Below are 144,179 nucleotides of genomic sequence, written 5' to 3' on the forward strand. Positions count from 1 at the left end.
ACAGAGAGAGAGAGAAGGAGCAGGAGGAGGAGGGAAAAAGAAGAAAGAAGGAAGGAAGGGAGGGAGAGAGAGAGAAAGAAGGAAGGAAGGGAGGGAGAGAGAGAGAAAGAAGAAAGAAAAGAAAAAAGAAAAGAGAAGAGAAAAGAAAAGAGGGAGGGAGGAGGAAGGGAGGAAAGGAAACAAGAAAGAAGAAAGGAGAAAGGAGAAAAAGGAAGGACCTCCACCTCCAAATAAAGAATTCTGAGTTCTGCAAATGAAGCCCCCAGCAATCCAGAGCTAGGGCGAGGCCTAAAAGAAAGTGCATGGTAGCAGATGGTGAAACCATCATGATGTGTGGCAGGGGCTTCGCCCCCAAAGGACTTTCCTGGATGCCCCAGCCAAGTAGCCATGAACTAGTTCTCCAGACCCTCCCTGGGCTGCTACCGTGTGCCAAGTCAGAGGCTTAGAGCCTGGGATCTGGGACAAAAATAAGACAAGCTTTCTGCCCTCCAGACACTGCTCCCCACAACCCCCCACCGCCAGTTAGGAGGACGACAAAATTGGTTTTCAATCAAGGCACATTCTAGATTCAAATCCCTGCTCCCCACTTAGGTCAAGTTGCTTCATCTAAACCTCAGTTTCCTCATCTGTAAAAGAGACTATAAATCTTTGTTCAGGGATTTGATCTGGGTAAAACGGGAACTCCGATGGGCGCGTTCAGCCCCAGTCTAGCTTAGAGTAAGGCCCCAGAAGCGATCGCTGCACCAGAGACCCCCCTACTTGGGGACAGTGCTTCTTGGTTGATGTTCTAGTCTCTGAGCTACTATTTCAAAGTTTCATGAGGGTTGAAAATACTCATTTTGGAGAGTGGTTTATATTCTTTACAAATTAAAATGTTACCCAGCCTGACACCCACTCCCCTAACAGACCCCATGTGGGCCCTCTAGCTTCCTAAGACTCCCCAGCCTGCCCCTCAGCCAGGTCTCAGGGCTGGGAGCCAGAAGGATCACACCACAGACAGCACTGGTCTCCAAGGCTTTATTCAGGAAGGTTTGCATCTGTTTGACAGGCACTGTGCAGGGGTTTGTAACAGTTCAGTTTTCTCCAAGGTCCCATGGGGAGAGGGGTGCAGAACAGGAAGAGAGCCTCTTGGCAGGCGGGGGGGTCCTCTCCTCCAGAACAAAAGGCACTGACGAGGTGAACACCCCAGAGCCAGGGGCTGGGTTATATACACATGGGGTGGACAGATGCAGAGAAACTCAAAGCTAAATACAACTGAAGGATGAAAGAGTCCATCTTATGGGGCCAGGGCTGCTTCTGGGCTCTTTCTACCAAGTGGGAAAGGAAGTTCAAAACAAAGGCAAAGCTTTCAAGGAGAAACAAGAGTCCAGCCTTTCGGTCTTAGTGTTCTGTGCAATTTTAAAACCCAACAAAATAAATATAACTTAAAAATGTCTTACATGACACTAAAGGCAAGCCTGGGAAAAGCAAGCAGTTGAAGAAACCTTCCGAGAATGCTAAGCAGTGCTGAATGTCAAGAACTCGTGGGGCCCCCCGCAGGACAGGGCAAGAGGACCCTGTGCCCATTCACCTGGGCACAGGTACACAGAGTTTGTCCTGCCTGCTGGCACATGCACTGCCAGGACCCAAGGAGTCCGTGTGGTGACGAGGGCTGGGCAGGCACGGTCTTCCAGGCTGCCAGGGCAGGGGTTCTGGGAGATTCCATTTCACAATCCATCTATCCCACTGAGACAAAGGGAAGGGCCAGATGGCAGGGAAGCGAGTGGCAAAATGGCTTGAGAGACAGAGTAGGTGTAGAAGAGAACTAGCACTGTAAATACAAAAAAAGAAAAAAAACAGAAAACAAAAACCCTAAGTAACAGAATAACCCTAAAATGATGCTATTTCATACTACGTTCACATATTTAATGTAACCCACAGCCAAGTATTGCCAATAAGAGGCCCCATGGGCCTCCTTTAATAAGCACATTATTTGCATATTAGCACATTGTTTGCAAACAGCTGGTGTCTGCCTAAAGTGCTTGGAACATTTTGTTCTCTTAAACAGGTCCCCTGTAATTTTTGTTCATATCATGATTTGCTTTAGCAAACTTCTTTCACAGATAGAATGAGGATAACTTTTGGCCAGTCCATATTCATAGAATCTTTACGTCTGAATTAATGATGCCCCTGCCCTGCAAATGGCTGAAGCACAGACCACCAGGGTCCCTTCTAGCTCAAAAGTCACTGTAGCTCCAGAGGCCCAGTGTTGACTTTGGCTCTCCAACGCCCCCGTCCTGCCTGCCTTCCAGATCACATGCTGCCACGAGGTCTCTTGTGCTCCACCGGGCGCGTGTGTGACCTTTAGCAAGTCGGCCCACACAGGAGCTCACCACTGTTTTAAACAAGAGCCAGGAAGTGTAAGTGATTTCCTTTTTTAAAATCTGTACTTATACATCCTCATGTGTCCCACCCTCCACCCCCAGCAAGTGTCACTCACACTTCCAGCACAAAAGGGGAAATGTACATGTCCCGTGGGCAGGTTGACAGTTCCCCAGAGACCCCGGGGTGGTGGGGTGGGCAGTGGTTCCTCCAGACACACACACCTTGGTCCATAGTCTCCCTCTGTGTCCCTAGCTCCTGGACTCTCCCAGCTCCTGTACCTCTGACAGCAAAGGAGTGGGTGGCAAGCCCCAAGGAGCCTGGGGCACAGAGCTGGGGGTTTTGTTCTTAAGAAGTCATGCAAATTTTACATTCCCTTCCATAACAGACTCACTGGCTTTCAGTTAAAATTGGGCTTAAATAGGTTCTCCACGAATCTCCAAATGCAGAGACTTCAGAAAGAGGTGCCTGGAGCACACCCTGGCATCCACCACATACCCTGCAAGATACCCACACTACATTGGAGAAGCAGGAATCTAAGCCCTCCGGGCGGTGAGGCTTGTTTCAGAGGCAATAACAAATGATGCCAGGAGGCCACTGCGGCACCTCTGGAAGCCAGAAGCCTGCCTTCTTCCTGCCTGGCGCAGACCTGAGCTCCTCCCCTATTTCTATATCTGCAAGGGACTCTGGGCCCCAGGACAGGAGCCCATGTATGCAGGCAGGGTTGACCAACTAGCACCAGGTAGGTGAGGGTCAAGAAAAATGTGCTTCTCTCTGGGGCCAGGGCCCAGAGACTCTATAGATCCCATCTTTCCCTGGTAGCACCACCCTTGGAGCTCAGCATGGCAGAGTGTGCCTTCTGAACTCATGGGTTGCAATTCCAAGTGGCACAGCTTCTGCTCGCCTCCTCTGGGAAGGCCTTGATCAGAGAACACAGCCAAGCTGGCTTCAGCCTTCTCTTGGCTCCTGGGTCTGGCCTGGAGCCGGCAGGTTTCCATACCAGATGGGTGGGGGGCCTTGCCTGAGCAGCCCTGGAGAGGCCACCAGGGCATCCCTGAGGCTGCTAATCCGAAGACACTTTGCTCACAGTCAACATGTGGTTCCCCGATGGTTTTGTGCCCCAACTACCAGAAAGCCCTGCTCCCAGCCAGGGACCAGGAACCCGGCCGGCCCCCTGGGCTCTCCGGTGGGGAGGCCCCGGCAGAAATAAGGCTGTGCTTGGCAGCACTGTAACAGCACTGGCCGCCAGGGGGCAGCAGGCCTCCGCAGGTGGTAGGTCCAGGCTGGCGCTTCCTAAGGGAGCTCCCAGAGGCAGGGCTCATCTGGTAGGGTCCCCTCAGCAGCCAGGGACCCCCTCCAGCTCTACACCTGACCCACCTCTCAGACTGGGCATTTGTCTTCTAGTAGGTGACCCTCTCTACAAAAAGCAGTGCAAACACCACCTCCAAGCCCTGAAGTTAGGAAAATGACTAGAAACTCTCATCTCCTCTTCTACAAAGCGTCTTGTAGTGCAGTTCAGGAGGGTCAGTCAGGTGTAAGTGAAGGAAAAGTTAGGAACGAGAAAGGAAGCACAGGAGGAGGAAAGGAGGCCCAGGTGGGGGCCAGGGAGGGCGTGGGCAGCTCAGGCGAGTGGGGCATCCTGGGACATCTCGGTCAGGATGTCGATGAGGTTATTTAGCCCCGAGAGGTAGCCATCCTCCCGGTTCCCCTCCTGCCAGGGGACGTCATGCTGCAGGGTCTGGCCCTCAGGCAGGGGCGTGGTTTTCCCAAAGTCGATCATCCACACTTTGGCCTGTTCCTTCTTGTCGTGGATGAAGAGGAGGGAGCTGCCAATGACCTGAGGGGAACATGGGGGTGAAGGGTGAGCTGAAGCCCGGGCCTCGCCCTCCCCACTGCGGCCTGGGGCCTGGGTGACCAGGTGGGGAGGCTCGCTCAGGCCAGACAGTCGGGTGCCTGCAATTCCAATCCCCATTTTCAGACAGGCAGCAGAGCCGGCCCAAGAATGGCCATGCCTGGGCAGAGGGCAACAGGTTCCAGGGTCGGCGACCACCCTTCTGTGTGGGCAGCAGCAGGCACCCCTTCACCCCCTGACTCTGGCCTGCACACTTTCCACTCCTTCCCTCCCTCTTTCTTTCCTTCCTTCCTGCCTTCCTTCTTTTCCTTCCTTCCTTCCCTTCCTTCCTTCCTTCCTTCCAGACAGGGTCTTACTCTGTCGCCCCAGCTGGAGTGCAGTGGTGCAACCTCAGCTTACTGTAGCCTTGATCTCCTAGGCTCGAGCGATCCTCCCACCACAGCCTCCCGAGTAGTTGGGACTACAGGCATGCACCACCATGCCCGGCTTTTTGTTTTTTTATTTTTGTAGAGACAGGGTTTCACTATGTTACCCAGGCTGGTCCCAAACTCCTAAGCTCAAGCCATTCTCCTGCCTTGGCCTCGGAAAGTGCTGAGATTACGGGCATGAATCACACTGCACCTGGGCAAACTTTCCACTCTTTCTAGACCACAACCAAACCTGGGGCCTCGCCCTTCCGCCTCCTAGAACCTGACTCCTCCCAAACACTCTGCAGGGAATCACAGTGAAAGGGAAGGTGCCCAGGAGAGTCCAAACTCTCCCGGGGCGGGGGTGGTGAAGAACCCCTTTCAAATGCACACAGCACCCCCACCCCAGCAGCACAATCCCCTGCAGATTCAGCGTGGGCAGACCCTATAGGGCCTTCCCAGCCTGGCCCAGGGACAGTGGGCACCAAAGAGCCTGCCCCTCCTGGGTGAGCTCAGAGCCTCTGCATGGGAGCGAGGCGCTTTCCCAAATATGGCCACACATACCCCTGCATCACCTCAGTGGGGCCAGAGGAAGGCCAGGGGCACAGAAAGGGCTGAGGTGACATTCCAGCTTCCAGCAGTGCAGGGCAGGTGGGGCCCCTGGCGAGGCTGAGCCCAAAAAAGGGGCTTCCTCTTCGCAGGTGGAAAACAACAGACCCAAGCTGATTTGGCCTCTTTCTAGACCTTAAGGGAGACCCCAAAAAGTGTAGAACAAAATGCTTTTCCAAGAAATAAAAGCAGAAGTGTTGAAGAAGGGTGGGAACGGCTTTGAGACAGAGCTCTGTGGCCTGAAGTTCTCCCAGGCTTGGCCCCTGGGGTCAGGCAGCCAGGCAGCACCCCCATCGTCCAGAGAGGCAGCTGGGGCAAAGGGGGCTCTGGCAGGTGGCAGGAGGATGCTTCATCAAGTGGAAAGGAGAGGCCACAGGAGGAGCTGAGGGTCTGGGGGACAAGGAGAGCAAAGAACATTCTGAGAAGGACCGAGCTCCCTGCTAGGGGCACAGCAAAGCCTGAGTCTCCTCTCTGAGTATGCCACCCCCTCCTCGCAGCCATCCTCTCCAGGCGCCCCGCAGGGAATGACATGCAGAGCAAGGTAGACCATCTGCCTGAGGAGGCCTGGTGGTGTAGTTTGCAGAAAGATGCACCGCCCTGCTGGCTGCCCCAGGGCTGACCCTATGAGTTCCTCCTGCTGGCTCCGCAGCCTTCTCTGTGGGCATAGGCTGAGGCTGAGGCCACCTCCATATAAGACCCCATACAAGAGGGCCTCCACAAGAGAGTCCCTACGAGAGGGGCTGCTTTCCTGAACCACCTATACAGCTGCAGGGAGCCGCAGGATCCTGCTTCACACCCACCCACCCATGGGATTAGCCAGCCCCAGGACTGCAGCTGTGTGTGTGTGTGTGTGTGTGTGTGTGTGTGTGTGTGTGTGTGTGTATGTGTGTGAGACTGGTAAAGGCATGCATGTTTGTGTATGAGTGGGTGTGCACACAAAAATGTGTGTGGATATATAAATACATGTGTGTGTTTGTATACGTATGACTTGTGTTAATGTGTTGTATGAATGTGTGTGCATGCATGTGATTGATTTGCATGTGTGTGAATGTGTGTGTGATTTGTGAATGTGTGTGCATGTAGGGTTTGAGTGTGATCTGTGAAGGTGTGTGCATGTAGGGTTTATGAGTGTGATCTGTGAATGTGTGTGGTATAGGATTGATGAGTGTGGGATCTGTGAATGTGTGTGTGAATGTGTCATGTGGCTGGGGACCTGGACTCCCCATGTCAGGGTCTCACACCCCTCCAGGGAACCTGCCGACACCTCCCAGAGCCTCTCTCAGGTGTCTCAGTTCCCCACCTGCTGCCTGCTGCCCCTGCCAACCAACGTATGCAAAGTTGGGAGGTTCCAGCCCTGCCCGAGAGTGGCACCTGAAGACCTGCCTGCCCTCCTCAGGGTCTCATCTGAAGATGTAGGTGGCAGTCGGGGGGTGCCTGGCTACTCTAGCAGCTCAGAGAGCTTCTGCCCTGAGACCACGGGGTGTGTGGGATATAAGTCCTGCCACCGCTGCCCAGAATGGACGAGACTCTGGAGCTGGAAGGACAAGGGAGGAGAAAGGGGGCAATAGCCAGGGGTCTCAGGCAGGATAGCCCGTGTGGTCACCCCAGGAAGCATTAAGATGCAGTTCCCCCGTGCAGCGAGGGTCTGGTCCCTGATGGCCTGCCTCTGGCTGCACCACCCTGAAAATGCCCGATGCCCCGGGCTTCTGGAAGGAGAAGGAGAAGGCCTGTTGGCACGCGCAGCATTCTGCTCAAGAGGGCAAAAGCCCAGTATCTACCTCGTGGCACTTGAAGAAGGGAGAAACTTCTAGAGTGGTTCGAATGGCCTTCAGCCGGTCCCGATAGGCGATCTGGGAATAGAAAGAGGACCAGATTTTTAAGCACCGCGTGGGGAAGGGGTGGATTTTAGCCCATTTAGCTCATTAGAGTCATGGACTGTAGAAATGACAGTGACCTTACACCCTACCCTGATCACTTATTCCAACCTCCTTATCTACAAATGAAGAAACTGCAGCCTAAAGGAGGGGTTGCAGCTGGGCTCCGCTCCCGCCCTTTCTCCCACCACCCTTTCTCCAGGAGCAGGCGGTGCCGGGAAGGGCAGTGTCAGAACACCCATGCGGCCTCTAGTGGTCCCTCCCGTGAATGTGCTTTACCCTGAACGCCGGACATCTAGATGCAGCTTCCTGCGAGCAGGGCTGCTGTGGCGTCTTTCTCAGCATAAATGTCAGTACCTTTGACTTTTGAAAGGACAGGGTAAGAGAGAGAACCACAAATATCTCTCCCAGTGCCCTCTCCATGGAGCCCTATAAACCCGTGTCAAGCTTTGCTGGCCTTGGGGGTGCCCCATCTTCCCCAGAAGCCAGCTCTGTGGGTCTCACCCCCGGGCTGCCTTGGGAAGCTCGTCATACACAGGTACACAGAGTTCCTCAATGCCTGCTGGAAAAGAGTGACAGCTGGCAGGGCCAGCCAAGCAGCCCCCTGGAGTCTTCAGCACCAGGAACAAACCCCAGGCACAGGAGGCATGTTCCATGGTGGCCACTGCTTAGGGGCTGAGATCCTCTCCTGCAAGGGACTCAGGAATTGGAGGACTTAGGCTACGAAAGAGTCAGGCACATTCCCCCTGCCTGCAGCCTCAGAGCTTGCCAGGAGCCAAGGGAAGCCTCCCCAGCTGGAAAAGGAAGATTTCCCAGTTCCAGCCGGTACTGAGTCTCCTTGGAGAAACGGCTGCCTGGTCCGCCCCCACTTGCTCTGCAGCTGCTGTGGACTGTTCAGAAGGTGCCATTCACAGGGGCTCCAGGGCCTGTGTCCCAGATGTGCCTGGATCTCTGACTGTCCCAGGGAGCCGTGCACTTGGGGCACAGTGGCACAATATTCCCTGACTCAGCTGGAAGGGTCAGTGCTCTGGTCCCAGTGGGCAGAGCATCTATCCAGTCTGCGAGCCGCTGCAGCAGCAACACACAAGACAGAACTTTGTCATGAACTTGTACAACCCACACTCCTGGACTCGGAGACAGCTCGCCAGCTCTTGCTGGCAGGGGGCAGTGTGACCTCGGGCACACAAGATGGGGACAAGCAGGTCTACCCACAGCAGGTCTGCTGTGAAGATTTGCTGCACGCTTGGCATGACACCTGGCAGACGGCGGGCACTGTTCTCTCTCTCAGGGCATGGGAAATGCTCTCTGGAGCTATGGGGCCAATGGCTAAGGGAGAGTCAGTGAGTGTCCGCCAAGCTTCCCCGCCTACCCGCCGCACGCCAGGGACAAGCACATCGCCTTCCTCTTTACTTTCCAAGCAGAAGCCTGGGGCCAGGATGGATACAAACCTTCCTGGGTACTAACTTCAGTGTCCTTGACTTTTTTTTTTTTGAGACAGAGTTTCATTCTTATTGCCCAGGCTGAAGTGCAATGGCAAAATCTCAGCTCACTGCAACCTCCGCCTCCCAGGTTCAAGTGACTCTCCTGCCTCAGCATCCCAAGTAGCTGGAATTACAGGCATGCGCCACCATGTCCGGCTAATTTTCGTGTTTTTATTAAAGATGGAGTTTCACCATGTTGGCCAGGCTGGTCTCAAACTTCTGACCTCAGGTGATCCACCTGCCCCGGCTTCCCAAAGTGCTGGGATTACAGGCGTGAGCCACTGTGCCCAGTGTGCCTTTGACTTTTGAAAGGGCAGAGTGAGAGAGCCACAAAAGTCTCTGCCAGTGGCCTTTCTACAGAGCCCTACGAACTCGGGCTGGGGTGTGCTGTCCCTGGGGGTGCCTTGTCCTCCCCATGGGCACCTCCAGAGTAGACACAGTTGTCCCTCCCTGGCTGGCTGGAGAGACCCTCTCTGGAGGTGCAAGACTCACCAGGATGTTATGGTTTCCTTTAGTGAACTCTCTGAAGGCCTCGGTGACCTGCTCCCTCGTTTTGGTCTTCTTGAAGTCCCGGTTCACGGTGCCGTCTTCTTTCTGAGAAAGAGAACACCCCACCCAGGAGGGGGTCAGCAGGGACCCTCGGGCAGAAACTGTTCTCACCCACCCAACACCACAGAGCAGGCGAGCCCCATCTGAACCTGGGGCAGGGCCAGTGGAGGCACCCAGGTGTCCACGTACGGCGCATGGAGGTGGCGTGCACAGCAGAGGGGAGCCTGCCCTGTGCCCAGACACAGGAGAACGCAGAGGGTGGCGCTGACATCCCCAGGCGAGTGAACAGTGGTAGGAAAGGCCCAGAGGTGTGAAGGGCATCCAGGCTGAGGATGGAGGAGCATGACCCGGGGCTGGCCCGTCCTGGGTGCAACAGCAGGGCCAACAGAGAGGGTCGGCCTCGACTTCCCATTCCGGGGCCCGGGCCCTGGAACCGGTGCCCGGAGGTCCCTGCCCGCCAGAGGCACCTCCCGTCAGCACAGGCAGGAGAGACTTGCTCCCGCCCCGAGCTCAGCTTGACTTCCTTTATAATCTACCATCTCTTCTTTCAGGTTTTCTGAAAGCCAGCATCCAATACAGCCCTGCCCATCTCTGCTCCCTCGCCCACCCCATTCCCATCTTCTTGGCCCCAGCACTATCTCTGTTCAGGCTGTCCTGGGCCCTCACGTGGGGCTTTGCTGACCTATGAGGAAATCTGTTCTTTAGGGACAAAGGGAATGCTCCGCCAGGAGTCCCAACAGTGGGCCGTGTCTGCCCTCAGGCTGCAGAGTACTTCAGCTGTGTCCTCACTGTGGCTGCCTTCGACAGGACTGGCAGGACCTGGGGCTGAGGGAGCAGCCCTGGGTGCAGGAGGGCCGAGAGCCGGGGGCTGTGGGCAGTGCACCCCAGGCAGAGCCTCTTGGCTAAGGGCGGGGCAGGCAGGTGATGGTGAAGACAGCTGGCTTCTCTCTGAGTGGGAAGACAGGCTGTCGGCTGTTCTGACGGCTGGACGATAGACAGAGACCAGGAGCACATCCTGCTCGACAGGGAGAGGTGAAGGGAAAGTGGATTGTTTCTAATAAAGAAAGGAAAGCGAGCGTTAAGGAGAAGGCGGATGGGTACGGAATTTGCATCCAGTCTCAGAGCTGGATGCAAAAAAGAGGGAAGGGCTGGTTTCAAAAGACAAAGAAGGGGGCAAATGCCTTTCTCAGCCCAGAGCTCGCAAAGCAGCTGTCCCGGGGGAAGGTAAAAACTTCCCCACATGCCACCGTGGGCAGCGAGCCATTGACAGTTGCGGAAGCTACGTCTAAATGCCATCTGAAAGGAGGCTCAGGGGACCCTCCCATCAGGACCATCGGCTGCTCAACCCTGACTCCAGGCTGGACACTGGAGATGATGCAGACCATGACTGGACAGAGAATGGGAGACCCGACAACCCCACAGGGACCGCCATCTGCTCAAGAGGGACAGCTTCTGAGACCCCGAGGGGCCGGCGCCCCAAAGCCTGGCTCTTGCAAATTTAACAGCAAGGGTGCAAACAGGGGCCCAGGAACAGGGAGATCAATCCAGACAGTCATCAATCCAGACAGTGCCAGTTCCCCAATTTATTCTGGGGAAAGTGAATCAACATTTGAACATAATCATGTATAGGAAGCTTCTGTGTGCCCATAGCCAGAGCTAAGAACTTTTCTGCCAGATACACATAGGTACAAAGGGATAGAAGGGAAAAGAGCCATCATTTTGTAAACCACAAACACAAAGTAAATATATTAATTAGGGAAAAATTACATTTACTTATAAAGTTTGTCATGTTGTTTCTTTGGAGCTTATGTTTCTATTTCTGTTCCAATAAATATTTTAAAATTTCAAGAAAAAAAAAAGAAGATCGAAGAGCAAAGCGGAGAGAATGCAGTTTCTGAGGGACCCTGGCTCCAACATCAAAGGCGGTCAGGATGCTCCTCCCTTCCCCGAATTGTCTGCCAGTCCCGGTTTGCAGCCACGGCAGAATGAATCAGCTACCCCACAGGCATCCCGCAGGTGCCTCTCGCCTGGCTTTCGGTGCCAGGCACCGTCTGGGCTAAATGGAGAGTCCTCGGCAGAGGGCTGACAGCTGGGCAGGGCTAGAAGCCACTCTGCTCTGAGGCCTGAGCCCCCTACACAGCCATCCCGCCTGAGGAATAGGCTGATGTCTCCAAATGTCTGGCCTTGGGGCGGGCCACCCACATTCTGAGCCTGTGCCTGGAGAAGCTTACAGCTTCCAAAGGGCGCTGAGAGAAGCCAAGCCCCCCGAGGTGGGCACGGGTGGGGCCCGAGGCTGCCCTCACTCGCTGGCCTCACCTTGATTCCCTCGATCCTGAACCCCAGGGTGGCCGTGGAGCTGATGGTCTCCCGCCACTGCATGTACCGCGGCTTGGTCACAGCCCGCTGTGCTTTTTCCTCCTCGGTGGGGGCCTCGGGGTCCACCTCGATCATCTTCTGGTACATGTCCTTCCGCAGGCTGGGCTTCTTCCGGGCCTTCGTGAGCTCCTCCTCCAGGTAGGTCCTACGTGGGAGGGAAGGCGACATGAGGGCCGCGGCCTGGGGCAGGGCTCACCAGCAGCTCCTTTCCTGCCTGGTGGATGAAGGTTTGGGGCGTGTGTTGCGCAACAGCCGCAGTCAGCTCAGTGCCCTGAGTCAAGGCACGTCTTTCCGAGGGGACGGCAGACTCTGTTCCAGCTGGGGCTGGCTCTAATTTTTCTTTTCTTTTTTTTTAGACAATTTTTTTAGTAGATAAGGGAGTCTCGCTATGTTGCCCCGGCTGGTCTCAAACTTCTAGCCTCAAGTGATCCTCCCACCTTGGCCTCCCAAAGTGCTGGGATTACAGGTGTGCACCACCACCCAGCCTGGGGTTGGCTCTTGATCCAGGAGAAAAGGGGCAGCCTCACTGAATCGGACTGCCTTCACTTTCACTCCAAGCCCATCGGCTGGCCTCACAAAACCCAAGGAGCTCCTCCTCGGGAGACCCCCACAGGAACCAGCAGAAGAAGGAAGACGGAGGCAGGGCAGCAGGGGGTGTCGGGGATGGCTTGTCCTGATCCTGCTGCTACGGTGGAGCTGAGAGGGGACTGGGGGCAGGGTCTACTCAGGGCCCCACTAGATCCCCTTGGCTGCCTCGGCCCTTCCATAAAGCGAGGGCTTCCAAAGCCAGAACCTGTCCTGGTGGGAGAAGTGGTCTGTCCTCAAGTCCCCATCTCTGCTGCTCTCAGGCAGCTTGAAGGCTGAGCCTGCCCATAAGTGTCTCTGGCTCTTTCCAAAGAGGGGAAATCTTCTGGAGCACAAAGTTCAGGTCAGAAAGTGGCCTCGGAAGGGGTCCCAGTGTGGATGGAGAAGCCCATATTGTGGGGGAAAGACAGGGGGCTCCCTCAGCCTCTGCTCATCCCAGAGACATGCCTGGCGCACCCCACCCCATCGACACCAGGCCTCCTCATAGGTGAGCCCCCAGCCCAAAAAGCCTGAGAAAATGCTTCCAACTCAACTGCCTCATGGCCCTGGCCTCCACACGAGCAGCTCCAGCTGAACTGGCGGGGACCACCTAGACACTGGGGAAGGTAACAGGGGCAGGGACAGCAGAGCACTTGAGCAGCCGGGGGCTGAATCGCTGGCCCTGAGCTGCCGGGACACACCACCTCCTCCAGCACATGCCTCTGCGCTTCTACCTTCTCCAGAGCAGAGGTGGGGTGAGTCATCCCACCCCCGCTCCCCTGCTCTCCTTTTAGAGCCCAAGTCTCCCTACACAACAGGCTCAGAGGCTGCCCACAGCCCGTGAGGAGGCAGAAATCAGCAGTGTCAGTTGCAGGATGGGGAAGTTTTCTCCCCTTTGCCCTGTGTGGGCGGGAGCTGCCCACAGAGGCCCCGCCCGCCTGCCCTCCACCTGGCCCTCCACTCTTCCTGCATCTGTCTCCCAGGCCTTGTTCCAACACTGCCCACCAACTTCTCCAAGTTGCTGGTTTGGGACCCAGAACAGACTAAACAAAAACTACAGCCTCTTAAAAATGACAGGCTTTAGAAACCACTGTATTAATTGAAATTTGCATGGAAAGAAAAGGGAAGAAAAAAACAAATCCTTTGGGTGTGAACTTAGGCCTGGCTGGTTAGGACCTTTCAGGAGGTGATGAGGGCTGGAGGGGGAAGTCAGTAGCTTTGGGTTGGGCCCTTGCATGCACACACACCCATGTGCACACATACACACACACGTGCTCATGCACACACATGCACATATACGCGGACTCCTGTGCACCACTGCACACACACAGGTGCACCCATGCAGGACACGCACAGAGCACACCCCTCACATGCAGAGCCAGGTCAGTGGTGACGGGGGCACTGAGGCAGGGGCTGCGTGTGCATCCATGTGTGTACCGTGTAGAAAAGGGGCAGCCAGGCTGTGGGAGGGACTCCTGAGGGCACTGTAGGGGACCGCAGGGTGGGTGGCTGCACTTCTGCAAAGAGCTCTCAGCACCTCCTTAAACAGGAAGCAGACCTCAATGTTAAATCCCTTTTCACATGGCCTTTCTCCAAAAAGGGCCCCCGTGGCTCAAAGCGGGCAGTCACTCACTGCCCGGGAGAGGAAAGAGGCTGGGGGGAGATGTCCACAGGGTGTGCCAGCTGGATGGTGGGACGGGATGCCCACAGGAAGGTGAGGCTCAGCCCCTCCCCACACTCCCCTGCCTGCCCGAGACAAAGTCGAAGCTCCAAGCCATGCAGGGAAGCAGAGACCTGCTCGCCCACTCACAGGACGCTGGGGGAGGAGGGGACTCAAGATCAGGTGGAGGAAGTGCTCCTTTGAGACAGGCCAGCCCAGGGAGCCAACAGGTGGCAGGCAAAAGCCACCCAGAGCTCCTAGGTGCTAGGGGCGGGCTCTCACCTGCACTCCCCAGGCCCCTGGTCCCGATGTCAGGAAGACAGTGTTGACTCTCCAGGACAAGTCACAAACCTCAGAGCATGCCCCAGAGCCACCGAGCACATGTCGGTGGGAGCGAGAGTCCCAAGAAGCCCCGACGTGCAGACGCCACCAGCAACTGCATCATATTCTCCTTAGTGCCACCCTTCTGCCCCCGCCATGCCCAGCACTGTTTGGTGACCAGCCCTTCCCTTTCTCTGTGACATGTCTCAAACTCTCTTGCCCTGGGACTCAGCATGTGAGGTAACCCTGGGCTCCAGCCTCCTCACCCTGTCATGGAAAGGCCACATTCTAGAGGTGACCATGAGCAGCCAGTCTTGGGAGAGGCCCTGCAGCCAAGGGTTCTGGATGAACGCATTTGGGGGAAGGCACAGTCCATGGCCCAGATGGAACTAGCCTGGCACCCCAGGGAAATGCCATGGAAGCTGGGTCCCACACAGCCCCCTTGGGAAGGGCTGGGCTGCAGCTGGGGGCCTGATTTGCAGTCAAGCAAGCCTGGTGCAGAACTGCACCAAGCTGCTGCCTGGCTGGGTGGCCCTGATGAGTCACTGAACCTCCTGGTGACAGAACCCTCCTGCTTACACTGGAACATGACCCATCTCCCAGAATGGCGGTGAGAACGCAATGGGATAAATAATGGAAGCATCTAGCATAGCCCTTGGAACAAGAAGGGTCCTTAGGATTTGTGTGCAGGAAAGATCGGGCTGGGTGCACCCTGCTTCTGGGGAGACCTTCCTCTTCCCCTCCACACATACTCCTCTCTCATCCTCTTCCCTCTGCCTGCCAAGATGGGTTACATGGGTACCAGCCACGGTCACTCTAGATCTCTCCTGAGAGCACTAGGGTGCAATCAGAGAGAAGCTGCGGAAGTCAAGCGGCTGGGTGGGGGCAGCCCTGGGGCAGGAAGCGGGGCTCCTGTCCCCAGCAGGAGCAGGCAGGTTCTGGGGCAGCCTGGCCCTGTGCTTGGCTGGCTGTGTCTTTGGGACAGCCGACTTCCAGAAATGCCCAGCCAGTGTTCTTCACACAGGCCGTACTTTTTTGGCCAGGTCTGAGTGGACACCACTTGGATTATTCTCCATGTGGTCACCTGCGAAGTCCTGCTGCTGTCTGGGTTGGAAGGAAGGGCTGGGCCTCCCCTGAGAGGACACATTCTGGTGCACCAGTGGATGCCATCCTGGGTCAGAAATCAGACTCAGGAAAAGCAAAGGCCTCAGGCTGGCTGGGGGCATGTTCTTTCTCCTCCCTGCCCTATCCCAGGTCCCTGTGGGATAAAGATAGTAAGGAACTTGGATGGTGGGAGGGAGGTGGCCAGGGATGGCTCAAGAGCAAACAGTGGGGCCTGTGCTTCTCCATCCCCCATTCTTTCCCTGTGAGTGATGGCGAGAGAACACAACAGTCAGTGGCAGGGTGTGATTTTAGGACAGAACTCCCAGGAGGAGAGAGAAGTAAGGAAAGAAGGAAAGAAATGCTGGCTGGCTTAGCTCACTTCTCTCCTGGTCTCTGTCTCTGTCTCTCTCTGTCTCACACACACACCCCTCTTTCTCAATCTGCTCTTATGAGAAATAATCCGGTTAAACCAGTCACAGTGGACACAGCCTTCTGCTCTGAGCTCTGAGTCTCCGTGCCTGGCCTCCCAGACAGCCCTGCAAGGAAGCATGGAGGGGCTTGGCATCTGGCCGTCCAGCCTGGGTGCTGCAGTGAGGGCCAGCCCCACAACATAAGCACCGCACGCTGGACACCATGGGGGCTGACAGCCTTAGGGAGGTTCACCAAGCCTGCACAGGGGAGAAGGAGCCGTGCTGTGGATGACTCAGGGTGGAAGGGCAGCAGTTTGAGAGGTAATGAGAAAACCCGGCTGCCTAAAACTGAGCCCCGAGATCACAGCAGCCGGCCTCAGGCATCCCTGTCTGCTCTCTGCCCTGCCTCCTCAAGCGCCCTCTTCCTTTCTCCTCTTCCCTGGAGTCCTCTCCAGGCTTATCCCCTGGGCAGGTGTCAGGGTGAGCCTGAGCCCCTGTCAGGAACCTGGGGGTGGGAGCCAGTCCTGCACACAGGCCCAATGACTGCTCTGGGCTCACCTGGGGCCCTGCGGTGCCCTGCCATGTGGGTTTCTTGAGTTCCGTCAGGGGCTTCCTCCTCTTAGGCAGATATAGGTCTTTTTTGGTAAACCAGCATGTTCTACTAGCCACTCTCTCTTCCCACTCACCAGGGCTGGGGAAATGGAAAGACCTCGATTCCCATCTCCCCTGCAGCTCACACAGCAGGAAGTCACCATCCTGCGACCTCCCTACCTGGTGCTCCCCGCACCCCCAGCGATCCCACCTGAACCAAGGGCAGCTCTCTCTTCCTTCTCTCTAGGGGGCCTCACAACCCAGCCGGTGCCCCTTTTCTGGTTCCGCCAGCCCCTGGCTTCTGCTCACTGGAGAAGGAAAGGGGCCATCATGGGCAAAGCCCAGGTCCCGGAACCCTCTGCACATAATGGGAGATGCCTGGGGATGGGGAGGCTCTAATTGGTCCAACAGCCTCCTCAGCCTGCCCTTGCACCTGTGAGGCCTCCGGGAAGCCCTGAGTGCCACGCTGTGCACCTGCCATGTGGCTTGCACTGAGGCAGGCATGTGGGCTGCGAAAAGCCTGGCTCACCTGACTCCCATCTTGCAGTCCATCACACAGGGCGAGTCGAAGTCGGCCAGCAGGTCGTCCATCTGGTTGTAGCGCTCCCCGTCCTTCACCACATCCCCATGGTAGGCAGGTACGAAGGGCCTCAGCACATCCACCATCAGCCGGTCCAGGCAGCGCTGCTCTGACTCACAGTGCTTCTTCAGGATCCTGCCATTGGCAGCTGCCTTGAAACTCCCTGGAGAGCAAGTGTAGAAGGTTCTTGGTCTCCAGCTGCAGGTAGCTGGCAGAGGCACCCTCCCCAGCACAGGGCCTGGGACTCCCTGGGGATGGCTAAGCCTGGGGCTGAAGGTGTGTCTATGTCCCTGCTGTGGACTGAGCACCTTAAGGGGAGTGGGTTCAAGACCTAGTCCCCACTCACTAACTGTAATTCTGAGCTGGTTCCCCAGCTTCCTTGACTCCAGACTCCTCCTCACCAGTGTTCCCTGCTGGAAGGGTACAGAGCTAGGGGAGAGACTGAGGTGCCACGACCCAGTCATTCCTTAGTGTTGCTATTTTCCTCCTCACCTCCATCATCAGCCCTGCTTCTCGGCAACGAAGGTGTCTCCTGGCCTCAGTAGAGAAACCCTGATTGGACAGGATTCAGAGCCAAGGTGGGGAGATACAGCAGGCTGAGAAGCTGGGGGCCTAAGGCTCAGCCCACCTGGGTGGCACTTCTTCTGAGCCAGACCAAGTAAGTATTCACACAGGCTGTCCATCCATGTGCCTTGGGTTGGGCCAGTGTGGCCAAGGAGGTAAGTGAAATGCGGGATCTTGTGCTGGCCTGAGGAGGCTGGTGAAGTCATGAAGGCCAAGTCCACAGGCAGCCCCTGACATATCTCCAGATGACAGTGCTTCCAGAGGGTCCTACATGTGGGCTAGATGGCTCTGGGTCCTTGGCTCCAGATGTCTCTCCTCCCCGGCACTGCCTGGACTCAGCTCCTAGCCACCTTCCGCCCAACACTGCACACCGCCCTGCGGTTATGGGGTGGCTTGGCCGCATCTTCCACCAGCTGCAGGCTCCCTCGGGGCAGAAACTACATCTCCATTAATACTGCAACCCCCAGGACCATGGCAATTTGGGCACACAGTAGGTGCTCAATGAAGGGGTTAGCTTTGCCTCTTTGTCCAGGGTGACAAATGGCACCCTGGTAAGCTATAAAGACTGATGGCTTCATCTGTCTTATTGAATACAACGGGAAGAGAGACAGAAAGAAAGAGACTGGAAGAGACAGAGATAACAGTCAGAGACCGAGGGAGGGGAGGATGCATGTTTTGGAGGAAGGGGGTAACACAGACTCCTGAGAGGTCAGTTGTCTATGGCATTTACAAGGCATTGGTAAGGCCGCAGCCTGCAAGTGTGGCTGTGATTTCAGACTACAAAGTCTTGGAGGGAGCTTGCTCTGGAGCTTTGATCCCCAGAATGCAGCATCCAGGGCACCTCCCCAGAGGGCTGAGCATCATGCTGGGAAAGTCCGGGAGAGCTGTATCTACCTGCGTGTCCTGCCAGCTGGATCCAGGGGTACTTCTTCTTGAAGGACATGACGAAGGGAGACCAGTGCACCATGTTTTTTATTTTCCTCCATGATTTGCTCTAGAAACAAACAAACAAAAAGCTCTACATTAGAAAGACAACCACTAATTTCTGGTTAGGACAAATTCAAAGCAAAGGCCTTCATTGCCTGTGGCCACAAGATGGGAAGGGCCCTTGGCGGGCTCTGAGGACCTTGCCACCACCATCACCTATGCGGCACATGGTGGGAGGTGGCTTTACCCCATTTAACAAACAGCCTGAGCAAAATGCTCAGGGGAACTCCCCTGTCCCAAGAGCAACGACCCCTCCAAGGAAGGCTGGAGAGGACACGACCACCCAGCCGCACCACATTAGTTCATATTCAATTCGTAGATGCGGAGGCACCAGAGGCACCTCTTGCCTGCGAGTGGTTTGAAGAGAGACTTCAAAGAAATTCCTCAGAACAGAACCTGCACCGATGGCTTCAGGTCACAGAGGAGGGAGCAAGCCCACAGCTCTCTCCTCTGCACTGCGCTCCGCCCTCTCAGGATGTTTCTTCAGTGAAAACAGCCAGGACTGGGAGTGTGCATGTGTGTGTATGTGTGTGCATGTGTGCATGAGTGTGTGTGCGTATGTGTGCATATGTGATATATGTGCATGAGTGTGTGCATGTGTGCGTGCATGTGTGATATGTGCATGTGTGATGTGCGCACGTGTGTGCATGTGAGATGTGTGCATGAGTGTGTGCGTATGTGTGCATGTGTGATATGTGTGCATGTGTGCATGTGATGTGTGCGTATATGTGCATATGTGTGCATGAGTGTGTGTGCATGTGTGATGTCCATGTGTGTGATATGTGCATATGTGTGCATGTGTGTGTGTGCATGTGTGATGTCCATGTGTGTGATGTGTGCACGTGTGTGCATGCGTGTGTGCTATGTGCATGAGTGTGTGTGCATATGTGTGCATGAGTGTGTGCGTGTGCATGTGTGTGCGTGCATGTGTGTTTGGGGAGAGCAGGCCCTTTGGGCAGAAAGGAGAACTAAGGTATATTGAGCATCTTATTTTATTTTCTCAATGAGCATGCAAGTCAATTCTTTCTATTTCCATCTGGTGAAGCCTGAGCCTCAGAGAGGTGGGATTTAAACATTCATTTATACAACTACTTGAAATAATAATACAACTACTTGAAAACAAATAAAATTAATAAAATTCTTTTCTTCCCCAGCAAAAAAAAAAAAACCGTATTTTTAGAAAAAATATCCTTAAGTGAACTTTAATAAGAACAGGCTGCAGAGATGAAGATCAAGTGTCCCCAAAATACACCCGTCCTCAGGGGGGCGATGAGAACCTGAATGAGAAGCATTTTGAGTTCCTGAGAAAGTGGATCCTGGACCAGCTAAACCACGGACAGCAGAAGCCATGTGGCTTGCAGAGGAGATGAGGGTGGTCCCGCCTGACAGGGGGACACACTGAAGATGTGGTCCCCACTCCTTGCCCCAAAGCGCCCAGCTGCAGCCCTCGGGGGTCAGTGGCGGCTGCTGGGTCCCCAAGGTGAAGTCAAGGTGAAATCAGCCTCCTTTGTTTTTTCTCTCTTTGCTAAGACTCAGCCGCTTCTGTCATCAGGTTTTCAAGTTAAAATCTATTTAAGGAGAGGAATTCTTCCTTACTAAACCTGGTAATTTTTATCCCCATCCCAGAAACTCTCACCCCACCGCCAAGACCAATTCTATTCTTAAGACAGGGCAGCGCCCCATGAGGCCATGTGACAAAAGGGCCGAGGCTTTACTGACAAGGGTGTTTTTCCTAGATCCTTCTGATGGAGATCGCCAAAGAAGGCTAGAGCCAGCGGAGGCATTTCTTATCTAAGCACCCAGAAGGCTGCATAAACAATCAGGGCACACAATGCATGAGGGCAACAATGGAGAAACCTCATTACACAAGATGAGCCCAGCAGTGGCTCGTGGGGACGCCCCTGCTCAGGGGGAAGCCATTACGGTGGGTCCAGGGGGAGAGTGCACAGCCGGTCACCACCCGTGGGTCACATCCCTGCAGCAGAGTTCAGAGAGGACAGGGGCTGACAGACTTCAGGGGTGGTGTGGGAGGAGGGGAGCCCAGAGTGTCTCAATCCAGGGCTCGCCCTAACCCATGCCATGTCCCCATCAGGGGAGAACACACATTGCACTGTTTCACAGTCCCTTCTGGGGCCTCAGTTTCCTGTGTCCGGTGAGGGACAGACAGCTGGTATACCAGGCTCCTTGAATGGATGGACACTCTAGGGCCCTGGAAAGTGACCTTCCCTCATCCCAACAGCAATGGCCCCTCCGAGGAAGACTAGAGAGGGCTACTCTCCCAGCTGCAGCGTGCCAGTTTATATTTTACGTATACAGGCGGAGGCAAATGAGCATGCATGGAGGAAGGGTCCCAGGACCCTAGAAGGCAGCTCACTGTGGAGAAGGAGGGGCTTACGGAGGCTGCACCCACCAGAGACAGCTGGGGGCCAGACTCAATGGAGAGAAAGAGAAGACTACAGCTGGCAGCGGGAGTGTGGGGACAAAGGCCTGGAGACTGGAACTGGGAGTGGTTGGGAACCAGACCTGCTATGGGCGTGGGGGCTGCAGGCAGAGGGAGACAGGTGAGCAGGCGAGGCCTCGGGAGAGCGTGGGGCGTTGAGGCAGGCCAACCTGGGCCCGAGTCCCGGCTCCCCTTTTCCTCCTCAATGACTGACCTTGAACAAGTTCTTAGTCCTTGTTTGTAAAAAGAGCGACACATAGATTCCCGTTCTCCCAGGAAATAAAGCTGTCAGGAGATGTGGGTACCAGGGTGTCTGTGGGAGGGTCTTTAGCCCTCTGTGTTCAAGGAGGGGACCCAGGTGTCTCTGAAGTTACTTCAAGAATGGTCAGTCCTGTGCTAGGTGGAGTTGCCGGCCTAGGTTCTGAACAATAAAGACCTTGGAGCCTGGGGCAGGGTCATGCCCATCCTGTTGGGGTGCAGCTCTCCAGAGACCCACAAGACACAGTGAGCAGGGGGCCTGTGACCCAGGAAGGTGAACAGATGCTGGGCGAGACAGTGTGGCTTAGCCTCTGCGAGGCCATTTGAAGCTAAGAAACTTCCAGTTCTTGGACCTCTCCCAGAGGCTAAAGACCAGGGGTCTAGAAAGGAGGGGTGCTCCAGGGTGGGGGTCTTCTGACAGTTCAAAGGATCCACAAGCCTCTCACATCGCTGAGCTCTGACGAAACCAGGCACCGTTACCGCTTGGCTCCCCTCTGCCCACACCTCCTCCATTTCTTCACCATGAAAATAGGTCCCACGTGGCCAAGGCCCTGAGCGTCGCCCGATCCCAAGGCTGCTCTGCCTGGATGAGGGCCGTGGAATATTCCACTTGTGAGAATGCCATGCACTTGCACTGGAGACCTCTTTTCTCTCTGCCAGTAGCAGCACACAGGGTTTCTCCGTGGTTTTTAAATAGCAGCACCCAGGCAGTGCCTAATGTCACTGCCAAGCAGTAAACAGAAAAAGCCATTTCCAGGTCCAGGCTGGGGGAAGGAGGGAAGGAGGGCTGCAGGGTGACCCCAACCACCCCAGCCCAGCCCCTAGGAACAGAGATAAACTAAAGGATGGGAGGAGATTCCAGAGAATCAATGTCCTTGTGATGGTCGGGGAGACCACAGCATCTGCCTCAGGAACCAAATCCACTCCAGGCACACACCGCTTTCCAGGAGCGGACAGGCTAACAGCCCTCCTTCCAAGCACTGGCTGGAGGAAGCCCCAGTCCTCAGACATGGACTCCAGGCCTCATCCCCCAGATAAGACAGGTAACAAGGCAAGAAAGGAGGACAACCCAGAAGAATCCCACCCAGAAGGGTTTATCCCGTGCCCCTCCAGCCCTCCCCTGTGGGAGATATTCAAGAGTGAGCTCTCCACAGCAGCCTCTGTCTCTTCTCTGTCTGAAATCAGACCCAGTCCCAGGTCTCCAGCCTCTCAAGCTGAGCTCTAGGAAATACAAAAGTGGCCTTCAAATGCCTTGAACGTGGTGTGGCAAAGGGTACCTGGTCCCCTGCCCAGGGCAGAGCTGGCCACCTGCTCCTGCATCACCTCCCAGTCATCAGGGGAATCGAGACATTCCTTGTGGACCCCTCCCAGAGTGCTCCCAAAGCTCCCTATGTGTGGCAGGTCCCTGCTGGCCTCCTGGGGCTGTAAGCCTCTCTTTGGCAGACCCGGGGCAGGTGGCCAGCTGACTGTGGCCAGCTCTGCTGTGACACTTACTTCCTCACACGCAGATGTGGGGCCGGCCTAGCCAGTGGATGTGCTGGGTTTCTTCCTAAGCTGGCTGAGTAGTACTGTGCAGGGGGACTTGCTGCTGGCCGGCATTGCTTTTGTCATCTCTCCGGGAGATAGGAGGGCCCATTTCTGCAGGCGTGCACCAGTACCATGGCACAGTGTGCACACTCATACCTGTTACCACTTATGGGGCTCTCGCTATGTGACAGGCCTGGGTTAGAGAATTATGGCCTTGTTCCTATGTTCTAGTTAGGAGTATTTTCTCCATTTTACAGATGAAAGAGTCTGAGGCTCAGCAAGTTACTTCTCCAAAGTCATCCCATTCTATGCCCTGCCAGTAGGTACCATGCACATGGGGAGCCTCTAGCCAGTTCACCCACTTCCGTGCCTATCAACGAGTGAGGGTCCACCTCTGAGTGCCCCTTCCAGTCTTGAGACAGCAGGATGAGGGGACAAGAGGCAGAAGACTGGGCAGGAAGGACAAGAGCAAGATTCCTCCAGGGCGGTTCCCCTGGACAGCCAGGGTGCCAGCCCAGTGAAGTTTTCTGGCTGCTCCGTTAGCAGAGGAGCCCAAGGCCCCTGGTGCCCCTAAAGCTGGCCACCGAAACCCCAGATACATCCCTCGCTGGGGCTGCTCAGGTGCCACTTCCGGTGCAGCTGTCAGATGACACAAGGTTTAAGCTCTCCCATGTGTCAGGTCAGAGCAGCCAGACACTTCTAGACTCTGGATGGAGTTCTGCACTTGTGATGTTCTTGGGGACACTTCGGTGGAAAGGAAAGCACCATGACACAGGGGTGCCCCTGGGTAGGTAAAGGGCAGCAGAGTGGGCTGGAGACACACGGCTTTTACTTTGATTCTGGGCGGGGTGGTTAAACCAACTGAAGACCAGGCATGAGGTCTTTCAGGTAACCCCCGGCCTCACAGGCTTGGATGCGAACCAGCTGGGGAACTCCCTAGGTGGCTGCACTCCTGGTTACAAGAGCACTGGTCTGAGCTTTGCTTAGCTGCTCCTCTGCAGGCAGGGTGGGCAGTCCCTGCTGCTGACATTTGTCACCCCTGCCTGTTGCAACCTGGACCCTGCTCTGTAAGAGAGTCTCGTGCTGAACTCCAGAAGCACAAGGAAAGATGGAGCTTCAATTCACTCAGAGAAACGTGGAAAGAAAGGATCAGAAAACAGCCGGACCAGGCTGAGGGAGGGGTGGTGGTGGTGGAGAGGGGAGTGATTCTTTGAAACTCAGAGAGGCCTGGAGACCTCTGGTGTGGTTTTGTCCCCTGGCACCCGACTTGAAAGAACTAAAATATTCAGAGAATGTGGAGAGAGATTTGTAGTGGGAGGGAAAAAATCTGACAACAAAACCCCAACCATCTTTGCATTGGAGGAGACAGGAAGTCAGAGGCGAAGGGAGCTTGAGGAGCCGGCAGACCGCAGCCACATTCCCCTGCAACAGAGAGAAGCCTGCCCCAGCTCCCGATTCTGCTCCCCACGTCACCTGGGAGTAGGAAGCCCTCGCCTTGGGGAAGCTCAGGGCATGCCACATTTTGTCTCCCTTTTCCTCTTCCCCTTTTCCCAGAAGTTCCTGGTCTGAAGAGCAGATGGGAATCTACTCCCTGGGGGCCAAGGCCTACACAGAATGATCTCCTCCTGCTCAACACACAGAGCCATAAAACAGACCCAGGGTTCTGTGGCAGGGGGGTGTGGAGCCTTCCTGGGCAAGCAGTTACTCCTCCCCACCTCCAGCCCATCCTTGGAGCTGTCCCGAGCCAGTGGGGCTGCCTGGGGAGGGTCTGATTCTGTGTGTTTTTCTGGATCAAGTTCCAACCCTCCCGTGATGCTAACGGTTCCTGGGTGACGCCATCCTCCCCGGGTCCTTCCCATCAGGCATCCTCAGTCATGCTGTACGGAAACACTGCCTTCAACAAATCAGAGGGCAAACGGGCATAACCTCCAGGTCTAGCCTTTGTCGTTCATAAGGCAGGCAAAAAAGGACTGCTGGGGACAGGGGAAGAGGAGGAAGGAAGAAGAGGAAGAAGAGGAGAAGAGTGAAGAGGAGGAGGAGGAAGAGGAGGCAGGAGGGAGGAAGAAGAGGAGAGAGAAGGGAGAGCAGGAGGAGGGTACGAAGAAGAAAGAGGAGGAGGAAGAGGACAGGGAAGAGGAGAGAAGAAGGAAGAGGAGGTGGGGAAGAGGGGAGGAGGAAGAGGAGGGGAGGAGGAGGAGGAGGAAGAAGAGGGAGGAAGGAGGGGAAGGAGGGACCCAGGTCTACCCTACTCTAGGCTGTGGGGATGTGTGGGCCTCTGGCCACCCCACTTACAAAATGCTTTAGCTATCATCAGGATCATCTACATAACATGCAAAATGAAAATGAGGGGTCCCTTGTCCAAAATTCAGTAAGAATGTCATGATGGGGAAAGCAGAACTTCACCAAGCTCGGGGCCCTTCTCAGGCCCTGTGACTGCTCAGCCAGGAAATGGGCCCTGCCTCCTGGGGAGGAAATGGCCCCCGTTAGGAGACAGCAGGTGACCCCAGGCCTGCAGACCTCTGTGGCCTGCTCACGGCCAATGACCAGAGGCTCCTCAATCCTAGGGCAGGGGAGGGCTCAAGGCCACAGGCACCCGTGGCTCTCTTTTCGGGGCTCAGAGAAGTCCCCTGGAAAGGCCTGGCAGGAGAGGTGAGGATGCAACCAGACCTCAGCCTTCTGCATGTTCTTCAGAGTCTGGCCTTGCTTCCTGTCCCTGCAGTGCTGTCTGAGCCAGTCAGTGGCCACTTGCCCAGCCCAGCCTTCTCCACAGGAGGCCAAGCCACCCAGGGCCAGCACTGTCTGATCCTCAGCTCAGCCCACATGCCCCCTGGGATCTGCTTCCTGTCTTCTTTCCAGCCAAATTCCCGCCCCTCCAAACCAATGTTATATTTCTCAGTGCAATTTGGGGTGGGTAGAAGAAAGGATTGTGACGCTGGGGGCAGACACCTGTATGTCGTGAGAACTGCAGGTCACTGGCAGCCCTGGTGACCCCCACTCCCAGCCACACATGGCACCATCTGCAGCGCACCTGGGCTCATATTCTCTCAGGCCTGTGGAGTTCTACAGGCAACTTCTTGCTCCACACACCTGTCCCCACGCCACCTTAGGCCCGCAAGGGTGTCAGCTTCTGCTATTAGGGACTTTGCAGAAGAATGACTGAGGATGTCAGGACTTAGCTAACTCCTGTGTGTATTTTAAAATGCAACCCAGAAACCCTCTTCCCAGGAAGCCTTCCCGTTGCCCCTCTTGGGTGCTTCCGAAGAGCCCTGGGCACGCTTCCATCCCAGTTCTTCTCTTTAACACAAGAAAGGGACCTTGGTTTACCCTGGTGGGCCCTCAGAGACCCCCAGCAGGTTTCCTGAGTGCCTGGCTGGGCAGGTGCCAAGCCTCACAGCATCCAGGAGGAGGGAGATCAAACTCAGCAGGTGTGGGAGGGGCTGCACTTGCCCATCTGGAGCCCGGTCAGAGGTTGCTGAAGAAATTTCACATTCTGGGCAGGTGCGGGCTCCACTTCATTTCCTTATCAGGGCCCTGACATTCCTCTCCCGGAAGCCACAGCTGTGCTGGGACAACTTCAGAGAAGCAAGGAGGACTTCAGGAAGGCAGCTCCTTCCAGTCCCAGTGTACCCCAAGACAGCTGCCCTTCCTCCAGCCCCCTTCTTGCTGATTTGGCCAGGCCCACAGTGGTTTCACCACCTTGCAAATTAAGGGCTGAAGCAACATACAAACCCCTCTCCCCCTCCATCAAGATCTTAAAAGGCAGCCCATGGAGTTGGATGTTGTTCTAGAAGGCAGGATGATGACGCAGAATGCAATTCAAGTGTAGAGGTTGGAACGAACCTTTGTTCTGCGGCCTTCCAGCTGCAGCATGGGCAAATCTCGGTGTACACTGGGCACGGCAGGTATCAATGCACACACCCTGCCCTCCCCATGCAGTCACCGTGAGAGCCTGAGCAGGTGACAGGCACAAACAGCTGCTCTGTAGACTGTCACAGACAGGCAAACCTTCCAGGCTCACTTTAGTTTTGCTTCTGTGTCTATTTTCTTAAATTGAAATGATTTTTTCCTCCAAGGCATAGCAGATTGGCAAGCATCCAACTAGGCACTTTCAGAGGGCCTGATCGTGGCCAGTGGCGATCAGATGAGGCTAACTGTGTGATTAATTGCTTACAAAGCTTCCCGTCCCATGCCCATGGCAGCTCCAGGAACTCATGGGGCAGTTCCTTAGGCCCCCAGATGTGTAACTTGGAAAGAGTCAGAGCCCAAGTGAGTCAATATCAGTTTCTGGTTCAAGTCACTGACGTTGCAAAAAGAAGAATGATTTCCCAAAGCATCTTATTTCACGTATGTGGAACTCTGCTAGGCACTGCCAAAGAAAGATATTTTCAAGGTGAATAATAAGATTGCTTGGCAAATTTCATTTTCTAAAGGGGGTTTACATTCTCTTCTTAGCCTCTTTCTCACCTGACTTGTTCCCTCAATTTGCTACTTTTTCCTCCAGCACTTCTCTTTTTATTTAAATAGTTTGATCACTTGGCTTTTATCTTTAGATAATCATAAAGAAAGAGTCTCCGTTTGTTGTTGTTGTTGTTGGGTAAAAGAGATGAGGGGAAATCTCTAAAATATCAGAAATGGGAAATGATCTCTGGACCCTCTAACACTCCGAAAACGGTATTGCCAGCCTAACTCTGCTGCGTTGTGTGCAAAGGGATCACGTTACATGTCTAACATAGTGTTAGATACTAATAAGCTAATAGCTCAGGTAACTCTCACAACACTGATATTGTTGTCTCCATTTTGCAAATGATGAAACATGTCGAGAGGGGTTTAGTAACTTGCAAAAGGTCACACAGCTTCCAGGTTTGTGCCACTTAATTCCAAGGATTTTGTCTCAGCCAACAGGATTACTGGGCTCCCATCATCTTTCTCAGACCTGGGGCTATCTGCTTCCCCACTAGTTATAAAATAGTCTCACATAAACAGCAAGGGCTTTGTCAGAAAAGTGACCTTTCAGATGGGGGAGGCCTGAACAAAAGCCTACTCTCCCCTCCCTCCAAGTCTGTTCCCAGAACGTCCTTACTGACACACGCTCAGGGAAGGCACATTTAACAAAGCGTCGAAAGTGGATGAAGAACGCCCCTTCCCCGGGGGAGAATTTGTTCTGTGTCAAAGCCTTTGTTTTGCTCTTGCAAAAGTCTGAGTGAGAGTCATTGAGTTTTCCATGTTTGGAAAAAATCCTTTTTTCCTTCCTTCTTCATTTGGTCTTTCTAAAAAAGCAGTTAGGGTTTCCCTAGTGATCATTATTTCCTTCACTGGGGAAAAGCCTGGTGCTTCTCCTAGGCTGCAGAGTGGAGGCGGTGGCCAACTTTGTTCATTGTATTCCCCCTGGCAGGGCCCAGCTGGGTTGGCGGCAGCTGGGTACAAGCCCAGGCAGGTAGGGGCCCCTGGCTCAATAGCTCCCTCCTGTAGCCCTGGTTAGAAACCTGGCTGGGGCCAAAAGCGAAACCTGCCCCTGCCAAAAAGGAGCTGGGAGGGAAGGAGGGGAAGGGCTTTCAAAACCAAGACACCAAGGATTGGAAAAATTAAGCCCAAGGACTTGGCAGGACAGGTAGCTCCGGCTAAAAATAAAAGTCTGGATTTAAGACTAACTGCCTTTCCCCCTTTAACAAACAAGAAAATCCCCCTAAATGCCAAATGCAAAAGCACTTTCAGAAAAGACCCGAGTAAGGCTTTATTTCATCCCCCGTCTCCACCCCCCGTGTGATGTTCCCGCAGGCTGGATGGCACAGAACATCCTCCACAGCGCTGCTCACCAGGCATGAGGTTCTTCTCCCCCGCCCTTTATGGAACCCATGAGCGTAGGGTAGGGATTACTGAGCGCTGTCGGGTTGGTGAAGTCCCTCCTTCAGAAGCAATTGCTGGGCCTGGGGCAGGAGAACGAGGATGATGGGTCCTTACCAGCCCCTGCAGACCGGGACCCCCTGCAGGGGCTACACGAACCAGCTCAGTGAACTAGCTAGCTAAACTAGCTCCAGGTGAGCACTCTGTCCCCTCCACACCCAATCAGGCTGCGAGGGCTGTCGGGTCCCTGGTTTGCAGTGCATAGACCTGGTCGGGCTGAAGGCTGGAGCTCCCAATCTGGCTGACTCTTTTTGAGGGACGCCACCATGGTCAATCGACCCCTAGCAGCACATTCTGGCCAAAGCCAGGAAAACCCTGAGTGACTGCCCAGCTGTCTCCTGATTAGCTGCCTTCTTCCTGTTGCAACTAGAGGCCTAGTTTCTAGGCCAAGGGCAGCACCCAGACTGGCACCCAGGGGGCCTCCATCATGGCCACTCTTCCTCTTCCACCATAAGCCCTAAACCCTGCCAAAGGAGGTTGCCCAAGGCCCAGCCGGCAAGGACAGGGCTCCAGGAGCAGCCCAGGGCCTCACCAAGGCTCCCTGACCACCCATAAGAGGGAGCAGGGTCCCTCCGGGATACAGAGCCACCCCCAGATACGGCCCCACACTCACTCTCTGGCGTGCCCACTCCAATCCGTCAGGGCAAGCCATCCCATACCTGCCCCACCTCCAGGTCTGCTGTGCAGGTGCTCTGCCCAGAAAGCTCTCCCTCCTCCCTTCTGTGTATCCACATCCTACCTCTCCTTCCAGCAGATCCCCTGGAATCTGCAAGCTGGCCCTACCTTGTCCCTGAAGTCTCTCAGGCCACTCTAGCCCCACGCCACTCCTGGAATCCTCCCTGAAGCTGGAGGGAGATGCAGGATGTGGATACGCAGAAGGGAGGAGGGAGAGCTTCCCAGCAGGGCACCTGCACAGCAGACCTGCAGGTGGGGCAGGGAAGGGAAAGGAAGCTGGGGTGCTTCGTGATTCTTGTGTGCCGTACCATGTCTCCCAGTGGCAGGAAGGCTCCTGGGGAACTGGGGATCTGTCCTAACCTTCTCTATGTCCCCCAGGCTGGACAGCCGGCAGGAATCCAATACTCCCAGCATCTGGCTGATAAGAGGACCCTGCGGACCCAGCACATGCTAAGGGCCCAGGCCTGGAAGATAAAGCACACCTACACCAAGGCTCACACTGCTTTATGTTCACCTGCTCACACCTGGATTTTTTCTAGAGACTTCTCCCAGTAGCAAGAGGGGGCATATTTGTGGGAATTTCCTGTTTGGTCTGCCTGGGTTTCTCTCCAGGACCCCACGGCTGGCAGCCTGGCTGGCCCCAGGCCCCAGGGGTCTTTTTCACTCAAGGGTTTGGAGGGCAACCTTTCACTCAGGTTAGTCACTGTTTGCTCACTCTCCCATCCCTCAATCTGTGATGCCCTTGCTGGCAGGCAGGGGACATCTCTTCGTGGGTATCCCCAGTGTCCTGCAGGAGCCAGGGACACTGGAGACACCAGCAAAGAATGCTCTTCCTTAGCGACTCTTTCAGGTCCGCACTCCTTCCCTCATCCACACTGTATAGGAGCTGGAATCAAAGGGGCCTGCAATCTTGCTAAACCAGAGTCTTTTTTTGGTTACTCAAGAATCGAGGTGTCCTTCACCCAAAATGGAAATGTTCCTAACCCTCCCTATTGGGCAGGGCCCAGCAAATGCTCCATCTCTGGTGAGAAGGTCATTAACTTGGCTCTTCCCTCCTCCTCTCTCCTGGATTCCATCCTCTTAAGAACTAAAAATAATGAAGGGCTAGAGGAGAGAGGCGAGAGAGGAAGAAGGCACAGGAAATGCTGTGCTGAACAGAGGCCTCGCAGAGCTCACACCAGGGGCCTCTCCAGGCCTCAAAGGCTGCTGGGCCCGGAGGCTAGGAGGGGACCAACAATAGGAGGAAACAGGGAGTGGCCAAGGGGGCCGGGGAAGAGCACGAGGCGGGTGGGCAGCCTTTCGAGGCTGACTTCCTAATGGATAAAGCCCAGAGGACAGAAGGGCTCAGCCTTTCCTCTGGGAAAGGGTGCCTGGGCTCTGCCCAGCTGGTTAAGGGCCACCCCTGCAACACGCAGCAGATCCTCTCCTGCCCTGCGCTCATCCACTCCTCCCCAGAGATTTTATTTTTACTTTGGTAAATGCAAAACAACAAGGCCAAGTTACAGAGGGTGGAAATTTACCAAAGGCCTTCACTGATCGGCAGACAATTGGCACTGAAGTTCTGGAACCTCCCAGCACCTGCAGAGTCCATCTTGGGCCGCTCTCTCAGAGGCGCCAGCCAGGGGACTCAGCCCCATCTCCACCCCCAACACACCTTCTTGGGAACAGCTCCCTGGTCTGGGGAGCTAGAGTTGCTTAATCCTTCCTTTATAGCCCACAGAGAGGTAAGGCAGGGCAGGAGCGCAGCCCATAGCATGCGAGCTGTTCTAGTGCCAGTTCAAGAAATAGCTCGTGTGCTTACCAGAGCCAGACACAGGGCTGAGTATTTGCTATGTGTGTGTGATAAGAGTCTCTCAACCCATCACAGAGGTGCTGTCACTGTCCCACTTCACAGATGGGAACACTGAGGAACAGAGTCATGAGACAACTTGCCCAAGGTTCTGTACATGTGTAGTCAGGCAGGCTGGCTGCGGATCCAAGCTCTTCATCACTCTGCTGGGCTGCCTCATTTCCTGTCATGTGGAACAGGTAACATTATAGCCAGATAAACTGAGATTTAGATCCTGCCACTCCTGGCTGGTGGCACTAGGCAAGTTACCAAACCTCTCTGAGCTTCAGTTTCCTCAACTACAAAATGGAAATACCATGTATCCTAAAGTATTGTTTTCAGGGTTAAATTAAATTCTCTGTGTGCAGTGCCTGGTACATACACAAGAGCACTCAACAGAGGCAGATACATATTGCATACCTCTCACGTATACTGTCTGGTCTGACCCCCTCAAGGTCAAGAGCCTATGGATCGGATGAACTGTATGGGAGACAGCTCTGTATGAGCCCAGCAGATGTTAGCAGTAGGGTCTGACCACCTCCTCTTCTATCCCTAATCCCAGACTTGAATCCCACCTTTCCACAAGGAAAGGGCAGAAGGTGTAGGCCATAGCCAGGAGGAAGTGGATCCCCAATGAAAAGTCCTATTCCTTGACAGAAACAGAGTCTTTCTGGAACTCCAAAATGCCCAGGAGCTACTTTCTAGTCGGGTGTGAGAGGGAATGCAAGGACGATGAGGCAGCCTGGCAGGGGAGCCACTAGAGGCTCTCGTGTTTCCTGAAAATCCCCCCACCCAAACCTCCCCCAGGGACCTGGGATCTGAAATAAGTAACTCTGCCTGTTCCCCGGGAGACTGAGCTGAGCAACAGGGACACAGGCAGCTCTGCCAGGTGGCCACAAGTGGAAACAGACTTCTTCATCCCATGCTGGAGGATGACATTTACAAAGCCAGGAATCTAAAAGGAAGTTTTCTGCAGAAAGTTCAAGAATCTAAAATGCCATCTTCTCTCCCCAAAGCTCTCCCAGGCACAGCCCTGCTAAAGGAAACACACTTACTTCTGTGTGAACAGCTCTTTAGTAACCCCTGGTACTTTTTCAGAGATTCCTGAGATTGAAAAAACTTCAGGTTACACATTTTAAAACCTTAGGATACTACTGGATATAGTAGAAGGGACAAGATTTCCTCAACCTCCAATTGCTAAAAGTTTACCTCTCTAGGCCAAGAACATTAATGGACAAAATACTGCCTTTTAATTAGTTTCTGGGAATGCAAAAAAGACCTTGTAGGAGATTTGGTTAAGAGGGTCATCCTGGTCTAACTCCAAAGCCAGAGTTTTGGGAACTCCCACTTAAGGAATTTCCAACAAGGAAACTTTTGAGGGAGGACTTGAATACCACATGACGGCTTATAAGCAGTTATCAAGCTACACTGGTGCAATTCATATTTCTGACAGATTATGCTGATGTGCCTGTGGCTAAATGGCACTCAGCGAGTGAGAATGCAGACTCGCAGAGAGAACCAGAAACCCCAAGCTGCTTTCCAAAGAAGCGTCTGCAGCCCTGCCCCAGCAGTGGCCAATGCGCAGCTCTGAATTCTGCTATGAGTCACCCAGCTTCCCTCTCCTGACCAGAGCTGTTCAGGGTAGAGACCCTGTGTCTCGGTTCAGCAGTCATGCATCTGTTCACGTGCAGACCTCTGGAAGCACAGGAAACGGGTTGCCAAAAAGGGACATCAGAGAACCCCCAAGTATGAGCAAGACTCATCAGCTCTCAGGGCTCAGCTGTCCCCCGGGTCATCTTGACGGTATGTGTGACGATATGTGTGATTTTCATAAACAGATTGACTCATCGCCCTTCCCCGTGCATCTGTCAACCAGGCCCTGCTAGTGGCAGTGGGTGCTTACTTAGCACTTTCCCCACGTGACGGGAGCCTCCCAGGGCCCCAGAAAGGCAGGCACCAGTCTCGCCTCCTATTCCCAGAGCAGCAAACAGGGGCAAAGGTGCGCTCCTAGGTTTGTGTCCCAATCGGGGCAGACCTTGGGGTCTTGCCCAAACTCCTACCCTGGAAGCCTGCACGCCCTACTGCAGCCAGGTTCTCCCGCCCACCGGGAGCAGGGACACCCTGAAACTGTTTCCTTCACTTCTTGCTTTAGGCTACAATGATTCAACATTTCTTTCTTTTCTTTTTTTTTTTATGAGACAGGGTCTTGTTCTGTCACCCAGGCTGGAGTGGAGTCAGTGGCGCAATCACGGCTCACTACAGCCTTAACTTTCTGGGCTCAAGCAACCCAGCAATCCTCCTGCCTCAGCCTCCCTAGTAGCTGGGACTATATGCATATACCACCATGCCTGAATAATTTTTGTATTTTTTGGTAGAGATGGGGTTTTGCCGTGCTGCCCAGGCTGGTCTTGAAGTCCTGGACTTCAGGTGACCAAAGAAGTGATCCACCCCCCACGGCCTCTCAAAGTGCTGGGATTACAGGCGTGAGCCACCAAGTCCAGGTTAACATGTCTTTTATATTGAGGTATTTTGCAGCAGCTTTTGGGATCATTACAGACAGCATGGGTTTTCACAAAGTGAGGTGAGGATCTCCTATGAGACAGGCAAAGAAGGGCTGCACCCCAGGTCCTTCCTGTCTTCTCCCTCAGATTTACAGAGAAGCAAAACCAAGAAACAGAGCGTCGACATCCATAGAGGCTGGTCCGGTTTTCTATCTAAGAGATCTTAAAGCTTGGCCCCCACAAAAGTCACTCTCTTGCCTGCACAGCTTACAGAAGGCTCCTGGTTCCCTTAGACTTGTTTCATCTCCTTCCTACTGAGTTAGAGGAAATGAAACATTATTGAGGGAATGCAAGCGGGTTATCTGAAAAATGTATTCTGGAATGATAGAGGCTGAAGAACGGGCTTAAATGACTTCTGGGAGTCCTTCCAGTCAGTGAGCCTGAACACAGGCACGAGAGAGGCACTTGGAGGAATGGTCTGCTTTGTGCAGTCAGGATTTAGGTCTCACCAAGCTTGGGGCCTCTAGGCTCAGGAGGCAGGAGCTGAACGAGAGCCCCCGACCATCTCCAAAGAGAGCAAACCTCCTTTGCAATGTCCATCTGCTGTGTGCCGGGCAGTACACGTATCCTGGTGGGACGAGGGGAGAGCCTTGGGGACTATGTCCCAGAGAGAAGGACTCCAGACTCTCACAATGACCACGGCCCTCTTGCAGGCTCAGCCCCTCCAAGGTCTCTGGGGAGAGCTCACATTTAGGAACTGTTAACATCATTTCTAGGGAACAGAACCAGCTGGCTGACTTATTCCCCTTAACTTTCAATGCTATTATTAGGGCACATCTGTCTCGGAGTGAAGTCACTAAGGAAAAACCCAGATGAAGAAAATATTTTCAGGCAGTCGTCATTTGAATCTTCGGAAAAGGAAGCGAGCTGATAAACTGCCAAAGAGCCCCGGGATTCAAGGTGGCCAAAGAGGCGCATGGAAAGTATTTGCCTTGGGAATGTGGGCAGCTGAGCTATTTACACAGTGTGTGGCCAGCACGACGCAAATGGACCAGAAGCTCCTAGAACTGTTTCCTCTTCCCTTTCCTTTCCCCCTTTCCCTTAACAGGATAGCCAGCCAGCAGAGGCTCCCTGTAAACCTGAGTCAGGAGGAAAGGCCGTGGGTGAGTGACTAGCAGCCAGATGATATAGGGCAGAGGCCAGCAGACTCACCTTGTTTGGCTACATTTTTTTTTCTAAATTAGTTGCTAACATTTAAAAATCAGATTCCACACAAAAATCCGAATTCCTAACTTCTCTTTGAAATCCTGGGCCTGTAATCCCGGACAGTGGCCCCTGCCTGGGGCTGAGCAGCAGCCACTTAAGATGGGACCTTCTCTTCCCCTGTCACTGGGTCCCGCTGACACAGGTCACCTGCCCGGCCCCTGGTGGCATTTGAGTTTGAGCCGCTGGATTTAGAGACAAAGGGGAAAGTGCTGAGGAAAGCCAAAGACCTCCACTGTAGTCTACTCACTGGCCATGTCAACGCGGGCAAGTCACCTACTTTGCTGAGCTGCTGTTTCTCCCTCTGCAAACAGAAATGAAAATGCACAGCAAGGCCTCATCCCGAAAACTGTAGGGAGGACTAGGTAGGAAAACACGGGACATGCTTGGAAACCTGAACACACACCATGCAAGTAAGATGTGGCCCTTCGGGTCTAAACGATGAAATAGAACACCAAGACAGGACGGGCCTCTCTGATGAGATGAGCCGCGGAGGAAACGACAGATCACACAAAAGCTACCTCGGTGGTCACCGGCGGGGGCTGAGATGGAAGCCAGGATTTCTAAACCACCCAGCCCTACCAACCTGGCCCTGCCTGCGGTACCACCTCCCCACCCAGAGAAGCGGAACATCACTGTGGTCGTGGCTGAGCAGTACCTGACTCTGACCAACCTCTGCCTCTAATTAGTTAGAACACAATTTTGAACCGGGGATGGTTGGCATTTGGGACTTGCAGCCACGGCCCAGCCCGGGTGAGGCGAGGAGACACTCACGGAAGCACCTGTGGTGGGGCCAGGAGGAAGCCTAGCATCCTGGCAATGAAACTCAACACTCAAAATGCTAGGAGTAAATCACAGGGCACTGTGGCCTCTGGGGATTTCACAGTGTAGCGGCCAACTGCATTCTGAGGGGTGACCCAAAAGCTCCTGGCCATCTGCAGTCTTCCCCACCAGCCTGCCTAAAAATGAAAGAAATGACAGACATGACCGCAGAGGGCTACCAATGGGCTTCTCAGAAGATAAAGAGAGGTTTAAATGATAAAGGCATCAGTCCTATAACTGCCCCAAAGCCCTCCTTAAGGCCACATGTGTAGAGCGAGCAGCTGTGATACCAGAAAGGAGCACATGGCACGGTGGGATCTGGTGCCTGTCATGGCAGCAATGACTCAGGCCACCCAATCAGGACAAGACTCAGCAAGGTCTGCCAGCTCCCATCAAGCCAGAGGCGCTCAGAGGGAGAAGCTGTAAGTGCTTGCTGCTCTCAGGAGCAAGAGGTCATCTTGCTTCTTACCAGCTCCTTACCAAGGCATCATATGTGACGGACATGGCTCCCTGGTGTCCAGGGGCTACAGGGGCTCTGGGCAGATAGAGCATGTGCAGCGTCATGCCCCAGCACACTGACCCCACAGATCTAATGGGACCATGCTGAACATATGAGGATCACAAATTCCATGGGAGACCCTAAGATCTACCCTCAGGGACAGCTAAGGAGATTCTGGAACAGGGCTGCCAAAACAGCCAGTCAATCATTAAAGTTCCTAATTTACCACCCTGACAACTCTCCCTATGGCCAGCACCCCTTGCTCTTCCTATCTCTCCAGGATCACAACAGCCTGTCCTGCCTTGGGTGTGCCTTCCTGCAACCCACTCTCCACTCATCAGCCTTGCAGACCTTTCTAAAACATCAATCTGATCATGCCAATTTCATCATGTCCCTCCCCTGCTTTAAACCTTCTGTAGCTTCCCTAAAGCCTGCAGGACAAAGACCACAGACCACACATGGACTCTCAAGGGCTCTCGCCTCTCCCCACCAATGCGTCCCTTCACTCCCTGGGCTGTTGCAAAACTGATCTGGTTGTGTCTGCCAACACACATCACACTGCTTCATGCTCCTGAACCTTTTGTGCTGGCCCCTCTGGCTGGAAGACCCTTCCCCTAACCTACCGAGAGAACTCTTCTTCATTCTTTACCATGCGCAATTATCACCTCCTCTTTGCACTTTTTGCCCAATGCACTCAAAAAGGCTAATCGCTTCTCCCCTATACGTCACACATGCATCTGCTTCTCTGCTGAGAGCACATTCATGTGATCTGGTGATGACATGAGTGTTACCCCCACTAGAGTGAGCATTCCTTGAGGATTGGAAATGGCCAGTTCATTGCTGAACCCCTAGGCCCTACCTGGCACACTGCTTTCCCAGAGTTGGGAATTGATAAATATAGGCTAACATAAACATGTGGGAACCCCGCCAAGACCCAAGAGTCTGGTTGAGAAAGCGGAAGAGTGCTCAGAATGCCTAGCCCTTACTGTGGGGTCTGGCTTAAGGGTGGGGTTTCTGAAGCAGAAAGGTAAGTTAAGTAAGGGTTGCCTCACACCCAGAGGCCAAGAACCAGAGGCAGCAGCATCCAGACTCAGCGAGGTCCCACAACCAGGGCCAGCCCATCAGGGAGAGAGGCAAACAAGAGGAGCTCTGGAACCAGGACCCAGGCAGGTAACCTGGGCTGGCTCCTGGACTCCTTTGTCCAATCAGACCACCCACATTTTCTGACATCAGTGCTGTCCCTGGATGCACTGGGCACAGCTGGGAGTGCTTTCTCCTGTAGATCTGGGATAGGGCTACAGGAATTCAGAAGAGGAAGCTATTACTTTGGGAGAAAAAGGGAAAAAATTAAGGAAGCTTCATCGAAAAGGTGACATTTAAGCTAAGTCTTAAAAAGATGAGGAAAATGTGTGTGTGTGTGTGTGTGTGTGTGCATGCGCACGAAGTGGAGGTTGGTATTTCAGGATTGAGAAAAGCATAAGCAAAAGCCTAGAAGCAAAAAAGCACCAACAGCAAAGCCAACAGCACAGCCAACAGCTTGGCTCAGCTCGGCTCAGCTCAGCACCAAGGGCCTGGCACGGAGCAGTTTGCCCCAGAGGGAGGCAAAAAGAGGGAAAATTGTCTTTAAGGAATTTAAAACAATACTGAAACTGATGGGCTTTTTATCATGACCATGAGCTGGCGATTCTGATTTAAACATAATCCAACACCTCCCCCAACAACCTTTTGTCTAATTCTAAACAATTGCTGCATTATTCTTGACTTTTAATAATATATGTAAGCTTCAAATTCACACAGACTAATTACCTTTTCATAAACGTTACGTTCTCTATGGAAGTTAATTCAAATAACTCATATTAATAGTTGCAAAGCCAGCCCCTGACACCCGTGGACTCAGCTACCCATGTTTCAAGAGCAAGTTCACAGGATTCGGTATCACTGGCACTCACTTTGGGGTGGCTCGTCCCCCGAGTCCTGTGGTACGATGTGTTCCTAAGCTTGAAGACCAGACCAAAAATAAAGGCTGGAAAAACAGTCATTGTAAAGACAAAAGAAATAGAACCTGGGCTATTCCATCCTCTCATTCTACCAGACCACTTGGGAGTTTCTATTTATGTTTCTGACTTTTCAACAATGAGATGTTAATCAGTCCTGAAGAACTGAAGAACAGGACTTTGTTGCAATGTCTGGAATTTACTGCGAAATGGGATTGTTGTGAATTTCTGCCAAATTTTATGTTTAAGATTTATCCTATTTGTATATCTGCTGTTTCAACCAAAAGAAATTTTTGAAAATTAACAGGAATAAAAAGTGCTCTGCGACCAGCTTTGAGGGAAGATAGACCAACAAATGCGGCTTTGTCTATTGATCATGATGAATAGGCAAAGATCAGTATTTACGAAGTCTGATCAATTTACAGAAGACTCAAAACCAGAAACTATAGTTTTTATTCATTACTGCTACAGACCACTATGAAAGTGTAACCTTTCCCTTTTTTCAAAATAAGCATTAGCGTCATTAAATTCATTACTCCCTGCCCCCCTTTTCTTATTGCTGGCATCATATACACAAAATTCAATAATAGAAATGTTTAACTGTCTGAAATTATTTTCTGGCCATTATCATCATCATTATTATTTATTTCTTAATTATTGAAATAATTTTGTTACTATAGAAGAGGGGAGTATTTTTAAAAATCTACTCCTGAGCTGGGCATGGTGGCTCACGCCTGTAATCCCAACACTTTGGGAGGCCGAGGCAGGTGGATCACCTGAGGTCAGGAGTTCGAGACCAGCCTGGCCAACATGGTGAAACTCCGTCTCTACTAAAAATACAAAAATTAGCCGGGTGTGGTGGCAGGCGCCTGGGCTGAGGCTGGAGAATCGCTTGAACCCAGGAGGCGGAGGTTGCAGTGAGCGGAGATCGCGCCACTGAATTCTAGCCTGGGCAACAAGAGCGAAACTCTGTCTCAAAAAAAAAAATGTACTCCTGGTGTAAAATATGCTAGATGCACCACTGATTCAGCTTCCCAACAAGAAGGTCCTAAGAGAACAGAAGGTGAGTCTTCTGGAATAACAAAGCCAACATCGCCACAGGCCTCAACTGCCAGGCTAATGAACTTGGACTACTGTCTCTAGGTAAATAACAGAGAAAATTACCAAGAACCATGACTATCCAAAACGTGAAAACTCAAAGTATCAAAAGCAAAGACACCTGCAAACCAAAGCAGAAGTCAAATAAACTGGAGAAAATATTTTACAAAATAAAGTATGATTGAAGGGTTAAGTTTTATATCAAAGAACTCAAACAAATGGGTAAAAACAATCTCAGGTGCCAGTAGATAACCTGGCAACACACATAATTCAACATACATATAATGAAATAATAATATATGTTTGCCTATTAGCAACAAAAAAAATGTTTGTTTTTTTGTTTTTGTTTTTGTTTTTCTGAGACGTTGTCTCGCACTGTCGCCCAGGCTGGAGTGCAGTGGCACAATCCCAGCTCGCTGCAACCTCCGCCTCCAGGGGTCAAGCAATTCTCCTGCCTCAACCTCCTGAGTAGCCTGGACTAGAAGATGCACGCCACCATGCCTGGCTAATTTTTGTATTTTTAGTAGAGATGGGGTTTCACTATTTGCCTCAGCTGGTCTCGAACCCCTGACCTCAAGTGATCCGCCTGTCTCACCCTCCCAAAATGCTGGGATTACAGGCGTGAGCCACCAAGCTCCGCTGCAAAAAAAAAAAAAAAAAAAAAGTTTAAATAGTGAATCCTAGTGTTAGTGAGGAGGAGAGTAAGGTGTGATACATGCCAACCCACTGCTGGGAGGCATCCCCAAGACACATGACCTTTTGGGAAAGCAGCCCAGGAATATGCTGCAAGGGCCATAAAAATGTTTCAACCTTTCAGTTATTTATTTTACCTCTGGAAATCTACTTAAGGAAATACTCCAAAAAACGGAAAAAGTTACATGCACAAAGACGTTAATTATGCCATTGTTTCTAATAACAATAGTAGTGAAAATAGCCCAACTTCCAACAATAGAGGATGATTAAACAAATTAGAGGCACATCCTTGGGATGGATCGTTCAGTCCTTAACTATAAGGGTTAAGAAAGAAACGTGGAAAATGTTGCTATAAGATTAAGGGGCGGGGAGCAGAATTAGCTACGGAAAATATACAGACTTAGGCTAAGAAGAAATATACCAATTTATAAGAGTAGTTGTACTAATACGCATTTCTGCACATTAACTTTATACTGGCTTTGATAAACAATTTAACCCTTTGCTCTCATTTCTCAGTTATTATATTCTATTGCACTACATGCATATTTGTAAGTATCCACAAATCTTTTGAATAAGGTAGAATACAAATTAACCAATTAATTAATAATGCATAGAATCAAGCTGTTTCATCATTATGATCGTAGGGTTATGATGATACCCATTCTTTTTCTTTATTTTCGAAATTTCTGTAGCCTGGTTAGTTTGCTTTTACAATGTAAAAAATATACAGAACACCAAATAAACAAGTAACATAAAGAAACTGCTACCATATCTTACACCTTCAGTGCTCCTTCCTATATTTGATCTGAGAACACAGCACTCTCCAAAATGTCCCTTCAGCTAAGGGAGAAATAGGGTTTTCTTCCTGTAGGTTCTGTGAGCTCAGGACTGAAAACTGTTCCCTGAATGGGTTGACTGCTCCGTGAAGACCCCAAGGATCTCTAGAAGCCCAGGAACATTAGTGTAGGACCATTCAGATGACAGACAGCAGCTAGACTCCTAGGGTGGAGGGGCCTTCCCAGTATTCAAACAACATGGGTAAGAACAGGATCAGAAAAGAGACTGATGTGGGAAACCCTTCCACAAAGAACAGATCAAAGGAGTGAGCCCCTGAGGGCAGGGACCGTGGTATCCATCTTTGTACTCCTTGCTGCAAATGTGATGCCAAGTAAAACAACCCAATAAATGCTGTTGCTAATGGATTCATGCATGCATGCACACATGCATTCACTGTTGGACAAATATTTACAGATGTGCCACTGTTCTAGCCGCAGGTGATTTAGCAGTGAACACAACGAAGTCCCTATCCTTAAAGCAGCTTACATTCTAAGTGGGGACAGGCAGATGATAAACAAATAAAGACATATTGCATCAGGCAGCTATGAGCATCCTGAAGATAAATAAAGCCAGGTAGGGGAAAAGGGAGAGCCCCAGGGAGGCGGGGAGAGGGGTGTGCTGGCTTAGCTGGCCATGGTCTTTCTGCAGGAAGTGAGGGGCTGAGCCATACACAGGCGGAGGGTACGGCACTGCAGACAGAGGGAGCGGCCAAGTGCACAGGCTTTGAGACAGGCGTGTGGGCAGCTTCAAAGGCCAACAGGAACAGCAAAGTGGCTGGAACAGAGTAAACAAAGAGGAGAATATATCACATATGAGGTCAGTTCTTGCAGAGTTTTTTAGGCTGTTCTTAGGACTTCGGATTTTATGTCAGTGAGATAGGAAGCTGCTGGAGGGTTTTGGGTGAGGAGTGTCATAGTCTGGCTTATGTTCTAAAAGGCTCACGCTGCTTCTGTGTGTACACCTGGGGAACAGAAAGCAGGCGAGAAAGGGTGAAAACAAGAAAGATCCATTTTGAAGCTGCTGTAATTGTCCAAGTGAGAGAGGAAGATGGATTTTTTTTAAACTCTCCATTTTAGACTGAGAAAGAAAAATTTTTTATCTGAGAATCCAAGCCCCCTTTAATTATCAAACCCAGAGAGGCACCGAAATGTGACAGCGTGTGACAGCGATCACATCTCACTTCCCGCCTGAGCTAAATAATCACCTCTTGAAGCCACTTGCTATGTGGGCTCAAGACTAACTGATGCTAAGTAGCCATAAAATGACATATGCTGGACACCATCACTCGTACTCCATAGTTCAACAGTGTAGAGCAATCACTATCCAATGTTATCTCTGTAAACCAGGGAGGATTCCTGTCAAACAACTTTGTATCAGCCCACTTCCTTGTTCCTTTTGCCTTTGAAAACCTACTTGTAACAAAGGCCAAACAGAGCACTCCCCAAGGCAACTTGGAAGCGTGTCCTGGGCAGCTGTCCTCCACCTTGGCTCAGATATTAGGTCAACAAGACCATGGCTGTCTTTCGGTGTGAGGCACATGGCTTCTTCTCACTCCCACTCTAACCTGGAGCTGCAATCCCTGCTGAAAGAATTGCCCTCTGAAGGCCTAAGGATCTCAGCAACAGGGAAGTGGGAGGAATCTTCATGCCAGAGATAAAGAGCTGGTCCATGGGCATGTGTGGGAAGCACTGGGGTAGGGCGAAGAAATCTATCTCCTGGGAGGTGTTATCACTACATAAATCCCAGATTTGATCAGGCAATGTAGCCATCTCACTATTTCAGGCTGCAGCTGTTAAGACAGGTGTGAAGTGGGCAGACAAACAGGAAGAAGGTCCCAGGTGGAGAACCTGCATTTGGCTTCTGTACCCCAATTCCAGTAATTAACAAAGCAAAAACCTGCCACACTCTGAATGATGGCCCTTCCCAACCAGAATCCTGTTTCTGACAAGTGGTGAAGACACTCTAAACTGCACCGAGTGTATGACAAGGACAATCTTCTGGATATTCCCATTTAAACAGGGATGGGCCGGATGCAGTAGCTCATGCCTGTAATCCCAACACTTTGGGAGGCTGAGGCAGGAGGACTGCTTGAGGCCAGGAGTTCAAGACCAGCCTGGGCAACATGGTGAGACCCCTTGTCTCTATAAAAAACACAAAAATTAGCCAGGTGTGGTGGCGTGCACCTGTGGTCCCAGCTACTCTGGAGGCTGAGGCAGGAGGATTGCTTGAACACAGAGGTAGAGGCTGCCATGTTCGTGCCACTGCACTCCAGCCTGGGTGACAGAGCATGACCCTGTCTCAAAAAACAATAAATAAAATAAAAGAGGGATGAACTGGAGAAACTGTGAAGGTATAGGTGCTGTCTTGCTTAGGGGTGGGGATGATTTAAGGAAGGCTAACACAAGGGCCTTGGTTAGTCTAAAGATAATCACGGCAACTAGGTGGTGGTACCAGGAACTAGTCCACCAAATCCCAACCTGCAGTCAAAAAGTCTCAACTCTCACCTATAAAGGGATCCTTCTAAATTCTCTAGATGTATGGAAATCTTTGACAGGTCTTCTGAAGCCTAGAGTCATCGTATAAACATAGATAAATAGTGTAGATATTGTATAGCTATAGATTGATATGTACATACACCATATACATTAGATATATGCTATATATTTACACTTCTTGGCCTTTCGGCTTTATTATCTATCTCCACAAAGTAGGACAAGACAAGCTTGTTTCCCATTTAAGTTTTTCTATCTGTACTGTTTTGCAAATCCACCAGAGAGTTGCAGGACACTCCTGCTACAGAAAGATTTCTGCCAGGCAGGCTCAGAGACCTGCTCTGTTACTGTTCTATTTAATAACACAAACACACAAATGGGGGCCTTTCTTCCCCATGACTTTCATGGCATGGCTGGGGGCAGAGCTGGGAGGTTTTCACGGCCCATATATCCTCAAACTGCTCCATTTCCCCCCGATCTCAGTTGCCACCCCACTAACTCCGGGGTGATCAGCTCCATACCACAATCATCTCCTGGTGATAGAGTTCCATGGATTTTAAAAGCTGTAAGAAAAACTGAGACAGATTCAGAAGAGATTCTAGTAACCCCAAACCAGCAATTACAAATATTTTTTAAGTATTTATATATACACATTTTTTTTGAGACAGAGTCTCACTGTTGCCCAGGCTGGAGTGCAGTGGCGCCATCTCGGCTCACTGCAACCTCCAACTCCCAGGTTCAAACCAATCTCCTGCCTCAGCCTCCGAGTAGCTGGGATTACAGGCACCTGCCACCACACTTGGCTGATTTTTGTAGTTTTAGTAGAGATGGGGTTTCACCATCTTGGCCAGGCTGGTTTTGAACTCCTGACCTCGTGATCCACCCGCCTCAGCCTCCCAAAGTGCTGGAATTACAGGCGTGAGCCACTGTGCCTGGCCTAATTTTTGTATTTTTAGTTAGAGATGGGGTTTCACCATGTTGGCCAGGCTGGTCTCAAACTCCTGACCTCAGGTGATCTGCCCGCCTTGGCCTCCCAAAGTGCTGGGATTAAAGGAGTGAGCCACCACACCCAGCCACAAGTTTTAGATACTTAAAATATTTTTAAGTATCTAAAATTAGCACCTCTCTTTAAACCTTTTACTCACCCTTTCCTGACCCTTTCCTTGTATCCCCCATTCCCTTTCAATTTCTTCACCATCCCTATTTGCCTCCTTTTCCTCACTATCTACCCACCAAGTCCTGCTCTGCTCCCATCCCACTTAAGATTTTCATGTCTATTCTGTATCACCCTTAATGATCCACTGAGGCTGTGAGCTTCCTGTTTACCCACAAGCGTTCAGCGGATCCAGCCATCCTACCAAGGGTTAAAGATGCTGTAGTCCTACTGTGCTGCTTCCGACCCAGTTCCTTCCAAAACAAAGCAGGATGACAAGGTGACTCCACGAGAACTGTGTTTGACCTCTGTGTGGGTTTTCTGTTTCCAAGGCCACAGCAGGGTACTCTGAAAACTCTAAACCAGAAGGAAAGGAGACCTAGCCTTCAGAACTCTGTGTGTATGTGCTTACAGGCAAAAAAAAAAAAAAAAAAAAAAAAAAAAAAGGAACCAATGAGGTTGTCAGAAGGGGATACTCTGCTGTAACTGGTGTTTACCACGACCCACCGGGTGCTGAGGAGGAAGTGGTTGCTATAACCCCAAGGGGGAAACGCTCGCTTGAAACAGGAAAATGGAACTCTTACAACTTTCCATTAGCAGCGTTCAAGAAGCCGGCCACACTGGGAAACACTTGCACAAGCACTCCCCAGAGTCCTGAGACGAGTGTCAAGACAGTCCAATCACAAAGCACAGATCAGGACACAGATACAAGTCCACGTTTTTTCCAGAACGTCTCAGCACTGGAAAAACTCTCATGATCACTTCCCTTACCTCCAGCAGGCTGAACTTGCAAGGAGCTGTGGGGAGGAGGAAGGAAGGGGAAAAAGGCAGGATGACATATTGGAAAGAACGCTGGGCCCAGTGAGGGTCAGCAGACCTGGGCTTTAGTCCCAGTTCTGCGATTTACTAGTGGTGGAACTTTGGGCAAATTACCCAACCTTCCTGCTTCTCGATTTCTACTTCCTCTATAAAACAGGGATATTGTTTACTGCTCTGCTCACATCCTTGGGCTGCTGTGAGAATCCTATGGAATCCTTCATAGGATGAAACTCGTATGTGCTACGCAAATGCTTGTTATCACTGTAAGATTTGAGTCCGCATAAAGCTTTCTTGAGTCCCAGCCTCTTGCTCCTCAAACGCATCCTCTCAGCTACACTTCCACCTGTGCACTTCCTCAACCCACCTTACTTGTAATTCTGCCCACACTTCTGTAGAATTTCTGTGGAAGATCCCATAGTCTGGTCAGAGGAGTATAAGCAAGTCTAAATAACCGAAGTGGGGGGATCTCAACCAAATCACTTGACTCTGGGCTCTGTGCTCCCACATTCTCTCCTCTCCAGAGGTGAAGACTTCATCCTCAATGGCTAATTTGCCTGCTTGGAGGCTCAGATTGGCCCGTGTTCTGAGTCATATTTTCCATTTAGTAAAATGAACATCTGGCTGCTGTATGATGCCTTTTGTGTACCGTCACCTAAGCCACAATTACCTGCAAGGTAATTCATACCACTACAGCACGGTGCAAAAACAGGGTTGGTTTGGGATGGTGAAAGTCAGCCATCTTAGTGTCAATCTTGCATGCAAATTCTAATGAAGAAAAGCCACTACCAGCAGGTCCACATACACTCACAAAGAACTCATAAATTATTTTAATCCAAGCGTTCCAAGGGATCCTGGGTCCCAGGAACCATCCTGCTGTTTCATCTCAGTGAGAGGCAAGATGGTTAAGGAAAAACAGCTCTAGTTTCCTCCATCCCCCCCAACTCCCCTACCGGTGTGACCTTGACTAGGCCACCCAACCTTCTAAAAACCTTGGCTTCCTCATCTGCAAAATAGGGATAATAACAAGACATGCCCTTCCCGGCTCCCAGGGTTATTATGGCAACCAAGTGAGAAAACAGATGTGAAAGTGCTTTGCAAACCACAAAACACCGTCCAAGTGTGAGGTATTGTTATCTAGCAAAAGTGCCTTGAGAATAACACAGAAATCTGGAAGTATTTTAATTCGTTAATGGACTTATACCACACCTTGACTTAAAAAGGACGTAGGGTAACTGCCTGGAGGAATTCTGAAATAATTTCTAAATAAGTTTATCCAAGCAAGTTGCCAAAACAATCCACTGAATTGGGTAGTAGGCTTTTGGATAATAGGAAAACTGCAGATCGCTGCTCTTTATTCTTATTTCACCTTTTGAGCTCTAAAAAGAACTGGAAGGACCATATTGTGTTGTCTTTTACGCAAGAACTAAACAGTCTCTTTGTACCCTCCACACCCTCCCTATTCTCACTTCCATCCCCTGAGCACCTGGGAAGCAGCTCCTTCTCCAAACCTGCAAACCCTCCTCCCAGAGCCCAGGCTAGCTTGGAAGCCTGGAGCAATTTGAAACGCTGTCCTAAGATCTTGAGGCCAAAGGCATCCCCATCATCCTTCCAAGAGGGTGTTACCCCCAGGGACAGCAGGAGTTTCCAGAACACACAAAGACTTATTCTGCTCACAAGGATATTTACCAAATCAGCCCACAAGAATTTGCCAGGATCAGGGCAGAAGAACAGAGCTGGGACAGCCTTCTCATTCACTGCCTGGCAGATTCACCCTTCTCTATTATTAGCAACCCAGGCACGATGCCACCAGGGCTGGGGAGAGACCTTGGTGTCAGGGTAGAGAAGGCAGGAAGAGGTGTGTGTGCAGAGGGGGAAGTACACAGAGCTGCCTGAGGTTTCCTCCAGAGAGAGAGAGAGCAGAGGGGTGGGTTAAAGCCTTCTCCCCTTCCTCCTTAGTTCTCTAACCTCCTGTGAATCTCAGACAAGCCCAGCCCCAGGATCAGAAGCCCTGGAACCCACATCCACCCTGAATATTGCTGGAGGTACTCCCTCTTCCCCTTAAGGGCCCAGCTCAGAGCTGCACAGCACTGCCTCTGCCGGATACCACTGGACTCTGGGCTGTGCCAGAGGCTGCAAGATGGAGAAGCAAAGAGAAACTGATGGGAAAGGTGGAGAATTTCTCTTCCCATGGCAAAAATGCAACTTACTGCAGCCCTAATGCACATGTGTTCCCTCCTCTTAACAATGACTACCACTGAAAGAGCACCCATTACATACATCACAGGGCGTTCGCCTCCTGTTATAGACAGGAAAACAACCGTGTGGAGGCTCAGCAGCCTGCCCTGGAGAACGTGGCTAATGCTCATTGAGAGGGACAGGACTGAAGGAGGAGACGAGTAGCTTCACCTTCATGCATCTTGTATTATTTCACTTGTACAGGTATTTCGCGTGCATTATTTAACGTGCTATATCAAGCTTGTACAGGCATTACTTGAATACATTGAAAACCATGAAACAAAGGAATTAAAAAAAAGAAAGACATGTTGCCAATCAATAGTAGAGTCTAGATTTGGACAGATTTGTCCAACTCCAGAATATACTCTCTGGCCACACCTCCACAATTTGTCCAAATACCAAACCAGGACATGGACGCTAACAAAGACTATTTTTCTAATGTTATTCATGTGAAGAATTTTACAAAATAACCAATAACCAAATAACATTTGGTTATTAAATATGATAAATGTGGCCTATGGAAAATAAAATGACACAAAATGAAAACTGGCTGCCATGCAAACTTAGGAGAGGGCAAAGGAGCCACAGTGACCCCAGACTTACTTTCCCTAAAGGGGGAGGAAAATCAAATCCCCTGCAGATGGCTGCAGACCTCAAATAGAGTGCTGCCACTGAGGGCAGAGGCCGAGCCCCTGGAGCAGGCTGATTAGTCTAGTCTAGTGGTTAGGAACATGGTCTCTGGAGCCAGGCTGAGTGTGAATTCTGGCTCTGTTCTTCATAGCTGTGACTTCAGGCAAGCTTATCTGTGCCCCATTGGTTTCCTCACCTGTGAAATGAATTTGGGACACTGTGTAGATTAAAATGTAAAGTGTCTAGCACTAAACACTACCTAAATGTTCATTATTATTATCATTATCAGTCCTGGCCAGAGAGAAAAAGGGAGAATTATCTATTCCAAAAGGAGCCAGGACTGGGATAAGGCTTTGGTGAGCTTTTTACGTGGTCTTGACAACGGTGTTCATGATAGGCTTATTCTAGGCTGCTCTCTGCTCTCAGGAAGGAGGTTTCCTGTGTGAAGAGAAGGCCTCCCAGGAAGTGACAATAGAGGTATCAATACTCCCAGCAAGAGAACCACAGGCCCAGAGTGGATGTCAGAAAGAGGGGCATCTCAGGGAGCACGCCTCTGTGGAGGGCTACTGATGAGGAAGAGACCACATGGTTGCCTAGAAGGCAGGCCTGCGGGGAAGCACTGACGCCAGCACTCAGGCTAGGGGAGTCCTGGGGTCAACTTCTGCAGAGATTGGCGCTCATATCCCAAAGAACTGGGTGCCTCTCTAAGATAGAGCTCCCTGCCTCCCAGTATCTCTTCCTGCAGGTGTTTTGTTCCAATGGCTGACAGCGTCTATTCAGAATTCTTAAAAATGTCACTTTGTTTCCATTTGTAAAAAGGAATTAAAATGTACCGAAATTCCAAAGAAAATTGCCCCTTTTCAAATGTGGCTCCCTGTCTCCCCTCTTCCCTTTTCTGCCTTTGATCTTATTTAAAATCTCTGACCTAAAAGTGAACTCTGATATTCCATGCTCCTGGAGTTCTGGGAGGACCCTGACTTCAGAAGCAGAACTCTTTGAGTTCTTCTGGTTCCAGCTCTGCAGCTAATTTGGAAACCCCAAGAAAGTTGTGTCACTTCTGTCTCAGTCCAGAAAGTGGAAAGATTAACCACATAAACTCAAAAATACTATCTGGCTCTGAAATTCTGTGTTCTTGGGATAGTCTCAAAAAAGCTGAGTTGTGGGGACTAACCTAAGTCGATATTCTACCTCCCTTTTGAACTGATGTTGAAAGGAGAAAGACGATAAAAGAAGGTTTTCCCCATCAGTCATTCAAGACTATACTTAAAATTACATTTTGCAGAAATAAAAGCAGTATTTTTAATGTTAGGAAAAAGTCTAAAAGGGTGACTACGGGTGATTTTCATTTCTTTATAGTTTTCTGTATTTACCCAATGATCTGCAATGGACATATCACAGTTTAAAACTCAACTTAAAGGTTATTGCTCTAAATTCGATTTTGCTGGGAAGAAGGATAGGAGTCTGGCTTCTGAAAGCGTCCTTTTCACCAGTGAAACTGCCCTCACTCCCAACCCTGCAGCAAACCCGGGAAGAGTTAAAGCGCAGGCCAGGCGGAGAGGGCAGGGAGAAAAGGGAACTGCAAAAAGCCTCAACACCCAGTAGATTTCCTACTGCTGCTGACACTTTGGCCCAGCGTCTGCGCCTCCGACCAGCTTACGGAACCAACCACACCTCGATCCTAACACATCACCTGTGAGAGCAGGGTCAACTCTCCAGCGGCCTCAGATGGCCTCAAACTAAGCTTGGGGCGGGGTTTTCAACCCTGAAAGCCCAGAACTGAGCCTCCAGGCAGCGCAGCGCCCGCGACCACGTGAGCACGGACCCACCTCCCCAGCCTTTCCATGACGTGACTGCTGGGGCGGGGATGGGGCGGGGAGGGGGCGGGGAGGGGGCGGGGCACACCCAGTTGCCCAAATCAGCGCGACCCCAAAAGAGCAAGCGAGTTCCTGAAATTCCTTGAGGTTTGAAAGACAGCTTAGAGATCCTAAGTCCCTTTTGGCAGAGAGGGGGGAGGTAGGGAAGCCTGAGGGCATCCCAGAACCAGCAGGAGGCACAGAAATGTGTCAGCTCTTTCCCCAAGAGAGTCAATGCTGAATGTGTTAGGTAGGGTCCTTTTCCGGGACCAGCTGGTGAACCGATGTGAAGAGTCGGCTCTAATGATTACTTGTATTAAGTTATCCATGATTCTTATGAAAAAGGAAAGCAAATATCCCACAGTACAAGAAGGAAAGAAAAGGGGGCCCCAGGCTTTTCAGCAAGGGTGTTTGGAAAGAGATGGATATTGATGATACGGACTTTTCAGAGACCAGGCTCAGCCCAGTTGGGACGCAACTCAGGAAAGTCAGATCGAGGGAACTAAACCAAGGTACTGTTGGCCAAGAGATATTTTAAACGCTTTTTCTCACCAGGATTCATGAAGCCCTTTTGCCTTGAAGCTCATAGGGCACAGGAGAGCTACCCTGTCCCTGGGACAAACGGGAAAATGTTCAGCCCCATCCTGGGTGAATGCAAGACCTCTGCCACCCCCAACACACACACCCTGTGACTACCCTAAGTGGATGTGTTCTTTCACGTTGCTAAGAAAAAGTCCGCAGCTATGAAGTGGTCAGCCTCTGAGGTCCAGTCATTGCCCTGACAAGACTTTGAGATGCATGCTCTCTGAAACTCCCCTCCCCTCACCTGGCAAAAATTATTCATGCCATCCTTGATAGCCTTTCAGCTGAGCGCCTTGGTCAGAAAATTAACCAGCTGCTTCTTCTCACCATGTCAAACCCAGTGGTCTGGTGAGAAGACCTAACGTGGGGTGCTTCTCAGTCCACAGACAGTGTTGCTGGTTCCCAGAGGCCAGATTGTTCCTTTCTTCCTAGCCTGTGAATAACACTCCCACCTAGAACCAGCTCTTTTGCTCTTAAGGGGTTACACTTCATTTCCCTTTGATTTAGCCAGAAAGTTTACCATTGCAGACACCTCCATCTGTAAAATTGGGCAGAGAAGGCAGGGAAAGAAATTAATATGTGTTGAGTGTGTTCTCTGAGCCTACCATTATGCAAGACAGCTTGTGTGTCCATTCTCTAAGTTGGTCTTCACAACCACCCTGGCAAGGGCACAGAGTTGGTAAGTGCAGAAAATTTGATAAATCCAGAGCCCAGATCCAACCCAGGCCTTCCCTATGCCAGGCTGCTTTCCTGCAATTGCCTGGGGCATACAGAAAAATACCTACATTGAGGTAAAAGGTTTGATTTAAAAATTAAATATAAACATTTTCTTTTAAAGCCCAATTTGCATATTTTTGCATTGTGCAGATTTGGATCTGTGCTTCATCCTCTCCCACCTGCAACATTTAAATGCCTCAGCCTGGGCACTAAAAAAGGGAGCAAATGCAGGTCTACTAGCTGGCCATGTTTTTGGCAACCCTGCAAAACAAAATTTCCAACTCTCCAGATGATACCCCTGCCTCCTCCAAAACAAATGCCTGTACTCCAGCATCTGTCACTCAGGAGTCCAAGCTGGGAGTTCAGACGCTGCTTATAAGCTCATAGGCTGAATGAGGGCATTACATAAAAAGGCTCAGAGCTATGTGGAAGCAGTGTAGAAGCAATGTCAGCAGTCCACCTAAAGGCCTGGCTGAAGAATTTCTCAGCCTCCTAAAGGATCCCCAGGCAGCTGCCACCATCTCATCTCCAGTAGTCAAAGGACCACCACTAGCTGAAGGCTGGGAGGGCAATGCAGTGGTCCTTGACCTTGGCTGCACATCAGTTATCACCTGGGAGTTTTACAACCATTGTTGCCTGGGTCCCCCCCCACCCCGAGATTCTGGCTTAGTTGGTGTGGAGTGTAGTCTAGCACAGGGATTTATTTGTTAAGCTCCCACATGTTTCCAAAGTGCAGTCTTGGCAAGAACCACTGGACACCATTGGTCAAAGTGGCCCAAAAGAGCTAGGAAAATATAAATAACATTCAGCAGGTCATTCAGGGTTCTTGAGAACAGAGAATGACCGAAGGGACTTCTGTATACTGGCAGTGAAAGGCAAGGTAGCAACATAGAGCAAAGGGTTCGGAGCAAAGCAAGCAGAAATTTGAGTCCTAGCTCCAGCATTTTGCCCACCATGTGACCTGGGTAAAGCCACTCATTCATTCTGAGCCTTAGTTTCCTCACCTGTAAAATGAGGCTGCTTCCCTTGCTGGGCTGTGCTAGGAATTAGCTGCACTAGGGCATTGCCTGGCACATACAAGGTCTTCCATAACTGACACTTATGATTGTTAATAAACAAATTATACCTGGGATTGACTGGTGTTTGGTATGAAGAGAGGCTGTGGGCTGACAATACCCTTCAGAGGGGACCCCTTTAGTGAATGAGATTCAGACTTCCTTGGGGAGGAGCTGTGGAAGATAAAAGAAGCTGAAAGTGGTATAGGAGACAGGCAGGGCAGCCACTCCAGCATCTGGGGCACCTCCAGCCTTTGTTCTCCATCTCTAGTCCCTTTTTCTCTACAAGTTGAGCCTCAGGAGGAGGTGTATATTTACAGGGAGAGTCCAGCTGTATTTGGCCACATTCTACCTACCAAAGTGGGTAGCAATCAGACTGGATTGTGTCACCCTGGATTGTGTCATCCCAAGCAGCTCTGCCCAAGACAGGTCTGTCTGCCCAGACTCACACCTGCCTTTTCCCTCCTACTTTACACCATGATGCTCTGAGGGAAGCCAGGCCCTAGAGGGGCAGCCAGCACTGCAACCTGTCACTGTGCTGTCCACGCTTGCATAAACCTGGGTGGAAGACACAGACCCTGGGAATGTGTGACAACTGTCCCAAGGCAGAGAGGGCTGGGGAATCCCAACTCTGCAACACCTCCCCCTTCGTGCTTTGAGCAGCCCAGCATAAAGGAACCCATTGCCTACATGATTCTTTCTCCTTTTCCTTTTCTCTCCTTTCTCCCCTAACACCTGTAGAGTTGATGGAGCTCTTTCTCATCCATTATTTCTTATGATGTTCAAAACAGTCCTGTGAGGCAGCTGACTGCAGGAACTAAGATGACCTGGATTCACCAGTAAGAAAACAGAGGCTCAGGCAGATGCCATGACTTGCTTCCAGTCACAGGACTCATCAGAAACAGGATTTGAACCCATGTATATGTACCAAGAACCCATTCTTCTCCACCATGCTATGCCCCATGACCCCCTACCCATGTCAAAGGCCCTCCTGCTTGCTGTGTAGTATAAGACATCTGTGAAGTGGAGACGGTGGCGGGGGAAGGGGAGTGTAGACATGCAACTAATCTAAGCTCAAGCTGAACTTGATGCTCCATTCTAAAACTGAGTTTGAGCAACACATCATTCCCTCTTTTCTATGCCTCTCTCCTTTCTTCACCTGAGAAAATGGCAAAGCCAGCTACCCAAGGACAGGCTGGAGGAGGACTCAAAATCAACCACCAAACATCTTACAACATCTGTGCCTCAGAACACAGCTTTCATCTTACCAAACTTCACTTTAAAGAAATGAAGGTACCACAAGGTACCTTCATTACAAAGAGATTTTGTTCAATTGTTGGGCCAAAGTGGGAAATATTAAATTCCAGTCAAAGAAGGCATGGATATCCTGCTAATTCCCTGAGGCATGTTCCATACTGACAAACCATCTGACTTTCTGAGTGTCAGGGAAATTTCCAATCCAAAGAGTAAATGAACTTCCATAAGTAGAAAAATAGCCTCTTCACAGCACCCGATTCTCTCCCACCAAGAATTCTCTCTCACCTTTCGCATGCAGTACTGACGCTGGGGCCATCAGGAACAAAACGAAGGGGAAGGAAATGGCACCAGTCCAGGTGTTACCAGAAGGATATGTGAAAGCAAGTGTAGAATCACCCCCAAGAAACTCAAAGTAGGAGAAGCACTTGCTCATCTGTTACCAGATACTCACTCTCCAGCTGGCCAGCCTAGTGCATGCTTCCAGAAGGAGACCAGCACCAGCCAGGGAGCAGAGCAGTCAACCTGTGCACCCCACCATCCTCCCTCGAAAGCCTGCATGGAAGGCCTGCATTTGGATTCACAGAGCAGCTATTCTTTCAATGAGCATAGCAGAGCAGGACAGAGCAACACTTTTTTTTTTCTTTAACCAGGGAAGGGGACCCACAGAGGCAGTACATACAAACCTGAAATCAGACTTGTTCTAGAACTGGGGTCTCTTAAAAGCCCTTCTTCTCAGGCACAGGGTCCTTTCCACAATAGAGAACACTGGTGAACCAGCCCTGGGAAAGGTCAGCTACCGAAATGCAGATGAATGCATGCAAAGATCTCAGGCCTTGTGCTTTTCAAATGATATCCTCATATGTTCTTTCATTTGCTCTGCATGGAGACTCCAGAAAGTTAAGCAGTCACTCATATATAACTTACAGGTAACAAAACCCAAGTACAGAGGGCCCCAAAGACGTGCCTAGAGGCACACAGGTGGGACCAGAGTCCAGATCTGCCAAGGCCACTGAGCTGCTCTGCCCATCATGGAGGGCCCCTGCCTGCCTCCAGCGCTCTACCGTTCACACCCCTGGGTCAACATTCCCAGGGTGGCAGATGTTCAACCCACAATCAGCCGACTCACAAGTCCTACATGGGGAGAGTGGAATGGGGTCAGGAAAAACCATTGCTTTCCTTTTCCCTTTGAATGCCTGAGTAGACATTGAAGCCAAGGTGGGGAATGAAGGAGTTGGCCTCTGCCCCAAGAGGGAAACAGCCCTTCAACGGGAACAATACAGTAAGAGACTCATCCAAGAGTCCCTGTCTTCAGAGCTACCTCCCTACACCTCCATCTGCGGATGCCCCTTTCAAAACTCAACCTGTCCTCTTGCCATCCACAGGATGTTTTAATTTCCTTAGAATGTGGCACTTCAAAATTCAGCTCGTGCTGAGCTCAGTGTTCAGCACCCTGGCTCCATGCATGCCCGCTCTGCCCCACCCCTGCCCCTAAGTCCTGGCGACATTGACCCACTCACCATTTCCTGGTCCCGCCACATTCTCTCGGGTTTCCTGGCCATTGCTCACGTGGACCTTCAACTTGGAATCATCTTTCCCTCCCTGTCCAGCCACTGAAGTCCAACTCAACAGTAAAGATGTTATTGACTGTCCCCTCTCCCACAGAGCCTCCACAGATGAGCTCAGGGCCTCCCAGCAGGCCCCAGGGCAGTAGCTGTTCCTCCCTGTCTGCACCCACACGGCATGGCCCTGCCCTCACAGGCCTCCCTGCAGCCTCTACCCAACGACTCTGTGATCTGATTGCATGTCTCTGTGACCAGTGACACCTCCACGTCCTCAAGGGCAGGCAGCAGGGCTTGCTGGGCTGGAATGTTCAGCATGTAACAGGTGTTTAGTTCATTGTTTATAAAATGGACACATGAGTTAACTAATTAAAAGCTCCACAACATTGTACAAGGAAAAAAAATTCCACTTTCTCATCCATGAAGCTCTGGAGCTGGGGAAATGAAGCGGCTGGCTGCTGGGTGCTGCGGTGAGCTGTGGGGCAGCACGAGGAAGGTTCTGAGCCAATGAATGTGATGCAAGACAAGGAACAGAGGATGGGGGAGGAAAGGAGAAAGAGTGAGGGAGAAGAGGAGGGGGATGATGAAGATTCCAACCTGAGACATTATTGCAGAAAGCAACCCCAGGTTAACAAGGCAAGTTGCTAAAGGAAAGGGAATGGCAGATAAAGCTCCCCCCACCCTAAAAGGCTTACCAGGGCACTTCAGCAGAACCCAAGGGAAAGCCATGTGGGCCAGCAGGCTTCCGAACCAGTTCTGTCTGCTCTAATGAGGCCATGGGGGTGGGTGGGCAGGGGACAAATCACAGAAGCATCTGCTCTTGAATCAACAGTGAGGCTCTGGCTGGCTGAAGAATGTCTCCAACTCCCTAGTCACCCAGTGGGCCTAATTTCATTCCTGGACATGTCTAGTATAGATTGAAAGGGAAGCCATAGTCAGTTTCAAAAGGAAGTGGAAAAATTCCCTGGGGTTCACTGAGATACCATTATTAGATTGGGGTCCCCAGGAGCATTTCTTGTTAAGTGTCAAGTCCAGAGTTTGACCTTTGGGGAAATGGGGGAAATTCAAAAGGATCAAAGCCCCCAAACTCCCTTTAGCTCAGTGAGAAAAACCCAAAGCTCCTGCCCTGCCTCTGTGCGTCCTCTGGGGCCCTGAACCTGCGTCAGCGTGCGGTGTAATGTGCCTTCCATCCCAGCACAGACATAACACAACGTAAAACTCATTAAAGACCAGAGGACTCCGTACCTATCTGGCACTAAAAGGAGATCTCCTGCCACATGTCTCCCATCTGGATTCTTTCATGAAAGATCATGTGTAGCTGTGCACAATGTCGAAAAAGGACATCCCAAAGGGTTTAGGTGTGTGTCCGTTTTTCCTGAGGCTTGTCCTGGGGTGCCAAGTGTGCACATGCCACTGTGCCCTGGGGGCCACATATGGCTGACTTATCTGGCAATGGGAGGGGACAGAGCAGAACTGGAGGTAGAGAAAAACGTGCAGGGAGAGTGAGTTATTGCCAAGAGGATTTGACTGTGCTGTGACAACAGAAGTCCCCTGGGTCTTCAAGCCTCAGGCTGGGATGCTATAATCTGGAACCTCCAGGGAGTAACATCACCAGGTGCTGGCAGGGACTGACGTCCTGCCTCACTGATGTGGCACAAGTCATTTGCTGCCTTGGGTCTCTAGTACTGTATATTTGTAGTCAGTGAGCAAAAAGGAATATTTAAAAAAGGAATCTTTCTATAGCGTCATTTACACTTGGGCCAAAATAAGATCAGAGTGGAACAAAATAAACTCTGGTCAAGAAGAGAAGGCAGAAATAGTGCAGAATGCTGCCAAATATTTCCACCATGAGATATAGAACCGTAAGTTATTCATAAGAGAGCTCTTCAGAGTCATGAGTCTATGGCTTCCATCCTCGGATGAAAACAAAAATCTCACCCACTGTCCACAGTGAAACAACCAAAAGTGGGCCTTAAAGGGGACCACTAGGGTTTGGAGTCTTTTGTGCCATCTGCCCTGCCACATCACACCCTGATCCCTTGTTTCCAGCCTCCAGCTCAGAGGCCAACATCGGAACAGCCTCTACCCTCTGTCCCTGGAACAGCTTTTTCCACTGAGACCAAGGGTGCTGCCCGCTGTAAAGGAACACGAATGAGCTCAGAAACCACATCTGCTTTTGCACTTGTCAACTTGAGGCTGGCAAAACTGAGGGGTTCCATGAAACTGCAGCCCCAGCAGTTCCAGCACTGTAAGGAGCACTTACCTAGAGACACAGTGCCCTCCTGCCCTCCTGTGGCCTTGCTTGGCACAGAGGGGCCACACAGATACCAACTGTGGGAAGGATCTCTAGCTGGGCAGCATCGCCATTGCTCCTCATTGTCAAGGGGCCTTTTGTGTGTGGCTCTTTACTCAAGACCACAGGGATGGAGGTAAAAAGATTAAAAAGATACTGCTTCCAAGTTTCCTCAAGGAGCTCACCAACTCCCCCAGGCATCTGGGGAGGAGGAAAGAGTAGCTCCTACAACCTCAAGAGTCTTTGCCAGGACCAGCCAAGGGAGTGTCTGTAACAACTATTTTTAAAAAGAAACCAGGAGAAAGCTCCCAATTGCCCTACGTTTTCCTTAGGATAAATACACCCAAAGTAGAAGCCATACCAAGTCTCAGGCCCAAGCCTCTGGCAAGAAAAAACAAATGGGCTTAGCACTTCTGATAGGGTTCACACTTCTGATAGGGTTCAGCAATGATTAAGCCCCTATGAAATGGCAAATAGTGACATTATCATACAAGAGATCCCTGCAGCCCTGGAGGGTTCCAGAAAAGAGCATAGCCTTTTAAAATGCAGCCGCCTATATATGGCAGGTATCATGCTGGCACTGGAAATGCAAAGACGAATTAGACAACATCCCTCGGGGAGCTGTTTTGCAGAGCTGTTCCGGGAAACTCAGAATGTAACCACCCCCACTCCTGACCGCCCCCCATCAGGATTGTCTCGTGTGTTCAGGGTCCCACAGAACCCAAGCCAAGAGTCACCCCCACTCTGTATCTTTGGCATTAGATAGTAATGAGGGCCAAGAGGAGAGGACAGAAAAGGAGGTCCTCCATCTGCAAAGCAACCCTTGACAGCAGCAGCCCAGCTGCTCGGGGCCACTGCCCAAAATGCTAATGAAGCCAGTCACAATTAGCAGGCTACTCAGGGGCTGCCCAGACCACAGAGCTGCTGCCACAGTCAGCTGTGCCAGAGCAGCCTGCTGGGTCCCAGGCAGAGCTTTTATGCTAGAACTTTCTCCTTCCCCTTTCACCTGGCATTTGGAATCCCACCAACAATCTTTGTACCCTTCTCTCTGCCTGACCCACAAAACCACCCAAGGATGCTGGTAGGACTCTCATTGATAAAGTCAAAGACAGATGGGTAGGGATAGGGATGGGAATTGGGAGAAGGGTCCAGAAAAAATGATTTGGACTCTTTTTGCTCCCATTACCAACCACTCCATTTTCCCCCCCAACAAGTGCTTCCCAATTTTACTGACATCTGGATTCCACTGGCTAGTTCCACTAGCTTGGGAGCAAGTTTGCTCTCCGACCTCTTTAGAGTATTCAGCAGATGGTGATCAACACAGCCCTCTCCAAGGAGAGACGTTTAGCTTTATGAAAATTCCTAAAGAAAGCCACTGGGATATGTTTTCATGCCAAGACATCTGACAACTGGCCTATTTTTAAAGTTCCAACCAATAATCTCTCAAAAGCACTCTACCCACAGACAAAGGGGCAATGACGAAAAAAGTAATGAGGCCAGTATTATGTTTTTGTTTTTCAAACAAGCCAGAATTTACCCATACAAATAAATAATATTCTCTTCAAAGCCTACCCCCTTAGAAAGCTCTGTGCTGATTCCACTGGGGCTGTGTTTTCTCAGAACATTTTTGGAAAATCCTATTGTGGAGCAGCCTTTTTTTCCCAGAGAGTGTCCAGGATAAAGTTAATAAGCATCCAACCAGCAGCCGCTGCTGTGGGCCAGGTACCGTGGTAGGCCCAGGGAAGGGGAATCCTACAGGTAAATACAACAAGGTGTCTCCCTGCAAGATGCTCACTATCCGGGTGGAGAAAGGAGGGGAAGGTTTTTGTGGGTTTTTTTCCTTTGTCGGAAGGTTTTATGTGTGTGTGTGTGTGTGTGTGTGTGTGTGTGTGTGTGCATGCATATGTGTTTGTGTACTTTTAAGTTCAGAGGTACATGTACAGGTCACACAGGTAAACTTGTGTCATGGGGGTTTGTTTTACAGATTATTTCATCACCCATGTATTAAGCCTAGTACCCATTAGTTATTTCTCCTGATCCTCTCTCTCCTCCTACCCTCTACCCTTCAAAAGGCCCCAGTATCTGTTGTTCCCCTCTATGTGTCCATGTGTTCTCATCATTTAGCTCCCACTTATAATAACATGCAGTATTTGGTTTTCGGTTCCTGTGTTGGTTTGCTGAGGAGAATGGCCTCCAGCTCCAACCATGTTCCTGCAAAGGACATGATCTCATTCCTTTCTATGGCTGCGTAGTGTTCAATGGTGTATATGTACCACATTTTCTTTATCCAGTCTACCACTGATGGGCATTTGGGTTGATTCCATGTCTTTGCCATTATGGAATAGTGCTGCAATGAACATAAACATGCATGTGTCTTTATAATAAAATGATTTATATTCTTTTGGGTATATACCCAGTAGTGAGATTGCTGGATTGAATGGTATTTCTGTCTTTAGGTCTTTGAGGAATCGCCACAGTCTTCCACAGTGGTTGAACTAATTTACACTCCCACCAACAGTGTATAAGCGTTTCTTTAAGGAAGAGAAGGTGTTTTGAATACATACCATCAGCCAGGCACCGGGCAACAGCTTTTGACATGTTACATTTAATATGGATCCCAAAATCCTCTTAGATGTAGACAACCAGGCTCAGAAAAGTTAAAGTGACCTAGCCAAAGTCACACAACAAAGAAATTCTGAGACTGGTCCTGATCTGGGGCTGTCAGGCTCCCAAACTGGTCCTCTCATCCCCACAGCAGCCTGCAGTAAACACACTCTCCAGGGCAGGAGGCTGAGGTAGGATAACTCACTCCTCCTACGTCAAGCACTCACCTCCTGTTTACCCTTTCATCAAGAGGCTCTGACAAGCCAGTGGGCAGGGAGAGTTTCTTCAGATATAAAACAGGACTTTTCATAACCCTAGTATTTACGTCAACTGAGAAGGACAGACACTCAGACACAGTCGCACACACTTCACTCACACACAGGACCGTCAATTCAACGTGTCCACCTACCTCACAAGCAGGCAGGGAAATCAGGCCTGCATCTCAACACGTCAGAACTAGTTTCCTGCAATAGCCAAAAGGTGGAAGCAAGCCAAGTGCCATCGGCAGATGACTGGATAAACAAAATGTGATATAGACACACAATGGATTATCATTCAGCCTTAAAAGGGAAGGAAATTCTGACACACGCTACAACAGGGATGACCCTTGAACACATTATGCTCCGTGAAATAAGCCAGACACAAAAGGACAAATGTTGTATGACTCCACTTATCCCAAGTACCGAAAATAGGCAAATTCACAAAGACAGAAAAGTAGATTAATGGTTGTAGGGGCCTAGGAGAGAGTGGAGAGGGATTATTTAATGGGTAGAGTTTCAGTTTGAGAAAATGAAAAAGTTCTAGAGATGGATGGTGGTGATGGTTGTGTGACAGTGTGAATGGATGTAATGCCACTAAACTGTGCACTTAAAACGGTTAAAATGGTGAATTTTATGTTATGTACACTTTGCCACATTTAAAAAAAAAACCACCTCTTTTCTTCCTCTTTGGAAATATGGATGTATAATCTCTTCCTCAAACAAACTCTGGGCACATGCATATGACCAGTGTCTTCTATCCTCTTCCCAGCCTCAGCTCATGAGGCTTCAGATGACAGAGGCAGGAGCCGTGCTGGGGTGGGGCCTGGCTAGGGGGGGCTCTGCACGCACAGTAAGCAAGCATTCTAAAATCGGCCCCAGAAAATCCCCCAAATGCAGCACAGAACGCCTTAGACCGGCCTGAGTCAACAGCAGGAAGGGGAGGGCCCAGAATGAGCAGCCGCATCCCCTCCCCTGAAATTTGCAAAACAGTATTTTGGCTAGTGCATTTGGCCCAATATAGAGCAGAGCAAAACATTTTTATGGAGGAACAATGAAAAGAGACTGCTAGTCCTAAGACTGAGGTCTTTAGGAAAACTTCATTCTCTGACCCATTTCAACTTTCCCTAATAAATAACAATGCTGTAATGCCAAGCAGTCTATCATGCCACCTTAGCAGCTGTGCTCTGCTCCCAAATGTTCTGTTTATGTCTCCCCATCATGTCATTGTGATGGATTCAATTTTAAACTACCCCAAGCTAATAGCAAATCCCCCAGAGCTCTGGAAGCAGCTCTGTGTTGTGTGGGCCCTAATCATGAAGGTGGATTCAGTGGTCACCCAGGGCCCACCTGGAGTCTGTAGCACTCTTTTTCCTCTGGGCTCCCAGGTACCTGCTGAACCCCAAATGGGTGCCTACAAAGGTCCAGTGAAGAAAAGTTAAGAGCCCCAGAAAAAACAAAGATAAAACGCCTGGGAGGGAATCAGTATTTATCAAGGGCCTACTACATGCAAGGTGCCATGTATTTATTTTTCCTGGAGCCTGCAAAACCCTGTAACTTTCAAGTTTTATACATGAGGAAATGGAAGAAATTCAGCAATATGTCCAAGGAGCAGAGCTAAGATTCAACTCTAAGTCATCTGACTCCAAAGCTTACACTCTTTCCATTACACTAGGCTGCCTCTCAAAATCATGTGGTTTTTTTCCCCCTGGTTCTTGTTTTTTATAATCCTGCTTGCCTGGCTTCTAAACTTCTCCAGCTTTTCCATAGGCCCTAGCCCAACCCACCTTTCCATTTGGGTAAAAGGAACATCATCCCAGCTGCTATGTCCCAAGTCACATGAAATGGCGGGAAGACATTTCATAAACACAAGTTCAAAAGCCCCTTTAAATAGATAGGAAAGTGGAAATTATTTTTAAGAGGGTAAGCTTCTAAAGAAAGCATTCCCATTCTGCAGCCCTGGACTTCTTAACATAAACCACCAGGTCCAATTCTCACCCTACACTGCCACAGAACAGCTGACGCTAAACTTGGGCTCCAAAGCCTCTGTCTTCCTCCAGAGAGCCTGGCAGTCTGTGTAATAAGTGTGCTGGCTATTTCTGAGCCGGCCACTAAAAGGGAAAGCCACCCCCAAATCACCACTCAGTTTAGTCCCAAGAATGAGAGCTGAAGGTAGCATGTCACGCAGGGGATTTATTCTTCAAATGTAGAATCGTTAGTGCTCAAAATATAAATACTCAGGTTTGAAGAACATACCAACTTCTTTAAAAAAAGAAAAGGGTAAAAAACTCCCCCATGCAACTGTGAATATACTCTCATTTCTCCTCCTCCCCCTTTCCTGACAAGAGCCAACAATCAGCAGACAACAAAATCTCAACATCTGGCTCCTAAGTCCACAGCTTTCAGCTTTTTCCTGGGCCTGGGAACTTTTGCCTCAAACAAATCCCTGATGAGCTGCTTCAAGTGTGATGGTAATAAGGTTCGGCTGCTCAGGGAGCAAGGCAGGCATGTGAGCCGTGGCTTGGGTGCTTCTGTCCTCCAGGGTGGTCCAGAAGCCCTTGAAGGTAGCACATTACAAGAGCCACTTCTGGTCAACTTCGGTGAGCAGACAGCACCCAGCTCTGCTTTCTCAGGAGCAGGACTGCAGTTTCTGTTGGGAATAGTGACAGCCAAAAGCTCAGAAGCAGAACACACAAGACACTGAGCTGAGATCTCTTCGGGCTTCTGGAAGCAGTCAGACCCTCCACCATGCCCTTCCTTTCCCTAGCTGGTCTAAACTGCTGTCAAGCGATGATGGGCAGCTCTTTGCACACAGATATTAGGAAAACCCCTGCCTAAGAGTCACTGCTTTAGAATTTAATTTCTAGACTTTAAAACCACTTCCTACTGGGTCCATAGAGATCACTGCCTGTCCCCCTACTGACATGTTTTATTGTAAGCAATCTAATTTATGGTGTGCTCAGTATATTCTTCATATACCCAGACACATACAACTGAAAACAAAAGTTTCACACAACAGTACTTACCATTGCTTTGTGCAATGAATGCTGTTATTTTCTATTCTACTCTATCATATTCCATTTTATTAAAATCTATTGGTTGTAACCATCTAAATTGATCCCCATTTGAAGATCACAATCTGTAGTTTTAAAACTGCTGTGGTCTTAGGAGCCAGTCCCACGTTTTTGAATTAAAGGCCTGTGCTGACACCATGGGTCAGAGGGAAGGTGATTTGTACCTTATTCCCCTTTCCTGGATAACTCAAGTTTACTCAAAAAGCTCCACATCAACACTTTTAAAAGAGAATTCAAATGATCCATGCAGCCCTACCCACAATGGGTTCTCACAGCACACCTTGTCTTCAAGGATAGCTCTGAAAGAACTCAACTCTGCATTCACAGAACCATTGCTAATAACCTTTAAGAGGTGTCAGAGGACTAAAGATGGGTAACTATTTGCCTAACATTTTGCCAAATTGGATTCTGGAAGCTTCAGACTGGCAAACATAGGGCTGGATTACCGAACAAGTGATTTGTGAGCATTTACAGGGAAAGATAGAAATCACTAAAAATATACATGTGTTCATTAAGAAAAAGTTTCAGCAAACCAATCTCATTTCTTCTTTTGATGCAGGATACAAAATCAGGAAGAATGCCATAAAGAATATGTTCAGATTTCACCAAGGTGCATGAAAAGACAGAAAAAGAAAAATCTGTGTCAAAGTATGGTTGAACAGTTTTGAAGCTGTTAGAACAACTATACCCCTAGAGGCTACTGATAACAGACCCTTAAAAACATTGGAAATTGCTTTTATTAGGACCCTAGGAGGTTCTTTTCTGAGTCTGATCCTAGTCAACCTTTCTATCTATGACTTCTTTAATTAGTGACAGCAACATTACCAATTGGTATGGCGTGTCCTCAATAACAACTGATCAACTGATGAACTGGGCACCCACAGAGCACTTTGCAGTTTTATCAGGTACTTTTACATATCTTATCTCATTTGAGCCTCCAAGTCAAGGAGCTAGGTATTATTATATTCATTTCATAGTAAAGAAACTCAGGCTTAGCCATCAGTGTTTCTCAACCTCAGCAATATGAACATTTTGAACTGGGTAATTCTCTGCTGCCCTGTGCACTGGAGGATGTCGGCAGCATCCTGGCCTCTACCCACTATGTGCCAGGAGCAGCACCACCCTTACAGTTGTGACAACCAAAAATGTCTCCAGACATTGCCAAACATCCCCTAATGGCCAAAATCACTCCTGTTGAAAACCACTGGGTAAATCAAACTTTGATCTGGCTTGATCAAGGTCCACAGTTAAAAAGTTAACCAGGGCAGTATTTGAATTTAGGTCTCCTCATTCTTCCAACTCTTTCAAAAAGCTGGACGGTATTGGGCACCGTGGCTCACGCCTGTAATCCCAGCACTCTGGGAAGCCAAGGTGGGTGGATCACCTGGGGTCAGGAGTTTGAGACCAGCCTGGGCAACACGGTGAAACCCCATCTCCACCAAAAATACAAAACTTAGCCGGGTGTGGTGATGCATGCCTGTAGTCTCAGCTACTCAGAAGGCTGAGGCAAGAGAATTGCTTGAACCCGGGAGGCGGAGGTTGTAGTGAGCTGAGATTGTGCCACTGCACTCCAGCCTGGGAGACAGAGGGAGACTCTGTCTCAATAAATAAGTAAACAAATAAATAAATAAAAGCTGGGAGGGATAATGAACAGGATAAATTACAAAAATCAAGAGTCAAAATTATCTTGATTGACATTCTAGGCCAAAACCAATAATAAAAGACTGAAGGTCCATATTTTGGTTTTAAATAAATCAATTGTGCAAAGTGAGACTGGCACTCATGGCATTTTATGGCAGTTAATGTATGGAAGGTTGGCGAAGGGGGTCGGTTAACCTTCAGCCCAGAGAGTGGCAGTCCTGCATGACTCCACAGATGCCAACATAATCTTGGCTGCACTGACAGGGCAAGCAGTCCAGGCATCTCTCACACTCCCACCCAGGCCAGCTGCCCGAGCATTGACCCTGCCATCCTCTCTCTCTTCTCACCCCTGCCGCAGACCTGACACTACCTGTGGGGCCTCCCCCTCCCCTACAGAACGTGGCTCTGCTCCATCCTCACTCTGTCCTCTGGCAGCCGCACCAAGAGTCGGTGTGCAGCAGAATTGGAAGACAGATGGCAAGAGGGAAGAGAGGAAGGACAGGAGGGAGAGGACACGGGGGAGAAGACAAGAAGGGAAGTGGAGAAATTATCGCAGGGCCCACAATGTCACTGTGAGCCCCCAAACCCAGGGGGCAAGACAGTAAGATGAGGGAAGAGAGGGAAGGGGGGAGGAGGGGGAGGAAACGGATGCAAGGCCAGCAAAGGGAAGAGGATAAGAAAAAGGCAGAGCAGAGGGAAAAGACTAATTACTCCCAGCCCTCCAATATTCACTTACATGCTGCTTCTTCTTCCATTCAGTTCCTTCCTGCTACTTGCCCGGGGCACCCAGCTTGGCCCATTACCCACCCATTAATGCCCCTACCTGGGAATCTCTGGAATTCACTATGCTGGATTAAAACCCTGGCTCTACTAGTCACTAGCTGGGTGAATTTAGACCAATTACTTAATCTCACTAAGCCTTAGTTTCCACATCTGTGAAATGGGGATAATAATATCTATCTCATAGTTTTGGTATGGGATTAAGTGAGACTTAATTTTAAATATATACACACATATACATACACATATATAGATCTACGTGTGTGTGTGTGTGTGTGTGTGTGTGTGTGTGTGTGTGTGTGTGTGTGTGTGTGTGTATGTATCTCTCTCTCAACACAGATGCCTGGCCCATAAAAGGTGCTCCCTGGTAGCTAGTTTTAGTTATAATGTACATCCCTGGCATGTAGATAGCGACTTATTTTACTATCTTGGACACCGGCTTCCACTTCCGACAAGGCCAAAACTTAGAGACGAAATGGCACATGCCCGGCCCCTGTATTTTCTACTGTTTCCTGAGAACATAATTTCTAGTTGGAGTATTAATTACTAGCTTGGAGCATTACTAGCTGCTGCTATTTCTCAGGGTCCCCTTGGAGACCAAGCAACCGCTAAGATGGCTGGCTTTCTCCATAGAACTCACAGCTAGCACTAGCAATGAGGAAATATGCACACACGCACACACACACACACACACACAGTCTTTACATCTGGTTAGGGCTCCAAGTATTTCCTAAGTGTCTCATCACACTTACTAAGGCCTGAGAATCTCAGAGCTGAGACACTGCAGAGGTGATGTAGCCCAAGCCGTCCCCTGAGGCCTGAGTGTCCTCTGCAGCACCCGACTAGGGGCAGGGGGGTTAGCACAACCTGTCCCCATTCCCAGGAAAAAACCCAGCACACAGATCACACTCAATGATGTCAGCTTCCTACAGGAAGGACAGGTACAGCATCACTAATTAAAAAGAGGTCACAACCACGAAGTTCATTCATCCAGGCCTCTTGGGAACAAATCATATCAACAACCACCAAACAAACGGATTCATGTTAATTTGGAGGTATTCTTATCTGAGAGCAATAGAATATAGTTCACCAAAGCAGAAACCTGAGCAAGCGTCAACTAAATGTTGGTGGGTCCAGGAAGAAATCCACTAATTCAGGCTAGGTGCCTGTCACAACTTGGTTAACCTTTCTGAACCTGTTTCCTTGTCTGAAAGATGAAAGTAGCAATAGTTGCTGTGAGGCGTGATTAAGGCATGATGCATTCAGAGGCATAGTACAGTGTCTGGCAAAGATTCAAGAAACTTTAGACTCTTTCCCCTTTCTGCACCAATAAGCAAATCTGAAAAGATCATGAATACACAGTGCTGCAAAATGAGAAACAGAATTTCCCCCTTTAGACAAGAGAGCACTGTGACGCAGACACAACCCCGGCATCAGCAAGGAAGGCCCTGGTTCCCCTTCTCATCATCCCTGGAGAGATGGGTGTCAGAGGTCAGGTGAGGGAATCTCTTTGTGCGTGATTCTCCAACTCTGCAAACAATGGCTGGCCATTTCTTCTGAGGAATAAGCTGAAATCAAACATACCTGATAGGCGAACTGGGCTTGATGCAGTCCCAAGCACTCTGCTGAGCACTGAAGCCACTTTTCCTCACCACAACTATGGGAGCTAGAGAAGGGAGGCGATTAGTGGTGAAGACACTGGGGACCTGCCCCAGGTGGCATTAGTGAAATAGACAATTCTCTAGGGTCCTCTGCACCAACCCAGAACTCTCCACATAAGAGCTGCCCTAGGAACACCACAGTTCTGTGGCCTGCCCTGGCAGATGTGCCCTCACATCTGGGTGATAAGGGGTCCCCAAGAGGAGCCAAATCCCCTGGGGGCAGCCCGGTCACAGCCACAACTGGCTGCCCACAGGCTGGGAGCCACTCAACTCAGAGGCAGAGTCCTATGCACTGCGCTCTCCAGACAGATGGAAGGACACTCCCCCCGGGGCAGAACAGCACTGTAGACTGAAGGACAGCTTTGAATTTGTCTGCCCAACCGGTTCAAATCTTGTTTTCTGTCCCCTAAATGTCACCAGTGTAACTGTCAAGGGGCCAAGGGGAATCACCCAAATTGGACAGCACCTTCAGGGCAGAAGCTCTGTTTGATTTATCTTTTGTTTCCACAGCACCTAGCCTACTGCCTGGCATAGAGTGCATATTCAGAAAATTTCTGTTCATGTGAAAGATGAGAAAGGTCACAGACTCCCTAAGATCCCTAAAGCAGCACGACAGCTCATTTCTGGACTGAGCAGAGCTGACCTTAGAGGCCAGAAGGGCAGGGCTAGGGATGCTGACTGCTAGGGGGATGAGAAACCTCTCTTAAATCAGAGTATGGAGGCACTGGGCCAATTAGAGGAGGACCAACCTTTCAGAATTGTAAGACTGGAAAGTGTGTGCCTTCACGTTTCATTTTGCCTCTCCCCAGACTAAACCAACTAAACCATCTCTGGAAAAGACAGAGGCCAAGGTGACAGGAATTGTTCATTTATATATGAATGAGGCATTGCTAAGTCATCAGAGGCTGGAGAAAAATGGAAGACTCTTTTCCCCAGGTTGCCAACCTCAAAGTTAGGTAACTACTGGCAGAGGTCAGACTAGGAAGAGGACAGGCATGATCTGCAGGAGGTTATGGAAAGCAGCATCCCAGATGGGGCAGCCCTCCCTGCTCCAGGCCACTGGGCTAGAGCTCAGCTCTGGACCTGGCTTCTCATCCTGTCCTGCTGACTGCATAGTCACAGATCTGCTGATAGTCTCCAGACAAGACTAGCTCTGCTACCCTGGTCATATCTCAAGCTGGTTCCCTCTCCAACCTGTTGCACCTATTTGCTTAAAATTAGGAGGGCTGAGCTGGGCAGTGCAAGAAAGAACTAGAAAGCCAGTCTCACCTGGAAACTCTACCAACTGCTATGAAGGACACAGGGAAGAGGTGGCAGGCAGGAACAATGCCTTAAGTTTTCCCCAGGTTCCTTGAACTCTCCATGGCCCTCTGGCCTCCTCTCACCCCCACTACCTCTCATAAGGAAGCAGCCCTGGCTTTCTAGTACGCTGATAATAAGGTCCTATCAGGCCAACTGAGAAAAGTCTCATCTAGAAGGAAAGTACTCAGTGTGCTATCTGTTCTGTAGGAAGGCTGAAGGCAATGCCTCCTGGTCACAGCAGCAATGCTATAGAGAAAGGAAAGGTGCAAGAGCAGGACAGAGACTGCTCTGGCTGTGTACCTGGAGGATGATCTCTGAGGATCTCTGCACCGCCAAGCACCCTCCGGGCTGCTGACGACACTGTCAGATTCCCCAGTGCGTGAGCCTACACTACAGCAGTGTAGACTACAGCAGTTAAGAGCCCGACAGTGCAGCCAGGCAGGTCTGGGCTCTGAAGAACTGTGTTCACATACTAGAATTTTCTTGGACAACTGAGAAGTCATTTAACACCTCTGGGGTCTCAGTTTCCTCATCTGCAAAATAGATATATTAATAGCACTTACCTCACAGGGTCATTAGGAGGACTAAATAAGCCAAAATATTCAAACCACTTAGAACAATGCCTGGAGCATATTAAGCATTCAATGAACGTTAGTCAGTATCATCTTTACTGTCAGCTTTTTGAAAATAGTCCTTTCTGGGATATTCTTCATAGCACCCAGTACAGCAGAGCTTCATTAATTAAAAAAGAAAGAAAGAAAGAAAGAAAGAAAGAAGGAAAGACAAACACTAAGCTATTCTATTAGTCAGGGTTCTCCAGAAGGACAGAACCAATAGGATAGATAAATATATAAAGGGGAGTTTATTAAGTATTAACTCACATGATCACAGGTCCCACAACAGGCTGTCTGCAAGCTGAGGAGCAAGGAGAGCTGGTCCAAGTCCCAAAACTGAAGAACTTTAGAGTCTGATGTTCAAGGGCAGGAAGGATCCAGCAAGGGAGAAAGATGTAGGCTGGGAGGCTTGGCCAGTCTAGTCTTTTCACGTTTTTCTGCCTGCTTTATTTTCTATCTGCACTCGCAGCTAATTAGATGGTGCCCACCCAGATTAAGGGTGGGTCTGCCTTTCCCAGTGCACTGACTCAAATGCTAATCTCCTTTGGTAACACCCTCACAGACACACCCAGCATCAATACTTTGCAACTGGCCAGACACGGTGGCTTATGCCTGTAATCCCAGGACTTTGGGAGGCCCAGGCAGGCGGATCACAAGGTCAGGAGATCGAGACCATCCTGGCCAACATGGTGAAACCCCGTCTCTACTAAAACACAAAAAATTAGCCAGGCATGGTGGCATACGCTTGTAGTCCCACCTACTCGGGAGGCTGAGACAGGGGAATCACTTGAATCCGGGAGGCGGAGATTGCAGTGAGCCCAGATCACGCCACGGCACTCCAGCCTGGCAACGGAGCAAGACTCCGTCAAAAAAAAAAAAAAAAAAACCCAAAAAAACCCCAGAACTTTGCAACCTTAAATCCAATCAAGTTGACACTCAGTATTAACCATCATCACAGCTATTAATACAATTTAATATATATGCGAGGTGCTTTACACACATTGCTGAGTTCCCACATAAACCCAATGCCAAAAGTGTTTTCACAGAAAATACCTTGCCTAGAATGATATTAGTGATTGGCCAGGCTAGGATTGAAACTCAGGCTCTGACTCCAGAGCCTGCTTCTTCTTTCCAAAGGTTACATTGCCTGCAGAACACCACCTTCTGAGTCCCTCTACCTTTATCAGAATGAGAAGGGAGTGGGGGCCCAAACAAAATTCAAGCAAGAGAGGAAGAGAACACAAAAAGAGATGCTGGGAAACTCAGAAGAAATTCACCACCTTGTCAAGGCCTGTGTCTTTTTCTGGATCTGCGTTTGTCATCATTTGCAGCTTTTGCTTTGACTCTGGATGTTAGATTACGTAGAGCACTACATGGAGCACATAGTGCCTTCAATGAGAAACCAGCAAGCAGTCAGTCTGAAACTGTTTCTATAGACGTGGACAAGACTTCTCACAATGTCCCAGCTACCCAATGACACTGATTCTAATGCTAACACACCTCCAGGCACTTCAAATGCTTTCAGCACTCTGACCAGAAGCTAGCCACGCAGGGTCTGTGTGAGCTGCAGCAAGGCTCTCTGCTATATAAGCTCAGAACTCCTGCTTTTGGAAGAAGTATCATTTCAACAGAGCAGAAAGTGACACCCCAACAGGAGAATTCCTACAAATTCTAACTGTGCTAACATTTTCCTAACAACAGTCCTACTTAAAAACTTCACTTTGGCCGGGCGCGGTGGCGCTCACGCCTGTAATCCCAGCACTTCGGGAGGCCGAGGCGGGCGGATCACGAGGTCAGGAGATCGAGACCATCCTGGCTAACACGGTGAAACCCCGTCTCTACTAAAAATACAAAAAATTAGCCGGGCGTGGTGGTGGGCGCCTGTAATCCCAGCTACTCGGGAGGCTGAGGCAGGAGAATGGCGTGAACCCAGGAGGCGGAGCTTGCAGTGAGCCGGGATAGCGCCACTGCAGTCCAGCTTGGGCGAAAGAGTGAGACTCCGTCTCAAAAAAAAAAAACCAAAAAAACAAAAACAAACTTCACTTTACCCATTTTCTCCAAGGACTTAATCTCTTAAGCTCCACAGAGCCATGGAGACGCACACAGCAAACTGTCAGCACACAGGGAGTAGGAAGGGTGGGACAGTCTTCCCAAATTCTGCTGCTGACTGCGCCTGACATGAGTACACACACTTCAGGGGCGCTCACTAACCCACCCAGTTGTGACTGCAGATGTCATGATGACTGAATCCATCTGACTCCTTGTCAGCATCAGCACTCCCTAATTCTGCAGAATAACTGGCACCAAATAGCCATTTCCTGCTCATTCATGGCTCCCTTAACAGAAAACTCCCTCCTCCTTCCTCCCCTAAGTCCCATGCACACACAGAGAAGGAATCAGAAAAGGCAGGAAATGCTTGCCTAAGACCAGAGAAAATGCCAGGGAAGAGAGAGACAAGAAAATTCCACCAGGTCTATGTTGAGCAGGGAAATGATTCCCCCAAGAGAAAAGTTCAACTTGGCCCGGCACGGTGGCTCACGCCTGGAATCCCAGCACTTTGGGCGGCCGAGGTGGGTGGATCACTTGAGGTCTAGAGTTCAAGACCAGCCTGGCCAACATGGCAAAACCCCGTCTCTACTAAAAAATACAAAAATTAGCCGGGTGTGTTGGTGGGCGCCTATAATCCCAGCTACTCGGGAGACTGAGGCAGGGAGAATTGCTTGAACCAGGGAGGCGGAAGTTGCAGTGAGCGGACATCACGCCACTACACTCCAGCCTGGGCGACACAGTGAGACTCCCTCTCGAAAAAAAAAAAAAATGGAAAGTTCAACTTGACGGCTACCCCTATTTCATCATGGTGAGGTACAGAAAAAGGATTCCCTTCTGCAGGGCTGCCTATCCTCTTCTGATGACCTCATTGTGGCTATCTGGTTACAAAGGCAGGCAACAACTGGCACTAGGCCTAGAGAGAGATGACCAAAGTTGACTACGCTTGCACAGTAAGGGACTAGATTTAATCCAATCATTCGGCTCCAAGAAATGCACGAAATACAACTACTGGTATTTTCTTTATTTGGCAGATGGTAATGAAGACCCATTGGGAGGGTGCCTTCCCATTTTGTCAGTCTAGGACCTGAGTGGAGTCCCAACCGGGAAGCCTGGGGCAGTGTGCTAAACCAGTAGCCAACAGATACTGCATTCCATTAGTGGCTTCTTGGTCCCCTGGCATTTTTTGTGCTTACCTTTAACTAACTGTTCCTTGCCTAACCTCCTTCCAACCTCAAGGAACTAAGAGAATTTCATTCCTTTCTAATTAAATATTTTTCCTCCAATAGATAATCCACACTGACCCTATCGAGGGAAAATCTGAGCTGGTGTAACTGCAGGAGGTGGTTTATTTTCATAACAGTAAAATATCTAAACCAAATATGCCCTGTGTTTCAGCAGCTTAAACACTGAGGTCTGACAAGAACCCGAGATTCCACTTCGCCTGCCAAGGGCTAAGTGTGTATGCTGAAGCGAAAGAAAGTGATTATGAGGAAAAATAGGGAATGTCTGAGTGGGTGAAGGAAAAAAAAAGTGCAAGATATTACTAGAAAAACCTGACTGCACACACAATCCTATCCCCTACGCAGGAGAAAGACCGAGTGCTAGCACCCGGGGTGTGAAAGCCTGCACCAAGGGACCCAGGAACCAGGCCTGCCTCCATTTCTCACTCGATTTGTTTACAATGAACGGACGGCGCCGGAGTCCCTCCGCCCTCAGCTCAGGCCCGGTTCCCACCGCCCGACGCTCGCTGGCCGAGGCGGGGGCGCGGCGCGGGGATTTCGGGCAGGGCGGTGGAGCAGGGCCTGCTCTACAGGGGGCTTTTCCTCGCCGCGGTTTCTTCCCCTGTCGCTGCCCGGCCCCCACCTCCTCTCTCCTCCCGCGCGCGCTCTGCCCGCCGCCCACGCGCGGAAGCCCGCGGCCGGGGAGGGGGCGCCGTCTCCCGGCATGCTCGGCGGCGGTGCCGGTCACGTGACGGGGAGGCGGTCGCCCCTGTCGCCTTCGCCAGCGCCAGCGGGCCCGCAGCAGAGGCAGTAGCTGGGCTTGAAATGCTGACCTGCACGCCTGGCTTGCGCTCCCCCAGGCGGGAAAGACAAGGGGGCTGCTGTTGCTGCTTACGAAAAGAATCTCAGCGCTGCTGGCCGCCAGCTCCCGGCTTGGGAGAAAGGATGTGTTTCAGTCTGGGTTTCCTCATTTGTAAAATGGGTATATATACTTTTTGTAGGGTTGAACTGTAGGTCAGCAGGCTCCCAAATCCTGTCTTTCCTTGTCCCCCTCACCCCCAGGAGTAATAACTTTTAATTAATTTTGCTCAAGAGCTAATTTAAAAAAAAATCTTCATTTCTTTGGATGACACTGTGCCCAACTCCACGGTCAGCTTGCAGAGCGTAGCGATTCTGCCCGAAACCCATCCGCCCAAGGCTTTTATTTTCCTAGATCTCAAACAGTGGGAGGGTCGGACTCTACTATTTGTTTAGACCCCTGAAAATTTTTGATAATTCAATCTTAAGCCGAATTCCGTTTACCTTTACAGTATGAAAAAAGAGTGACTACGAAACTAATAAAGAATATAAACATTAATAGTACAAGCACTTCAGAAAAATGTTTAGCATGCCGTAAAATACCAATTACAAAGCATTGTTAACTCAATAATTAGATCTCCGATGTAATTATACATGACCAATAAAGTAATAACACTACTTTTCTTTAAAAACATTAATATAACCAAGACTACCCACATTGCAACAGGTATCATACCTGGTCAACACGAGAATTCCCTGTACGTGTGTGCTAATGAAGATGTGTGAGAATGGAGAAGAACTCAGCTAGTTTATTTCCTGGGCATTTATGAAAAACTGAATTAAGCGGGCAGCAATGAAAATTGTCATTCTGGGGAATGCAATATTTTTCCGCTTTGGGGAAATGAGCAAAAACATGTGACAAAAGCACTGGAGATAAAAGTGACACTGGGAAAGACGGTTTACAGTGGCTTGAAACAAAGCAGTGCATCATTCTGCCAACTTTACAGCCAAGCTTCTTTCAGTGATCATTGGCTACTTAAACATTAAGTAATGGACGTTCAACAATGCTGTGCCCAGTCTAAAACTAAGAGGCTTTTATCTCTACCGATGACATGAGAAAACCTGTGACTACACACAGCCTCGACTTCATTTGAAATCTTGAGCTGGAATGACTTTTCTTAAAGTCAGAGGCTCCTTTGCACAGTGGAACAAACTCCTCATAAAATTTAGAACTTGAAGTACTGGCAAAAGCTTGTACTTTTTAAAAGAATCACAGCATTGCTCTTGCTTGGCCAAATGTATTAAATGTTCAGAGATGAATTCCAGAATAGGTAGGAGATAAGAACAGCATCAGTAACTGGGATAAAACCAGAAGGGCCTAAGAAAAGTTATAGGTCAGTTACTCAAAGGCTCCCCACATTCAGGCCACTCTCCCACAGAGCAAAATCATCCTAACATTATGTAAAACATTTAGGTGCTAATTCCTTTATCCCTCATCTCACATTTTTCCATAAACATTCTGATGGCCAGAGGAAGAGAGGAGAGTCCAGAAACATAAAACTTGATGTCGGTCAGGCACAGTGGCTCACACCTGTAATCCCAGCACTTTGGGAGGCCAAGGCAGGCAGGTCACCTGAGGTCGGGAGTTCGAGCCCAGCCTGACCAACATGGAGAAACCTCATCTCTGCTAAAAATACAAAATGAGCCGGGCGTGGTGACGCGTGCCTGTAAACCCAGCTACTCGGGAGGCTGAAGCAGGAGAATCACTTGAACCTGGGAGGCAGAGGTTGCGGTGAGCCAACATTGCACCATTGCATTCCAGCCTGGGCAACAAGAGCAAAACGCCATCTCAAAAAAAAAAAAAAAAAAAGATGTCAAAGCTTCTGATTTTCTCCCTCCTTCCCCAAGCTTCCTGGGTCAAATCCAAATATGCAGATGTGCCTATGGGCACATACGGGCCTGAATACCTTCAATTTCCCACCAAGGAGACTTGTATCTGTGACTGCCTCCACCCCATTCCAGGAGGCTAGGCTGACCTCCACAGCTGGAGGTTGCAGGCATCCCCTCTCCAGCTATATCAACTTATACTGCACATTTTCTCCTGACCCCTGAGGACAGATGTTTGAGGCCTGAATCATTTCTTAGGACTCCCTGTCAGGCAGGTCATTTGAGGAATTAGAAACTCTGAAGTCCCTGGGAACCATGCAAGCCCAGAGTGCTGGGAAAGCACTTGTAGAGCCATTAGAAGGGATTCCCCCCCACATCTTCCAACTCCCAAGCACCCATATGTTCACATAAACATCAACCCAACCAGTTTGTTGCCTCTTATTCCAAGCTGCTAAAGGGCTGGAAGAGGAGGCTGAGGGTCAGCAGGCAGAGGCTAGTATCTGCTGGGTATTGCCAGAAAGATGATCCCCCTTCCTGTGAGGTGAAGGTCAAAACCACGTAAATCCCATTTCCACTCCACAAACCTGTAAGAGTTCAATTGTTTAAATCAAAGGCAGTACGAAATTTAGAAAGATTAAGATGATGGGAAAGAACGTGGTACCACAAGTCGAACTCAATCCTGGAAAATAATAAATGATAAAACAATAAATAAAAATACTTGATAGTGAAACCCATTGGGCTGGACAGTGGTTTCCTCCAAGTTAAGTACAAGAGACTCCCTTTTACCCATTTCCATACCTAGGGTCCTTGACAGAAAACTTTCTAGAATGTGGGTTTTCTGAGCTGAGAGGGACTTCAGAGATCAACAAGTCTTTGGGTTCCAAACCTGAAGACTGTGGGCTAGGATCTAGACAGGCTTCTTGTTATCAATGTCCTGAAAGGGCAACATGGCCTGTGAAATGTGCCTCTCTCTGGAAAGAGGGTGTGTGGCTTTCTACCACTTTCCAAAATGGCATAAGACCCAAAAGGGGTTAAAAAACACTGATTTGGTCCAGCTCTTGGATTTCACAGATAAGACCCAGAAAACTCAGTTGAGTGCTCCAGGTGACAGGGCAAATTATATGTCACCTTCTAAAGCTGGTTGGGGCCTGCGGGAGGAGGAGGAGGATACCACTCGAGCTAACAGGTCTTTTCCATTTCTAATTACAAGGATTCCATGAAGTTTCCAGCCGCCAGTCTGTCTGGCTTTCTGGGCCTGGGTGTGTCAGTCGCCACTCTGTTGCCGAGGTGTACAGATGGCCAGGGGACTGGGGTGGCTGGATATGGCCAGCAACCAGCTGGCTAGCATCCAGGCATCAGCTCTCAGCCAAATTGCTTCCTGGGGGCTCAAAAAGGGGTTTCCAAAAAGTCCAGTCCACAGAATGAGGCACAGTTCAATCCTCTAGGGACTCATCACTAAGGGTGGTTGCATAAGAAAAATTATGAAAAACCATCACCGTCCAGTACCATATGGGCTCTATTTCCAGGCCAGCGCAATTAAGAACAATTTCACAAGGAAAAAAAGGGACCTAGTAGAATAATTCAGAATAAAAACATTATTGCCAAATAAAGTACAATTTTTTTTATTTTTTATTTATTTATTTTTTTTTGAGATGGAGTTTAGCTCTTTCGCCCAGGCTGGAGTGCAGTGGTGCTATCTCGGCTCACCGCAACCTCCACCTCTCAGGTTCAAGCAATTCTCCTGCCTCAGCCTCCCAAGTAGCTGGGATACAGGTGCCCGCCACTACACCTGGCTAATTTTTGTATTTTTTAGTAGAGACGGGGTTTCACCCTGTTGGCCAGGCTGGTCTCAATCTCTTGACCTCAGGTGATCCGCCCGCCTTGGCCTCCTAAAGTGCTGGGATTACAGATGTGAGCCACTGCGCCTGGCCAATAAAGTAAAATTTTAAGAGAAAAACATGGAATGGAAGAATATTTGTACATTAAGTAACTGACAGCTTACTATATAAAAAATGCCATCAACATGTTCGGGCAGTGGTGGCTCAATGGGGATAAATAGGCACTGTACACATGAGTAACTAAAGGCCATCATCACAAGGAAACATGTAGAGTCCCTCTTGAAAACTAAAGAATTACAAATTACAACTTTAAGGGACAGTAAGACAATATCAAACTACAAACAAAATCCAATGGTCGTAGGGAAACTGCAGCACTTAGACTTTGCAGATGACCCCGTAATTGGCTCAGTCTTTCCAGAGAGTAGTGTAGGAAGATGAAATATGCTATACATCATTCTTGGTATTGGACGTTGCCCCAGCAGTACCACTGAGGGGAACACTTCCCAAGGAAGTCACTAAAGGGAGAAGAAAAGAGGTCATTTTAACAAAAATACTCACGGCTGCATATGGCAATAACTGCAACAAAATATGGAAACTACCCACCAAAGGTAGGAGTAAGATGATGTAAATGATGTAGCAGCTGAAAGTTCACACTCAGGAATCCGACCACACAGTTCATTACTGTATGAAATGACGTTAAAACAATAAAAGATAAAACTAGTACAATCAGATTGCAATTATGTAAAACAAAATTAGGCAATTGATCAAAGACCAAATTGGATTTACAACAATTGTAAATACCTAGAATGAGTTAAATCATTCATTTAGTCGTGGTTATCATTATTTAGTCATGGTTATCATTAGCTTCTTTCTCTGTAATGTTTAAGTTTTTGTTAAAAACCAAAAAGAACAAAAAATAAATCAAACCTGCCTCAAACCGTTGGTAGAATAACAGCTCAAGGGACCTAACTGAGACCCACCCAAATGTATGCTCTTTGGAGCTACTCCCAGAGTCAATACTAATTGTTATAAGCCACTCCTATGCCAGAGGCTGACTTAGGCACGAGTAACTCGAGACATTCTGGTCAATGAGACACGGGATATCTGCTGGGAGCCTTCTGAAAAAGATGTCTCGGCCTTAGACACCATGAAGAGCCATCCCCTCTTTTTCCTCCAAGGGATATTATCATGTCCACACAGGACACGAGGCCCTGTAGCACCCATCTGGCAACCATGAGGAAAGATGAGTCAACACGTTGTGAGACAGGGCAGAGAGATGCAGAGGACACAGGTCTTTCAGTAACTCTGCTATGCTGATGAATTAGCCAATGCTAGAACTGCCTGTGCTGGGACTTACTGATCAAGGTGAAAGAATGTGTTTTCTTTATTGTTCAACTCTACTGGGTTGCAGTTTTCCGATACTTGCAGCTGACAGCATCTTAACTCGTGAGGCAGGGAGCCTAAGCAGCTTTCTGATGGAGGCCTGGCAGGCCATGCTGCCCTAGGCCAGTATTCTGCCAGGCCCCTCACTGTATTCCATTCTGGGGGAGAGCCTAAGGGAGACGGAAGAAGACACTGGTGAACACGAGCTACACCAGGCCTCAGAACAACTCCAGATGGTACAGCAAGCAGGGCAGCAGTGGGCAGCAGAGCCCCAGACGTCTGGCCCCTCAATAGGGGACCTCCAGAGGCCTCTGGGCCACCAGCTGTCTCCTTTCTGGATTCACCCATTTCACAAAGCCTGTGACAAAACTGCCCTCTGGGTTAGAGCTGCCAGAAAAAGTACAGGATGCCCAGTTACGTTTGAATTTTAGATAAACAACGAGTGACTTTTTAGCATGAGTATGTCTCATGCCTTTATTCTGGCTGCACCCCCTCCCTGGTGAGGCACCAGGCTAGGAACATCCAGAAACAGAGATGGCCTCCCCTGCCCTGGGCTGCCTGTCTGGGCTGCCGTGGGTGTGTCTGGCCCAGTGGTAGGGGGATGTCCACTGTCTGGCCTCTCCAGGTCTCCGATGGGTCTAGGAATGTCTGATGTGCATTTTATAGTAACAGACAAGAAGTGGCTAACACTTAAAAATATATGGGTGGGGTGGGTGTCACTGCGGTCCTGGGACACTTGGAAACTATGCAGCACGCTGTGGAGGGGACTAGGGTAGAGGCAGGCACAGTGGCTCCTGACATCCAACTTCCCCCCAACAAGAACTTCCTAGGTAAAGCAGAGGACGTGATACTTCCCTGACCCTCCTTTGTCTAAATATGAAACTTCCATGACTAGGGACCAACGGAGAGAAGCGGCAGTGGGCAGGGCCTAGCCCTCCCTGTCCCTGTCTACAGGCCCACCTGACCTGCAGTTAGGTTTCCTCACTGTCATTCTCCCTTGGGCCATGTCTTACGGCATGATACTCCTGCCCAAGGACAGTGCTTAACTTGTTTGGTGCAGCACTATCTCCCTGCTTGAAAAGAGTCCTTTAGTAAAGCTTGCTGATGAGAGCAGAGCCTCATTTCTTGCAACCTTGCTTTATGGTTCCCTGTCTAGTATCCTGACAGCATCCTGCCTGGGGCCAGCACTAGCTCATAACTACCTGGGAAGAAATCACTCCCTAATGGGAAGATTCACAACCCACCCACCACAAAATTCAGCCACATCCCAGTGACAGATAAATCTGTCTTCCCTGCCCGTCTCCTCTCCCCTGACTCACGGCCTCCTTCAGAAGGTGCCGTGCTAACAGGTAGCATTGGAAAAGAAGTCTGGGGTGGGGCAGCTGGTGATTGGCTGGTGATCATGTCCCTCAGAAGAACAGAAAGGGGGAAACAAATGGAAGCACCTGTGTTCATGGTGAGCCCTTTTAACTAGTTATTTCTTTTTAGAAACGGGAGACAGAAAATAAACAGAAACTGCAGATAGCAATGAAGTAAGCAAGTAGGGGCCAGCTACGTAAGTTTCAGGGCCCAGTGCAAAGTAAAAATGCAGCGCCCTTGTTCAAAAAGCAGGAAAAAAGTGCCATAAAAGGTACTAAAATAAACCGTTTCCTTCCTTTCTTCTGCAGGGTTTCTCTCAACTTGATACAGTGTTTCTTATTTGCTGTTTAATGAGTGCAGAGTCTCACAAGATGCTGGGATCCCGCCCCTTGACTCTGGCCACTCTTAAGTGTCTACTGCCTTCCTCTACCAGGTGCTGGGCCAGGAGCAGAGAGGTCCCCTCTTCCCACACACCTGCCTGGGCAGACCCAAAGCGATTGCACACTCGTGCTGGGACACGCTTGGTATTTGGATCTGGAGTGAGCTGGATTCTCATGCAGTTGCCCACTTTTTGGCCCTGCCAGCCTGGGGTAGGGATGGCCACCACACCCTACCTTGGGACACCAGTGACGCCAACCCTATCCCTCCCTGAACCTTCACCCAGGCCCCGATGGGATCAGAAGAGTCAGTAGTTGCCAGGGGTGGGGAGAAGGAAGCCAGGTGGGGCTGGAGCCCAGGGAATTCATGCTTCATTGTCCCACTGGACACTTCACTTACAAAACACCAACTCAAAGAATTATTATGAATTTCAAGGCAACAATGGCCAGGCATTCAACCCCAAAAGCAGGGCCCTTCTGAGCATGCGGCCTGTGCAACTGCATTCATGAAGCCGGCCCCACAGGTAATAGTGCTTATTAAGAGACATCTTATTAAGACATTCTTATTAAGAAAGAATGAAAACAAAGCCAAACAAAATGCACAAGATTCTCCAATTAACTGAGGGTGCTCAGTCAATTGGGCGCTCATAAATAGGACAAAAAAAATGAAACTTCTTCACTTAAAAAAATTTGGCCAACACCATATCCAAGCTGACAGGACATTTCTCAGCCTAACATCCTCTACCTCCTTCCTACTCCACCTCTCCAAAATCCTTTGACTCCAGTTCGATATCCTCTTGAGATGTTGCCAAGGTAAATAATTCCTTGCAGTGGTTCCTAACCAGATGCAGTACCTGCCTCCAGCCCTAGAGGGTGTTTTGAAAGAGAGAGAGAGAGAGAGTGTGTGTGTTGTGTATGTTGCACAATGGCAAATAGTGCTCCAAGGCCCAGATGCCCAGATGCTCAGTGACCTTCAGTGTGCTGGACAGTCCCAAACAATGGGGATCGTCCGACCGAAAATGACAATCATGGGTTGTTTGAAAAAACTGCCCAGGGAAATTGCAAGGAACCAACGCTTAAATGGAAACCTCCCAACCTGGACCTCCCATCATTTGTCCTGGCGATGACGAGTGCTGAACAGAAGTTACTCAGGAGTGTTGCCCATCCCCATCCCCTCTGGAGTTTGAGCTGAACCCACTAGGGTGTCTGCTCATACTTAGCATCCCTCACCACCACGTCCATCCCTGACCCAGAGACTCCATGTTAAAAGGCAAAAGGGGGAAGATGAGGGGCTTTCCTGTAGGCTGGTACCATGTTGGTCCCCAGCTCAGCTAGTGGGAAGCTCACTAGGGTGAGGTTGGGCATTTGCCTGGACATTTTTATTCTCCTCCCTGTTCTGCAAAAGGCCTCCCTGCGGGGAAGGTTTTCTCTCTCAGAAGGCGTCCCTCACCCTGGCCTCAGAGCTCCGGGAGAAGGGCTTCAGGAAATGTTCTCCCCGGTGGTGTACAGTAAGCCGCGAGGGTGGAAACTTAGCAAGAGTGAGATAATAGTCTTAGTTTTATATATAGCACCTGTGTCTTCCGGAGACCTCAGAGCATGGGGTAAGGGCAGGGTTTAAACCACCTTCCCACCGCACGAGAGATGGGCAGGGCTCACTGCGAGGCAACCCCTCTCTCTGAGTCCTGCTGCTGCCCCCCGTCCTGGCAGCCCAGACCCCCTTCCTGGGAACTGGCAGGCCCTTGTGAGGTCCATAGCCATCTGGCTCCCCAGCCTTCGTGGTCACTGCAGGCACAGTCCTGATCCTAGGATACGTGAAGGGTAAGTGGGTGTTCATAGCTACTCCAACTGAATGGACAACTGACAAGGTGAAGAAAGCCAAGGCTGTGTGCGCCACTGACAAAGGGCCTTGTTTACTCAAATTCCCAGAGCCTGGGCACTTGCAAACACTTCCTGCATAGCTGTATGCAACATGCCCATTTTACAGCCGGGAAACAAAGGCGTTGAAGGGAAGGTGGTCACCGTGAAGGGAGCGCTCGGCTGGGAGGAAGTGGGCTGGCATTGCCCTAGCCCTGCACTCCCTGGACGGCCTGTGACCTTGTTCAGGCCCGTCTGTCTGTTCTGGCCCTGAGCATTAAGGCTCCTCTTAAATTATCTGGTCCTGTGTTTCCTGCTTAAGCACCCAGAAGGGCAATATTGCTCTCCGAAGGAGAAAAGAACAATACAGATTGCAGGTGTGAAAATATTAGCGTCCCGGTGCATCACGGAGCGTCCTGAGTGTCTGCTTGGGGAGGGAGGAAACACATAACCCAGATTAAGCAGCTATCAGCAAACCACAGGATGGTCAGTAACGCTCATGCAGCTGCACACAACTTCCATCGCACCCCTCCAGTGGGTGTACGCATGTGCACACCCACACTTATCTACACACCCACATATCTACACCCATACATGCATGCATGCACGTAAACACACACTGCACACTTACCCATATACACACATGCATGCACACACACATACACACGTGCATATGCGCAAATATGTATACACACACATACATACACACTTATGCTCTGCTAAGACACCAGAGGTGAGGAGTCTCCGGACCCAGCTGGCTATTCGACCTCTTCGCATTTCTAGAATGCCCCCGCCCCCGGTTCCCAGACGGCTACTAATTCTGCCTTCCTTTGAGTTGCTGCCTGTGTCCCCTTCCTCCCACTCCCACATTTACCCTGGCTTCCTACACACCATGGGGCGAAACAGTTCAGAAATAGAGTGGAAACCAGGTTTGGAGAGAACACTTTATTGGGGAGGGAAGTGGCAAACAATTGCTATTTTTATTTTTGTTTCTCTAAGCCCTCTGTGCCCCCTCTGTCAAGGGGCGACAAGGACGGCATCCTCCCCACAGGTTTCCGGTGTCATCCCGTTTTAGATCCACTACAGCCAGGCACCCTCTCTATCTCCTCACCCCAGGGCCAGGGCTAGAGTCGTGGTCTAAGGAGAATGCTCCTTGGTGTATAAGGAATTTGTTCGGGGTTTACTAAAATCATCCAGAATGTTCTCAGTCGCTACTGTTGGCATCTCTTCGCTCTCAGACTCAGCCCCATAAATTCAGAGTTCACAAAGGACACCCTCCTGCTGCTTGACACTTGGCTCGGGCTTTAAAACTGTTCTTTTTACTACAGTGACAGCCAAAGAAAGCATCCTGGGTGTTCAGATAACAATCAGTGTCCTGAACAACTACCCCTCCTCGTAAAACAATCTACCACATCCAGGCTATATTGACTTCAATCAGTTCTATCACTCCCACCCCAACATCCTGACTCTAAAAACTGAGGGCTTGTGACCTGGTCCCACAACGATTTTCCTTGACTTACTCAGATAATTGATATTTTTTAAAATCTTGACTGTCTATGGCAAAGGGCCCTTCTTGAAAGCCAAGCTAGGAGGCTCTCAGAGAGCAGACGATGAGTTGTGTGTGCTTGAACATTTCAGGTATGAGCCTCTGACATCTATGGTACACCTGAGTGCCGTCCCCAAATATTTCTAGTTCTCCTGGGCACATGGTAGGACTCTACTCTCTTGGCCCCTTAAAATTAGGTGAGGACAGCAGACTTACCTGGCCAATTAAATGTGAGCAGAAGTGGTAAGTGTTGCTTGTCTGGAATGTAGCTTTACAAGTCAGTATGTGATTCACCATGTTCTCATTCCCTCTGTACAGTAACCAGCACCATGAGACCACAGCTGACCCAGATCAGGTATGTGGCATGAGCAGGAAATAAACCTTTCTTGTTTTCTGCTGCCAATTCTGGGGCTGTTTGTTACTGCAACATAACCTAGCTCATCCTGACTAACACAAGACCTTTGATTTGAAGTAAGAATGACATGAAGAGCTGCTGTGACCCTGGCTTGCTGTTTGAACAGAGGAAACAAGAGAACAGCACTGAAGAGGAAATTAAAGGGTCTACAGAAAACTACCTGCCATCCTCAAGGTTGCCCTGCTTCCTCCTGCTGCCATGCTTTTGTGCACACACATCCCTTTACTCCAGATAGTCTTCCTTTTTCTCTGACTATGTGAATCCCTTCAAAATTCAACTCCAATGGCACCATATCTGAGAATATTTCTCTTCTCCACCACCCTAGGTAGTGTTGGCATCTGTCCTCTGCTGTCAGCAGGAATTGGGACTTCACACTGTAAACATGCTTATTCTCTCCCATAGCATTCACTCATCTGGGAAGACAGTACAGAGTGGTGGGCACAAGAGCAGGCTCTAGAGCAGTGCTTTTCAATCAGGGGCGATTCTCCCCATGGGGGACATTTGGCAATGTCTGGAGACATCTGGTTGTCACAAATGGGGGGAAGTGCTACTGACCAGAGATAATGCTAAACATCCTACAGTACACAGAGCAGCCCCACACAACCGAAAAGTATCTGTCCCTAAATGCCAACGATGAGAAACTCTAAGAATATCTTGGTTCATAGCCTGACTCTTCTATTACTATGATTTTAGACATGTCACTTAACTTCTCCTTCAATGCCTACCACATAATAAAAGCATAATAGGTATTAGGTATTACAATCTGCCTCCTCTACTAAACTTCGAATCCCTAGAAGGTAGGAACTAAGTAAGCTATGCTTGTACATGTATCCCTACTGCCAGTACACCATGAACGTTTGTGAACTCCATGGGTAAAGCGTTAGTTCACTCTTTTCTGAAAGCTAGTTAGTCGCAGGTAGTAGATAAATCCCTCTACCTTGCACCAAAAAGACAAGGCCTGTGCGTGCATTCTCTTTAGCAAAACCTCTGCTGGTTTTAATTAGAAAGTATTTATTCTAGTTCATTGCGAAGCACAAATGCAAGTATAGTAACTCTGACCCAGAAGATTTAAGAAACCAGAAGATCAACACACACAACCATCCTGGAAGAATGTAAGTTCACGGAAATTAAATTTTATAACAATGATGCTATCTGGAGAAGTAACTTGAATCAAAATGAACTAACTACTCACCAATGGCCATAATATATTTTATGTATTCAAATAAACCAAACACAAATAACAGATTGAGTCAGGAATGTAACAAGAGGTTTTTGTATAGCAATATTTTGTTTTATTTTTCCCATTCAACGTCAATTTTCTAGGTATTACAAGTTTTCTTTCTTTATTAAACCAAGTCATTTGAAACCTTCAAAACGTGCGAGATTTCCTGATTCACACTGTAATACTCTATTGCTTTTATTTTTATGTATTTATTTTTGAGGTGAAGTCTCGCTCTGTCGCCCAGACTGGAGTGCAGTGACAAGATCTCGGCTCACTGAAACCTCCGCCTCCCAGGTTCAAGTGATTCTCTTGCCTTAGCCTCCTGAGTAGCTAGGACTACAGGTGCCCGTCATAATGCCCGGCTAATTTTTGTATTTTTAGTAGAGATGAGGTTTTGCCAAGTTGGCCAGGCTGGTCTCAAACTCCTGACCTCAGGCAATCTGCCCACCTCAGCCTCCCAAAGTGCTGGCACTACAGGCGTGAGCCACTGCACCCGGCCCTCTATTGCTTTTACATGCCATTTTCTGAGCTTATAACATGTTCATACACTTCTAATCAGACGACTTAAAGTAGTGTGGTTGATGTGGAAAATACTAAGAAATCCCAAGTTGTGGCATGCAGTAAAAATGCGTTAAGAATAGTTTTGTGTATCTCATATAAACCCAAATCATCTTCTGTCAAAAATTGCTCTACCCAAAGTATTTCTGTTCTTCCCATACTCTAAAAAGAGATTCCCTGGCTCTAAAATCTTTTTCTTTTTTCTAAAAATCTTCTCTTTTTATTTTCTTTTTAAAATGTTTTTATTTTATTTGAAGTTCTAGGATAAATATGCAGGATGTGCAGGTTTGTTACATAGGTAAACAAGTGCCATGGTGGTTTGCTGCACCTATAACCCATCACCTAGGTATTAAGTCCCACATGCATTAGCTATTTATCGTGATGCTTTCCCTACCTCCACCTGCAAAAGGCCTCAGTGTGTGTTGTACTCAAAGTTTTTTTTAAAAAATCTATTGAACAACTGCAACCAGCATCAAACCTAGGTTTTCAAAACGTACCAAAACGGAAAAATATTCTGAACCAAACCATCATTTGATTCAGTTCCAACTTTGGTCTTGAGCCCAATCAAATAACCACTGAAACATGCTGGACAATTCTAGCGGGCCACGGGGACTGGGTGGAAAGCCTGTGGTCATCTGTCTCCATGAGATGATTTCCATTCCCCAGGCTCAGGGAATACATGGGAAAATCCTCTGCCCATTTTCCAAAAATCCTTTAAGCCCATATATAAAACAATACTTTCTTTGTGATAGATTTTTTATACAAATTCACCAAATGAGATTTTGCAATTATATAGACTTCATCATACCGAGGGAGAAACAACCATGCCTTTTAGTTTCTTCTGATTCACTGAAATGAGGACTAAGATGCTTTATTTCACACACTACCGGGTTCATGTATATCACCGGGCAGAAAAACAAACATAAATACCTTCTTAAGCAGATGACATCTTCCCCTGTTTCTCGATGGAGACCAAATCCTCCCGCAGGTACTCAAACTAGTAGCAATCCCATTAACTCTCAAGACTACCTTCTGCTGCCCCCTCCTGAGACAGGAGTTAAAAGATGACAAGGACATGGGCAAGTGGCCTAGGGTGCAAGGTGAAATCTAGTGCTAGCTTTAAAGAGAAAATTCCTTCCATTGCTGTGGTTATGAGTAGTTCTAAATTACATACCCCATGTTTCTTTTTTGGCTTAATTACAATAAAAAGGGGAAGCATCTCTGGGACCTTCAGCATGACTGTGTTGCAAAACTAAACCCAAAGCACAGGCCCAGGCTGCAGAGAGACAAAGGGAAGCACCAGTGGTGGAAAGGAAGCCTCACCCAGAGTGGGGCCTGGTCCTCAGCCACCATCTCGGAGGCGCCCAGAGGGAGGTGGCAAGAGGACACTCTGCATCTGCTTCTTTGTTTTTCTTTTTATTTCCAGGTCCCAACAATCAATAAACAACTTTCCTTAAATAATACAGCACCTGTGAGTCAGCCTGGGTAAGCTCCTGTGGAGACGGGGCTGGGAGGTGATGGCATGTGGGCAGGGGCCGCCGTCCGGGCCTCCTACACACCACAGCTCCCCCCGGGCTGCCCGCCAAGGGGCATGACTCTATCCTGGAGTCAGAGGACACCAGGAGCAGGAAGGGACCTCAGAGATGACCAAGCACCTTCACCTGAAGCCCTGAGAGGCAAAGCCCAAACAGGAGGCCAAGGCTTTTGACACCCTGCCCGTTTTTATAGCACCTCTGCGGAATTTTTCATTTTCTAAGCCAGATCATTCCACAAAAGGAGACGGCAAATAACCCAGTGAAAAAATTAACATCGCCAGCCATTAGAGAAAAGCAAGTTGGCCGGGCGTGGTGGCTCACGCCTGTAATCCCCAACACTTTGGGAGGCCGAGGAGGGCGGATCAGAAGGTCAGAAATTCAAGACCAGCATGGCCAACATAGTGAAACCTCGTCTCTACTACAAATACAAAAATTAGCCAGGCGTGGTGGTGGGCACCTGTAGTCCCAGCTACTTGGGAGGCTGAGGCAGGAGAATCACTTGAAACCAGGAGGCGGAGCTTGCAGTGAGCCGAGATCGCACCACTGCACTCCAGCCTGAGCGACAGAGCAAGACTTCTTCTCAAAAAAAAAAAAAAAAAAAAAAAAAAGAGAAAAGCAAGTTAAAACTGCAATGAAGGCTGGCGTGGTGGCTCACTCCCATAATCTCAGCACTTTGAGAGGCCAGGAGACATGAGACCAGCCTTGGCGACATAGCAAGACCCCATCTCTACAAAATAATTTTAAAATTAGCTGGGCATGGTGCTGCATACCTGTTGTCCTATAAATCACTACTTGGGAGGCTAAGGCGGGAGGATCCCTTGAATCTAGGAAGTCAGGGTTGCAGTGAGCCATGATTGCCCCCTGCACCTCAACCCGGGCAAGCTACAGAACAAGACCCTGTCTCAAAAAAAACAAAACAAAACAAGACACAGAAAGAACCTACAATGAGATGGCCTTGCATACCTGCATACCTACCAGAGTGGCTAAAATAAAAGTAGCTACTTAGCTACTAAATAAAACGCTGGCAAGGATGTGGAGAAGCTGCAGCACTCATACACTGCTGTGGGATGTAAAATGGTGAAGCCACTCTGGAGAGCAGTGTGGCAGTTTCGTAAAAAATGAAATGAATATGCAACTACTGTACGACCCAGCAACTGCACTCCTGAGCATTTATCACAAATAAATGAAGGCTTACATCACACAAAAATGTGTACACGAATGTTCACAGCTGCTTTATTCAAAATAGCCAGACCTGGAAACGACACAGATGTCCCCTCCTAAAAAGTGAATCGGGGGCCAGCACGATGGCTCGTGCCTGTAATCTCAGCACTTTGGGAGGCCGAGGCAGGCGGATCACTTAGAGGCCAGGAGTTTGAGATCAGCCTGGGCAACATGGTGAAACCCCGTCTCTACTAAAAAACACAAAAAAAGTAGCCAGTTGTGGTGGCGTATGCCTGTAATCCCAGCTACTCGGGAGGCTGAGGCACTAGAATCACTTGAATCGAGGAGGCAGAGGTTGCAGTGAGCCAAGATCACACCACTGCCCTCCAGCCTGGGCAACAGAGCGGGAAAAAACAAAACAAAAAATTGAATCTGAATCTCTGAGGGTAGCATAGCAGAGACTGAGGAATCCAGCTTCGGTAAGGAATCCTGGTGGTCGCTCCCTGCTGACTTACCGTGCCCTGTGGTCGGTCACTTGCCGCCCCACATGGCCTTTATGATGGAGGCCACAGCCTCACCTGGTGACCGCAGCTGTGCTCCTTTCCAGGGAGGTGCCACACCCTTCAGTCCCACCTCTATCACCTATTGAGACTATCACCTATTGAAAGCCTGGGCATTCGGTGTCCTGGCCCCTTTAGGCCCTCACCCATGTCTCCTAATTTAAATGAGGATTTAATTTAATTTACCTGCAGGCAGGTAACTCAACTTGATTGCATTCAATTCCTACTTAGGTGCTGACATTATAAGCCCACAACAGCTTGTACCTGTTGGACTCATGCGCAGGCCGTGCAGCTCCAGGCTGCCTGGGTGCTTCACAGTATAGCAGTACCTAGCAAGCCCCATGCAGCAAAGAGGCCCACAATGCTCTCTCTGGGTGGCCTGAGGCATCTGGACACGTGCAGATCCATGCTCTGTATCTGCTGAAACCCTCTTTCCCGTGGGCAGATCTGCCCTTCTTCTCCCTGTGGGAGGCAGGCTGAGTCCCTGGGGACCCGGATTACAGAGTGAGTGCCTTGGGGTGCTCCCCTTTTCTGCTATCAGGGGCTTATTGCCCTGCTATGTCTGCAGCAATGAGGAGCTTTAACCTTTTCCTGCCCTTTAGGGTTAAGAGTTCTCTTCCAGTTCATCAGCCTAAGGAGGCAGCTCCAGGAGCTCACTTTTGCTGCAGTTGCATCTATTACATCCCTTTTTTAAACAAAGGCCCATTCATTTACAAGGAAAAGAATCCACTCTTAGTTCCACCTCCTCAAGTAGAAAATTTTTAACCAGACTAAAACGGTACTCCAGGGGACCTATGTGAACACACTCTCTTTCCCCCGGGGTCCAGTATTTCCACGGCAACAACCAATCCTAATTCCCTCAGCCACCTCCCGGGGCTGTGGTTCAGAGCCCCCATTGCTCCACCCATCCACCTCTGCATTCAGTTCAGTTAGTCCCCAATCCCCCTAAAGCACAAGGCCCAGAACTAAATTCAAAGCCACCTTCCTTTGTTCTCCAGGCGACAGCTGATGGATGGCAGAGAGGACAGGGTAGGAACTTGGGAGATTCAGATGAGTTAAAATCCCAGTCCTGCCATTGATCAGCTGTGGGCTTGGGACTAACAATTTATATGTCTCATCCTCATCTCTAAAAGGAGGAAAATAATGAATGCCCTGCAAAAATTACATAAAGTATTTGACGGAACATGCCTGGCACATAATAGGCACTTCTGAAATCATTGCTGCTATTATTTTTATTATTATTGTGCATCCTAAGACTGTTTAGTATTTTTTACAGCCGCACCACCTGTTAATTCATATTGAACTGGTAGTAAAATTATAACTCCCAGTGAATTTCAAAAGAAATATTGGCCGGGCGCGGCCGGGCTTGGTGGCTCATGCCTATAATCCCAGCACTTTGGGAGGCCGAGACGGGCAGATCACGCGGTTCAAGATCAGCCTGGCCAAGATGCTGAAACCCCATCTCTACTAAAAACACAAAAATTAGCCAGGCGTGGTGGCACCTGTCTGTAATCCCAGCTACTCAGGAGGCTGAGGCAGGAGAATCGCTTGAACCCGGGCAGCAGAGGTTGCAATGAGCTGAGATCATGCCACTGCACCCCAGCCTGGGCGACAGAGCAAGACTCCATCTCAAAAAATAAAATAAAATATTGGCCGGGCGCAGTGGTTCACGCCTATAATCCCAGCACTTTGGGAGGCCGAGGCGGGTGGATCACCTGAGGTCGGGAGTGCGAGCCCAACCTGACCAACATGGAGAAACCCCGTCTCTACTAAAAAAAAAATACAAAATTAGCCAGGCGTGGTGGCACATGCCTGTAATCCCAGCTACTCGGGAGGCTGAGGCAGGAGAATCGCTTGAACCCAGGAGGCGGAGGTTGCAGTGAGTCAAGATCTCGCCATTGCACTCCAGCCTGGGCAACAAGAGCAAAACTCTGTCTCAAAAAAAAAAAAAGAAATAAAAGAAATATTGATGAGCCAGGACTCCTCCATCCTATCCTTTGGGCAACTGACTTTTAAATACCTTTATGGGGAACTTATGTTCCCTTTTATGACATCTGGTCATGGGGTCATACTGAACTATTTTCTTTTCTTTTTTTTTTTTGAGACGGAGTTTCGCTCTTGTTGCCCAGGCTGGAGTGCAGTGGTGCAATCTCAGCTCACTGCAACCTCTGCCTCCCAGGATCAAGCAATTCTCCTGCCTCAGCCTCCCAAGTAGCTGGGATTACAGGCGTACACCACCACGCCTGGCTAATATTTTGTATTTAGTAGAGACGGGGTTTCACCATGTTGGTCAGGCTGGTCTGGAACTCCTGACCTCAGGTGATCCACCTGCCTCGGCCTCCCAAAGTGCTGGGATTACAGGCGTGAGCCACCGCACCTGGCCTTTTTTTCTTTTCTTTTCTTTCTTTTTTTTTTTTTTTTGAGATGGAGTTTTGTTCTTGTGGCCCAGGCTGGAGTGCAGTGGCACGATCTGGGCTCATTGCAACTCCCGCCTCCCGGGTTCAAGCAATTCTCCTGCCTCAGCCTCAGGATTAGCTGGGATTACAGGCGCGCACCACCACACCCAGCTGATTTTGTATTTTTAGTAGATGCGGGATTTCACCATGTTGGCCAGGCTGGAATCGAACTCCTGACCTCAGGTAATCCACCCACCTCAGCCTCTCAAAGTGCTGGGATTATAGTCATGAGCCACCGCACCCAGCCATAAACTATTTTCTGAAGTTGCTCAAATCTTCTTTGCAAAGTCAGTGTTCCCAAACTACAGTCAGAGGCCAGGCTCAAGGTTCCTAGCAACCTGCCACCTGGTACATTCAGGGCACTCGCCCTTCAAACACAACATGGATCCTTGGGGCTCCTTGCCACTCCAACTCCTAGGAGACTCTCCTGCCTTCCCCTGGGAATGTGGTATTTGAGGCCAATGGTGACAGACCAGAAAATCTAGGCCAGTTCAAAATGCCAAAGACAGGATGCCAGGAAGGACCCAGAACCTGCAGGGCTCCGTTCAGCTTCTCGGGGTTAACCAGCAGTCTGCAGAGGCGGGAGACGGCTCGGCTCTTAGGAGAGAGCAGCTGATTTTTAATGTACAGTGTAATACCGCAAGGTAAACAGCATCCCAGACGCTGCTCCATATGGCTTTACCCTGAGATCGAAACTAATTACCATTCTGTGTATATTTCCAGGTTGGGGCAATAAGGGAGTTACTGTCCAGCACATTCGCCATCAGACCACCTCTGAGGTCAACACTGCCACATGCTAACAAGCTCCTTTCGTGGTTTCAATCCTCCCAGACATCAGTCCCTTCATCCTGCAAAGGGCAGAAAGAAACTGGGGCTTGGGGAGGTGTTAGGGCAGGCTGAGCCTGAGACACATATGTCTAGAAAGGGGCAACGTCTCAAAACTGCACATTCAGAGCCTGGAAGCTCTGTACAGATGCCTAATGGGTCCTGGGGCTAGAAAAGGCTTGAATAGATCATCCTGGACAGAAAAGATGCAAACCCCCAGGGGTCAACCCTGCAGGCTGTCTGCTCCCCCTGCCCCCCACCCATTACAGCTGAAAGGAAGGAGAGAGTTCCATTTCACACATTCTGTGTGTAGCAGAGTAGAGACCAGGGTTTGGCAGGCAGAATGCCCAGGGCTGTGGTGACGCCAGTCCGTGCTGCTCAGATGGAACCTGTAGCCATCCAGCCCGGATCCTGCATGGGTTCCAGTAGGCCCTCCTGGGACTTGGAAGTGAGCTGGTGTGCTTGGGGTTCATCAGCTCCGTCCAGTCACCTGACTGGCTTTTCCTTCCACTCCACCATCCCAGCCCAGATGACAAGGGCACAGTATGGCCTTGTGACTTGGGAAGTCCTGGGTAGGTTCTCTGTGGCTCACTTCAAGAGGAGGCCAGGGTGACGCACAGTGTACTTCAGAGACCCCAGAGCCACCTGGACCTGAGTCCCTGTGAATGGACACGTGACAGGCCTCACTGGGTGTGCAGTAAAATAAAACATCTCCTTAATCTCAGAGAGAGCCTGTGTTAATAAGCACGTGCCTGGCCTGGCACCAGATGCGGCACAGAGAAGAGACGAAGACTAATTAAATCACACACGTCCAGAGACCTCCTTGGTAAGAAAAGCCACACCGATACAGAGTAGTGTTGTTCTACACACACACGTGTGTGTGGGCATGTGTGTATAGAGAGATATATATGTATATATTTCATTGGCTCTCTTATGAGCTACAGTGACTCTAAAAGATGCACCAAGAAAGCAGAGGAACAAGGGGAAGGGAGGGAAGGGACAGAGGCTTTCACACCCCAAATGCTGGGCGTTTTGTGTCTGGATGACCTCAGCCAGTTTCCACCTACAAAACAGAATAAAAAGAGGCTGGTCCCCAGGGTGTGTAACCTGACACCTCTTGCCGGCAGCTGAATACAGGGGATTGTTTTTTTAAACTTCAAGTTCCAACCCCTAGTAACAAAGTGAGGCCTCTCCTGCAACTAAAGAACCTCCTTGGAAAAATAAATCCTGCTGCCTGTTTTGTCATCATCTTCGACAATTAGCTGTACTTGGGACAACGTGACTCGAGCCAATTGGTGAAGGCGATTAGGGCATCCACTTAAAAACGCTCTTCACAACTGGTGGAGAGGTGTCCTCTATTCCACCCCTGTTCTGCACCCGGTACTTGAGCCGCATTATCTCCTTTCATCTTCACAGCAGCCCCTGAGAGAGGCTCATTATCCTCATGTTAGAGATGAGGACACTGAGACTCAGAGATGTTCGGCCCACGCCAAGGTCTAGGACAAAGTGAGGGTGTGGGTTCAGGTCTGGCTGGCTCGGGCTCCACACTCCCCAGCAGACCATCTTGCTTCTGTGCTCAGCAGAGCAAGCCTCCCCCAGCACACACTTCCTACAAACCTCAATGTCAAAGAGCTCCCAGACCCCATGACTTCTCCTCTTCCAAGGGAAGAAGTCGGCAACACTGCCTCAGACACCCTTATTCACTCTCACCCAATCAAAGAGAATGGTGGAGGTCGCAGGTTCGGCATAAAATACTAACAAATGACACCACAGCTGCCTCTGAGGTCCATGCTATTGTATCGAGCATTTAGTATGTCCAGACGCTGTACTAGGCATTTCCCACATTACCTTGTTTAAGGCTCACAGCCTTAAGGTGGGTATTATCAGTCACATTTCACAGATGATGCAACTGAGGGGCAGAAAGTTTTCTCTAGGGTCACACAGATAGGAAGTAACAGAGTTTAGACTCAACCCAGGACTACACCTCAGGGTTCTTCCCCTCCCCCTAGAGCTCTTCCATAGCTAAGGCTCCATAACGTGTACTAAGCAGAAAAACCCCTGCCGAGCTCTCCTGACCATGTCCTTCTGGTCAATCGGGGTCCTCCCGAGAGCACAGCAACAGTGCAGCTGACTGGGCTCTGCACTGTGCATCTGCTGAGCATCAATTTGTGCAGAATCCAACGCTCCAAATCAAGTCCTGGGGCAGGGGTGCCCTCTTTCTTTCCAGCCTCCGTGAGCCTCTGGATCCAGAACAGTCTCTTTGATCGACCACTTCTAACAGAGGGAGCAAATTCCTCAAGACCTTTACCCCAGACTCCTTCCCTAGAGGCTGTTGCCCAAATCCAATTCCTTTACTCCCTGTTCCACAACATGTACTGAAGCTTTCTGCATTGTGCATGCCAGCACCAATCCATTACTTATTAACTCATACTTAATGAACATGCTTGCTCAATGGCCCTACAACTTGTTCTTCAGTTTCACAAATTTCCATTTTGTCTATTGGCATTAACTTTGTCTTAGAAGGCAGATCCCCAAGGACAGGGACAGCATCCGTTAAGCCATTCTTCTCAGCCCAGGTGTCTGCAGACAAGGCTATTAAATAAATGCCTGCTATTTGGGCTGCCACTGGGTGCAAAGTGCACTTCTCAAAGTGGGCAGCCACCCGAAGGGAGATCCAGCTCCGTGAGAAAGGAGGCAGTGGTTGCCAGACCTAGCCCAGGGCCTGGCCATACAGAAGACGCACCCAGTATATATCTACTGAATGTAATATCTGCTCAAGATGTAATTAAAAGCTCAAGACTTTGCTGAATTCCCCTCTTTCACTTTCCATGACACAGAATAGAAAACCACTCAAGGTACTGGAAAAGTCCATGCCCCCATTAAGTACCCTCAAACTCTACAGTGCAGTGCAGTCTCCCTATCATGATTCAGCAGCTGGCAGCCCTGTTCAGGGAGCATGAGACCCTTGCTTCGGGGCCCCCTCCTTGCTCACTCCAGCCTTCCCTGGTGTCTGTTACATCTGCATGCCCACTGACGAGTGGGCAAACCACAGCCGGAGGAGGCTGCGTCCACAGTCTACAATGGCCGAGATGGTCACACAGGCAAGAGGAGACGATGCTGCGGCTGAAGTGAAACCGGGGCGTTATCCAGAATATCTCCTCATCCCAACCTGACCTCACTGCTCCGTCCACCTCAGAACTGGCTCTGCTGTGGACGCAGAGATTGCTTTTAACATAGTCCTTAGCAATTTCTTTTCAAGCAACAAGGTCAGAATACTCTTCATGAGTGAGTGCTTGCCCTTGTCCATCCTCTTTTTGTAAAAACTTAAAGCAAAGTCATCATACTCATAATTAAAAACTCATTTAGGCAGGAAATAATTCACTGTCCCCAAATGACTATATACACATCTTATTTGGACTCACAAAGACCACATGAGGTAGGAAGACTATCAATATACCCATTTTACAGATTGAGGATACCCAAGTCCAAAGAGGCCCAATGAGGTCAAGTGCTGGATCTGAGAGTCACAAGTCTTTCAAGCACGTTCACTTGTTAAGCACAAAAAACATTCTCAGAGGAGGCCTTGAGTCTCCTCAACTACTTGCAATTAGCCAGATGGTCAATATTAATGAGTGTTTAATGCTGTGATGACTATGATGATGATGAAGGAGAAAGGTTAAGAAAAAGAGAAGGCCAGGCTCAGTGGCTCCCAGCTGTAATCCCAACACTTTGGGAGGCCAAGGCGGATTGGGAGGCCAAGGTGGAAGGATCGCTTGAGCTCAGGAATTCGAGACCAGCCTGGGCAACATAGCAAGAGATGTCTCTACTAAAAAATAAAAAGTTAGCCAGGCATGATGGTACGAGCCTGTAGTCCCAGCTACTCAGGAGGCTGAGGTGTGAGGATCTCTTGAGCTGGAGAGATCGAGGCTGCAGTGAGCTGTGATCACACAACTGCACTCCAGCCTGGGCGACAGAGTGAGACTCTGTCTCAAATTCAATAAATTTTTTTTTTTTTGTGAAAGAAAAAGGGTTCAGCGGCCGCATATAGACTAAAATATCAATTATAACACATTCAAAATGTCCCCTACACTGGCGAATGTTTAATCCATAAGGTTTTTTTAGTAGTTTCTCAAACAGTGACCTTCTCACTTCCCAGCTGTAACACATAGCAACCAATTTTCCTACCCTTGGCTCAGCAATCTGGGTCTCAGGATTATTTGTGCCCAACAAAATCTCTTAGCCATTTCTTAAGCTACTGGCAGGTAGTTAGATTTTCCACTTGACATTGCTAAGAGATTAAAATTGTTTATCTCATTGTCATACACAGGCCTTTTCAGTTTCCTGCTAACAGATTCAGGTTAGATAAGGATTACAGAAGTGATACTCCCAAGTTCCTCTCTATACCAGCCGTCATCCTTTCCCCATAAGATTATGAGGTATATTTTATTAAATCTATCATTCAGATAGCTAACGCGTAAGAGCATTATATAACATATAAAAAGCATTATACCTCATGCATAAGCAGAGGCTTAGACAAACATCAGCTCCTATTCAACTGGGGAAGAAGCACTTCACAGGAGATCCTGCTGAATTACACAGTCAGTCATCAATTGCCATAGAGAAGATGAAAACAAATTGAGTTGAGCCCGGAAAGAATGTCAGTGAAATTGGAAAAAACACTTGCTGGGAACTGCCTGGGGGGTGCAGTGACCTCCCTTGTAATTGCCCAGGTCCCACCAACTCGGCAGCATACCAAGAGAGATTGCAGATTGAGCTGGGTGGATGGCCAGTCACCAGGGAACCAAATCCTTCTCGCTGCAGGCTGAACACTCCCTGTAGTTCATGAAAATATTAAGCACTGGTAATATAAAATGTGTTATGGCTTCTTCTTGGAAAACAGTAAAATCAGTTTATTCGTTCTCCTTTAATGGATGGGGGCGGGGAGGGGGGCAGAATGCAGAGAACCCTTTAGAAGGGCCAAGAAAGAAAACTGCTGTCATTGCCCCAAAAGCCAGAGGTAAAAGCACCTCGTTTGCACCCCCACCCCTCAACGCCCTGAGACCAACTTTATAAATGTGAGCAAATGGCCCACCCCTTCAGAAGAGTTCTCCTTGGCCAGGGGCTGGCCCTTACCCTTCATCATTAATACATATTATCATCTCTGGGTTAGGCAAACCCTAATCTTGGTCACCAGGTCAACGGAAATAATCTTGATGCCTATGTTTGAGACGCTGTAACATTTCATTTTCCCTTGCCACCCAGAATCTTACCACAAAAGTAAAATGCTAGATTAACAGGATAGCAGTGAGCTTCACGAGGAAGGATTCCCTTTAGCTGAAAATTCACCACCACCACCCCAGGTTACGTGAGATGTTTTTCTACTTATTCAAAGATGGGGAAAAAAAAATCTCCTCCCACTCCAAGTGAAATCATACATAAATATGAATTGCAGAGGTTCATTCTGCTTCCTTATTGTCTATAGCTCCTACTTTTTGCTTACTTATAAAACTTACCCGCTGATGTGGGGCAAAATAGAAGTAAAAATCTCAGGAAATAAAAAATGCTGTATTGACTAGTGGCCTGAAGAGATACCTTTTGTTGAATGGGTTTCTACTAAGTGATATCAAATCAATAAAATGCCCAAGTAAAGCTCAACAGAGGAGAAAAGATCAGATTTCTAACAGTGAATTCTTAATGGAGTTGTTGAGAAACACGCCAGACAAGTTAGTCAAAAGCCTGAGTGTTGGCTTGCCTGTGAAATGATTGTAACAAGTCATTCCGTATCAGACAAAGTTGGAAGACCCTGCCTTTAAGTAAGAAACATCAGAGTGGTCTTCCCTGCACAAACACTTTGCAAACGTGTCGTGGTTGACCTTGTCCCTTGAGGCTGGTGTGCAGTGTGCACTTCTGCTGACCAAGCAATTCATTCCTATCGCTTTGAGTCTAAGCCTTAAAGTAATCCCCAACCCTGCAACTGAACAAAAGGAAACCACTACTACTACACCCCTACTATGTACCAGGTACAGTGCTAGGCAGTTTTATAAACATGACATAATTGAACGCTCACCACTCCATGAGGTCACACTTACTCTCTCCATTTTTCAGAGAGCTTGCTGGCCATGTGTAGACTGGAATTTCACCCAAGTCTCCTAAACCTAAGCCTAGCACCCTTATCCCTGTGGCAGCAGTCACAGGAATAAGCAACAAACTTGCATTCCCAGGGCTTGATTCCCTTTCTTTGTTCTTCACCTTCCAGATGGTTCTGTATTTCTTTTATGGGTAGATAATGCAGCAGGAATTTTTTCTCTCCTTCATCCATTCACCCATTCCTTTAACAAATGCTTTAAAAGCATGCACTGTGTTCAAAGCTGAGGTGGACCTGCAAAGGCGAGTAAGGAGCTTATCCACTGAGGAAGTTTGTTAGTTGAAGGGTGTAACCATGGGTCCTGTAATGGTATTGACTATTTCCCACCCTTGCTTTCCTCCTCTGTAAAATGTGGATATTAAAGGAAATGAGGCCGGGCGCAGTGGCTCACGCCTGTAATCCCAGCACTTTGGGAGGCCGAGATGGGAGTATCACAAGATCAAGAGATCAAGACCATCCTGGCCAACATGGTGAAAATCCATTTCTACTAAAAATACAAAAATTATCCGGGCATGGTGGCATGCGCCTGTAGTCCCAACTACTCAGGAGGCTGAGGCGGGATAATTGCTTGAATCCGGGAGGCAGAGGTTGCAGTGAGCCGAGATCATGCCACTGCACTCCAGCCTGGGTGACAGAGCGAGACTCCATCTCAAAAAAAAAAAAAAAAAAAGGAAATGAGCTCTAAAGCCTGTCCCAGACCCAGATTTCGATACTGTTAATTATGGAAGCTATCGAAAAGTTTTTGTTTTGTTTTTGTTTTTGTTTTTGAGACAGAGTCTTGCTCTGTCACCCAGGCTGGAGTGCAATGGTGCAGTCTCCGCTCACTGCAACCTCCAACTCCTGGGTTCAAGTGGTTCTCCTGTCTCAGCCTCCTGAGTAGCTGGGATTACAGGTGCGTGCCACCACGCCTGGTTAATTTTTGTATTTTTAGTAGATTTAGTATTTTTAGTAGACGAGGTTTCACCATGTTGACTAGGCTGGTTTTGAACTCCTGACCTCAGGTGATCCATCCACCTCAGCCTCCCAAAGTGCTGGGATTACAGGCGTGAGCCACCACACCTGGCCTAGTTTTTGTTATTTTTTAATAGGAAGCACAGAGGCCTAACTTCCTAATGAGATCATATATATTTATGGTGTCTGTCAACCAAGGAGACTTGAACTGCATTTAAGATAATAGTTTACTCCTGGAAAAATGGATCAGGGCTGCTGTCTTCACCAGAAAGTTGGGGTGAATGAAGGGGGCCCAGTGAGAAAATGAAGAGCTGTCTGGCAGAACTTTAGCAAGTCAAATTTGACTACAAGGTCAAGGGACCAGGTCAGCAGATTCTTCCAGATCACCAAGGTAGCCCTCCACAGTCAGATGGACCGGACCCATGGGTCTGAAGGAGATGCTGATTGTTTCTGCTCCATGTTGTCTGGGACTGCCTGTAGCACCATCGTCACTTGGTTTGGTAAGTTAACACAGGAAGGGCAACCATCTTAGAACTGGTAATACAAAATCCCAAACAGGCAGCTGCCACTCCACTTTTCAAATTACCAAAGAGTTCATCGTTGGGTTTGGTATGACTTTTGTTAACAATGAGCTCCCCTGATGGCTGAAAAATACATCTTTCACGATGCCAATTCTACCCAGTGAGGAAAAGAAAAATCACAGCAAGGCCTTGTCATGGAGTTGAGAGTACCATATGCATAAACCTACCATCCCAAGGTCTCCTCTCCCACCAAAATCCACAGAACCCTCTACCCTGATGCTGCGATCACAACATGCTTTAGAAGAGTTCCCAAGTTAATTCTGAACAACCTCCTGATTATCCAAAGTCTGTAGTTTTTCTTCCACCAAGATATAAAACTCTTTCCATTAAATACCTTAAAATTCTACCTTTAGATAACTAAATTGAAACCTGACAAAATAAAATAAGCCTAAACAATGTTATCAATACTCCTAGGAATATAAATAAACTAGCCAGTACTAATCTAATCTGGAACTGCATTTAACAGGTATGTGCCAACAAAATCAGAAAAGTGACTCTGTAGCAATTCAGCACTTAAAAACAAAAATTCTGAAAATGACTTATGTAACACCTGAAATATATTTCTCTAAAAACACCAACTGACTGGTTTAATGTTTTCTTGTAGTACCTAAAAGCAGGTGAGTCTTGAGCTGTATGTTTTGCAAAGTCTAAGCATTTGCATGATAAGTAGCAATGCTTAGAATCAATCTCTCTTTGTCTGTATACCTCACCTTTACTTGAAAAGGTTTTAAGCTGGCTGAATACTTTTATCTTTGATAAGACAAGGTCTTTGAAATGATGTTTTGGCTCTGTGTGGGCAAGGCCTCAGTTTCTGGACTTCAGTATCTGAGGAGGGACAATGCCCTGCTTTTTGTTTTTAAACAGAATGAATCTTTTACTGTTCAGGTTAATGTTCTGGCATCCTACCAGCTGTCTCTACCACCAGACTAATTATTAATGATAATCTTAGGTATGGTACTGATGATTTATTTTGATGATACTTTTTCAGTGTGAAATTACAAAGAGCCTTTCTTATGGCAAAGAGATAGAAGATAGGCAGATCAATCAATTGGTCTCAAGCAAAAGCACAAAAGTAAAAGTGCCCAGTTTTGGCCTCAGTGCCGGAAACCCACACCTAAGAAGTTTTGTCGCATTTCCTGATACCCTAATACAAACACTAGGCTTTAAATCAGATGTCTTCAATTACATAGCCACAGACAGAACTAGATGACCCCATGAGATCATTCCCATACAATACCCACATTTTCAGAGAAGAAAACTAAGCTAGAGAAGCAGAGCCCATGAGTGTGTCCTTGGTTCCCTTTGACTTTCTGAGTGTTTATTTCCTCATCCCCAAACAGATCAGTCATACCCGGAACCCAACATAAATGACTCGGGGTCCTCCCAGATCTCAAAGCTGCTGAGCCCTTGCCAGAAAGATCCTCTCCATGTACCTGAGAGAAGAAGGGTACCCCATCTTCAGAAAACAGCACATGCAACCTGAGCTCACAACCCCACAAATCTGAGCTTTCAACATTCTCATTTAGAAAAGAATTTTCCACTTAAAAGTATTCACCAACAGATGCATTTTTTAAAGTGCCCCTCTAGGCTTTTAAATTTTAGTTTGGTTTACCCCAAACTAAAATTTTTACACACTTTTCAAAACCACATAAAACCATGTTAAACTGTTTGGATTTTTTACTATGTGTATGAGTTCGTTTTTCACTCAGAAAAAAAAAAGACAACAAAACTAGTCAATATCAAAAAAAAAAAAAAAAAAAGCTAAGGAAACAAAATTCCAATGGCCTTTAAAAAACAGTAAGCACCATGAAGCCAAAGGTTTTGTATTACACTTCTTTATACACCCCCCAGGTAATTAGGCCAGTGTTTTTTGTTTTTTGTTTTTTGTTTTCTTTTGAAACAGAATCTCACTCTGTAGCCCAGGCTGCGGTGCAGTGGTACAATCTCGCCTCATTGCAACCTCTACCTCCAGGGTTCAAGCAATTCTCCTGCCTCAGCCTCCCAAGTAGCTGGGATTACAGGCGCCCGCGACCACGCCAGCTAATTTTTGTATTTTTAGTAGAGACGGGGTTTCACCATGTCGGCCAGGCTGGTTTTGAACTCCTGACCTCAAGTGATCCACCCACCTTGGCCTCCCAAAGTGCTGGGATTACAGGCATGAGCCACCCTGCCCAGCCTTCTTTTGTTTTTGTTTTTTTTTTATACATATAACTGACAGAACCATTTTGAAATAAATCAATAAAAATCTATTTTTAAAGTAAGGTACTTTTATATCTTAATACAACATTTTAAGCCTGGTGTCTCAATGGTCCAGATTCTCTTAAACAGAATTATATAGGGAAGTAAACAACAGCTGGTTAATTTTTAGTTGTCAGAAAGAACAAAAGATCGAGCACTATCCTTGCTCAGTGCAATTTGATTTTGTTCAGATCTCGGAGAACAGTAAGCATGAATGTGCCTGAATTTCAGCCATTGCACACTGGGCGTGTAATGCAACTATTTCTGAGCAAATTTCAAGTGTCTGATCCCTCCTAAGCAGATATACTGTCACCCCCTGCCTGCACACCAAGTCATACACACTCATTCCTCAGCAAGGGTGAAGAAAGCGCCACAGGAGGCCCGAAAGGCTTAACTCTGTGGGAAGGTAGGGCAGCATAGAAAAAATCTCAGTGTCTAGTGTGGGTCTGAGGGCCAGGGGTTGGTTGTGTGACTGGAACGCTGAACATGCCATTTCAGACCTGTGTGAGTGGGGTGAGCAAGTGGGAGCCTGTGTGAGCATAGGAGGCTAAGTGTGAGCATGTGTGAGGGCATGTGTGAGGGCGAGTGTAAGCAAGTGTGAGCAAGCATGAGAGTGTGCAGCTATAGCGTTGTGCAGTAGCTGGACAGACACAGCAAAGTCCAGAAAAGAGAATGCTACATCAGTTTGGTAGAACCTCAGACAGAGCTGGTGGGGCTTTTATCTATCAAACACAGAAAGGCCCAGCCAAAAGACTCACTCCATCAAGATGTCTGGCCTTCTGTAGACAAAATATCTATTGCAGGTAATCAAGTGATTTTTGACCCAATGAGCTGATGTTTGGGTGTCACAGATAAGGCTCCAGCGTAACAATCTGTACAAGAAGAAAACTTTGCTTATCGTGCAAGCACTCAACCAAAGCTCAAAAGTCCCTAGGATCCCATAATTTCCAGTTGGTTACCCACCCTTACCCCCCTACACACACACACACACACACCCACCCCACTTCCCACCAGTCTCATGTGATTCAGAGAGCAAAGCCGGCAGGGGATTTTTCCCTGGCTCTGCTCTGCGGGTGTCTGAAAACCTGTTTAAAGGTGGGAGGTAGACTGGACAACAGGCTGGCCTCGTTTCTACCTCTGGATATGTTCACTAACTTAAAAACACCACTTAACCCTCTGGTTTCTCAAATGGCATCCTTCTGGCAAATGGAAAAAAAAGTCACCTGTTGTTATTGATCTCCCTGTTAATTCTCTTCTAGACAAGAGCCGTTTTCAAACATCGGGACACAAACTGTTTTGACAACCAGCCAATAGAAGTTGCTAATCTACCACTAGAAAGGGTGAATGGACAGTCAGGGAACAAGTTAAAGTGACTTTGGCTGTTCCAGCTATGCTTCAGGAGTTCAAAAGCAACTGGGAGGGATGGGACGGGGGACCATCTCTTATTCAGTAGGCCTCTAACTGCTGGGCAGAAAGAGAAATCTGGCCCATGCCTTCAGAAAGAAGTATTTCCCACCTGCCCTTGACCACCATCCCCTTCCAGGTGGACCGCTTCCCCCTCTAAAGGTGGTGTGCCTATGCCTGACAGCAGGTGCATAATGCCCAGGGGCCCTGTCCTAGCCACAAAATGCCAGGCTGATTGGGGCGATTTTGCATACACATTTGCCTCCAGATCATCAGCAAAAAGCAGAGTTTCATGAAAAGGAATGCCTGGTCTTCAAAAATCCAGACTGTGATTCGTGAATAGGGAATCAGAGAGGAGTATGTTTTGTGGTCCAAAATACCTTAGTGAAGAATGCAGAGTAGAAACATAAAGCTCCCAGTCGTGGTGGAGAAAGTTATTGAGGTACAGTGAAGAGTATTTGATATTCAAGATGAAATCGGAAGGCTACCTACTATAATAAAATGCAGACTTTCCCCCAATATAGCACAACCACCCCTGGCACGCTGAACTAGGAAATTCCCCATGCTCTCTGGAAAAGCTAAGAGAAAGCCCAGACCTTTTCAGAAGTGCTAGCTTCAACTCCTATGTCTTCTGTAAGATACTCTGATCCTCCTAAGGGTAAAAGCAGCCTACAAGTTCGATTAACCATGTAATAGAAATAAACTCCTGTCTACTGCCATAATCAGAACAAGATGTCAGTGTGATGACCCAAACCAGAGGCACGTGAAAACATACCTAAAATGTCAACCTGTACCAACTGACATGTACATCCATTAGGAGGTACCTACTCCGGAGATAACACTCAGGTGCCTATGATACTGAAGAAACCATCTGCTTAGCTCAAAGTATGGTTTTCATTTAATTCATACATCAAACTGCACCTTGGTTACACTGACCACACAAATATTGCAATGGTCTGGCTTAACTTACTAAGGCTCAGTGATTCCTCACCCAGTTGACTGGCCACAACCACATCTATAGGTTTCAGGGTCCTGTCATAGACTCACATCACTCATTTTCCTGGCTTATTAGTAGAGGCTAACTTAATTTGATGATATCCTTGTCAATTTTCTTTGGCCTGAATGAAACACAGAGTTAAGTGTTTCACCTGATCAGACAAAAACTACACTCAGTAGCTCAGTTCACTATCTTTGGGGATTAGTCCAGAAGTTTTTGGTGACGTTTATGAATATTATTTTCCCAAGAAGCGTGGTGACCTACATGAAATACTTTTAAAACTTGCTTTTTAAGATATGCATGGAAATAGTAGAAAGACTCAGATTCACTGTCCAAGCTAAAGTGCATGGTCAGTGCCTCTGCTTCCACCTCAGCAAACACACCTGGACAGAATTATTCACTGTGACTGTCCCAGGGCCCTGGTCTGAGTTTTCATGACTGTGTAGAAAGTAAGAAAAAGGGATGCATAGGGCATCAAAAGTCTGCTGAAATCAGCATGAGTTCTGGGCAAATCTCAGAGCAAGACTTACCACTCTAGGTTTCTGCTGGTCCAGGGTATGCAGGAAGGCTGAGTTGGGGTCCAGGGTGCGCTCAGGGTCACTGGAGATGTCCTCCTCTGAGTCTTCATAGGATGAGGAGAAGCCCGTGGAGGAGGCCGAGGAAGAGGACAGTTTCCTCAGGGGCAGGTTGCCCCGAGGGCTTCCCTGCGTCTCCTCCAAGGCCCCATCCTCCTGGGTGCCCATGTCTGTAATGATGACAGCAGGTATGTTGCTGGGGCTGCAGGCCTCCCTCAGGAAAGGCTTGTCCTGATCTTGGGGTAGCAGCTCCGGACTTGGGAGGGCATCACTGTCCTGCCGCAGGCTTTCCCAAGTCCCCTCTGATTGCACCCCTGTGCCACGCGTCCAAGCCAAACCGGCTTCCTCCATGGTGCCCTGCCAAACCCTGGAGTTCCCAGGCTGCACACCCACCCTGTCCCCAGGAGGGCACTGAGGTTCTTTCAGATCTTTCGCAGCGTCCCAACAGAGCAAAGGCTCCAGCATTCTGCCAGAAGGAATTCCCGCCTCCACATTCCCGGTCCCCGGCTGTGCTGAGGGGCTGCCCCCAAGCAAGCCCAGCGTTGGGGACCCTCCCTCCACTCTGTCGGAGACCTGCCAACGCCCCCCGCCCACGGGGGCCCCACTTCGGGCCTCCTCAGGGCCTACGGAGGCCAGGGCTCTGGGCAGCCTGGACCAGCTCAGGGCATCAGAGGACTCTGCGCTTTGCACGCTCACAGTCCTCTCCTCTGGCCTTTTGCCCACTTCAGGCACCCCAGAGCCCGGCATGCCACAGGGCAGATTTCCTTTCCCCATCTTCCCAGGGGGTTCTCCATCGCGGGGCCCGCCCCTTTCTGGGGCTGGGCTTGTCTCGCTGCCCAGAAACTGCCCCTGCCTCTCCACCAGGGCCTCTGGGGGCTGCAGGTCCTCAAGCTCACGGGTTCTCCCAGACGGCTCAGTGAGGGCAAGATCCTGTGGACGGTGTGGCCCAGTGGATGTAACTCTCGCTGCCACTTCCGTGGCCATCGTTAAGCTAGCTCCAACCAGCCCCAATGAGGGAGCTAGGCAGCTCCGAGTTCCCGGGGTAGGAGAGCCCCTTTTGTCAATTTCCATAGCTGTGGGTGAGCCACAGCGGGGACTGGCAGGGATACCCTTCTCCATCCTTACAAAAGCGGATGGACCCTGAGCCTCTGATCCTGTAGGGACAGCCCGGCTGGGAAGAAGTGGCATTCCTTTCTTCACCTGCGAGGGGCATAGGCTGGGCCCTCCTTTCCTCCCGGAGTCGGTTCCTGAAGTCTCTGGACATTGCTCCCCCCAGGACTTTGTCCTCCGTTCCTCGCTCCGGGCGCCCTGAACCAGGACCCTTCCAGGGGGCTGACTGCTGCTGCGGAAGGGGCACGGGGAGGGCGAGCGAGCCCTGCCCAAACGCGGGCTGCGGGGCGCTTGAATGGCGGAGCTCTGTGCCTGGATGTGCGCCTCAAACATGCCCACTTTCTGGTTCACCTGCACGTTCTGCAACTCGCGCTGCAAGATCCGCAGCTTCCTCTTGGCCTCCTCCGGCCCCGGCGGGGAGAGGGTACCGGCTGCCACCACCTGCTGCCCGTCCCCTCGCAGGCGACCAGCCCAACTTGGGCTGCTCACGCTACTGCCGCTGCCACTGCCGCTGCTACTATTCAGCCTGCGCCGGCCGCTCCGCCAGCCCCCGGGGCTCCGGGGCTCCTCGGGCGACAGCGACTCGGCTGGGGGGAAGAGGAAAGAGGCGCCTCTCCCGGGGCTGAAAACGCTGCCGGGGCTCAGCACTGCCCTCCCCGGGGGCGGGGGCGTCTCGCTGCCACTGGGCCCCGGGCCGCCGCCGCTCTTCATCTCGTTGGCGCTATTCATGATCACCAGGCTATTGAGCGCATAGCAGTACACAGCCATAGTACTGGGTCCCGCGCTGCCCGCCGCCGCGGCTCCAGCTCCTGCTCCGCCACCGGCGCCTCCTCCTCCCGGCGCTCCCGGCTCAGCCCCGGAGGCCCGGCAGCCGCGGCTCCGCGCGTAGATGGGGCGGCATGGCCTGGGCAGCGGGCTGGGGGCACGACCGCGGGCTCAGCCCCCGCCCAAAGCTCCATAAACAACCGTGCGGCTGTGGAGATACAAGGAGAAAAGTCAGGACCCTGGAGGGCGCGCGGGGAGAGTTGGGGGTCGCCTGCAGAACCCAGAGGGAGCCCCGGGAACACAATCTATCCGGGACCCAGCGCCACCGGACATCTCACCTATGGGGACGGCAAGGCTCGGCGAGGGCATGCCCCGGCTGCCTCGGTCGCCAGCGCGGTTACGGGTGTGCTTCCCCGCCCCCCACCCCGCCCCAGGCTGCGATGCGCTTTATGAGGTCCCTTCAAATCCCAATCCTAATACTCGTCTCGCGGACCGGCGAGAAGCGAGGTCCAAGTCCTTGGGTCCTAAGTATGCTGTGTGCGGGGCGCGGCTGACTCAGCTCTCCCAGGCTGACACCCCAGCCACCGTCTCTGGGTCTCCCCAGCCTGAGCAAACATTGGCTCTCCAGGGCAACCCGGCAGCCCTCGCCCTGGGCTTCAGGGTCTCCCTGCTCCACCCTCTGGGGGCATCAGAGACCGACCGGCTCGGAGGGAACCTAAGCGGGACCTGCCTTGCCCGAGCCGCTGCCAGCGCCCGGATCTGGGAGGGCGCCCGCGTGCCCGCCGTTTACCTTCCTGACCCTAGCCTTGGGGCTGTGTCTCTCGGCCTACGAAGGCCTGGGCGGGCGGCGGGGCCGCAGCCGAAGCATTTTTCAGCGCTAGCCTTGTCGCCTATCCCTAGACAAGTGTTTTGTGAGTGTGGGCGCACCGAGGTTCTACACGTTCTCTTTACCGGAACCAGTACTTGCTGCCCCCCTGCCGTCGTCCCCTATGGAGGGGTGTCTGTGAGTGTGTGTGTGTGTGCACGCGTGTGTGTATACGCGCGCACGCGCGCGGAGCGAGTCCGCTCTCAGCGCGCCCTGTTGCCGAGGACGCGGCTGCCCCTGCGGGCTCCCGGACCCGCGCCCACTCGGAGGAACTTAGGGGCGTGCATGGCTGCAGCCGGGCAGCAGCCCTAGGTGCACAGAGCCTCTGGCTCTGCAAACCTCCCTGGAGCCGGCGCTCTAACACCCCAGGGCAGCGCCGCGGAGCGCAGGGCTTCTCCGCATCCCGGGCAGCCTCGCCCGGCGCCAGCAGAGCCGCCCCGAGACCCCAGCCTGGGGACTCCTGGAGCGTGCTGGGGGAGGCGGCGCAGAGTGAGCGGCCCGGAAGGCGGGTAGGAGAAATGTGGAGACCTCGTCTCTCCCTATTTTCTCCCCACCGCCACTCCATGTCACCCTCCAAAATCAAACCCCCTTTCCTGCCTCCCCAGCCCACCCCTTTGCCCTGTTTCGGAACCAGGAACGCCGAGATTCGCTCCAGAGCATAAAGTGAGGGAAAAGAGGGTTGTTCAGAAGCGAGAGCCATTAAAAGGCCGCCAAACTTACCTGCAGTTTCTCAGATTCTCAGGTCCTGTGTAGACTACATGCCCAGAGGCGCAGACCTCGTAGGGACGAGATGGCTTTAAAAGTAAAAATGCTCAGAAATTATTTTCTCACAAGCTATGGAAGACAAAACAGAGGAGTGCGAAAGAGGGGGGAAAGCTCTTCGGTTCAGGGGCCCGGCGATCCCGGCAGTGGCGACGCCAAGCCGGCCCTGCACGCCCTTTTCGACCGTGGAGATACTGCCCCTGTCAGTGTCTGCTCCGGGCTACTTCAGTGTTTGTTCAATGTACGATTAAAAAAAAAAAAAAGAAAGAAAGAAAAGTTGGGGGGGGTAGTGGAGGAGGGAGGAGGGAGAAAGGCGGAGGCTTGGGGGAGGAAAGCAGGAAGGAAGTTGTGAGCCTGTCTGGGGTTGAACTCAGCGGAACAAGTTTTTCTTTTCTTCTTTTTTTTTTTTTTTTCTATTGCTTGGCAAGACGAGGGAGGGAAACACTTAAAAAAAAAAGTTTCCATTGTTAGCTAACAACAAAAAAAAAGGCTTTTAACTTCTGCGGTTTAAAGATATACAATTCATTTTCCACCCCTCAATCGAGGCTTGCTGATGTGTCTAGCTTTATGAAACTATTTTTGAAAAATATTTTTAATAAAGTTTTGAGTGTATGTCTTAAACAAAGCAAATCATAGGGACCTTTTTAGCATTTAAAAAAGGCTACAATCCTATATAAACAGTTTGTGTTCTTGTACACAATTCTGCAAATTCAAAGAAGGTACATTGAGGTCACCTTCCTGCAGAGTTGCAGGTTTTAAGTGCATCACAGTAGTATTTTGGAAGACTGGTTGGTCTATGAGCTGGGGATGGTTTTGCAGTGCAATTGGTAGATATATAAATACACCTTTACATGTCACATTTATTTATAAATGCACACGGCACATGTGACATTCGCATATTTTTGCACTTAATTCTCAGAATTATTTTAAGAAAAAGCATAGTCCTGAAACTAAGAAGGCTTGGGTAACGTCTGAAACCCCTCTTGCTCCTGTAGACCCTTGTAGACTGTCTCCTGTAGACTGGATCATTTTCAAGAAACTTTCTCCCCTACTATCAGCAAAAAAGGGAGAAAGAACATCAGCCAACATTACTGGGCAGGGGATCCTACGCCTTCTAAGCCCTGGCACTGCCAGTGTGTTTTACATAATTCTCTAAATCTTAAACTACAGCATTTAGTGAAAGGAGGGAAAACACAGCTGCACGGCTCAGGAGACTGAAACATCCAAAGCCTGAATTGGTCCTTATATCATGATTAGCTGAAATTCAGATGGAAATTTTGACTTTGCTTGTAGCACACAGATCTCTTGCTTGTTTATGTAACAATACCGTTAAGTGAGCAAAGCAACCTGCTGCTCAATCAGGAAAAGGCTCATGCTAAATCTGAAATCAAGAGATCTTCTAGCCAAGAATACCTGAGAATCACACACTGTTGAAAACTTTATAATTTTTAAAAATTAGAAATGGAAGAATTGAACCTAATTACCCTCCTACCCTCAATGGGGCTTTTTAAAAAAGAAAGCCCAATCCCAGAACTTTGGGAGGCCAAGGCAGGCAGATCACAAGGTCAGGAGTTCGAGACCAGCCTAACCAACATGGTGAAACCCCATCTTTACTAAAAATACAAAAATTAGTAGGTCATGGTGGTGCGCTCCTGTAATCCCAGCTACTTGGGCGGCTGCTGAGGCAGGAGAATCGCTTGAACCCAGGAGGTGGAGGTTGCAGTGAGCCAAGATCGCACCACTGCACTCCAGCCTGAGTGACAGAGTGAGACTCCATCTAAAAAAAAAACAAAAAAAACGCCCAGAGTTATTCAGGTCTCTGAGCAGTTATTCAGGATCTGAGCAGTTCCTAAGAAAGAGAACCCAGCCCTCTCCTTGACCCTAATTTGGTTCCCTAGGGGCAAACAAGAGGAGTTGCCAGTTTTCAGGAGACCCAGTCATTGGAGTTCATGTCTGAGGGGCCTTTGTTCTAGTAGAGGCCAATACCTATGTCAGGTGTCATGGTGGAAGAAACTGAAGGACCTAGCAATGCATACATTAAGCACAGACACTTAGCTTCCCAATCCCTGGGAAACCTCACTGTCACCTCACAGCCTGACATCATCAGGCTTCCGTAGCTGAGAAACTTAGACTTCTTGAATGTGCAGTCAACCTGAAGAATTATTGGTCAGAAGGCAGCCAGCAGCTGTCAGGTGTGACATGCAGAAGGAGTTTCTGCCTTGGGCTCGAGGTGGGGCTAGCTGATGATTCTACCAGTCTAAAATTCTAACTGTGCCACCAAGAGCAGCAGGGGTTGGGGAAAAGATGGAATAAAACCCATGTCTGGAAGCTAGCATAGGGGGCTTGCATCCTGAGAGAGAATCTAGTTGTCTTCCATGATTGTAAATGAACATGAGAAGAATATTTTACATAGTACTTATTTGCGAGACACTGTTCTAGACACATTATAAATATTTATACATTTTTATCCTCATTAAAAACCCTACGAGGCAGGCATCATTATTATCCTTATTCTACAGATGAGAAAATGAAAGCGCAAATGGGTGAGTAGTTTGTCCCCAAATTCCATTGCTGGTAAGTGGCAAAACCAGGATTTGAACCTGTGTAATCTGGGTCTAGAATCCATGCTTGTCACTACTTCTGCGTATTGTATAGTTATTATCTATAACCATAGGGAAGGTGTGCCTAACTTTTCAGTTTTCTCTATAACTGTAGGGAAGATTTGCCTAACTATTCAGAGTACCCATTTGTCTGCTTTTGAAATTGAAGTTAAAAAATCAAAGCTATGAAACTAAGAATAAAAGGAAACTTCCTCAACTTGATAAACAGCATCTGCAAAAAACCTACAGGTAATATCATACTTAATGATGAAGTACTAAACACTTACACTAAAATTAGGAACAATGGCCAGGCGCAGTGGCTCATGCTTGTAATCCTAGCACTTTGGGAGGCTGAGGCGGGTGGATCACTTGAGGTCAGGAGTTCAGGACCAGCCTGGCCAACATGGTGAAACCCTGTCTCTACTGAAAATACAACAATTAGCCAGGCGTGGTGGCACGCACCTGTAGTCCCAGCTACTCAGGAGGCTGAGGCAGAAGAATCACTTGAACCCGGGAGGCAGAGGTTGCAGTGAGCCAAGATAGCACCACTGCACTCCAGCCTGGGCAACAGAGTGAGACTTCATCTCAGAAAATAATAATAAAATGAAACAAAATTAGGAATAAGGTTAGCATGCCTGCTCTCACCATTTTTATTTAACACTGTACTTGAAGTCCTAGACAGTGCAATAAGACAAGGAAAAGGAATAAAAAGGCATCAAATTGGAAAGGAAGAAGTAAAACTATTTATTTAGATTATATAATTGTCTATGTGGAAAATCCTGGGTCTATGAAAAAGCTATTAGAACTAATAAGTGAGTTTAGTAAATGTATTAGTTTGCCAGGCTGCCATAATAAAGTACCTCACACTGGTTGGCTTACAACAGAAATTCTGTTTACAACAGAAATTTATCTTCTCACAATTCTGGTGACTAAGAATAGTTTCAGTCTGTAGATCAAGCTGTTTCAGGGCCAGTTTCTTCTGAGGCCTCTCTCCTTGGCTTGTAGAGAAATCTCTCTCTCTCTTTTTTTTTTTTTTTTTTTTTTTTTGAGACGGAGTCTCACTCTGTCGCCCAGGCTGGAGTGCTATGGCGTGATCTCAGCTCACTGCAACCTCTGCCTCCCGGGTTCAAGCAGTTCTCCTGCCTCAGCCTCCCAAGTAGCTGGGACTACAGGCACCTGGCACCACGCCTGGCTAATTTTTGTATTTTTAGTAGAAATGGGGTTTCACCATATTGGCCAGGCTGGTCTCAAACTCCTGACTTTGTGATCTGCCTTCCTCGGTCTCCCAAAGTGCTGGAATTACAGGCATGAGCCACCACGTCCAGCCGATAAATCTCTATGTATCTTTTTATGGTCTTCTCTCTATATAGGTTTATGTCCTAATCTCCTCTTCCTATAAGGACACCAGTCATATTGGATTATGGCCCATCCTAATGACTTCATTTAACCTTAATTACCTTTTTAAAGACCCTATTCTGTGACATCATGGGTTAGGACTTCAACATATAAATATGGGGGGAAACACAATTCAGCCCATAATAGGAAGGTTGCAGAATACATGATTAATATACCAAAATCAATTGTATTTCTACATACTACCAATAAAAAATCAGAAATTTTAAAAAATCAAATAATAATATCTTTACAATAACATCAAAAACTATGAAACACTTAGAGATAAACATGACAAAACATTTGAAGATCTATAATGAGAAAATTATAAATCACTACTGGAAAAAAAAAGACCCAAGTAAATGAAGAGATATACCATGTTCATGAATTGGAGGACTCAATATTGTTACAATGTCAATTCTTCCTCAAATGTATCTGTAGATTCAATGCAATCACAGTCAGTATTTCAGCAGGTTTTTGTTTTTCTTTATTTTATTTTGTTTTTATTTTCTAAACTTCATAGGGAAATGCAAAAGATCTAGAATGACCAAAACAACTTTGAAAAAGAACGCAGTGGGAGGACTAACACTATCTCATGTCAAGACTTATTATAAAGCTACGGTAATCAAGATAGTGTGGCATTGGCATAAAGTTCAAAAAATAGATCAATAAGACAAAATAGTCCAGAAATAGACCCACGTATATATGGACAATTGATTTTTGACACAAGTGCAGAAAAAGTGGAGAAGTCTTTTAACAAATAGTGCCATAACAATTCAACATCCATATCTAAAAAGAGGAAATTCAATGAATATCTTATCAATATTGTACAAAAATTACTCAAAATGGCTCACAGATCCTAATGTAAAGCCTAAGACCAAGAAACTTTTATAAGAAACATAAGAGAAAATCTCTGGGAACTTGGGTTCCTGTTTCTTAGATATGATACCAAAATTAATTGGACTACATCAAAATTTAAAACATCTCTTCAAGGCCAGGCACAGTGGAGCACACCTGTAATCCCAGCATTTTGGGGAGGCTGAGGCGGGCAGATCACTTGAGCTCAGGAGTTTGAGACCAGCCTAGGCAACATGGCAAAACCCCATCTCTATAAAAAAAAAAAAAAAAAAAAATTAGGCCAGGCGTGGTGGCTGATGCCACTTTAGGAGGCAACGTGGCTCACGCCTGTAATCCCAGCACTTTGGAAGGCCAAGGCAGGCAGATCACTGGAGGTCAGGATTTTGAGACCAGCCTGGCCAACATGGTGAAACCCAGTCTCTACTAAAAATACAAAAATTAGCTGGGCGTGGTGGTGAACGCCTGTAGTACCAGATTCTCAGGAGGCTGAGGCAGGAGAATCACTTGAACCTGGGAGGCAGAGGTTGCAGTGAGCCGAGATCACACCACTGCACTCCAGCCTGGGTGACAGAGTAAGACTCTGTCTCAAAAAAAATACAAAAATTAGCTGGGCATGGTGGCATGTGCCTGTATTCCCAGCTACTCAGGAGGGTGAGGTGGGAGGATCAATTAAGCCCGGGAGGCCAAGGCTGCAGTGAGCCATGATCATGCCACTGCACTCCAGCGTAGGTGACAGAGTGAGACCTTGTGTCCACAAAAAAAAAAAAAAAAAAAAAAAAACACCCCACTTCTCTTCAAAAGATACTGAAAAGAATGAAAAGACAATGCATAGACTGGGAGAAAATATATGCAAAGCATACTGTTCATAGCAGCTTTATTAGAATTAGCCAAAAATTGGAAACAACTCAAAAGTCCATCAGGTGAATGGATAAACAAATTGTGGTATACAATGGAATATTATTCATTAATAAAAAAGAAATGGACATTGATGTACATACAACATGGATGAATTTCAAAAGAATTATGCTGCCTGAGAAAAATCAAACAAAAGAGAATATCTACTGTATGATTCCAAATATGGAAAATTCTGGAAAAAACAAACTCATCTATAGTAACAGAAAAAAGACTGGGTGGCTGCCTGAACATGGAGGCTGTGGAGAGGGGCAGGAAGTAGGAAAGATGAAGGGACATGTAGGACATTGTGAAAGTAATGGATACGTCCACTGTCTTAATTGCAAGGATGATTTTATGAGTGTATACATACATGAAAACATATAACACTGTAAAACATTAAATATGTGCAGTTTGTTGTATATCACTTATAACATAATAAATTTTTTTTTTTTTTTTTTTTTTTTTTTTGAGATGGAGTCTCACTCTGTCGCCCAGGCTGGAGTACAAAAATGGCGCCATCTCGGCTCACTGCAAGCTCCGCCTCCCAGATTCACGCCATTCTCCTGCCTCAGCCTCCGGAGTAGCTGGGACTACAGGCGCCCGCCACCATGCCAGGCTAATTTTTTCTATTTTTAGTAGAGATGGGGTTTCACCATGTTAGCCAGGATGGTCTCGATTTTCTGACCTCGTGATCCGCCCGCCTCGGCCTCCCAAAGTGCTGGGATTACAGACCAGAATTTTTTTTTTTTTTTTTTTTTTGAGACACGGTCTTGCCCTTGTCGCCCAGGCTGGAGTGCAATGGTGCAATCTCAGCTCACTGCAACCTCTGCCTCCCGGGTTCAAGTGATTCTTCTACCTCAGCCTCCCAAGTAGCTGGGATTACAGACAACCGCCATCATGCCTGGCTAATTTTTGTATTTTTAGTAGAGACGGGGTTTCACCATGTTGGCCAGGCTGGTCTTGAACTCCTGACCTCAGATGATCCGCCTGCCTCGGCCTCCCAAAGTTCTGGGATTACAGGTATAAGCCACTGTGCTCAGCCAATAAAGATATTTTTAAAAACATAGCTATGGATGGATATAGCCTTTGATGAGGATATCATGGGCCCCATTCCTAGTGTCAAGCACGGTGCTTGACATATAATCTCTCTTCTGGGTGAAACGTTCTGGGTAAATTGTTCATTTGTTCATTCACATGTTTCATGGAATAACTCTGTGTCCCCTTTTTTCAAATATAACTTTGTTAAATTATCACAATCGTTCCAGCTGTCGCATCTATCCTGCAATATCATCCTCTTAGGAATCCTCCTCTGATGGCCCAGCCTGAAATGACCTCCTCCTCGTCACATGTGGAGACTCTGTATCAGCACCCTTCACTCAGCATCCCTCCTTCTGCCTCGCATTGTTAGTAAGCTTTTCACGCTCTCTCCCATAAGATCCTTGAAGGCAGAGAGCAGCTATGGCTTTTCTATGAACAACCCCCACCTCCCCTGGCCACTTAATACCTTGTCTTACATATATTTATTAATGATTAATTCCTTAGTCATTAAAAATACTATTTTTTAAAAGACAGACTTATTTATGTAAACATATACATACACAAACACAGTCTTGCTACCCTCTACCACTACTCATGAGGCATATGGTCTGGAAGAGCAAAATGAAAACAGCAAATGTTATGATTCTAGGTTGATATGGAAAAGAGAAAGTCCATTTTTATGTTCCCTATACACCTGAGCTTTAGCCCTAGTTTCATGGCTTCCTGGGTATACTTCACTATTATAACAGCTTATTCTTCATGTATTCATTCATCCATCAAACGCTTACTAAACCCTTCCCTCACTCCATGCTATGTTATAATGTGCTACCTTTTGTCTCCTCCTCTTTGAGGACTTAGTCCCATTTGCATCTGCTATGTCTGGTGTAGGGAAGGTATTTGATCATATTTATTGAAAGGTCATTGTCCCCAGCTCAGGCACGAGCAACAGAAGCATTTTCTGCCTCTCCTAAATCCAGAGGCTGCTTTGTGGTGGGACTGGAAGGAGAATACCAAGCTGATTAGGATGATTTCTGCAGCAAAGTGTAAGATACTTATAGGTATATTCCATTTACATGTGGACATTGAAACAATTATCTAGTTTCAAACTGACTTTTCCAGCCATCTAAACAACAGATTGGGTTGGCTCTGTTGCAAATCTATTAATAAGTTATGCACAGAGACTCAAAATCCATAGAATAGCCATGATCTGAGCCAGTGGTATAAATATATGTATTCACTCAGCATCAAAAATGTATATATACATTTTTTCATTGTCTGTAAACAACCATGAACTGATAAGAGATGGACTGAAAAAATGCGATCCTGCTTTTCCTACCTAAATGTGACTTAGCTAACTTAAACACTCATGTTGAAATGTTGTGTCAAGCCCAGATGCAGTGCATTAGCACTTTGGGAGGCCAAAGTAGGAAGTTTGCTTGACGCCAGGAGTTCAAGACCAGCCTAGGCAACATAGCGAGACCCTGTCTGTACAAACATTTAAAAATTAGCCAGGCATGATGGCGTGCACCTGTAGTCTCAGCTACTTGGGAGGCTGAGGCAGGAGGATCACTTGAGCCCAGGAGTTGAGGCTGCAAAAAGCCATGATTGCGCCACTGCACTCCAGCCTGAGTGACAGAGTGAGACCCTATCTCAAAAGAAAAGAACAGAAAAGAAAAGAAAAGAAAAGGAACGTGGTGTCAAGATTTTGTTTTAATTGAAACCAAGTCATTTGCTGTCAGTTTAAGATGCTGACTCTATATGGCTTTGCACTAAACCTCTTTCCCAGGGATCCCCTCCTACACACTGAAAAGGCTGCCTTTGCTTTAAATCCTAAAGAATGAAGGGTGGGCCAGGCATAGTGGCTCCCACCTGTAATCTCAGCACTTTGGGAGGCCGAGGCGGGCAGATCACCTGAGGTCAGGAGTTCGAGACCAGCCTGGCTAACACGGTGAAACCCTGTCTCTACTAACAAAACAAAAATTAGCCGGGTGTAGTGGCGGGTGTCTGTAATCCCAGATACTCAGGAGGCTGAGGCAGGAGAATCACTTGAACCCGGGAGGCGGAGCTTGCTGTGAGCGAGATCACGCCACTGTACTCCAGCCTGGGTGACAGAGCAAGACTCTGTCTCAAAAAAAATAAATAAATAAATAAAAATAAAGAGTGAAAGGTGGGGAGCGGCCTTAGCACCTTTCTCTGGATGACTGGATTTGTATGACATCTGTGGACCCTTAGGACAAAAATAATTGGTGAGAAAGAGCACTGGAAACGCACAAGTTACAGGACATTCACAAAATGTTTTCTCTGAGGTTTCGATACAGTGGGCCTTGTGTTTGAATAGCCTCCATTAGGAAGTTTAGGAGAGCAAGAGAAGGACTTTGAGTCAACCTTGATCCATCATTTAAGACTTTAGGAATGAAAAGAAAGTGTTAAGTTTACGTGCTTGGTGTGTAAGAACAGAGTCTCAGAAAAGGTCACCATATAATATTCTAACACAGAATAGACAGCTGTCTTTGGTAGAAAAGGGAAGTTTCTCATGCCTCCCATTTCTCCTTTCCCTTACAACAAAGGGACAGCACCAGCAACAAGAGATTATATCTATACTGGTTGCAAACCACACTCAGTCCGTGCTTCAGGTGTCTACAGAGCTTCTGCTGGTACCCACTAACGCAGCCTACCTCACTGCTGTTTAACCCATGAGCATCTCATTTCAGCTTTGGGTATCATTAACGCCATTCATTTACTCTTTAAACTATGACTGGGTTTTCTAGGCAAGGGGAGAGGGAAGAGAAGGATATGAAGAGGAGTTGTACTCATTTTTAAAGTACTCACAGACTAGAAGGGGAACCAAGTGTTAAAATAGTTATAATTATTTTTATTTTTATGTGATATATGGTATAATAGCACTCAAATGACCAAGAGAGAACAGTGGTAGGGGTGGCCTTGGGCTAGGGGAGGAGATGGGAGGGCTTCAGGAAATGGTTATCTTTTGGTGGACTGTAAAGGATGAGTAGGAGTTCACCAGGAAAAGAAGAGAGTCTTCTAGGCAGAGGCACAGCAATCACAAGTCCCTTGACCCATGGAAGAGCAGGTTTGAGGAGTGTTGAGTCCATGTGGCCAGAGTATATGGTGGTGGTGAGTGGGGGGCAATGGAGGGGGAGAAGAGCCTGGAATAACAGTTTGGGGACATGTGGTGAAGTTCCTTAATTACTACGCTAATTAGCTTGGATTTTCATTAAAAATGATAGGCAGGCACTGAGGAGTTTTAGGCAGAGTGACACAATTAAATTAGCATTTTAAAAAGATATCTCTGAGGCAATACAGAGGATATATTGGAGAGGAAATAGAGACCAGGTTCAGTGGTCTCTATTACAGAGCTCCAGGGCACCGGGCCCTCAGAGATGGGTAAAACACTGCAACACAGCCCTACCTTTCAGGAGCTCGCTACTGCGGAGGGAGCATATTAATTACCTGTTGCTATCCCAAATTACCAGAAACTTAGCAGCTTGAAACAACATGTATTTATTATCTCACAGTTTCTGTAATATGCAGTGTGGTTTAGCTCAGTCCACGGCTTCAGACTACACTTAAGGTGTTGGCCAGGACTGGGCTTTATCTGATCCTCAATTGGGGAAGAATCTGCTTCCAAGATCACAGTGTTGTTGGTGAGATTCAGCAACTTGCTGGCTTTGGCCAGAAGCTTCTCTCACTTCTTTGCCATGTGAACCTCCTCAACATGGCTACTTGCTTCATCAAAGCGTGAAAGCTTAGAAGGCAACAAAGAGCATCTGCTGACAAGACGGAAGTTGCAATCTTATGTAACATAATCACCTCCATTGCTTAGAAGATTATAATCCTATCACCTCCGCTGCTTAGAAGCAAATCGCCGAGCCCACTCACACACGGGGCCGTGAATGCCTGCAGGCAGAAATACTTCAACCCATCTTAGAGTCTGTCTCTAAGGATAGAGACTGGTCTTGAACTCTCTCAGAATAATAAGACAAAAATAAGGTAGCTGTATTCTCCAGGGGCTATACAGTCAAAGAGAGGTTATCTGGACTGATCTGTGATTAAGGGAATACTTCCTCAAGGGACTCAATTAGAATGCCATTACTGTGGTCCTGGAATAAGATGTTGAAGACCTGAAATTTCCCTATTCATCAGTTAATTATTTATTTATTTATTTATTTATTTATTTATTTATTTATTTATTTATTTTGAGATGGAGTCTTGCTCTGTCGCCAGGCTGGAGTGCAGTGGCGCCATATCGGCTCACTGCAACCTCTGCCTCCCGGGTTCAAGCGATTCCCCTGCCTCAGGGTCCCTCGTAGCTGGGACTACAGGTGTGTGTCACCACACCTGGCTAATTCTTTGTATTTTTATTAGAGATGGGGTTTCACCATGTTGGCCAGGATGGTCTCAATCTCCTGACCTCGTCATCTGCCCTCCTCAGCCTCCCAAAGTGTTGGGATTACAGGCGTGAGCCACCGCTCCTGGCCTCATCAGTTAATTCTTATTATCCATTGGGTCCTTTGGTTAAAAAGTCCATGGTGGACAAAGGTTTATTTATTTAGTCTTTTGTTTGTTTTCATTTTTGTTTTTGAGACAGTCTCGCTGCAATGCCCAGGCTGGAGTGCAGTGGCGCAATCTTAGCTCACTGCAACTTACGCCTCCCGGGTTCAAGTGATTCTCCTGCCTTAGGCTCCCAAGTAGCCGGGACTACAGGCACCTGCCACCACGCCTGGATAATTTTTGTATTTTTGGTAGAGATGGGGTTTCACCATGTGGGCCAGGCTGGTCTTGAACTCCTGACCTCAGGTGATCCACCTGCCTCGGTCTCCCAGAGTGCTGGGATTACAGGTGTGAGCCACTACACCTGGCCTGGACATGAGTTTAAATCCCAGTTCAGCCACTTAGAGCTGTGTGAACTTGGAAGTTAGGTAGCCTCTCTTCACATCAATTTCCTAATCCGCAAGATGGGGATATTGCTGCTTACCCTATAGGGATCTTGAAAGATTAAATGACATGGTGTATATGAAAGACCCTAGCATGGGCCCTGCCACATTGGAACTTAGCCAGTAACTTAGGCCACATCCTAAGCAAGACTCACGAGTGCAGAAGGACCTGGATCGAAGTTACAGGCAAAACCAGCTGTGGAAGAGCCTGGTCCTCAGGCTTCTCCTTAGAGGGCAGCCAAGACTGTCACAGACACATCCCACATCAAGGCCCGCTCAGTGGTAAAAGCAAGAGGACCTTGCATCTCCATGTTGTGGACCCTCCTTTTATTTGGTGACCACCTGCTAAACACTTGCTGACCCGCCGGGACTGGGGTTCCAGGGCTACATCACCCATCTCTAGCAGCTCTCTAGGGCCCTGAAATGGAGTGTTTCCTCCCCTTCTGAGCTCTCCCCCATCATCCAGCCAATGGTTTAGCACTCGATTGCTTTTTAAAAAAAAAAAAAAAAAAAAAAAAGGATCTTGCTCTGTGGCCCAGTCTGGAGTACAGTAGTGTGATCATGTCTCACTATAGACTTGAACTCCTGGGCTCCAGTGATTCTGCCGCCTCAGCCTCCTGAGTAGCTGGGACTACAGGCATGCACCACCATGTCCAGATAATTTTTTCACTTTTTTGTAGAGATGGAGTCTCCCTATGTTGCCCAGGCTGGTCTCAAACTCCTGGACTCAAGTCATACTCCCACTTCAGCCTCCCAAAATGCTGGTATTACAGGCATGAGCCACTGTGCCCAGCCTAGACTGCTTTTAAAGGTATTTATTATGTGCCCATCTCTGTGCTAAACTAAAACACCTGATTTAAACAGGTGTTAAAACAGGTGTTTTAAACAGAAGCAGGGGTGAGGGGAGGAGCTCATCTTGGGCTGAGGCTTTGTTTTTCTGTCTTAGAGGCCATGTGCTCCCTGCTAAGGTGGAGCTGAGAAGCTGGGAATAGGCTGAGATGCTCTTCCTTCACTTGTTCTCCTGAGTACAGCCTCCGTGCTTGTTGTTACATAATTTCTATTAAAATTCCTGGAAATGCAGCTAGAAGAGTAGCTCCCAAAGGAACCCTGAGGCATGAATGCTGAGGTTGAAAGCTTCCCATCTAAACTGTGTCTCCAAGTGCTGACAATGCCAACCCGACTCACATCGTCATTGGTGACAATGCCAACCCAACCAACTCACATTGTGTGCAGGATTCCCAAATGCCCAGCAGTTTCAAAAATAGACATCTTCTCCAAAGAGAGCAGACACGGTGAAAAGCACAAAGATGAATGACTTCAAATTATGAGATGCAAAGAATGCCAACTTGCTCACATTAAGGTAAGGTATAATAGGTTGTAGGAGTTGAGGAAGGCATCTATGAGGCCACCGCTTTTCCAGTGGTTCCTGCATGCCCCCACCCTGCTGTGCTTATTGCCGTAAAGCATCACAGAGCACGGCCCGACAGTGGTCAGGGTGCTCAATGGCAAGCAACAGAAACTGTGTATTGCTTCTATAAGCACAAGATAAAGTTATAACAAAGATATGGGGAGCTCATAAAATCATCAAGAATGCCAGAAAATCAAGCTTGGGAGATGGGGCAGGAATGGGGGAGGCTCCCCAGGTCAAATCACTCCTGAGGGTTTGTCCAGTGCCACATAAGGTGTTGTCAACACAGCTCCTGCTGCAGCACTGATACTCCTGGAACCTGGACGTGGCCATGCTGCTGGCACCATTACCACAAAGATGGCTTCTCCATGGCCCTGCTTGTCTGTGTCAATGTCCAGTGGGTGTGTCTGATGGGCTGAGCTGAGGTGTGTATCCATACCCACCCCCGGAGGCTGGGGAAGCAGGCATCTCAGGCTTGGAGGCTGCTCAGCTAAAGAGCCCAGAGGGTCCACTGGAGCCCCAGGGCTGACTTCCAGGCAAGTGAGCAAGTGAGTTCTCACAGCATCTTTTTCTTCTTTTTTCTTTCTTTCTTTTTCTTTCTTTTTTTTTTTTTTGAGATGGAGTCTCGTTCTGTTGCTCAGGCTGGAGTACAGTGTCACAATCTTGGCTCACTGCAACCTCCGCCTCCCAGGTTCAAGCGATTCTCCTACGTCAGCCTACCAAGTAGCTGGGATTACAAGTATGCGCCACCATGCCTGGCTAATTTTTGTATGTTTAATAGAGACAGGGTTTTGCCATGTTGGCAGAGCTGGCCTCAAACTCCTGACCTCAAGTGATCTGCCCACCTCAGCCTACCAAAGTGCTGGAATTACAGGTGTTAGCCACCGTGCCCAGCCATCTTTTTCTTTAAATAATTAAAAAATGATTAAAAACCGGGCATGGTGGCTCATGTTTGTAATCCCAGCACTTCGGGAGGCTGAGGTGGGCGGATCACCTGAGGTCAGGAGTTCAAGAGCAGCCTGGCCAACATTGCAAAACCCCGTCTCTACTAAAAATACAAAAATTAGCCTGGCGTCGTGGCGGCCACCTGCAGTCCCAGCTACTTGGGGGGCTGAGGCAGGAGAATCACTTGAACCCAGGAGGCCGAGGTTTTGCAATGAGCTGAGACTGTGCCAGTGCACTCCAGCCAGGGTGACAGAGTGAGACTCTGTCTCAAAAAAAAAAAAGTGATTAAAGGTAAAAAGGGAAGAAGACAAATTCATTCAAAAAATGTTACTGAGCAGTTATATGTCAGGCAGTATTCTAGACTGTGAGGATAGAGCAGGGAGTCACACACAAGTCCTGACCTCAGAGAGGCTTCACAGTAATGGCAGATAGGGAGTAACAAGCCTGTATATGTGTGTGTGTGTGTGTGTCTGGTGTGTGTGTGTGTGTGTCTGGTGTGTGTGATGTTGATAAGAGCCGTGGAGAACATGGAGAACAATACAGGCAGGGTAAGAGGGCCTTGGGAGTGCTAAGTTATTTTGTAGAGGTGGTCAGGGAAGACTTTCTGCCTAAGATGATGTCTGAGCAGAGATCTGAAGGATGGAAGGAGGGAGGACGTCATTCAGCCACCAGGGAAGAGTGTTACCCACAGAGGGGACAGCCAGAGTAGAGGCCCTGAGGCAGGAGCACACTTGCAGGGTCAAGGAAGCAAACAGCCATTGTGGCTGAGGCAGAGTGAGAGAAGGGAGCATTGGAGAGAATAAGGTCAGGGAGATAGTCAGGACTTTTCCCAGGGCAAGAAGAGACACTTTTGGAAAGTTTTGAACACGGAAGTAAGATGACCTGACCCACATTTTAGAAAAAGCCCTCTGGCTGCCGGTGGAGAACAGAGGGTGGAGGGGCAAGAGAGCAGGCAGGAAAAGCATTCAGGGGGCTCCTGTGGGAGGCCAGACTGGAGGAGCAGGGGTGAGGCCAGGCGGGAGAGCAGAGGTGCTGAGAAGGAGGCAGGCTCTGGATGCATTTGAAGGTAGTCACCAGGTTTGATGCATCGGATGTTTTATACTCTTGTGCTCTCTCTCTCTCTCGCTCTGTCTCGTTCTCTCTCTCTCTCTCTCTCATACACACACATGCATGCGTGCATGCATATACAAGAATACCTACTTTTATTCTACTTCACAGATATTGTTTTTGACAAATTGAAGGTTTGTGACAATGCTGCTTCAAGTGAGTCTTTTTTTTTTTTGAGACGGAGTCTCACTCTGTTGCCCAGGCTGGAGTGCAATGGCGTGATCTCAGCTCATTGCAACCTCCGCCTCCCAGGTTCAAGCGATTCTCCTGCCTCAGCCTCCTGAGTAAGTGGGATTACAGGCACATACCACCATGCCCGGCTTATTTTTGTATTTTTAGTAGAGATGGGGTTTCACCATGTTAGCCAGGCTGGTCTTGAACTCCTGACCTCAGGTGATCTGCCCACCTCGGGCTCCCATAATGCTGGGATTACAGGCGTGAGCTACCTGTTGTTTAGTGTATCCACCTTCATCACTTATCTCAGCTGGATCTTCTGGATAACTTCCTGCTGCTTTTTCATTAGCACTTGCTGCTTCTCCTTGCACTTTTATGTTAGGAAGGTGGCTTCCTTCCTTAAACCTCATGAACCAACCTCTTTTAGTGTCTGACTTTTCTTCTGCAGCTTCCTTATCTCTCTCAGCATTCACAGAATTAAAAAGAGTTAGGGCGGGAGCCACCACGCCCAGCCGAGCAAGTCTATCTTTGCAATTTTTCCAACAGCATGTGCTCACTTTGTGTCTCTGTGTCCCATTTTGATAATTCTTGCAATATTTCAAACTTTTTCATTAATATTATATCTGTGATGGTGATCTGTGATGAGTGATCTTGGATGTTCCTACTGTAATTGTTTTGGGGGTGCCACGAACAGCACCCATAAAAGTCAGCAAATTTAATCCATAAGTGCCGTGTGTCCTGACTGTTCCACCAACCAGTATACCCCATCTCTCTCCCTCTCCTTGGGCCTCTCTAGTCCCTGAGAAACAATAATATTGAAATCAGGCCTATTAACAACCCTACAATGGCCTCTAAGTGTTCAAGTGAAAGGAAGAGTCACACATCCCTCACTTTAACTCAAAAGCTAAAAATGATTAAGCTTAGTGAGGAAGGCAGGTAAAAAGATGAGATGGGCCAAAAGCCAGGCCTCTTGTGCCAAACGGTTAGCCAAATTGTGACTATGCAGGAAAAGTTCTTGATGAAAATGTAAAATGCTACTTGAGTGAACACACAAATAACAAGAAGGCAAAATAGTCTTACTGATGACACAGAAAAAGTATAGTGGCTGGGATAGAAGATCAAACCAGCCACAACATCCTTGTAAGCCAAAGCCTAATCCAGAGCAAGGCCCTAACTCTCTTTAATTCTGTGAATGCTGAGAGAGATGAGGAAGCTGCAGAAGAAAAGTTAGACGCTAAAAGAGGTTGGTTCATGAGTTTTAAGGAAAGAAGCCAACTTCCTAACATAAAAGTGCAAGGAGAAGCAGCAAGTGCTGATGAAAAAGCAGCAGCAAGTTATCCAGAAGATCCAGCTAAGTGATGAAGGTGGATACACTAAACAACAGGTTTTCAATGTACATGAAACAGCCTCTATTGAAAGAAATTAATAAGTAGACTTTCATAGCTAGAGGTGCAAAGTCAATGCCTGGCTTCAAGGCTTCAAAGGAGAGGCTGACTCTCTTGGCAGGAGCTAATGCAGCTGGTGACTTTAAGTTGAAGCCAGTGCTCATTTACCATTCCAAAAGTCCCAGGGCCCTTAAGAACTTTGCTAAATCTACTGCCTGTGCTCTGCCAATGAAACAACCAAGTCCGGATGTCAGCACATTTGTCTACAACATGGTTTACTGAAATTTTTTTTTTTTTTTTTTTTTTTGAGATGGAGTCTCGCTCTGTCGCCAAGGCTGGAGTTCAGTGGCGAGATCGTGGCTCACTGCAAGTTCCGCTTCCTGGGTTCACGCCATTCTCCACCTCAGCCTCCCGAGTAGCAGGGACTACAAGCTCCCGCCACCATGCCTGGCTAATTTTGTTTTTGGATTTTTAGTAGAGACCAGGTTTCACCATGTTAGCCAGGATGGTCTCAATCTCCTGACCTCGTGATCCCCCTGCCTCGGCCTCCCAAAGTGGTGGGGTTACAGGTGTGAGCCACCGCGCCCAGCTGGTTTACTGAATATTTTAAGCCCACTGTTGGGACCTATTGCTCAGAAAAAAAGATTCCTTTCAAAATATTACTGCTAATTGACAATGTACCTGGTCACCCAAGAACTCTAATGGAGATGAATGAGGAGATTAACATTGTTTTCATGCCTGCTAACACAATATTCATTCTGCAGCCCATGGATCAAGGAGTAATTTTGACTTCTAAGTCTTATTATTTAAGACATACATTTTGTAAGGCAATAGCTGCCATGGGTAGTGATTTTTCTGATGGAGCTTGGCAAAATAGATTGAAAACATTCTGGAAAGGATTCATTATTCTAAATGTCATTAAGGACATTCATGATTTATGGAAGGAGTCAAAATATCAATGTAAAGAGAAGTTTGGAAGAAGTTGATTCCAACCCTCATGGATAACTGAGGGGTTCAAGACTTCAGTGGAGGAAGTGCCTGAAGATGTAGTAGAAATAGCAAGAGAACTGCAGTTAGAAACGGAACCTGAAGATGGGCCTGGATTGCTGCCATCTCAAGATCGAAAAACTTGAATGGATGAGGAGTTGCTTCTTATGGATGAGCAAAGAAAGTGGTTTCTTGAGATGGAATCTATTCCTGGTGAAGATGCTGTGAACATTGTTGAAATGACAATAAAGGCTTTAGAATATTACCTAAACTTAGTTGATAAAGCTGCAGCAGGGTTTGAGAGGATTGACTTCATTTTTGAAAAAAAACTTGTACTGTGGGTAAAACACTATCAAACAGCATTGCGTGCTGTAGATATATCTTTTGTGAAAGGAACAGTCAATCAATGCAGGAAACTTCACTATTGTCTTATTTCGAGAAATTGCCACAGCCACCCTAACCTTCAGCAACAATCATCCTGATCAGTCAGCAACTATCAACATTGAAGCAAACCCTCCACCAGCTAAAAGATTATGACTTGCTGAAGGCTCAGATGATTGTTAGCACTTTTTAGCAATAAAGTATTTTTAAATTAAGGTATGTACATGTTTTAGACATAATGCTATTTCACACTTAATAGACTATAGACTACAGGACAGTGTAAACGTAACTTTTTTTTTTTTTGGAGACAGAGTCTCACTGTCACCCAGGCTGGAGTGCAGTGACGGGATCTCAGCTCACTGCAACCTCCGGCTCCTGGGTTCAAGTGATTCTCCTGTCTCAGCCTTCTGAGTAGCTGGGATTACAGGCGTGCACCACCATGCCTGGCTAATTTTTGTATTTTTAGTATAGACAGGGTTTCACCATGTTGGCCAAGCTGGTTTTGAACTCCTGACCAGGTGATCTGCCTGCCTCGCCTCCCAAAGTGCTGGGATTACAGGCATGAGCCACTACACTCAGCCACGTAAACATAATTTTTATATGCACTGGGAAGCCAAAATATTCATGTGACTCATTTTATTGCAGTGGTCTGGAAACAAACCCATGATATCTCCAAGATATGCCTGTACATACACATTGTGTGTATGTTTAGGCAAAACAAGAAAACTGTAATTCTAACCAGAATGCTGTTTAAAAGTTATCATTACATAGTAAAATAAACATAGATTAGAAAGAAGAGTGAGATCAATTTCATTATTAAGCCGTAAGTTGATTTACACAAACCCCCAATTTCTTGCTATTAATTAATAATAATTATAACGATAGATAAGTGCTTATGAGGTGCCGGGTACTGTTCTAAACACTTTACATATGTCATTTACATGTATTGATCATTTAATTATCACAGCTAAGCCATGAGGTAGGTAATATTACTGTTCTCACTTTAAATGCGATGAAACTGAGGTATGGAAAGTTTATATAAGTTAAATAAGAACCACTTATAGAGAAATAAAGTTTTGCCTATAGTAAAAGATGAAATAAGCCAGGCATGGTGGCATGCACCTATAGTCCCAGCTACTCAGGAGGCTGAGGTAGGAGGACTGCTTGAGCTCAGAAGTTTGAGACCAGCCTAGCCAACATAGCAAAACCCCGCGTCAAAAAAAAAAAAAAAAAAAAAAAATGGAATAGACCGGGTTGCGGTGGCTCACACCCATAATACCAGCACTTTGGGAGGCCAAGGCAGGTGGATCACTTGAGGTCAGGAGCTCGAGACCAACCTGGCCAACATGGTGAAACCCTGTCTCTACCAAAAATACAAAAATTAGCTGGGTGTGGTGTCACACGCCTGTAAGTCCCAGCTACTCCAGAGGCTGAGGCAGAATTGCTTGAACCCGGGAGGCGAAGGTTGCAGTGAGCAGAGGTCGCGCTACTGCACTCCAGCCTGGGCGACAGAGCAAGACTCCGGCTCAAAAAAAAAACAAAAACCACAAAACAGTAATCATTAAACAACCACCTAAACATATACATTTCTCACTGGGATCAAACAACTCACCTATAAAATGAGGGCATTAGAAAGGTGATTATGAAAGTCCTTTTACCATAACTATCTGTGACTCCTTCATTGCTAGCAGAGAAAATAGTCCCCCTTTTCTCCTTTGATTATAAACAATAAATACAAACAATTCATGTTTTCTAAATGTCTATAATGAGCAATTAAAGATTACTTGAAAGAATAGCTTGATTTCATGAAGTACTTATGTTGTTGCTTAAATAATTGTTATTGATAATATTTAGTTTGATGAAGTGTTCCTTTGTTTAGAAAAATTGTACTCTGGCCAGGCGTGGTGGCTCATGCCTGTAATATCAGCACTTTGGGAGGCTGAGGACGGTGGATCACCTGAGGTCTGGAGTTGGAGACCAACCTGGCCAACATGGTGAAACCCCATCTCTACTAAAAATACAAAAAATTAGCCAGGCGTGGTGGTGGGCGCCTATAATCCCAGCTACTTCAGAGGCTGAGGCAGGAGAATCGCTTGAACCCAGGGGGCAGAGGTTGCAGTGAGCTGAGATCGCACCATTGCACTCCAGCCTGAGCAATAAGAGCGAAACTCCATCTCAAAAAAAAAAAAAAAAAAGAAAGAAAAAGAAAAATTGTATTCTTTCACATATACAGAGCCAAATATTCCTCAAAATGGATGAAAAGTCAACAAAGAGTGCTATAGTTCAAGGGACAGCTACATAAACCACTCGTCTACCCACCCATCCATCCATCCATCTGTTCATTCTTAAAAGACATATTTATTGAGCTCCTAATATGTGTTAAATTGTGGCAAGTTAAGATGTTACGAGACAGCAATATTCTCAATGTTGGATGGTATAAAAGCATAAGGACTTTGAAGTCAGGGATGCCTGGTTTCAAATCCTGGCTTAGCTGTAGTTTTGGCTTCTGTGTAACTTTGGGCAAAGCACTTAACTTCTCTCATCCTTAGATTGCTCATCCGCACAATGGAGACAATAATACCCACTTTGATGTGTTGTCGTAAGGATTGGAAATAACACATATGAAGCCCATGTAGCCCTATGCTTGGCTTGGAGTAAACTCTCAATAAATGATGTCTCTCAGGGTCACCTCTCTGGGACAGCTCTTCACGCCTTTGAACTCTTTGAATCCCAACGCCCAGCATCCTGCTATGGCTGCACCATTCCCGCAGAGCCCCCGTCTGCTCATCGCTATCATCATCAGGGGTATAGTCAGGGACACCTTGGGCAGCTCCCTGCAGCAAAAGGAGCCAGGTAGAAGAACCAGGGTGGGTAGGCTGGGAGCTGGAGGAAGAGATGGAAGAGTCCAGAACCTGCTCTTTCTCACAACCCACGTCATCTTCATGGACCCACAGGCATCTGTCACCACAGCCCTGATCCATGCTCATTGGTTATCCTGGGGCCACCTTTGAAAAGCATTCATATTTATTATATACTAGGATGCAGGTCACTGTAGTAGTTCAGATCATTGACTTTGGTATCAAGCATTCATTCAACAAATATTTATTTAAATGAATGTCAGGCATGTGCCAGGCCTGTATCTCAGCATCTAGGAATATATCCATGAACAAAATAGATTTAAATTCTGTGTTTTTTAAAAAGACACTATATTGCCCAGGCTGGTCTCAAACTCCTGGGCTCAAGGGATCCTCACCCATCAGCCTCTCGAGTAGCTGAGATTATAGGTGTATACCACCATGCCCAGCTCAAAATCTGTCCACTTGAAGTTTACATTCTAGATGGGGAAGAGTGTAGTAAATAATAAACATAATTTGAAGCTCAGTGATTTCAGGGATACAAAAAAAGAATAAGTATAATAAATAAGTAAATTATATAGTATGTTAGAAAGTGATAAGAGATGTTGATGTAGAAAAAGAAAAGCAATGCTAATTCCCCGTACAGGGAGATTAGGGGCAGGTTAGGAAAAAGCTTATAATTTGTAATAGTGTGGTCAGTGCAAGTCTCCACAACATTTGATTCATAGTTGTTCTACTTCATAGCTCTATGACATTGGGCAATTTACTCAATCTTTTTTTCGAGATGGAGTTTCACTCTTGTTGCTCAGGCTGGAGTGCAACGGCGTGATCTCGGCTCACTGCAACCTCCACCTCCTGGGTTCAAGCAATTCTCCTGCCTCAGCTTCCCGAGTAGCTGGGATTACAGGCATGCGCCACCATGCCCAGCTAGCTAGTTTTGTATTTTTAGTAGAGACGGGGTTTCTCCCTGTTGGTCAGGCTGGCCTCGAACTCCCGATTTCAGGTGATCCACCCGCCTCAGCCTCCCAAAGTGCTGGAATTACAGGCGTAAGCCACCGTGCCTAGCCTACTTAATCTCTTAAAGTCTCAGTTCCTCATCTGTAAACATGGAGAGAATGGTAGTACTTATGGGGTAGGATTGTTGTGATGATTAAATGATGTAATATGTAACAGCTTTAGCATCTAGAGAGCACACATTACTTTTTAATTCTCTTTGAATATATTTAATATATTCTGCTTTAATATGTTGCAGAAAACTTTAATATATTGCTTAAAGCTTAAAAACAAAGCAAGGCAAGAAGAAAACCAATAATCCTGCTACACAGAGGTAACACTTAATATTGTCATAGAGACTTCCAGTCTTCTTTTCTCTGCATAAATCTACACACTTAGCAAAAAATTGAACTATACACACCATCTTCTACACTGATTCATTTTGCCGAGTAATATTCTGAAATGAATACCACAGCATTCAAAAATGATTAAGAGAGTGGATTTACAACTAGAACGCAAGGTTAAGCAATTCACTGTTCCACCTTTAAAGGAAAAGTATTCTTGAGAAAGTGCCTCCCAGTACTGACAAATTACTTTTTATTATGAGGTTACTTAGATGTGTACAAACACAAAATGCATGTGTGTAAGCTCCTCATTATTAAAAACAAATTTTGGAATAAAATCTCCCCTTTTCTCACTGGCTCTTACTCTGTAGACAAGAAGCTTTCAAGCCTTTTTAATCTGATGGCCAGAAAGAGATCCATTTTACATTATTTTTCAGTATATCCTCAGGTCTACCATGAAGTATCTATAGCGATAGATATGACATAGATACTCTGTAGATTCTAGCTATGCATAGACAGGATCATAAATTCGAATCAATTCTTCATGGAACTTACTCTTATTAAGTGTGAGGCACTCAGATACTTTCTTTTCATTCCTTTAGATTTTTTTTTCATAATGCTGGTCGGATCCACTAAAGTTGTTTTCACCACCCTCTAATGAGAAGTTACAATCTTTAGAAAATCTACCTCTGGAGGCAGAAACTGCACCTTTTTTGTCTCTATATCGTTAGCACAGAGGCTAATGTTAAAGTTTATTGAAAGAAGGAAGGAATGAATGAAACTCAATTATATTATTTTCATTTTTTAGAAATTGATCAGAACAATAGAATTCAGAGAGGTTAATTGACTTACTCAAGATCACACAGCCACAGAAACATATTCGAACTCAGGTCTGTCTGGAACTGAAGTCTATACTCATTCCAATGTGGTAGGTGGAGTTCACAAGAAACAGAATGTAAGACAAGGTCTGCAGCACGTCATTTATGAACAAGATATGCTGGAGAGAAACGGGTGTGGGAGGGAAGATAGGAAAAGGGAAGGATGTGAGGGAAAGGCTGTCATCTTAGCTGGAGACTGGTTTCTTCAGCCGAGTCCCATGGGGCCGAGTCCCTTCAGCCGAGTCCCAGAACATGAACGACACCACAGGGTTTGTCCCACCTCGAGGCAAGAAGGGAGCCAAGTCGGTACCTCTATGTGTCAGTGAGTCATTGGCTATGGGCTGCAGACATTTTCCATTATTTTTCGGAATATCCCTAGGTGGGGCAGGGAGAGTACCCTCCCATGTGAAGCAGCTACCATTTGGCCAAGGGCAATTCTCTGGAGAAGAGGGGCAGCTGTGAACAGTAGCAGCCAATGGTCATGGCCACTGGAGATGAGTCCACGCTGTGGGAAGGGATATGGGTGGGACATCAACAAAATCTATTGCTTTCACATTGCATCCCCAGCCACTGACTGAATGAATCAATGAATATACGTGTTTACTCAGTAATAGAAGTGGTAATATGTGTTTCAGGGGATCATTATGAACAGGAAATGAGATAACGGGTATAACTTGTTTATTTTAGTGCCCAGCGCATTCTAAGCACATAATTAAAAAATTATTATCAGCTACAGTAAAAATTGGTATTAATTTAGCAGTAATTATCCATTCATGCTATTAGCGATTATAATTTTATTTTTGTGACAATTGGCAATAAACCTTATTCTGAAGTCTCAGCTAGTTGACTGAAGAAAGATGAAAATTTGTAAAACACAAATTCATGTCTGCCTGAGGGGGGCAGTCCTTTCTGGCTCAGACCTGCATGCGGCAATTCAGTCACTAAAGCCCCTTGGAATCCAAGGCAAGCCCACTTCAACCTAAATTCTCCAATGTTCTTTCTTTTTTTCTTTTTTTGAGACAGGATCTCACTCTGTCATCTAGGCTGGAGTACAGTGGTGCAATCATGGCTCACTGCAACCTTGAACTCCTAGCTCAAGTGATCTTCCTGACTCAGCCTCCTGAATGGCTCAGATTATAGGCATGTATCACCACACCCAGCTAATTTTTTTTTTTTTTTTTTTTTGAGATGGAGTCTCGCTCTGTCACCTGGCTGGAGTGCAGTGGCATGATCTCGGCTCACTGCAACCTCTGCCTCCTGGGTTCAAGTGATTCTCCTGCCTCAGCCTCCACTGCACTCCGGCCTGGCAAGAGAGCAAGACTCCGTCTCAAAAATAAATAAATAAATTGTACAGACAAGGTCTCACTCTGTTCCCCAGGCTAGAATCAAACTCCTGGCCTCAGGCGATCCTCCCATCTTGGCCTCCCACAACACTGAATTGCAGGCATGACCCACTGAAGCGAGCCCTTAATTAATTCCTATGACAATGCCTAGGGATTGTGGTGGTCAGTGTGCCCTTAGAGAATGAACTTGGAGATTCAGAATGAAATCATCACCCCAGCCCCCAATAAGTCCAAGGATGTTGGATAGAGGGGGTGCAGGTGGGGAACAGGGGTACCAAGGGAGATCATGGAATGTTTCCCCAGCCTGCAATCTCCCCTCCTAACCAAGAAGAGAGCAGATGCCATCTCAAATCTCATGATTTATGTTGATGTCATTGTTTCCAGACCCTGCGTCATCACAGAGGGTAACCTTCCCAGGCTCTTCCTTCAGGCTACTGTCTGACACTCAGCATTTCCTGCTGGTGCTTGTCTGCCCCCATCCCCCTTGGCTCTACTGGTTGAGCTATTCAAATGCCTATGTAGGTTCTGCTGAATTTTCAGAACTTCACATGACTCATCCCATGCATTTCAGTGACTGCAAAGAAAAGTAAACTATTCCCACTGCTAAAGGCAGTTGTCTTTATGCTTACTGAGATTATATAAATCTGCATTTTATTTTTGCAACTTTGCAAATAAACATTTGATGGGGGAGTAATGAGGGTAAGGGCAGGATGGGGAAGAAGGTGAAACAGAAGTTACATTGTGCACAAATGCGACATGCATCTGCAGATCTTTTTTTGATTTATTTCTAAAAACATTTTCTGGGACCTGGAGCCTCATGCAACCAGATTTCTTTGCCTGTGACCCCTCCTCTACTTTAAATATGGATCAGTACCTCACTTCTCTGCCCCATTCTCTTGTCTTCTCTACTCTTCTAATTCCACTACTTCAACCTCTACCTTTGCTGATGCCTCCCCAAACTGCCCAGCTCTCTTCTCTCCTGAACATCAGCCTTGTGTTTAAGACAGCCCAATGTTACCAAAGCCAGCAAGTCCAAATTAAACCCAGTATGATTGGCCCCTTTGGTGTTTCGATTCTCAGTGAAGGACCTAACCACAACACCTGTTCATCAAGCTACAAACCCCAGAATCTTCAGTTTATCTTAAGAGTCTGGCTTTCCTTCTTACTCACTGTTCCTCACTCCACCTGAGTTAGCAAGCTCTCTCCATTCTACTCCAGCTTCCAATGTGCCTCAAAGTCACCCCTTCCTCTCCACTGCTGCCCCACTGCTTAGGCCCACACTATCCCTGCTTGAACTATGGTGAAAGCCTCCTCATCAATTTCTTTGCTTCTTCATCCATCCACTCATCTGTCCTTCACATACTTATTGAGCACCTGCAATATGCCAAGTACTGTTTTAGCATCCAGAGACACAGGAATAAAACAAACCAACAAGACCCCTGCCCTCATGAAATTTACATTCTAGTGAGGTAGCCAGATAACATACAATAAATAAATAACTTCCTAACTAAGATGGCAGTTTGAAATTTTCTCACAGAGTTTGATATGGTTTGGCTCTGTGTCCCCACCCAAATCTTGTGTTAAATTATAATTTCCAACGTCAGAGGTGGGGCCTGGTGGTGGAGGTGATTGGATCATGAGGGTGGTTTCTAATGGTTTAGCACCATCCCCCATGTCCTGTCTCATGACAGAGTTCTCATGAGATCTGGTTGTTTGAAAGTGTGTAGCACCTCCCACTTTGCTCTCCCTCTCTCTCCTGCAGCCATGTGAAGACATACTTGCTTCTCCTTCACCTTCTGCCGTGATTATATGTTTCCTGAAACTTCCCCAACCATCCCTCCTGTACAGCCTGTGGAACTGTGAGTCAATTCAACCTATTTTCTTTATAAATTACCCAGTCTTAGGTAGTTCTTTATAGCAGTGTGAGAATGGACCAATACAGAGTTTTGGTCTGCCAATACCTCAAAAATAGCCCAAAGAAGTAAAAATAAACAAGGCCGGGTGCAGTGGCTCATGCCTGTAATCCCAACAGTTTGGGAGGCTAAGGCTGGTGAATCACTGGAGGTCAGGAGTTTGTGGCCAGCCTGGCCAACATGGTGAAATCCTGTCTCTACTGAAAACACAAAAATTAGCTGGGCATGGTGGCATAAGCCTGTAATCCCAGCTACCCAGGAGGCTGAGGCAAGAGAATTGCTTGAACCCGGGAGGCAGAGGTTGCAGTGAGCCAAGATCGCACCACTGTACTCCAGCGTGGGCTACAGAGCAAGACTCCATCTTAAAAAAAAAAAAAAAAAAAGAGGTAAAAATAAGAGAAATTCACCAACAGCAATCAAATAAGGAAAGAAGCAATGAACTTTGAAAATTGTGAACCATGAAAATAAGCAAGATTCTGGAGTAGAGTGGAGAAGCCTGACAGGACTTGGCTCCTCACCTGGTTCCCACGCCCCCTGAATCTGCAGTGGAGACCCAACAAAGTCCTGACAATTCTCACAAACACCCACAAAGCCGAGAGAAGCCAAGCACAAAGGTTTATTTATCCATTTCCTTCTCTGACTGTAAATAAAGCAGCAGAAATACCTGTTAGGGAGAAATAGGTAAACTGGAGGAAGTGAACAACTGGGCTGATTCTGACCATAGTGAAGGCTCCAGGGCTACAAACTGAATTTCAGCACTGATGCAAAGCCTAAGGTTCTACCCTCCATGGGACTGGTGTGTACTACCTGGCCTGGAGGAGTAGATCCCGACACATCTCCTAAATCTTGCAGTGAGCAGAGCGGAGCCCAGACATGCTAGCTCCTGACACTCTGCCCTCCGAGCCTTCCCTGCCCTCCCCACCTGGTTCCCTCAACTCTCCCAATGAAATCGAGAGAAGAAAACAAATAGAAGAGGAAGATCGTCAAGAAGTCACCCACACGCTATCAGAACAAATAAAATGAATGGCTGAAATTCCCCAAACATGAGCAAATGAAAAGAAAAAGCATGGCAACTGTAAAACTATCCTGCAGGGTGGAAAAGGCAACGGATGAAGAAAATGACCAGAAACCCAAATGAGAGGAAACCTGACTCAAGCAATGAAGGCAATTCCTCCCAATTCTGCAGGCTGTACTGCTTAATTAGAAAGTGAATTAGGTGAAACAGGAACTCAAAGAAGAGATAGTAAAATCAAAATGAGATGAAAAGAGAGATTTCAGACATAGAGAAACAAATAGAGGGCAGAATTATTATAGAGTTAAAATATAAACTAGAAATAAGAAACAAAATACTGTTAAAAATTGAATTATGATGTAGAGGAAAGGCTTAAGACAATCACAGTGAATATAAATGATAAAGAAATGGGTATGAAAGAGAGGAAAACGTGACTGAATATAAGGATAATTGGTGTCCCTTAAGTAGAGAGTCCAACACATGGAACAAAAGATGTATTCAAATGTATAATCAAGGGAATTTCCATGAAATGAAGGACTGAATATACAGATAAACGGAATAGACTGTATTCCAAGAAAAATGTAATACAGAATGTTAAATACTAAAGTGTACTCTAGGCTGGGCACGATGGCTCATGCCTGTAATTCTGGTGCTTTGGAAGGCCAAGGTGGGCAGATCGCTTGAGCCCAGGAATTTGAGACCAGCCTGGGCAATGTGGTGAAATCCCATCTCTACAAAAAATACAAAAACTAGCTAGGCGTGGTAGTGCAAACTTGTGGACCCAGCTACTCTGGAGGCTGATGTGGGAGGATTGCTTGAGCCCAGAAAATTGAGGTTGAGGTGAGCAGTGATCACGCCACTGCACTCCAGCCTGGGCAACAGAGTGAGACCCTGTCCCAAACAAAAAACAAAAAACAAAACAAGAAAAAATGTACTCTAATTAAATTAGCGAACTTTAGTGATAAAAAATTTTTCAAGTATCTTAATAGAAAAAGTGAATCTTGCCAGGGGTGCAAAACCCAGGGAGGATTCAGCCTTCTTCACAGCAACATTCAAGACCAGGATACAGTGAAGACAAAGCGCAGCCAGGTAAACTCATGCCCCAGCGATGGGAGTTACATTTGTTTAACAACTCTAGAAAAATACTTGGCATTAGCTTGTAAAGCTGACCATGCACATATCCTACAGCTCCAGCAATTTAACCTGTGTATATATATCCTACAAAACTTATTGCTCCATATACTAGGAGACAAGCAGAGGTATGTTCATGACAGCATTGCTCATGATAGGAAAAAACTGGAAAGAGCTGTAATTGACAGGAGAATGGATAAATGCATTGTAGTATATTATAAAATTAAAATTCTCAACTACACTGAAAATAAATGAACTACAGCTATATACATCAAGGTGACTGAATCTTAGGAACATACTGCATTTATCGTGTTTAAAAACAATAAAAAATAATTAAACATCTAACAATTAAATCACATATTATTTACGAAAAAATTGGCTGGGCGTGGTGACTCACACCTGTAATCCCAGCAATCTGGGAAGCCAAGGTAGGTGGATCACCTGAGGTCAGGAGTTCAACACCAGCCTGGCCAACATGGCAAAACCCCATCTGTACTAAAAATACAAAAAAATTAGACTGGCATGGTGGGGGGCGCCTGTAATCCCAGCTACTGTGGAGGCTGAGGCAGGAGAATCACTTGAACCTGGGAAGTGGAGGTTGCAGTGAGCCGAGACTGTGCCACTGCACTCCAGCCTGGGCGACAGAGAGAGACTCCGTCTCAAGAAAAAAAGATAAAAGAAAAAATTAATGGTAATTCTACAAAGAAGCCAGGATAATGATTCTCTCTGAGGGTTGGGGTGGGAGAGGGCTTGGGCAGGAGCATAGGGAGCTGCAGTGGCAACGTTCTAGTTCTAAAGGGAGCAATGAACTTGCGTTTATTTTATTTCGATAATGTATAATATATTGGTTCTACATGTTTTTTGTAGGTATCAGTATTTCATAAGAAAAAAGGAAACAAAATTCTAAACTTTTTTTTTTTTTGATACAGGGTCTCACTCTGTTGCCCAGGCTGGAGTGCACTGGCTCAATCATCGCTCACTACAGCCTCCACCTCCCAGGCTCAAGGAATCCTCCTGCCTCAGCCTCCTTAATAGCTGGGACCAGAGGTGTGCACCATCACACCCAGCTTTTTTTTTTTTTTAATACAGAGATGGGGTCCCACCACATTTCGTAGGCTGGTCTCAAACTCTTGGACTCAAGAGATCCTCTCATCTCAACCTCCCAAAGAGCTGGGATTACAGGCATGAGCCACTACATCCACCCTAAACATTTTTAAAAATATTTTTATCACTAGGGAATAATTAAGGAAGACAATAGCACATTGTCTAAAAAAAAAAAAATGTGACTGAGAAAATGAGACCCAGACAAGATGCCATTTCAGTATAAAGGCCAAGGCACAATCCCAAACATGAAAACACGACAAGGAATGTAACACCCGTGAATGCTTCTTGGGAGAAAAAGCCTGCTTGTTTTAAAATCTAACCTGTAAGGAGAATGAATCACATGAAAAACTCAAGAATGGAGACAGCACTGTAGAAAGACTTAGAATACTGAATCCATTTAAATGTAGAATTATGGCATTAAAGAGAGAAAACAGTGAAATTGTGACTTCAAAATAAAATATACATGTTATAAACTTGAACAATATCCTCATCATCACAACATTTTCTTTCTTTCTTTTTTTTTGAGACAGAGTCTCCCTCTGTCACCCAGGCTGGAGTGCAGTGGCGCCATCTTAGCTCATTGCAAACCCTCCCTCTCAGGTTCAAGCGATTCTCTGGCCTCAGCCTCCCAAGTAACTGGGATTACAGGTGCTCGCCTTCACACCCAGCCAATTTTTGTATTTTTTTTAGTAGCGACTGGGTTTCACCATGTTGGCCAGGCTGGTCTCTAACTCCTGACCTCTGGTGATCCATCCACCTCGGCCTCCCAAAGTGCTGGGATTACAGGTGTGAGCCACTGCGCCTGGCCCACAACATTTTTTTAATGAAAAATAAGAGATGAGTTTTCATATCTGGCCATGTGGCAGCAACTGATATTCAATGGGTACTCGCCTGCTTTAAAGAACTGTAAAAATGGGCAAAATAGACAATACAACTGTTTCCAGGAATTAGAACCCAAGGGACACAGGGCTGATCCTTGAGAGCTGGAAAACCCACAGGTGACCCCACAACCACCCCTGGGGGCACTCTCTGGACCCCAGTAAGGAGATGAAGAGATGTGGTCTCGCTGAGCTGAGAAGGAAGAGCTCAGAGAAGATGGAGGCTGCTGAAGTCACTGGAATTTGCGGGGGCAGGGAACTGGAGAGGAGAAGCTGCCCAGAAGAGGAGCCCAGGACTGTAGTGGGGGTCTTCTGGGGGAGGGCTGGACAGGGCAAGACTCAGAAGGCCCAGCAGTGAGAAGCGCTGTGCAGCTGAAAGCTGCCTGGAGACCCCAGGAGCCTGCTGGGGCTGAAGGATGCTGGCCTTCCCATGACGTGGAGTGGACGGGCCTTGCTAAACCCCCGGGGTGTCCAGCTCAACCCCAGCAAGGAGGAAACCTAAAGAGAAGATAAGGTGGGCATGGGACACTCAGACATGAAATCAGGAACAGTCTAAAGTCGGAACTAGTAAAACCTATATCGATTCCAGGACAAAGCCAAAATCAGGGCAAGGAGACAACAGTTTCATCATTAAATAAAAAACCAACTTAGAGGAAGCAACTTGTACCCTAATGCCCAGCTGAAAGATGCTTTCAGACATGCACTCTTAATTCAACCTGTGTCAACACAAAATGAAAGGCATTTTTCTCCCACTACAGTATTCCTCATGAAACAAAGATCAAGATTATCGTGTAGGGCAGTTAATGCTGTGTTTAAATGTCTCCTTTTGAGAATAATGCTTTAGTATTTGTGAAAGTGTCTTTCAACTTTTAATGACTTTTATTTGGTGTTTATTTGGTGTTAATCTTCTCTTTTAGTTTTCTGTTATCAAATGTCTTTATCACATAGAGATTATTTTTATGTTATTGAAATAATCTATAAGTACCATACATTTTCTCATAACAATAATTATGATTATTATTTTAAATAGAAACAGAAAACTTTTGAAACATTTATGATAACCCTGACATAGGAACATGATTCACTGTTTCTTTTTTTTTTTTTGAGACGGAGTTTTACTCTCATTTCCCAGGCTGGAGTGCAGTTGCGTGATCTCCGCTCACTGCAGCCTCCACCTCCCAGGTTCAAGCGATTCTTCCTGCCTCAGTCTCCCAGATAGCTGGGATTACAGACGTGCGCCACCACACCCGGCTAATTTTTTTGTATTTTTACAAGAGACAGGGTTTCACCATGTTGGCTAGGCTGGTCTCAAATTCCTAACCTCAGGTGATCTGCCCACCTTGGCCTCCCAAAGTGCTGGGATTATAGGCGTGAGCCACCAAACCCAGCCTCATTATTTCTTATTATGGTCACTCTGTTATCATTTAAAAACATGTAAATCATTGGAGTTTTTTTTGTTTTGTTTTGTTTTGAGACAGGATCTTGCACTGTCGCCCAGGCTGAAGAAATCATAGTGATGAAATCATAGCTCACTGCAGCCTGGATCTCCTGGGCTCAAGTGATCCTCCCACCTCAGCCTCCTGAGTAGCTGGGACTACGGGTTCACATCACTACACTTGGCTAATTTTTTGACTTTTAGTAGAGACAAGGTCTCACTATGTTGCCCAGGCTGGTCTTGAACTCCCCCACCTCAGCCTCCCAAAGTGCTGGGATTACAGGCATGAGCCACTGCACCCAGCATAATAGTATTATAAAAATACAGAACAATTTATAAGTTTTGAGACATCCCAAAAAATCCTGGGAATTATGATTTGTTCCTGAATCCCAAAGATTAATATAGAACTTTTTTGACTGGTGAGCATGTTCTTCAAACTCTAGCTCACATGTCCTATCTTCTTTAAAAAAACTTTCTGTATTAGCCAAGGCTGATGGTTGCAGATGCCAAAAATCTAATACAGTGGGCAAAGGGGTACTTTATTGATTCATGTAACTGGGAGTGGTTGTAGCTTCAGGCACAAGAGGACCCAGAGGTTCAGAGTGTCATGGCCTCTCTCTCTCTCTCCAGTTTCTCCTCTGACTTAGATTTAGTTTTCCTCTACCTAAAGCTAAAGTTAGTCACACTGGGAGCTCCAGATATGTGTTATCCTTAAGTCTCATGATCCCAGACAAAGAGAGAGTGAACGCTTCTCTAATAGGTTTGGTGAAAGTCCCCAGGAGCTTTTGGATTGCCCCAGCATGTGCCCCATGCACATCCCTGAGCCCGTGACTGTCAGCAGGAAGACAGAATACCCTCATGGCCAACCTTGGACCACCTGCCCTCCTCTGGGATCAGTCCTACCTGACTCCATGGAATGGATCCCCCATAAGAAAGATGGATTCTATGTGAAGAAGGCAGGGCTGTGATGCTGGTTATGGGGAAGTGACAGATGTCCCCCTCACCCTCCATTGTTTTCTCCTTCCCTGAAAAATCAGTACCTCCCTCACCTGCATGCCCATGGCTTTGGATTCTTCCTGTGTTGTATTTCTTCTCACAGCACACTCCTGTAGGCACATCCATCTTGCCTCTGTGAGTTCCTCCAGGAGCTGGTCTTGCTCCTGTGGCACTCCAGCACCTAGCATGTGCCTGGCATGCAGTAGGTACTCCATAGCGAATATTTATTGGAATTTATTACGTGTCATGCACTATTCAAAGTTGTATATGAACTAGTTTACTCTTCACAGTAATACGATGAGGTAGATATTATTGTCCTTCATTAAATATTTATTGACTAAGTTAATGAAAGTAAGCCATGATTTAAAGAAGCTACCCACTGAACCCCATGATAGAATTCAAGGGCTGTCTACCATAGTTGAAAAGACTTCTCTCTGTCAAAGGGAACTATTGTCTTGTGACTACTTCCCTGAAGGTAGCATGTCTGACCACGTAACAAGAGTGGGATGACCTCCACCAAAGAGGCTGGGCCAATGCTAATGATGCAGGCTGGAGGCAGAGGGCACCAGCCACCAGGCACTCCTTGCCACCCCCATAGCAGGGACATCATAAAATGTCTGGGTTTCCCCGGAGGCCAGCAAACAAAGGAACAACTGCCTTTTGGAGTAAGTAATCCTGATACTGCATGTAGTCCAAGGCACACAGAAGGAATCCCTCTGGCAGATAAACCGTAGAGTTGCACAGCAAGAGGGACCTTACAAATGATCTAAGACTGTGCTTTTGTTTTCAAGATGAGGAAACAGAGGCCTGTAAAGGTGAAAGGAATTGTCCAAGGTCCCGTGGTTAGTACAGAAACTAGAAACTGGAAGTAGAACCCAGATCGCTTTCTGAGTCCCCTGAGACTTTGCATATGCTGAATGATTATAAATGATTATAAATAAGTCTTTGTTTGTTTGTTTTTTGAGACGGAGTCTCCTGCAGCAGCACTCTGTAACCTATCTCGGCTCACTGCAACCTCCACCTCCCAGGCTCAAGCGATTCTCCTGCCTCAGCTTCCCGAGTAGCTGGGATTACAGGCATGTGCCACCATGCCCAGCTAATTTTTGTATTTTTAGTAGAGACGGGGTTTCACCATGTTGGCCAGGCTACCCTCGAACTCCTGGCCTCAAGTGATCTGCCAGCTTCAGCCTCCCACAGTGCTGGGATTATAGCTATGAGCCACTGCACCCGGCCATAAATAAATCTTAAATCTGATTGAAGGACCCAACTTCAATACTTGGAGGTGCTGTCATTAACCTTAGCAGGTGGGCTCCACATTTTATCTTTAGCTTCCTATAAATATGCTCTAGAGAAGCTTTGGTTTGGGGGTAATCAGAGGTGGAAGCCTCAGGACAGACCCAGCTTCTGTTGCCTGGAACCCTTCATGCTCAGGATGGGCCCTGGTGCCCGGGACCTGGATGCAGACCCATTGCAGAGGTCTGCTGCATTTCCTCCAGAGTAGGACAGCAAAATGAGTTGATTTCATGTTCTGTTCATCAAAACAAGTGGCCTTCTGAGCCCATCAGCTTCTCAAGGATTCTCTCCCTGTAGTGGTTGTCACGGCCACTGTGCATTTTCTGAATCTCACCACTTCCAGCCACCAGTCTGCTAGGGTGGCCTTTTCCAACCCTATGACAATGTTTAGCACTATTATTGGAGAATTTCTAACTGATTTGATGCTGTTGCCATCTGTTTGTCTGCAATTTGGGGCTAGACCTAATCAGAATATCAGAATATGTGCTAAGCTGGGCTGCTGATTTTCTGGGATACAGACCCCAGAATACCGCCTATGCCCTCAGTCTTCACAGAGGCAGGTCCACCAAGATGTGGATGGGTCCTAGTGCAAGGGCATGAATGGAACTCCACATACCATGTATCTAAATGTGAAGAGGTAATACATCAAGCCAATAAACTGTTAAGAAGCCAGGTGCAGTGGCTCACACCTATAATCCCAGCACTTCAGGAGGCCAAGGCGGGCGGATGACTTGAGGTCAGGAGTTCGAGAACAGCCTGGCCAACATGATGAAACCCCATCTCTACTAAAAATACAAAAAATTAGCCGGGCGTGGTGGCAGGTGCCTTTAATCCCAGCTACTTGGAAGGCTGAGGCTGGAGAATCGCTTGAACTCAAGAGGAGAAGTTTTCAATGAGCTGAGATGACACCACTGCACTCCACCCTGGGCGACAGAGCGAGACTCCATCTCAAAACAACAACAACAACGACAACAAAAAGTTAAATAAAACATGTTTTATCCTCTACCTTGATACAGTTATCTTTGTAACAACAAAAATTTTAAATATGTATAAAGCTCCGACTTTTATATGACTGCATGTCAACAAACTATTAAAGACATCTGAATTTTATTATTTTATTTATTTATTTTTATTATTATTTTTTTGAGACACAGTCTCACTGTGTCACCCAGGCTGGAGTGCAATAGCATGATCTCAGCTCACTGCAACCTCCGCCTCCCAGGCTCAAGCGATTCTCCTCCCT

At 48.2% G+C, this 144,179-nt stretch overlaps 1 protein-coding gene across 5 annotated transcripts; it reads right to left on the reverse strand.

Moving 5' to 3' along the window:
- Positions 1-1,003: 1,003 nt before the first annotated feature.
- On the reverse strand, positions 1,004-109,068 carry ITPKB (inositol-trisphosphate 3-kinase B). 5 transcript variants are annotated; one of them, XM_031016370.3, is made up of 8 exons: positions 108,599-109,055; positions 105,094-107,221; positions 18,198-18,297; positions 16,689-16,902; positions 11,450-11,654; positions 9,077-9,178; positions 7,008-7,079; positions 1,004-1,810 (listed from the first exon to the last, which is right to left on the reverse strand). In XM_031016370.3, exons 2-8 carry the CDS (start codon positions 107,014-107,016, stop codon positions 1,805-1,807), a joined length of 2,622 nt encoding a protein of 873 aa, XP_030872230.2. In that variant the 5' UTR covers positions 107,017-107,221; positions 108,599-109,055; the 3' UTR covers positions 1,004-1,804. The 5 variants fall into 5 exon arrangements, with proteins under 5 accessions (XP_030872230.2, XP_030872229.2, XP_055227754.1 ...); XM_031016369.3 differs by having other exon boundaries at positions 1,004-4,198; positions 108,599-109,052; XM_055371779.2 differs by lacking the exon at positions 108,599-109,055 and adding an exon at positions 107,352-107,601 and having other exon boundaries at positions 1,004-4,198.
- Between the last annotated feature and the right edge of the window lie 35,111 nt (positions 109,069-144,179).

This window comes from Gorilla gorilla, chromosome 1 (genome assembly GCF_029281585.2).
Source record: "Gorilla gorilla gorilla isolate KB3781 chromosome 1, NHGRI_mGorGor1-v2.1_pri, whole genome shotgun sequence".
Lineage (NCBI taxonomy): Eukaryota > Metazoa > Chordata > Mammalia > Primates > Hominidae > Gorilla > Gorilla gorilla.

Coding starts and splice junctions, on each gene's coding strand:
- ITPKB (XM_031016369.3), bottom strand. CDS start 107,016: ATGGCTGTGTACTGCTATGCGCTCAATAGCCTGGTGATCATGAATAGC. Junction 16,903..18,197: donor CCAGCTGGCAGGACACGCAG/GTAGATACAGCT, acceptor CTTGCTCTCCAG/GGAGTTTCAAGGCAGCTGCC. Junction 11,655..16,688: donor GACTGCAAGATGGGAGTCAG/GTGAGCCAGGCT, acceptor CCTCCCACGTAG/GACCTACCTGGAGGAGGAGC.